Consider the following 121,896-nt stretch of genomic DNA (forward strand, 5'->3'; position numbering starts at 1 on the left):
GCTAAGAATCAGGGAAAACAAGGTCAGTTTGCAACAGGTATGATATCCTACGCGGGCGAACCTCTTGTTCAGGCCCTTTAGGGACTGCCTTTTAACTGCAAAACTACCCGGAAATTATATATATAATGCATAAAATAAAAACAATCCACTAGAGAGTTAGAGAGAACAAGAGAGGAGCAAAAGAGCAAGAGAACAAATGGTAGTAGAAGAAAAGCCTGCTTATTCCCTTCCTTCTTCATGCTTTTATAGAGTTCTTGTCCCGGGATGAATAGTTTTTTTTTTGTTCAGTGATTTGTCTGTGGTAATAATATTGCTAGTGATCTTCATATTAGAATCTTCAAAAGTGATGTCTTCATATAACTTCATCTTCGTCTTCATCATCATCCGCGAAGTCAATTCCATAGCAGCCGTCTTCATTGGTGTTTTCACTGTGATATGATTTGCTAGATGAATCACGTAACTTGATTTCGGACATAATTTTTTATAATGCAACAACATGTTCGAATGATTAGATTGATGCTAATTAAGCTTGAGCAAATGATTTTTGTTTTAGAAATTCTACAAATTTTTTTTATCAATTGGTGATTTATGATTGTGTAATTTGTGATGTTTTTGTAAACTGATTGTTCAAGCAATTGATCAGTGAATTTAAAATTATCCCACCATTTAGTTTTGTATCTGCGAACCAAATAGGGGACTTGCGATGGGGTCTTTGGGTGATTGAAATCGAATTCCTAGGCCGTAACCCAGGAAACTTTGAAGTTGATGAAAAAATGCATGAGATTTGAAAATTTCGATTCATGTGGTGTAGGTTGAAAATGGGTATGGAAATTTTTTAGACTCTTTTTTAATTGTTCTGATAATATTTCAATGACTGGGCCAAAGTGATCCCACCAATGTCGAAACCAAGTAATTGAGTTATGGGAAAATTGCTCCTGAAGTAGAAAAGCTAGGTGTAGCGATCCCCTTCATTTTGGCCGAAAAAGGCATTCCACCAAGCTTGTTAGTAATCTCAGTAAGTGTAAGTTGGAAGATATGGTAATTTTTGGGTTAAGCGAACTTCAAATCTGAGAGGAGTATGGGAGTTTGGTTTCCACATATCACGAGATATGACTTGGAGGAGTGTTGTAGTGGAATGGGTGATATTGTTAGGATTTTCAGGTGCAATAAAGTGTTTATAAGTGACTAATTCGGTTTCGGCTAAAATTAGTAAGCTTGAGGTTTTAACAAATCATGAGGTTTGTAATATCAATTTTCAGGAAAAATGTTTTGGCAAAAAATTAGGGATTTTTGGGATTGAATCGTTTTTGGTGTTGGCTTTCTGTAATAAACTGAGATCGAGTAGAAAATTGTGATCCTTGATTGATGGTAATCGGCGGTGTCGATCAGGGTTTAATTACCACCTCACTGGCAATTCTTTTTAATATGGGTAATTGGTTTGGGTTTTGAGAAGCTAATGGTGATGGGTTCAGTGATATGTCAATTTGTGTGGATGGCAGATCTTGAGTTATTTCTGCCCAAGTCTTGACCGGGGGAGAGAGTGATAGGATTTTTTTGGGTTTGTGATCTTGTCTGAGGTTTTTGTGGTTGTGATTGTGATGGGGATTCCTGTTTGGTGTTTTGAGTAGATTTGGTCTTTTTGGAAAGAAATTGGGCTATTTGTGATAGTAATGGGGACTAACTGTCGTGATTTTGTGATTCGGGTTTCATGATGTTTAACCACGCTTGGAGCTGGTCCATTGTTGATGGTTGGCTTTGTCACGCCCTGGCTCAAAATTGTGACCCACAGGGGTTATTTTCATGACGTCCCAAGCGCGTTGCCGTTTCGTTCATTTTTATCTTTCGTTACGTTCACACGGAAGCATATTCCATCCCTGTACAACCAAAACAACTTTGGGATTAGGAAAAGTATCACACTTAGATTTTACATGATAGCTTTATTTGTAAGACCTTCTTTTCTATGGGCCATTATCCGCATGCACATCCGCTATTACATATTTTGATCGCACGGCCGGAGCACACCTAACTCCGCTACAGTGGACATCCACAAAATGCTCCCAAAAAGTGTCGCTCCTCTCACATTAGGCCGGCCGCCTAGGCACCATCCGCGGCTTCCCCGGGCACGGGACCAACGGTTCCTTTGAACGGTCCGTTGAAACCACGAAGGAGGCCGAACAAGCCATCATCGGTCCACATGTACCACGACACATAAGTACGAGGAACGGGGTTGTCTAGGCCCTCGTCCACCATAACGTGGGTGGTGACCCTATGAAAGGCTCGGCCCTCGCCCGCGTCGATGACATCGGTCACCTCAACTTCCAACTCGACCGGGGTGCCGAAACGAACTGGTGAAAACGCCATCCTACAAATTTGGAAAAACAACGGGGGATGAGTCATAGACTCAATAAGTAAACTTGTTAATTTCAAGTTAAGAGGAAACAGTCGCCGTCGAACACGTGTTCAACCTTTATCGCTCCAGGTGTCGATAGCACATCAATAGGAAAGTCGTGCCTTACCTCGACTATGCACAATACATGGTTTACATCCGCTGCAATCATGTTCAACACACGTTTCAAATATGGTGCATGTGTGAACAAGCATCAACACTTGGTATCTCGATTATGTGAGAACAAGCACACGGGATCTCATTTATTCTTAACCAAAATCCATCGGTTCTTCCCAAATCCATTGGGCATCCGGAATTCACCAAGCATCCAAAATCTATCAGGCAACGTCCCGAAATCTATCGATGACGGCTTTAGTCTCTCGTGTGTACATGCATCAAAATCACACCGTCCGATTCTTATCTTCTCTTTATTAGCCCATGCAAACAAAAGGGCTCGAAGGCGTGCGTGCTAGTGTAACTCATGGACAAGAATCTATAATCCTCTAGTATGTCGGACACGGTCCAGGGCTCGTGGTTTGATCTGACGCGCCAAACATCGAACTAGAACCCAACTTGGCTTAAATTCGATATGCCTCAATATCGAACCTTTACCGAGTAAGGTCTGGTCCGTAACGCCATAGCGTGTATACAAGACCATACGTTCCGTTTTTCGCGGCCGAGTCGTACTTTGGCTCACAATTATGTTATACAAATGACAAAACAATTAAACAAATATCAAGCAAGTCCCAATCACAGATAAGGTAAAACACAAGTCAACAATGTATCTCAACATCCTATCTCGAAATTAGGAAATCTACTTACAACTAGAGACCAAAGGAGGTGGTCCTAGTGTTTTCGGTGAAGACAAAAAGGGCAAGATGAGTGGGGCCAAATGAGAGAGAAGGTGGGCATTAGAAGGGTGGTGACTGAGGGAGGGGTAGGCGTGACAAAGTGGCGGTGGTGGCGTGAGAAAAAGGGCGGCAAGGTTAGGACACACCTATTTAAATGCCAAGACTTATTGGTGGCCTTTCCTAACGCTAATGATGAGATGTTGCATAAAGTTCTATCTGATAATTATGGTTGCTTAAAAGTTTTTGTAATGATTAAGCTTGTCTTACAAGCCTTTTATTTGGGCCAAGTATCTCTAAACCTGGTTCCCAAGTCTCTAAATACGGTCGTGATGCCCTATTAGTTCATTTATGGTTAAGCTTTCAAGACAAGTTTCAATAATTGCTTCCAAGACAAACTCCAATAATTGCCTCCAATTCACTTGACTCACTTTGGCTTCTTGTTTCCCACATTTTGGGTGTGAAAGGCCTCTTGGGCATGTGAGGCTTCTTGCCTCTTCAAGACACTCCAATTATTGCTAAGGTGAGTCACCCTTTCTATTATTGCTCATGAGACACCTAAGCTTGCACTCAATTATTGCTATTTTGCAAGATAAGGCCTTAATAAAGTAAGTTGACTTGATTTGACTAGGTCGAGTGTCTTCTTGCTCACCAAGTTTTGGGCGTGTGGTGTTGTTTCTTACCTTCAAGAACACTAAATTATTGGCACAAAACACCTAATCCAATGGCTTATCCTATTCTTAAACACTAGACTCAAAAATCATTATTGTCCAATTTAAGAGACGAACCAAGACAAACGAGAATTTTATGTGTCCATTTACGATCAACCATCCCGTTCAGATCAAGGTTCGGGGGTTGGAGTATGACCGAGCATGGCCGGGCGTAGCCGAGCCAATGATTGGGCTGTACGGCACAAAGTTGGATCAACCAGGCTGACCAAGTGCAGGGCTTATTTGGCCGAGCCTGACCAGGTACAAGTCGAGCACATGGCCGAGTTGCATGGGTGCAGGGCCCGGTCCATGGCCGAGTCTGACCAGGCATTGGACCTGGCACTGGTCGAGACTAACGGGCACTGGAATTGGCACAAGTATTAGGCGCAGTGGCTGGCACATGGCTGGACTGATCGGCACAAGACTAGTCCATGATTGGGCACAGGGCCTGGCTCATACGGCTGACACAAGGCTTGGACCGTGTCCAAGCAACAGGGCTCCTGGCCTAGGCCATGGCCCCGCCATGGCCTACCCCGATTCACCACAACGATCCATGGCTGATTCGCGACCAGTCCATGTTCGTGCATCAACAATTCATGGTCAACCTTCGGTTGTCATGTAGTTGCGTGAAATCGATCCATGATCAATGCACGGCCGCACGAAATCGATCCATGGTCGCCCACGGCCGGTGTGTGGCCGAGCGAAATCACCCGCGACCGGCGTATGCCCGCGCGGCATTGATCCATGACTGCCCGTCGATCGACTCGGTGCGTGATCGTTCCACGACTAACCCTTATGGTCAAGCAATCGATCCATAGTTGAATCACTCTAATCGATTTGTGTGATTGGGGAGTCATTTCATTGCCGATCCCTTGGTCGATCCTCGATCGGACCATGATCGATCCCTTAGTTGCTCGTCCCAACCAAACCAATTGGTCTATGGCCGTCCCTCGTATCGGTCCGCATATCGATTCCCTAGTCATTTCCCTTGATCGATTCGGGGTTCGAACCGTAAATGTCACAGGCTTTGTGATTATGAGGTTTCGGCAACAACTTTGCCTTTTTCTTTTCTGGATAATTTTGGGGGCATGATTGTTTTCCTTGCAAAAATTCTCTTGTGAGAAAATCAGGTAAAGAATTGGACGATCCATTTATAAATTCAATTCCAAAATCAAACATAGATAAGATAGCTTGCCATCTAGCAAAGATCTATTTCGAAGCAATATTTAGTACATCTTTTTGTAAGACTTCTTTTGTGAATTTGCAATCTATTCTCAAAAGGAATTTTTGATCTAATAAATCTCCTTGAAATTTAGATATTGAGAGAACAATGGCTAGTATTTCTTTTTTGATGGTAGAGTAATTTTGTTTTGTTAGGCTCTAGTGTTTAGAAACAAATTGGATGATTTGTTCCTTGTTATTTTTAATTTGTTTGAGTATTTCGCAATATCCAATTTCTAAGGCATCTGTTTCTACAATTTTGGAAGCGGATGGATCAGTTTGATGAAGACAAGGTATTTCTTTAACATGGGTTTTAATTTGCTTGACAATATCAATATAAATTGTGGTCCAAGGTGGAGGATTTTTTTGTAATATTTGGTGAAATGGTTTACAAAGTATATTAATAGTGGGGAAGAAATCTAAAATGTAATTTAGACTTCCTAAGAATCTTTGTAATTGGGTTTTGTCTTTGATTTCATCCGGGAATTTTTCTGCAAATAAGATTGATCTCTCAATGGGAATAATGGTTCCTTGCGAAATGTAATGTCCAAGAATTCTGATTTTTGTTTGGAAAAGTGATATTTTAGTAGGAGAGACTACTAAGCCATTTTTCTTAATGACACTTATGAAGACAGATATATGTTTGAAATGTTGATCAATATTGGAGGAAAATATTAAGACATCATCTATATATACTAAAATGTATTCAGAGTAAGGATTGAAAATATCATTCATGATGCGTTGGAATTCTGACGGAGCATTTTTTAGACCAAACTTCATTACATTCCATTCATATTGTTCAAATGGTACTGTGAACGCCGTTTTATATTTATCTGTTTCACTAATTTGTATTTGCCAGAAATTATCAAATCTTGAAAATATTTTTGAATTGTGAAGCCGGTTTAGTAAATCTTTTTTGTTAGGTATTGGATACCTTATCCATTTTAATGCTTTATTTAAAAGGCTTATAATTGATTACTAACCTTGATACTCCTCTTTCTAATTCGGCATTTTTATTGATATAGAAAGTAGAGCAGCTCCATGGTGATTGGCTTTTTCTAATAAGTTTTTTATCTAACAAATCTTGTATTTCTTTTTGGCAAAATTTTGAGACTTCTTGATTCATTTGGGTAGGTCTAGCTTTTGTAGCGATTTGTTTTTCGGAAACATCATGTTCATAAGGTGAGCTAACAATATGTCTCTTTCTTTCCCAAAACGCATTGGGTAAGGTAGAACATATATTTTGTTCTATATGTTTTTGGAGGGATGCAATTTTATCTCTTATTTTTTGTTCAAGTAAATTTTGTTCTATTCTTTTAAATTCTAAATTTTCTTTTAACTATTGAAGTTGGTCCTCTTTATTTTTAATGAGACAATTAATTTCTGCAATTGAATTTTGTTGTAATATGTTTAAATTTCTTGTTTGGGGTAGTGATTTTCTTATTTAATGCTTAGGTTTCTATGCCTTCATTTGTGACAGTAAAAGGTTGTATTAATTGGATAAATGGGTTCCCTAAAATTACTTGTTGTCTCGTATCTTTAACTAAAAGAAAATAAGTTTTATAAGACATTTGATCTTTAACAACTGATGTTTCTGGTAATTTGTACTTAATTTGAAGTTTGTCTCGTGAAGCTGATTTTAGTGATTCTGTTGTTTTTTCAAAGTATTTTGTTGGTACAAGACCTTCTTTGATACAATTTAAATCAGAACCAATATCAAAAAGGGCGGTGGTACTAATGGCAACTTCATTATTAATTTTATTGTTATTTCTATTATCCATTTCCTTGAGGTTATTTGTGAGAAGATCATTAAAAAAATTTGGATCTGGAGTAACTAGTTCATTTTCTTCTGTTCCCTTTTCTTTTCCTTTTTCTATCTTGGTTTTAATCAATAAGATTTCCTTTTCAATCTGGCTTTGTGCTTCTTTAAGAGTCTTTATTTCTAGCTTTTATAGATTAATTTCATTGCTGAGGTCATTTATACTAATGGGTCTTGATTGGATTTTCTTATTTCTGTTAAGAATATCTTTAAGGTTATAAGTAGTATTGACTTTAGGAGTGATATTCATGGAAGATTGTAATCTATCTAAATATTCTTTTTTAGCTTGAGGATCAGTAATTTTTTCTGCAGTTTCTAGTAAAAATTCTTCTTCTTTGGTTAATACATTTATTTTTGGAGTTTCTTCATTAGAGGGAGAATTTTCGATTTCTAATTCAAAAGAGGTTTCAATTTCATTAATTTGTAAGCCTTTTTCATCAAGAAAATCTTCAGGCGAAATTTCATCATCAGTTGCAGCCATTATGTCATTTAATTAGTAAAGGGTTTCTTCATCTATTGCCAATTCATATAATCTTTTGTTAACCTACAATATTTAGAAATGTGACATCTTTTTCCACACGTGTAATATTTAATATCTTTATTAATTTTCCTTTTAGTTTTGCTTAGCCTTTCTGATTGTGCCTTAGTCTTAGGATATTTATTAAATTTTCTTTTTTGTGTTTGTGGAGGGCATTTTCCTTTGCATTTAGATTTTGAGGGTTCAATGTATGAAGGGTCATATTGTGAGCAGAAATCACCTAAGTCTTTATTAGTAAGTGATTGTTCTTTTTTAAGTTGTCTTTGTAATTTATTTGAATTACACATTTGTGTTCCTTGTTTATATACGTATGAAACTAATTCTCCATAGGATAATAGGTGGTAAGGAATTTGGCCATCATATTCTTCTCTAATTTTATCATGGACTCAATCTCCTACTAGTCTAGGTAATCCGGCTAAAAAATTTTCTTTCCAAAAAGGTTGGCTACAGTCTAACCTAACAAAGACTCTTTGCAAGAAAAGATCTTTATATTTCCTCAACCTTCCTAAGGATTTGCATTTCATATTTGACAAAGATCTTGATTCCTATCTCTTACATGTGAAGGGTCTCCTATAAAATGTTGGGAGATGGAAAATATAAGCGTATTAATAGCATCTTGAATAGTTTCCCCATTTTCATCTTGAATACATTGTCCATATTCATATATTCAATATCCATTTAATATTTGAGTTTTTTGTTCATCTGTTAAGTAATTATCCCACAATCTTTTTAACTACCCTGTAAATCCAGCAACTAAGGGCACATTTGGTAACGTTTCTGTTTCTGGGAACAATTTCTTTTCAGAAATAGTTTTTTTAATTTCTATTTCCTGAATGAGTTTTTGAGCAAAAGAATGCGTTTGGTAACTGCACAAAATTTCTATTCCTGGAATAGAAAAAGAACATAAATGCTTTTGGTACAACCAAAAAAAATTTTATTCCCAATTTTTTGCATTCAAATCTATATCTTTTATTTAACTATAAGTACAAGTTATAAGTGAAAAAAATCAATAAGCATGGTTTATTGGTTTGTCTAATCCTTTTTAGGGGTTTAAAACCCCTTTTAATCTCTAAACTAAGGAATCTTCAAAAATACCACTTGGACACCTAAAAAAATTTAAATTTCACTCAAAGTGGGTGGCCACAGGTATTCTAAGTCATTTTGTGGATTTTTTTTTATTTTTTTGTGGTAAAATTTATTAAAATTTTTTACTTTCCCTAAATCTGTTTCTTTTTATTTTCCAGAAAATTTTTTATGAAATTTTTTTAAATTTTTTAAATTTCGGAATTTTGCAAATTTTTATGGGTTTTCTGATTTTTATGGATTTTTTGAGAATTTTTCTGATTTTTATGAATTTTTGGAATTTTTTAATTTTCTAATTTTTTATAGAGATTTTTCTGAAATTTTTCTAATTTTTATGAATTTTCAGAATTTTTTAATTTATTCTAAGCCATTTTGTGAATTTTTTATTTTTGATTTTTTTTGGGAAAAAGTTTATTAAAATTTTTTACTTTCCCAAAATTTATCTCTTTTTATTTTTCAGAAACTTTTTTATGAATTTTTTTAAATTTTTCAATTTCAGAATTTTGCAAATTTTTATGGGTTTTCTGAGTTTTCCTGATTTTTATGGATTTTCTGAGAATTTTTCTGATTTTTATGAATTTGTGGAATTTTTGGAATTTTTGGAATTTTTTAAATTTTTTATGAATTTTTTTTTATTATTCCCGCCGGGAATGGGCCGGACCGGTGCTTTGAGACGGTCTACAGATGACGGAGGATGGAGGAGGAGCTGAGGCCGTGGCTTGAAGATCGGACCTTTCTATTTCTTTTTTTGTTTCTGGGAATAAAGAAGTAGAAAAAATCTACTTCTTATTTCTGTTCCAAATCTATTTCTTAGCCATTTTTCTATTCCAGAAAATAGAAAAATAAAATACGTTACCAAACAGATTTCTGTTCTATTTTTGTTCTAGGGAACAGAAGAATAGAAAAATAGAGAAGAAGAAACGTTACCAAACGCGCCCTAAAAGATTTTTTTTTTTTTCGATAAGGCAGCAACTAAAAGATTTTTTTTTTTTTTTGGTAAAGGTGAGAATATGTATTACTTTTCAAAACACCATATACAATATAACGCCAAAGCCAACCCTTGACCCGATTAGGACACAGAAATGTCCGAACAGGGTCCACGTTGGTTCAGCAAGAACTATACAACAAGCCAAAGAGAGACCAACTAAATACAAGGCGACTTAATACACCGAATTAGGAGGCCATCTGGTTCGGTTCGAAGATTGAAGGTGGAAGACCCCACTTCCTTTGTAATTGCCGGTTCCTAGGAGTATCCTCAACTCCCCCAATGGATATGGCTTTATCCTTCACGACTTTGACTAGGTGCAAGCACATACCCGGGATATATACACTCTTGTTTCTGAAGATGGCGTTGTTCCTTTCAGTCCAAATGACATGACATAGTGCACCAAAGGAAAATCTAGAGAGGCGGTGAGCAAAGGAAGATCCACCGCAAACTTTCATTGCCCACCTAATATGCTCTTGCCAAGGACGGTTGCGCCATGGAAGGTTGCATTTAGTTGCCCAGAAAGAAGCCAGCCTAGAAGTAGAAGTGCACTCAAAGAAGAGGTGGTTGATCGAATCTGGTCTATCACCACAGAAAGCGCACAAGGCGGTGTCAATCCTGCGGATTTGTAGGAGGAGTACCTGGGTAGGCAGCCGGTTGAGAGAGATAAGCCACAAGAGAAAGGCATGTCGGGGGGCAATATGATGATCCCAAATGAATGAGTGCCATGGGGCTGGATGCCCTTTCCTTCTGATATGATTCCAAGCTAGCGCTACCGAGAAAGAGTCAGAAGGATGTGGAGACCATATCAGTTTGTCCGGAGTATTCTCCACAAAAATTGGTGGTGAATCCGTCCAGCTCAGGATAGTGTCAAGTGTATATGAAGGTTGCCATAAACAATCATAGAATTTCCGAACCGAAGTATCCCGGGGGATCCGCGATTGGTATATGTCCACATTGCTGAATATGAGGTAGAGTGGGCCTTTGTTATGCCACCAATCAAACCAAAAGGACACCGAGCGTCCATTACCAATCTTCCACCGAAATAGTGCTTGGGCGGAAGCTCGCAAATCCAGAATTTTCTTCCATGTCCAAGAGCAAAATGTAGGTTTGGATACAATCCAAAAGATTAGCGACTGCATAATCCAAAACTTCTTGTTGTGTTTTATAAGCATTGGCTACCATAACCATTTGGTTTAGTGTGTTGATGATATTATTTTCTACAACGCTATCTGTGTTCCATTCATATATAGCATCAGGAGAATATTTATTTTGGATTTTTTTGTGATGATTCTTCTATTTCATAAGTAGTAGCTCTAGAGTACTAAAGTTTTTGGGGATTTTTCCATGTGATTCTTTTTATTTCGGGAGTAGAATCATTGTCAGAATCTTCACTGAGTTTTTCAAGGACATTTATTTGGTCTGGAGTATCCTCGGCTATCAATCCTCTAGATTTTGAGGTTTCTTCTATGTGCAATCCTTTTATATTGGGAGTGTCTAGAAGAGGTAATTTTCCTAAGGACTTTCTTTTATTTTCAAGAGCCTTGGCAAATTCTGGGTTGTGAGATTTTGGAAATTCAAAGGTTTTAAAAATTGGAGATTTAGAGATCTCTATTTTTTTGGTGTTTGGGAAGTATAAGATTGGATAGTTGATTCTATTCTATTTAACTGATTACAAATTGTGACAAATTTACCCTCCATTAGTTTCCGTTAAATTATACTGTTAAATTGCTGAATTGGATTTCACGTGACAGTTGACGGGTTGATTGGGTTTGAGGTTTTACCCTAAATTTATCACAAGTGTACCAGTATATAATTTTTCGTGGTATTAATACAATTTAACGAAAACTAACAGATGGTAAATTTATCACAAATATACCAGTTTGAGATTTTTGGTGGTCAAAAAATTAGTTTGGGATATACTTATCACAGGTATACCAATTTAGGGATTTTGGTGGTCAAAAAATTAGTTTTGGATAAATTTATCACAAGTATACTAGTTTGGGGGTTTTTTATGATATTAACCCTTCATATTATTTGTAAGTATACAATATATCATTTTAACCATAAGAATCACAACAAAATTCATAGATTACTTTGATTGCATTTTAGATATTAACGTAACTGAACTTTTCCATACTTATTTTAATAATCACAAGCGTAAGCATCCATACTTATATATATATATATATATATATATATATATACGCGCATAGCCCGACAACTTCCCCAATCGGACGCAGAAACACAGAATTCAAGCCCTGACTTTGACAATTGCTCCGATTAGACGAATAATAGGTTCGAACACTTACCCTGCGTTGCAAAACGGAGTTCAATCGGCTTTGGATTGTGTGCACGCCAAAAAATTTTCCCTTTTTCTTCTTTTCTCTCCCATTTCCTGCTCATGGACTCTCTCTCTCTCTCTCTCTCTCTCTCTCTCTCTCTCTCTCTCTCTCTCTCTCTCTCTCTCTCTCTCTCTCTGTTTCTTTCTTGTTTACTCTGCTGGACTCTCTTCACGTGCTGATGATAACAAGAGATGGTGCGCTGGGCTTAGGCTTTGCTTAAAGAGAAATGGGTTGGGCTGATATATTACCAAATTCGTCCAAGAACTCCCGCCATCTGGCATGCTTAGGAGTGATTTTGGGTTGTATCAAGATATGGATGATGGCACGAGGAAAGGATCTTCTATAACGACGCACTTCAGCTCCTTAAATGCACCATTGCACCCCTCATTCCAAGTCCACAACTGATCTTTCTTTAGCAACTTAATCAACGGCGTCGCTCGCGCAGCTCACTCCCGTTCTTCAGCTCCTTGATGACCTTTGTTAGTAATTTAACCAAATTCACGAATATCCTACACGCATTCATCATGGCTGTCCATGTTTCCATGTCTAGTTCAATGTTTTGTAAAATTCAAGCAATCCATCTGCTTGAAATGCTAAATACATTTATGAGTTATTTAAGAGTAAGAGTTATGTAACAAGTCTATATAAAGGCAAGTCTTGTAATCAATTTATAAGGAGAAATAAAAATAAAAATAAAACTATTTGTCTCATTCTCATCTTGATTAGAGTCGAGTTGAGTAAATTGTGAGTGTTTCCACTTTCAAATCATTCTATCAAATTGGCATCAAAGCCTACGGTTTGTGGTCGTGGCCACAATAAATAATCAGCTTCCTCTTTAATACCCTCGTCTTACCAAAGAAACTTATGATAATTGGATTGTTAGAATGAAAGCCCCACTTGGTGCCTATGGTGGATGGGAACTTGTCAACATAGGCTATGATGAACCAGAGGACGAAGCCATCTTGAGTCAAAATTAGAAGACTGCCTTGAAAAGGTTTAATCAATGTGCCCCGTAATCATTTATCAAGCTTTAGATGATTCTACGTTCGAGAAGATTTCAAACACTACTACTTCTAAAGAAGTATGGGAGATCCTTTACAGCACACGGTAAAGAGTACAAAAAGTTACAAAGATTCGTCTTTAAACTTGAAGAGACAAATTCGAGGCAATCCATATGAGAGAATTTGAATTGTTGATTATTTTACTAGAGTTTTGGCGATTGTCAACCAGATGAAAAAAAATGGTGAAGATGTTTTAGATGTTCGAGTTATTGAGAAGATTCTTTAGTCCTTAGACAAGAAGCACGATCACATTGGCATTGCAAAGAAGAGTCCAAAGATCCGGACGTCATGATGATCATGACTTCTAGGTTCATTGCAACCCAATGAAGAAAGATTCAGAAGAAACAAGCATAAGTCAGTAGAGGAAGTACTCCAAACTAGTTTGACCATCCAAGATGAGAAGGACCAAAGTATAGATTGTGACATCCCCGATTTTGGGCTTGGGAAGCCGCAGGTAAGTGGTAATGGATTGGGCGAGTCATACGACCTGAGGGTTGGTAATGGGATGGACGGTATGGTCGGAATGTGTGTACTGAGGGTTGGTCATGGATCAATCGAAAGATTGTTTATGATTTGGCCTAGGGATCGACAGTGGAATGATTCCCCGATCGCGTAAGTTGATTAGAGTGATATGGCTATGGATTGACTTTTCGACCACAAGGGCCGTTAGTGGTACGGTCCGGGATCACTGTGGATCAGTATCCTGTCGGTATGTGTCGGTCGCGAGTGATACCGTACGCCATGCATCGTTCACGGATGACCACGAGTTAATTCTGGGGTACTGATTTCCATGAGGCTACATGACAACCGAGGGTCGACCATGAGTCATTGATACTCGAACATGGCTCGGTCACGAATCGGCCACGGATCATTGCGTTGAGTTGGGTAGGCTATGGACGAGACATGTGCCAAGTCATGTGCCTAGTGGCTTGGTCGCAGCCCGGGCAAAATTGCCAGTCGCGCCGGCCAAGGCCATGTGCTCGGTCATGACCGGCCATTGTGCCAGTCAGCCAGGCCACGGATCGGCTATGTGCCTGGCCGTGTGCAGGCCATTGTGCCTGACCCACGTGCCAAGCGTTGTGCCCGTTGGATCTGACTCCGACCTAGTCCCGTGCCCAAGAAACTCGGCCATGAACTGTGCGTTGTGCTACTCATGAGCCGATGTCCATGCTAGTCGAGAACCGACCCTTCGCTCGTGTGGCACGATGTGATGCTCGGCACGTCGCCCATGCGACCGGTATGGTGCTCGGCACCTTGCTCGTGCAACCGGCATAGTGCTTGGCACGTCGCCCGTGCAACCCGGCGCAGCGCCCGTGCGGGCCCAGCCATGTGCCCGTGTGGTCCAGTTGCGTGCCCGTGTGGCCCGGTAGTGCGCTAGGCCACGCGCACAGTCAAACCCGGCCATGCGCCCAGCAACCCGATTTGCTTGGGCTTATTCCATTTTGCTTGGGCCTTGGTTTGGTTGTGTTAGATGGTTTTTGAGGATATTCTCGCACCGAACCTCGGGTTGAACGAGATTATTAGACGCGTTTTGTCGCGGAAAACCCTAGGAAAATCTTGTGAACTAAGCATGATGCGGGTTGTGATTTTAGTGCCAATGAGTCTATTTATTGTGACCCGATTGGCCACGCAAGAAACCGGCAAATCCAGAAGGCTCTAGGGAGTCCACGGTCTGGAAAAGTTTAGAAGAGGCTAAAAGATAAGGCTTTGACATGGTCAAAGCTTCTCCTTCAAGCTTCCATTATTAAGGTTCATCATGACTCATTAAATGGCCCTTGACTTAGAAGCCCCTTCATGATGACAAGCTTTAAATGAAGTTGGACTTTGAAGACCCCTTCATCATGGCTTTTGTCCGTTCTTTATTAAATTCTTGAGTGATGACCAAGGAAAGACTTCTATAAATAGGGAGAAAGAGAGAGAAAGAAAGCGCCTCACGTGAAGCCCTCCTCTCTCACGCCATTTCCTCTTCATCCTCACGCCATCACTACTCGCTTCTTGCTTCCTTGCTTCTTGTTCACGCCAAATAGAGAGAGGGGGAGAGGAAGAACCGCACCGACCCGCCATACCTCTCTAGTGTTCAGCCACATAAAGTCCACGTTCAAGGGCCGTGTGATAGTGTTCAAGCCACACACCAAGAACCGCCCGAGACTCACCGAGGCCCTCGTGTCCGTCACACTCCTTTCATTTTCTAGTTCTTGTTTTATACCGTTGTGTGAGTAAACTTCCTAATATTGAGAAAGGAAGTTGTGATGCATTGTGACACAATTTGCTTGGATCGTTTCTCAGTCGTTTGGTTGGTCGTAGTTGGTTCAATCCCTTGATTTGACTATGTTTCATGTTTGATGTTTGTCTTGAGCTAGAACCGAGATTTGGCTGGTAAAGTGCACACATTATAGCCATGCGTGGTGTTCTCTTGTATGAACTTTGCTATTGATCTGCCATTGATGCGGGTGCGGTAAGAGCCGACTTATGTTAACAGCGATCCCCTCGTCCTCACTTGATATTGTAGGTTTACTTGCTCAGTCTCCCCGACTCATCCCTCGTTGTTTCCTTTTCAAGTCCAAAGAATGGCATCTCCCCCGACCCAGTTCGGCAACCCCGTGGAAATGAGAGCCAAAGTACTCACCGTGATAGATGCCCGAGAAGGCCGAGCCTACTGCCGGATCACGACGTATGTGATGGTCGATGACGGCCTAACGGACTTGGTGCCTCACTCGTGCGTAGCATGGCATGGCTACACTGACGGAGAATGGGTTGGACCCCTACGTAGGTTCAATGGACCTTTTGGCGGTGTAGGCGGGCCGGATCCGTGGCATGCCACGGGTGGGGTGTAGATTGGCCATGCGGACGGAAAGCGGGGAGGAGATGTGGATGGAGTTAGAAGCGAGAAGATGAAGTAGAAGGGATAAGATCACCCAAGCCGAGTTTTGCTATTCATAGTCGGCTAAGAACGGATGAGCATCTAGAATATGCGTGTGAAATATATGTTGTTTGCCATGGCCCGAAGGGCTTGTTAAAATATATTTGCATGCACTGTAAACATAAGGTTTGCTCATGATGCTGCTTGTCTAAATTTCGCTGTTGTTCTGAATGTGATTATCCCGAAATTAGGCTTCCGCTTGTGTGTAAAGAAAGATAACAATGAATGAGACGTCACGTTAGTGACCTCGAGGTGGGGGCGTCACATAGATTCTGTTCAAATTCGAGGGACTAATTAAGATCGTGGTCGAGGTCAAGGCTAAGGTCATTTTCAAGGTACATGTCGGGGACGAAGCAGAGGAGATATTGCTCGAAATGACAATAGAAACCAGAACAAAAAAGGTGTTCGTGGAAGAAGAAAGAAATTGAGATGCCAATAGTATAATAAATCTAAAATTCGATGTTATCATAGCAATAAACTTAGCCATTATGCTTTTGAGTGTTGGTATAAAGAAAGTAGCAAAGCAAACGAAAATGAAAATTTTGTAAATGATGCAGAGCAAGTTTTTTTATTGGCATTCAAAGAAGATAAAGGTGGATAACATGATACTTCGTACTTGGACAATGGTGCAAGCAACCACATGTGCGGGCTTAAGGATATGTTTACCGAGTGAGATGAGACAATCAAGGGGAAAGTTTTGTTTGGTAATAATTCCAAAATTCTTGTTGGTGGCAAATGTTCGATTCTAATTTGTTTGAAGAATGGTGCACCTCAATTTATTACGAATGTTTATTATGTACCAAAAATGTTAAACACTCTTTGAGTTTGGGATAACTATTGAAGAAAGGTTACATTGTCTACATGAAAGATCTTGGGAAAAGTACCAAAAAAGTATCAAACCTATTGCATTGGTACAATTTAGTCCTACACATTTCAATCGAACCAATTTAGTTTTAAACCTTTTCACATTTGTACCAATTTAGTTCATCCGGTCAATTTGAGCAGAAAATCGCTAACGTGGACGCTAACATGGACAAAATTTATAATTTTTGAAGATTTTTTTCAAGTTTTTAATAATTTTTTTCTTTTTTCACTTTTCTTTTCTTTCTTTTTTCTTTTTATATACACTATTGGCCGACAAGGTCGCTAGCCATAAGCTAGTCTGGGCGAGGGTCTCCGCGCCCTCGCCCAGATCCAGACGAGGGTCGACCGACGAGGTCGCCGGCCAATAGTGTATAGAAAAAGAAAAAAGAAGGAAAAGACAAGAGAAAAAGAGAAAAAAAAATAATATTCTGAAAAAATATAAAAAAAATTATAAAATTTATCCACATCAGCGCCGCCCATGCCACGTAGGACCGCCAGCATTTACGTCAGCAATTTCCGGCATAAATTAGTTGGATGAACTGAATTGGTACCAATGCGAAAAAGTTTAAGACTATATTGGTCCAATTGATAAGTTTATGATTGAATTGTTATCAATGCAACATTTTTAGGACTTTTTTTGTACTAATTTCAAAAGATCTTAGCCTTGTGCTAAGATACCAAAATAATAAACTAATTGCAAATGTCAAGATGTCGAAGAAAAAGATGTTTGCTCTCAATAAAAAATGAAAGAACTCAATGCTTAAAAGGCATGTGTGAATAATTCTTCATGGTTATGGCATTCGAGGTTCAGCATCTTAATTTTGGTGAACTCAATTTACTTTCCCTCAAGAAGATGCTTTATGGCTTAGCATCTTGAGGCCAGAATAAGCCTTTGCAACTATCACCTTTATGCAACTCATCTCAAAGTTGGCTGCATTACCTGCTGCGCTAGCGAGCACAACTTGCGTGGTCAAGTTGCGCTATCTGCTCACGCAATACACGCATAGTCTCTCGAACATTGTCGTTGAGGATACCAATTCGGCTGGTCACAACATGATACTTTATAAGAGTCCACATCATCATTTTCAAGGATGATAGATGCGCAATCTTAAGAGACTTGGAGAATGAAAGGAATATCCTAATTATTTCTAATATAGGGAAATATCTTAATTATATTTAACATCCTGTCAAACTCAAGGTGACTTAAAAGAAATCAACTAGGGTTTCTTTGGAGAAAAGATCCGAAAAAAATTCCTAAGTGGAACGCCAAAGCAGTTCGATGTACTAAAAAAGGAACCAACTGATGTTGACGTAGCTGCTTACTTGTCTATTGTGTGCTGTCGTGGTTGCTATGCAGGCTATGAGACAAGAGGTTGTTGTCACAACGAGAGGTTGTCATGATGTAGGAGACTGTCGTCATGCAAGAGGATGTCGTCGCGGCAGCTATGCAGGCTACACAACAATAGAACAAGCTAATGTGGCTATCGAACGAGACGAACAATGTTGAGGTATGTTAAGAGAGGAACATTAATAGTTATTGAAAAAAAAAACTACACATAATTGAACAAACTAATGTGGCTATCAAATGAGACGAACAATATTGAGGATACGTTGAGAGAGAGAGAGAGAAAGAGAGAGAGGAATATTAGTAGTTATTGAAAAAGAAAATTACACGTGATAAGAGGTGTGCTCCGAGTGTGATGTGCACCTAAGAATAATGCGGAAAAGAAAAATTAGAAAAATGCAAAATTTCGCTATATTTTTGTGTTATAATGGAGAGCATATTAGCCTATTTATAGCCTTAATTAGATGGTTGTCCGAGGTAACAAGATAATCATGATTTAAATTACAGTCAATTAGGAATATTCACAATCAAGGGAGATATATGGACAATTGAGTGATTTAATAAAGGGAAATATCTTCATATGTATAGAAATATCCTAATTATCTCTAATAATTACTCAATAAAAATAAGTTATATATTGTTTTCAAATGATAACAAAAATAATTGTATGCAACGATCACCTTCATAAGTAAGAGAGTACCGGGCAGCAAATCTCAACTACAACGGCTAAAACGTTAACATAGACTAATAGCATCAACTTACGGAGATTTTCAAGATCTCATGTGGTCATGCCGAGAAGTTGTCGGCAGATGTAAACCTAGAATCATGTTGATAGATCTATTTGTTATGGTAGAAATAAAGAGGTGAATCATACTAAAAAGATAATCAAAATTTTGATTTATAAACAATCAATGAGAAACTTTCTGATTATCTTCCCTAATGTATATGCTTTTATAATTGGATCTTTGAATTTGTGATGTGCAATCAAATTTTCTTTTATTTTCCATCATTTTCCAGTGCTATGTCTTGCCGTCACCGACAACTATAATGCCCGCGGAAATGATGATGTGGACTCATTAAGATGGAAAACCTATAGACTCGGATTTGGGAAAATACTACCAAAAACCCCAAACTATGCCACTTGTGACAAATTTACCTTGAAATTTTTTTGCGACACAAAAAACCCCAAACTATGCCACTTGTGATACATTTACCCCACAATACTTTTCTCAAGGGCATTTTCATCTTTTTCCTTTTTCTATTTTTTTTCCTTTTTTTTTTCTTTCTTCTCTCTTCCCTCCGCCAGCCATGGCGGAGGGAAGCTGGCGAGGGCAGCCCTCGCCGGCGTTGGGTTTGGGCGAGGGCGACCCTTGCCGGCTTCCCTCCGCCATGGCCGGCGGAGGGAAAAGAGAATAAAGGAAAAAAAAAGGAAAAAAAATAGAAAAAGGAAAAAGACGAAAATGCCCTTGGACAAAAGTATTGTGGGGTAAATGTATCACAAGTGGCATAGTTTGGGATTTTTGGTGTCACAAAAAAAAATTCAAAGTAAATTTATCACAAATAATATAATTCGAGATTTTTGGTAGTGTTTTCCCGTCGAATTTTGGTGGGGAGCCTTTATGATCATCTAAACTTGAAGGGAAAAAACCACCAAAAACCCCAAACTTTGCCATCTATGACACATTTACCCCGAACTTTTTTTTGTGACACCAAAAACCCCGAACTTTACTTTTTGTGACACATTTACCCCAATGTACTTAGTCCATGGGCATTTTCGTCTTTTCTGCTTTTTCTTTTTTTTTTCTTTTTTTTTTTCCTTTCCGGCGAGGGGGGGCCTCGCCGGCGTCGGGCGAGGGCTACCCTCGCCGGATCCGGCGAGGGGCCTCGCCGGCGCCGAGCGAGGCGGCCCTCGCCGGGTTGCGGGCGCTCGCCGCTCGGGCGAGGTCGACCCTCGCCCGCCTCCCGGGCGAGCGAGGGCGGCCTCGCTCGCCATCGCTCACTCGAGCGAGGCGACCTCGCCGCTCGGCGGGTTCGCCTCGGGCGAGGGGCGGCCCTCGCCAGGCTCGGGGAGGTCGACCCTCGCCGCGAGGACTCAGCGAGGGTCGAGGCCTCGCCGACGCCGCCGCCGCCGGGCGGGCGCCTCGTCGACGCCGCTCGCCGAGATCGGGCGAGGGCCGCCCTCGCTCGCTGACGCCGGCGAGGGCCCCCTCACGGAAAGGAAAAAAAAAAAAAAAAAAGAAAAAGCAAAAAGACGAAAATGCCCATGGACTAAATACATTGGGGTAAATGTGTCACAAAAAGCAAAGTTCGGGGTTTTTGGTGTCACAAAAAAAAATTCTGGGTAAATGTGTCACAGATGGCAAAGTTTGGGGTTTTTGGTGATTTTTTCCCAAACTTGAATGACGTGGACAATTGCCCTGCGCAACTGGCAACAGCAACAATCAAGCTGACGTGGATAATTCTCCTCCACGTCAGCTTTCCCACTAATTTAGGCCAAAAATAATTTAGTAATATTTTTATTTTGTTTCGAGGAAAATGAATAATTTAAAAAATATTTCCCTAAAAAATCGCTTGTATTGCTTGCATAAATGAACGAACAAAAAATATTTTCGTCATTTACGAAAATATCGAGACATAAATTATTATCGGTAATAAAACAATTTTCATTGACTTGTCATTTCAAGCTATAGAAGAAATTAATTTTATAAAATTATTTTTTAAATTATTTATTTTTCGCTGAGCAAACGGAGCCTAAATGCAAAAGTTGAGTGAAATGTATATTGCCATGGGCAACATTGGGGGTTGGTAATGCCATATCATCCGTATTATCCGCAGAAAAAATACTTTCTCGTTGTCTCGAGTCCACTATAGTTGGTCCTGCTCTGTCATTGATCATGTGGGCAAAGACCGCAGTAGACTCGGTCAAGGCGAATCCTTATTTAGGCAAGAATGTCCCAATACCATACAAAAATTAGGTGATTCTGCTAGTTTATTCTTGTTTTGAGGCTGTTTGGTTTAGCTTTAATTTAATGAAAGTAAGGGATAATTATACAAATAATTCATGAATTTTGACTCAATGTATAATGTAGTTCACGAACTTTTATTTTGTTCAATGCGGTCCCTAGATTTTAGCCAAATATGTAATGTCGTCCCTCAACTTTTAATTTGTTCGATGTAGTCTCCAGACTTTTGGTTCATGTTCAAGTTAGTCCCTAGACTATATGAAAATGTCCAATGTCATTCTTACATAAATTCAAGTTCATGGATAATATTTAATATTTTTGTATAGTGCAGGAACTATATTGAACATGCATCAAAAGTTCATGGGTCACAATTAATAAATTGAAAATTCAAGGATGACATTGCACGTTGGGCTAAAGTTTAAGGACCACGTTATACATTTGGTCAAAATTTAGAGACAATTTGTGTCATTTTTCCTTAAAGTAATTATGTTTTTTAGGGTGACTCCAAATATTATTAGGATAGTGGGTTGGGTACACTTTTGAGGTGTTACTGAATGTGAACTCTTGTCAAATGCACGGTAGATCATTATAAGTATGTTTATACAATCAAGTTATCTACCTTTACTCGACCTATACAATTGGGTCACGTAACCTACTATGAGCCACCTACTACTATGAGCGACTCCGTCAATTTTATTGACGAGGCAAAAGCGATGTGGCAAAAATCACCCCAGGATGTCGATGTGGCATGCTAATATTTGGCACGTAATAGAAACATATGAGAGAGAATCGAGAGAGGAATTGTCTCCATCCTTTCTTGGTCACCGAGTATATTCTCAATTACCACGAGGATATTTTTTGGGGGCTTTACGAGAAAAGGGCCCAAAGGCAATGTCTAACGGTTCTAATAGCTATGTCTATCCAAGGAATAATACTATAAATAGTCCTTGAACTTTAATCTAATGTGTACTATCGTCCCTCAACTTTTAATTTATGTAATGTAATCCTTGAACTTTGACCCAATATGCAATATCATCCATACAGTTGTAATTTGTTTAATATAATCCCTAAACTATTGATAAATGTTCAATGTAGTCCTAAGCTATATGAAAATATATAAAAAATTTTACGGACCACATTGAACATATAGCATTACTTCGAGGACAACAATGAACAAAATAAAAGTTCAAGGACGACATTGCACATTATACCAAAGTTCAGGGACCACATTGAACAAATTAAAAGTTTAAGGATGACATTTCACATTAAACTAAAGGTCATCACCATTTGTGTCATTTTCCCTTTGTCAAAAAAAAAAAGCGAATGTGTAGCATCCGTGGAGGGATATTCATGAATGAGTAGCTTGTCCCCTTGCAGTCTATCTTACTTCGCTAACATATTAGCACAATGGTTGGCCTCTCTATAGATATGCTCCATAGTATATACAAGGGAATCAAGTTTTCATTCAAGCACTTGTCAGACATAAGCATGTCCAATAAATTTTGGCATCAAGTTCCACTAAGATTGGTCCTGAACAGGATCTAAAAAGACTCAAGAAGAGATAGGAGAAGGAACTCCCGAGTATTATGGATAAATCTCCCTGTAAGCTCTCTTTGTATTCCAGTCCTCTCCCTGAAAGAAAAACAGTACTGGAGAGAGATAGGGGGTGTGTAGGTAAACCGGTCATTAAACAAGGCGTTGTAGCCTAGATAGGTAGCAACACCCGGTCTTGGTGAGACAAACCTTACCAGACACCAAGGATCCACGATTGCCCGTGGTAGGGTAAGGTTTAGCAAATGACACCGATTTTTTAGCAAGAAGGAGCCGATGCAAGGCCCAAAAGCTCAGTCATTAGCGTATTAGTAAACCCCAAAAGAACAAGACAAGACCCAGAATCCAATTGCCATTGTGTCCGGTAGCATTACACCCACCTCCAGGCTTCGACTATGCCCAAATTTAGCCACGGGACCAGGGAGGGCCAAGCCAGGGCTTAGGGATGGCAATTTTACTGCCCCGCTATATACACACGCCGTCTTGCCTCAAATGGGGTGAATAAAACCCGCAACCGATAGGTTTTTGTGAGGGGACAGGGCGGATCTTCCTCTCCACGTAAGGCGGGGTGGATGTGGACATGGTTGGTCCTGATTCATGAACCTGCCTTGCCTCTAAAATAGCAATGATATTGAGCATTGCACAAAACCCAGAATCCAATTCGCCTTTTGTAGCATACCACCACCACCTCCAATTACGACCCGATTTACCCACAATCAAGTCGTTGGGGTTCAATTTCGTCGCCGCCATGACTAGTAAGTATTAGCTCCGCTTATATTTCTAATATGCATTGCATCAAATTGATGAATGACATAACAAGCTTTTCATAATACGAAAATATTTAAGGAAGGAGAGTGTGCGGTGCTCAGGACACAGAACCCTAGATATTGTTAGAGCCATGGTTCAAGGATCCATTTTGCTACAATCCACTATAAAACGTCACGTACCGATTAACAATTTACATGATTTATTAGCAAATGGGACTTTGATAATCTAGCTTTAAATTTATGGCGATGCGTATTCAGAAAAGAAATGAACTTTATTTATGATGATATTCGATTAGGGGTTGTCCATTGCTCCAGTGTCACTGCCTCTTAGTTTTCCTGGCTACGAGGGCAATCTTATCGAGGAAAAAGTTGACCTCGCATCTCGGCTCACGAGACACCGCGCGGGCTTATCCTCGAGCCTACGAGTTCCGGGCACCACAAAAATTGTCCAAAAATAATCAATAAGAGGTTAAGCTAATCAAAGTAAAAATTAAAAAAAAAAGTCAAATGAAAAAAAAAAAGAGAAAGGAAAGAAAATAGGAGGTAATTGTGTTCACCAACCCTTTGAAGGGAAAAGAGTGGACCACCACTTCACCAGCACCCACCTATAATCAAGCAAAATCCCCCAACCCTTTTTAAGCCCCACCCCCCACACATCCTCCACCACCCACCGTCTTCCTCCATTTTCCTCCTCCTCCTCCTCTCTCGCTTCTTTCTCTCTCAAGCGGTTGTTGTTGTTGTTGTTGGGATGGATCCGGTGACCGTGTGGGGCAACACGCCGCTGCATGCGGTGGATCCGGAGATCCACGACCTGATCGAGAAGGAGAAGCGGCGGCAGTGCCGGGGGATCGAGCTGATCGCCTCCGAGAACTTCACCTCCTTCGCCGTCATCGAGGCCCTCGGCTCCGCCCTCACCAACAAGTACTCCGAGGGCATGCCGGGCAACCGCTACTACGGCGGCAACGAGTACATCGACCAGATCGAGAACCTCTGCCGCTCCCGCGCCCTCCAGGCCTACCGCCTCGACCCCACCCGCTGGGGCGTCAACGTCCAGCCCTACTCCGGCTCCCCCGCCAACTTCGCCGCCTACACCGCCGTCCTCCAGCCCCACGACCGCATCATGGGCCTCGACCTCCCCTCCGGCGGCCACCTCACCCACGGCTACTACACCTCCGGCGGCAAGAAGATCTCCGCCACCTCCATCTACTTCGAGAGCCTCCCCTACAAGGTCAACTCCGCCACCGGCTACATCGACTACGACAAGCTCGAGGAGAAGGCCCTCGACTTCCGCCCCCGCCTCATCATCTGCGGCGGCAGCGCCTACCCCCGCGACTGGGACTACGCCCGCTTCCGCTCCGTCGCCGACAAGTGCGGCGCCCTCCTCCTCTGCGACATGGCCCACATCAGCGGCCTCGTTGCCGCTCAGGTATATATACATATATATACACATGCCCCCTCCCTCCGTTTCGTCGGTTTTGCAATTGGATCTGCGCGCGCGGATGGTGTTTGATGTTTTGTCGCTTGCAGTTCTGTTGTCGGTGTTGGATCTGCATTTTCGTTTATGCAGTGTGAATGTGTACGAGGCCGGATCTGGGATCTCTGTGAGTTGATTGTGTCCTCCTTAACTTGTTGGACCTCGCTTGGGCTTTCATTTATATGAATTAAGTATGGGTTGACTGCATTCCATTTTCGTCCTTCTCACGTATTCATGCAAGCTTCGCCAATCCTTGTTAAATTTTTGACCATTTGTATCGTGCTCGAGTTTGCATTGATCCCTTATGCTTGATCTACCTGTGGAATTGTGATTTAATGTTCAATCTTAGGTAGATCTCTGGGAATTTTATTCTATGCCTTTCGAAATACTTGTGATCTCTGCATTGTAGAACCTGATTCGTGTCTTGTTTTATATGAATGTGACAACCCATCTCTGGATGTTGCAATAGCAGTTGAATGAAATGAAATGTGTTCTTTTGTCCTGCTCATGATTCTGTTTCTTCTTGGATTAAACGATTTCTATCTGGTCATTCTTCTTTGCATTTGCAGTACATTTCCTTTGATGATGTCAATATGTCGTGAGGTTCCCAATGTTCTTATTGTCGTTGCAACTTTGTTTCTGGCTGTAGGAAGCTGCGAACCCATTTGAGTACTGCGACATCGTCACAACCACAACCCACAAGAGCTTGAGGGGTCCGAGAGCCGGGATGATCTTCTACAGGAAGGGCCCTAAGCCTGCCAAGAAGGGCCAGCCCGAGGATGCGGTTTATGACTTTGAGGACAAGATCAACTTTGCGGTTTTCCCGTCTCTTCAGGGAGGCCCGCACAACCACCAGATCGGCGCCCTGGCTGTTGCCCTGAAGCAGGCAATGTCTCCTGGGTTCAAGGCCTATGCTAAGCAAGTCAAGGCCAATGCTGTTGCTCTTGGGAACTACCTCATGAGCAAGAATTACAAGCTTGTGACTGGTGGAACTGAGAACCACCTTGTTCTTTGGGACCTTCGTCCTCTTGGATTGACCGGTAAGATTGCATCTGTTTGGTTGAGCGAGTTGATGATGCTGACAACAACGGTATACATAGATTCTAATCACTTCAAATACCGCCCTTGCAGGCAATAAGGTCGAGAAACTTTGCGATCTCTGCAATATTACCGTGAACAAGAATGCTGTTTTTGGTGACAGCAGTGCCTTGGCACCTGGAGGAGTACGAATTGGTAATGAAAACCTCTGCATGACTTCATTTTATTTCCCCTTTTTGTCCGACGCACTTTGGGCAAGATCTTCCGAGCACATTTAGGCCAATTGGTGGCCGAATTGATGATTATCGCAATGTTTGATTTAACGGGCTTGTCATGTCTCAGGTACTCCTGCCATGACTTCTAGGGGCTTGGTCGAGAAGGACTTCGAGCAAATCGGGGAGTTCCTCCACCGGGCCGTGACCATCACCCTGAACATCCAAAAGCAGCATGGCAAGCTACTGAAGGACTTCAACAAGGGTCTGGTGAACAACAAGGACATCGAGGCCCTCAAGGTCGATGTCGAGAAGTTCTCCGGCTCCTTCGACATGCCCGGTTTCCTCATGTCCGATATGAAGTACAAGGACTAGATCCCAAGAGAATCATCCAACATCCTTAGTTTTACTAGTATCATCATCATTTTTATCTTCATTTTTTCCTTCCTGAATTGTAAAATTTTCTTTTCATAAAAGCCCCTCCCCCTACCTACATGTCCCTCTGTGGACAATGAGAGATGTTACAAGCTCTGGGTTTCGTTATCGCGGTGGTTTGGTAAATTTTCTGATAAATTCAATGGTCCTGTTGTTTTCTCTGGTCAACCACGAGATTTCACCTTTTGATTTTCGCAAGTTTAGTTGGTGTTAGTATTTTTTTACTTCTTGCTGATCTACGCCACAGAACGTCATGGGCAATGTCTTAGATTCTTAAGTCAAGCATACGGCATGTTGTGGACTCATTTTATTGGGATAATTAAGGAATAATCACATCGCAAGAACTTGAATTGTTACCCATTGTGGGTTAATTTCACAAAAAATCTCGAATTGATAAATCAAATTAATTTTCGTGTCACAAAATATCTCAAATTAGTATACTCGAGTTAAAAAAAAATCAAATCTTTATACTAGTGACAAATCTACCCATTCTTTTTCTCTTCTCTTTGCTTGCTAAAACCTCTTAAAACTTCGCATCGTCCCTTCACTATTGCTTTCTCAATTGCACAAATCTTCTTGATCACAAGCAGCTCTTGAGCCTTTTCTCTTTCCGCTACTTCGTTGATGGAGACCAGGTTCAAGTTCGGGAGCTTGGCAAACTTCGATTCGATCAACATCGAAGATGACCGACCTTCTATTTCAGTTGATGATATCAAATTTGGGATTCGTTGTATGAAGAACCTAAATATTTCCTCCAATTCCAATCTTCTCATCTACGGCGCGATCACCAGCGAAGGTATGAGCATTTATGTCGGTCTGTTTTCGTAGAATCGTAGCTTAGCATAAGCGCTTTGAATGGAACCATATCCTAAGATGAAATGAGAATTGATGTTAACACTACTTGGATGTGTGGGAGAAATTATGTACGAGTGGAAAGAGAATGACAAATTTGGAGTAAATGTGGAACGGGCGTACCTATTTAGGATTCTTTGTGATATGAAAATTAGTTTGAGATAAATATTATACAGGTGTAACGGTTTTAGATTTTTTGTGATACGAAAATTAGTTTAAGGTAAATTTAGCATAAGTGTACTGATCAATCCTTTTAGAATTGAGTATCTAAACTTGCTAAAAAAAACGTCTGTGGTGGTTGAAGAGCTTACGAGGGGCTATGGGGTGAGTGGCCAGGCAAATTATTATTATAGAGATTCGTTGCTAAGTGGTGCTTTGTAGCGGTTATAACTTGACTACATGCATTAACTCAGTAATAGCGGGGCTTGGCTTGGATTTTTGGTAGTGGTTACCGATGGTACCTTATCAAAGCAAAGGAAGCGTAAGCTTTCGATTGGGGCCGCTCCGCCTATTCAAGTGTATACACCTGACGAGGGGCTATGGGGTGAGTGGCCAGGCAAATTATCCTTATAGAGATTCATTGCTAAGTGGTGCTTTGTAGCGGTTGTAACTTGACTACATGCATTAACTCGGTAATGGGAGCCTGGCTTGGATTCTTGATGGTGGTTACCGAGGATACCTCATCAAAGCAAAGGAAGCGTAAGCTTTCGACTGGGCCCGCCCCGCCTATTCAAGTATACCTAACGAGCTAACATAATTGTGTTCCTTATTTAAATGTGCTGGTGCCCGCATGCCCAAATCTCCCAATTGGGGGAAAGTTTTTTTTCCTTCACCCAAGGGAATAGCCTGAGTTTAACGTCCCAAAGTTCAAACGAAATGATTTAAGGACATACTCAGGTCCAAACTACATGCATTAACCGAAGGCGGAGAAGTGTAGAAATTGTGTTAAAGAGTCCAACTTGGCCTAGGAAATTAGTGCATTGAGGGTTTTCTTAGTGTCTTGTTTAGGTGCAACCGTTTTAGGTCACTTAATTATGAGAGAATTCACTGGAAAGCTAGAGGGAAAGTTACTTAAAAACTTGTGTAAATAATAATCTATAAGATTATTGGGTATAATGTAAGTTTGAAAAACATCGACAATATCTCAGTAAATCGCTCAATTATATAGTTAATTTTTTATTGCTATCCTCATGGATGTAAATACGTCGCTCAAACCCCATAACCCGTTTCCGTGATTTATTTCCAATTATCTATTTTTAATTGAGTTCGATCGACTTGGTTTCACAACAAATTTTGGTTTAGATTATATAGTGTCTCGAGTAGAAAATTAAATACACTTTTTCATAGCAAGTTTGTGTACAAGGAGGTAGAATTTACTATATAGAGGGCACAGTGTGATTTTTTCTATATTTTAAGAAGTTAGCCCATATTCTTTGTTAGTTGAGCCCATGAGGTGATCTCTTGTAGACCCCAATCTTTTAGGCCCTTGTGTGCCGTACAGTCTCCAAAGAAAAATATCTCACCCAAGTTGTATCTTTCTTTATTACTAGCAAAAGATGTGCCCATGTACAGAAAATTTCTAAAAAATAAACTTTTCAATTATTACAAGGCTCTTCCTTGAATTCTTGATGTTTGGTTACAGGATAACCTCAACAAAGAAGAGGAGCCAAAACTCTGATAGGGGCCTCTACGATCTGTCCGTTTAACATGCAGTGACGACAGACTTCATAGATGCGTTTCTTATTTTAATGTGTCAGTGTCTGCATGCCTTTCCCTAATTCAACCCAAAATTTTGTCTTTCCTGAAAGGAGAGAATACTTTTTAGATGCTTTACATCCTGGAGATCTCGAGATCAAAACGAGACCCCAAGATGAAGCCTTTTAAGGTCTTGCTTAGGACCGACAGAAAGTCTACATGTCTTTATAAGAAATTCCTATTAAGTAGTTTATCACATTAATTATTAGATAGAAAGCATTCATTTATTTTAAGAACTAGTGTAAGAATTAACTTTTGACGCCTCAATAAGTCTCAACCATTTATTTATGCAAATAAGGTTGTCCACAATTTGTAATTTGTCGATGCACTAATTGGAGCACTGTGCAGAGCAGAGAATTTTCATCCATCTCGTGCATCGACGGAGGATGCTTGCCTCGCGCGACCCTAGATTTGTGATTGCGCGAGTCGAATGAGCTCCACGACTGCGAGATTGTGAGCCCCATTGCCACTGGTCACAGCCTCTGCGTAGAGATAGAGGGCGGCGTGGCTAATGACGTAGGCTAGCGAAGTGGGCGGCATTGTCGGCGGATGGAGGTGTGATGACAAGGGCACTGGCAGTGACGATCGGTGGACGGAGGTGGCGATCGGCAGGCTTTGGTTGCGAGGTCGGGTGGGGAAGAAAGATGGAGAAGGAGAAAAAGAAATAAAGAAAAATTAGACAACGCATTTTAGTCGTTAAGCATTTAATCGTTGAGGTGTGTTTTCATTTGAAAGTACAAAATTTTTAATCATTCAAACAAACTATTGAAAAGAAATACAATTCTAAGGGAATGCAATCCGTTATTGAATTCTCGTGAATGGAATAAAACCGGGTCCATAGACATTCCTAATTCCGTGAAAGAAGAGGAGCAGCCAATATGCCGCCTGCTCTGTCCGTATAGGGAAGAGTCATGGAGTTGGTGAAGACCTGCATTATGAGCGATTTTGGTAGCTTTCTGCGGCTGCAAATTCTATTTTCCACTGAACTCTTTCGAGACTTGAGAAGCGCCACCAGCCATGAGAAACATCTATTTCGCCACGTTAAAATGAGTTAAGTCCAACAACACACTATGATAGATTTGTAAGGTTTTATGGGACTACTGTCGGCTATTCTAAACTCTTTCGAGACTCTCCTTAAATGCGCACCTTTTGGCACTTTATCCTCGGGGCTACAGTCCCTTAGTGGTGGCCCGAGGCTGCGTCCTTGAGGCCAATCTACGACGTCATAGAATCCTAAAGAGTGGGAGGATGATATGGGCAAAAGCCGAGAAAAGTAACAAAAAAATCTTAAACTTGTATTGGTGCCGATTTAGTTTTTAGACTTTTTAATTAGACCAATTGAGTCTTAAACCTTTTCACACATAGATATCAATTTAGGTCGGAAATCAATGATGTAGACCCCGGGCATCTTATGACCGGCGCTAATCTGGATATTTTTAATAATTTTTTTAAAATATCCCTTTTTTTTCTTTTTTTCCTTTCGTTTTTTTTTTTCCGCCTCATTCCTTTGGCCTATGGCTAGTACCCGACCATGGCCAGCAACTGCCCAGCGGCTAGGGTCACACTCTCCAGATCTAGCGAGGGCTCGATCCTCGCGGCCTTGGCAAGCTAGTTTTTCGGGATGAATTCTTCCATCTTTTGTAACACATCAGCTGCTAAATGAACGTGTGAATTAATGTTCAAATATTCTAATAAACTTACAAACCCTACCAACCCCGATCGAGGAGATGCGAAATCAATCGGTGACGATGTCGAAAGCATGTCGCCATTTTGGTTGGTGGTGGAGACATAAAAAGTCGGGTAAACGGAATAAAAGAGAGTTCAGCGGGGGTTGGTAATCCGAAGGTGGAAATCAGTGCAATCATGTCCTGAACACCAACTCCTCCGATGTCGACACCTCCATCCTCACGTTTCGCAGCCAAAAAGGCACTCGAAGGATGTCCGTAAAACGCTTGAAGAATCATGTATTATTATAGAGCGTCAATCATTGCCAAAAAAAAGAAAGAAAGAAAAAAAATAATAATAAGAACGCAATAGGGAAAAAATACAAGAAACATAAGAAAATATAAGCACTCGTGCTTCGAGACTTGTTGAATGGGACGATAGTCCACGGTTGGTGGATTCTCAATAGCATTTTCGCCGGAGGTCTTCGGACCGATTGAAATTCGTGGCACATGGCATCAAACTAATGTCGCAAGCAACAAAATTCAATGGTTCCTCTCTAAGGTTTCAATGTTGATGTTGATGTGACGTGCGCGGGGGGCGACATTTCGTCTCCCTAAATTAAAAAAAGTTCAAATCCTTAAATGTCCATCGATCCACCAACTAAGGCACCAAACTCGACATGCGAGAGAGTGGGATCATGTTGTCGAGGCCGAGACTACTCCTCTATTGGCCAGAAGAGATGGCGGGGGTTGGTAATGAATCTCGTCCTCACCTATTTTCGAGAATTTTTATTCATTTCTCTCTTGCTTGACTTGGTCAAATTGATGTGGGCTCCTGTATCTTCCCTGATTTTGGTCTGTAATGTTTTTATTAGAGTCCCAACAGCTCACCAACCTTCATCCCACTTTTAAAGGGAAGAAGTCAAACGAGCTCGGTTACTTTTGCTATTGTACTTCTCTGCGCATATACGCTTCCATAAAGGTGTGATTTTTCAGACTGCATCTTACCTACCTTCGTATGAGTTAAGAAATCGACAATAATAGAGGGCAAGGGCAAGGGCTGCTTCTCCTTCGTAAGGGCTCTGGATCCATGGAATGCAATGCGTGCTTAGGACTCGAACTTGTCGGTGTATGAGAAGTCGTGCACCCCACCCACATGTACGGCGCAACCCCCTTTTTCTTTTTGGTTGGTAAGTCTCGGACGGGGGCTTGGGCATGTGGATCCAAACGCATCTTGACCATTGATCGTGTGGGATTCGCGCGAAGATCTCGTGTGTTCGACGGCGGTGATGCAGATCTAGGGCAAGTATATGCCCCCCCGTTGGACCACACAATAGCATTTGCGTCTGTGCCGCTGGTTAATGCTTTAAATCCCACCATCCAAGACATGCTCTGCCAAGGGGATATGTGGGTTTTTGTGTACCAAAACCAAGATGTCCCACCTAGCCACATATTTTTCGTTTTTATAATGTTTTCGCCTTGTAGCACCGACGGATCTTTACAATTCCAAATCCCTAACTCCAATTTCCTTGTTTTATTTATTACAATGTTAGCCAAAAATGGAAGCCCATTTTAATTCGTCCGCAAGCCCTCCAAGGAAAACACAATGACATTGAAAATTAAGCACCCAAAATTCCATCAATATTATGTAGACGTGTTAAAATACATCATAAACTCATTTCGTAACTCATATTCGAGGGGTTAAGTTGTTATATGAGTTAGTTACATTTAGTAAATGAGTCATGAATAAGTTCAAACATGATATGAGAGTTAAATGGGTTATAAAAGCATTTACAACTTATTATGACCCAACCCATCTCCATAATACTCTTTTTGGTCTCTCTAGCCCTTACTCAATTTTGCGCTCGCTCAATAACCTAAATTTGGGTATAAATTTTCCTAAATTGAGATAAACACAAAAGTATTTTAGCAATGTGGGTTCGGCCGGGTATAAGTTGGGTCGGGTTTGGGTCACTATATTTGTATTGTATTGAAATAGGTCAAAACGGGTTAAATGGATCAATTTAGATCGGATCATTTTTTACCATACCTACATGTTTGATAGGTATAGCGTTATACATCAAAGAAGAAAATTAAGTACAACACATCTCCAACGGGCAAAAACGTATGAGATATCCACTATGATATTATATAGAGTTGACTAAATTAATTCGGATGCAATGTTAAAAGTGTATGCTACGAACGAGGCATCCTAGTATCTTAATGACTCACGTGAATTGATGAACATTAAAGTGAATCGGGCATCAAAACGGTGCACAAAATCAGAATTTGATCTGATTTAGTTATTCATGTCAACATGTGACATTGCGGACTAAGATCGAGGTAAGATATGCCCGAGGTGTGTGATCACGCACACGAGGCACATGATGCATTCAGTAGGTAAGCGTGACTTGCGCTTAGGCAGAGCCCATTGTTGTTGTTTTTCCCTACTAGCATTGCTTAGACAAGCAATTGTGTGTGTGGAATTTCGAACGCAATTCGATAAGGTAAACCGATATGGACATGGAGAAATAAAATTGACACAATCGTGTTATGGTGGAGCTGTAGATCGCGGAGGCTACTAACTATAAGGGATAATGACAAAAATAGTCCCTAAACTTTGGCTCAATGTGCAATGTTGCCCTTGAACTTTTAATTTGTTCAATGTAGTATTTGAACTTTAGCCTGATATTCAATGTAGCCCCTGAAGTTTAATTTGTTCAATATGGTCCCCGGACTTTTAGTACATGTTCATTGTAATCTCTAGACTATATAGAAATATTCAATGTAGTCCTTGAATTTGAATTAATCGAAGGATTACATTGAATATTTTTATATGATTCATGAACTAAATTGAACATGTACCAAAAGTTCAAGAACAAATTAAAAATTTAAGGATCACATTGCACATTGGATTAAAGTTTAGGGAACACATTGAATAAATTAAAAGTTTATGGACTATATTACATATTGGGCCAAAGTTCAAAAACTGATTATATCATTCTAACTATAAAGGTCGAACATATAAGCCATTGTAACTGTTGTGGAACCACAAGTTGTAGAAGTAACTACCAATGTTGGAGGAGTAATGGCTGTCAAAGTGATTGGTTTGTTTAGTAATTACATGTATATACACGTTGCTGAATTTGAGAAGTTACGCGTAGGATATGCTTGCTTTCTTTTGTAACCATTGTTAATCGTCAATAGTAGCTAAAAGTATTAGGATTGTACTACAAGTAAAGGTGTGTCAATCAATCAATAAACACTAGTTATTTGAATTATTTTCCAGTTATCTTTACATTCGAATACCCTATTACATGGCTATTTGCGATTACTTACGGTCTTCATACTTTTAATTTTCTCACCAATTTGTGTTTCTTGTCCAAAATCAACAAAGAACCATTCACATCATTTGCCGATTTCCATATAGATTTACACTTTGAAAGGTTTTTTGTCAGTAACTTTTCAGCGAACATCTTTTTGGTATGTTTGGTGGGACTTGTTTATTGATCTTGCAATGCATGCTCCTTGTGAAAGCAGATGCAGGTTAGAAGTTCGTTTAAATCCATAAATATTGTTACCACTAATATATATTTATAAGTATTGTACATGGATAAATTTGGATCAACAAGAACCATGAGTCTCGAAGGAAAGAGATACTGTATGGTTATTATTGATAATTACTCAAGATTTACATGGGTAATGTTTTTAGCCCACAAGCACAACGCATTTCAATCTTTCGTAAAGTTTGCATGAAGAGTTCAAAATGAAAAGGGATCCATCACATCAATCCAAACTGATCATGAGGGGAGTTTGAGAAATAAAACTTCTCAAAATATTGTGATGAAAATGGCCTAGAACACAATTCCTCTATTGCCTACACTCCTCAACAAAATGATGTGGTAAAAGAAAAAATCTCTCTCCAAGAGATGGATAATGATGGAAAGCAATGTTCCTACTTACTTCTAGGTAGAAGTTGTCGCCACATCCTGTTATATTATGAATAGAGTATTATTGAGACGATTGTCGTAGAAGACACCCTATGAAATCTTCAAAGGTAGAAAGCCAACTATTTCATACTTTCATGTATTTGGATACAAATGCTACATTCTCAATAATGCCTATAACAATGTTGGGAAATTTGATACTCGAGCGAGTAAAGGTATCTTTCTTGGCTACTTAACTTCTTGTAGAGCATATTGTGTGTTTAACAAAGTATTTTCAAAAGTGGAATAATCCATAAATGTCAAGTTTAAGGATAACGTGGAAGGTGTGCGAGCTGATGTTAATGAAGAATCCATGATGATGTATACACCAGCAAATGATTTCCTTCAACAACGACAACCGGAAGCACCATTCTCAAATCCTATACCATTACGAAAGGATTGGAAGTATCATCCTAAGGAACAGGTCCTTGGAAAAGTTGATGAAGGAATCAAGACTAGGTTTTCATTTAAAGATTTGATGAATTCCTTGGCACTGATTTCTAAGATCGAACCGAATAAATTGATGAAACCATTACTGACAAAAGCTGGATTGAAGCTATGCAAGAAGAGCTACATCAATTCAAAGTCAACAAAGTATGGGAATTTGTATCCTGACCTCAAGATCATCTTGTCATCAATACGAAGTGGTTATACAAGTACAAACTTGATGACAAAGGTAATGTGGTATGTAACAATGATAGGCTAGTTGATAAGACAAATGTTCTTGTTGCCAGATTAGAAGTAATAAGATTGTTATTAGCTTATGCTTATTTTCATGATTTTAAGATATATCAAATGGATGTCAAAAGTGTATTTTTAAATGGTTACATCAAAGAACAAGTGTTTGTAGAATAGCCTTCAGGTTTTGAAGACCCAACCAAGATCAACAATGCGCTCTACATACTCAAATAAGTATCAAGAGCTTGGTACGAGAGATTGAGCACATTTTTTTGTCAAACATGATTTGGAAAAAGGTACGGTGGATACGACACTCTTTATCAAAAGAAAAAGTAATGACACGCTGCTTATTCAAATTTACGTTGATGATATTATCTTTGGATCTACTAATAAGAAATTATGCAAGGAATTTGGTGATATCACGAAAAGTGAGTTTGAAATAAGTATGATAGGAGAGCTCAACTTCTTTCTTGGATTGCAAATCAAACAAACAAAAGCTGACACTTTTATAATTCAAGAGAAATACATCAGAGAATTGGTGAAGAAATTCAAACTAGAGAGTTGCAAGAAAGTTGATACGCCAGTGTCTCCAATCATCAAGCTTGATAAGTCCATTGATTCTAAAATATATAGAAGTATGATCGGATCGCTATTATACTCGAGAGCATAAAGACCAGATATTTTGTTTAGCATGTGTCTATATGCACAATTTCAGTCTAATCCAAAGATCTTACACTTGACAACTATGAAGCGGATTATTAGATATATTGGATCATTTCCAAAGTTGGGTCTATGGTATCCCAAAAATTTGGACTTCTTATTATTGGGGTATTCAAACATTGACTTCGCAGGGTACAAGATCGATAGGAAGTGCACATTTGGCAATTGTTAATTAATGGGTTGTATGCTAATTTCATGGTTTTAAAGAAGAAAAATTCAGTTGCTCTTTCAACCGATGAATTTGAGTACATAGCACTAAGAAGCTAATGTGCTCAACTCATGTTGATGAAACGACAATTTTGTGACTTTGGAGAACACATCTCAAGCATTCCCATTATGTGCTACAATATAAGTGCGATCAATTTGACGAAAAACCCAATTCTACGTTCTTGAGCTAAGCATATTGAGATTCGACATCATTTTGTTAGAGATCATGTTAATATTGGTGATATCTGCATCTACTTTGTTGATTCTAAACATTAATTGGTTGATATCTTCACTAAGGTGCTCGATAAGAGCACCTTCGAGTTCATGAAAAGTGAACTTGGAATTTGTGATCCTTTTGAGTAGTTGTCTCTTTTTCATATCACTAGTGGGTATCTTTCCTCATCTGCATGAGATTCAGCAAAATTTACGTACACCAAGTACTTACTATTTTGAAAAAGTTACTGTTACAGTACTATTTCTCTCTTCCTGTCCCGACTGTTTTGACATTGATTGATAGTATTTATTGTTGTATTGAATTTTGTTACCGTTCTATGGTGATTATGTCTCTTTAATTCAATTTAATTCCTTGAAAATTCTAGATCCAAATGAGAAGTAACTGAGACTATTTCTGATTGTAGCTACTACTCCTATTCATATGAAGATAGCGCACTTGCTTATTTTTTTTTTTGGCTAGAAATTAAACTTTATATTGCAAACAAAGAGATTACAAAAAAGAAGCATTACCTACATTAGAGCGTTTTATATTTCGCTCTAAAGCGCACTTGCTTATTACTCGTGTATAACCACGACCTCTCTCTCTCTCTCTCTCTCTCTCTCTCTCTCTCTCTCTCTCTCTCTCTCTCTCTCGTACCCATTCTCATTCCCATCCTCAAATCGAAATGGCTCCCAAATCTCGCACCTCTCACAAATCATCCGGAACTCGAAAATTCTCTACTGCTATTGTTCTCTCTAGAGCCCTAAAAGGATCATTTGAAATCGACTTAACCTAGCAGCCTAAGGAAACGACTGAGGAAACACGAAGTTTGAGTGCTCCCGCAACTCAAGTCATTGCAGAACATAGAGAATCTGCACGGCCAATATAGCTCAATCAACTTTAATAGCAACTCCTACCACAAAGAACCCTGAATCTCGATTTCAATTAGGAAAGGAAATCATCCCAGCACCAACCATTCCTCCTCTGGCATTAGGCAAAGCTACTTAGACTGACACATTGCCCTCGTAGCAAATGGCAATTCTTCAGCACCTGCTTGAAGAATTCCTTAAGGCAAAAAATTTCCCTCCCCCTTCAGCTCCTGAAAGTGCCACTACTGAAATTCAAGCACCTACCCCTACTTCTATGGAAATGGGTGAATCATCTCATCTTACGCAAGAAAATGAGAAAAATTGTGAGGATTCCCCAACTAACAGCTAGGAGGAAACAGCCGAAGATATTGAGCAACAAGTGCTCATCGAGAAACTTCATGAGGATCTACCTCAACCAGTGATGCCATCCACCCAGGATACACCAACTACGGACCAGTCCGAAGCAACAACCGAGCATAGCGACCCTTGAATTGAGACTAAGGAAGCCCTAGGTCATTGAGATGATAGCATTAAGACGGGGAGCAACGGCTACTTCTGCGTGTCGTAATAAGTTTATACTATCTGACAATATGTTGTCTCTCAAAACTTTGTTTCTTGTTGATTATTTCTAATCTAGAAGTTTACCGATCTTCACTCATATCTCTCAAGATCTTCTAGTTACTATCTCCTTATTCCCTGAAAATCATATGGAGATTCTAATATTTGCCTATAGTACACTTCACTGAAATCAACACTTGTGGAGATCTTTACTTTACTAGAAAAATTTTTATATCTTTACTATCACATCTGCTATATAGTTTTGTCATCATAAAAAAAAAAAAAAGAGATTGTTGGAGAAACACCCTTAGGAATTGTGATGATTCCAAAACTATTCTTGATATAATATCTACTTTGTAAGTGTAGATGTTCGTGATGATTTCCTATGCAGTGATATCAATGATGTGACTTCATTGCAAAAGAGATCGCAAGATTGTCATTGTACAACCTGACTGTAAACAACACCAATTAACTGTGATAATTGGCTCATGACGATTTTTATATCAAATACGAAAATATCAAGTCATTGATGATGCTATGATAATGTTCATCTGAGGATGTTCATTGGAGACTTAAATATAATTTTTGGCACCTAGAATACTGGAATAGCACAGTAGGAGAACAGAAAACTGTCAAAGAAATGGAAACAGCTTTTGTCAGAATTGTCAAAAGCAATCAACGCTGTAACAGCAGTGGCAAAACATATTTTAGGAAAGATTGTTACTGTTCACAGAAAAAATGACTGTATGGGCAGTCTAGCTTCAGAAAATTGGCTCGTAGATAATCCTAACGGCTACTTGCTTCTCAGGACTATCTTCAATGGGAACATTAAAATCTTTATATAAGAGAAGATAGTTTAAGCCAAAAAAGGTTGGGCAAAAATATATAGAACAAGTCAAAAGCGTTCAATATTGCATTATGAGCAAATAGTATTTCATTCTATTGAGATCTCCATTATAGTGTTCTTGCTACATTGAAATCATAAGAAGATTAAGTTTACAAGTATGATAATAGCATTTGAGGCTTGATAGTGTGATATATCATCCGATAGGATCAATGGATACTACTTGTAACTTATCTTGGTGATTACTAGTGCAGTCTATCCCAGGTTGTGAATATTAGTCTGGAAAGTGAATATAGGCTTACTGATAAAACTAAACCAATATAAATTGATGTGTGCTTTGTTTGAATCATTATTACTTATTGCACATTAGCTTCTATAGATGTCATTATGATCAACTTCTCCTGATTTCAACATATTGGTTGGTAATTTCCGTGTAAACTTCAAACTTCTTAAAAATAACATATTCACCCCCCTTTAGGTTGCTTAACTAGCCTTAACATAATTTGCTCGGGTAAACTGATATGGCCATTAAGAAGTAAGACCAACACGATTGTGTTCCAGTGGAGCCATAGATCACGAAGACCATTAACGATGAAGGTTGAAAACATGGGCATTGTAGTCATCAAGAAGTGGAACCACAAGTTGCGGAAGTAACTATCAATGTTGGAGTAATGACTTTTGAAGTGATGTGTTTGTTTAGTAATTGCTTGTGCATACATGTTACTAAATATAGGAATCACATAGAATGTGTTTGCTTTCTTTTGTAGCCGTTTATTGTCGATAGTATATGTAAGTATTAAGATTGTAATTCAAGCAAATGACCGTCAATCAATCAATAAATACTAGTTGTTCGATTTTATTTTCCTTTTATCTTTACATCCCAGTACCCTTTTACATGGCTGGCCGCGATTGTACTCGGTCTTCGTAATTTTAATTTTCTCGTCAATTCATGTTTCTTGTCCAAAATCAACAAAGGACCCTTCACATCCCTTGTCAATTTCTATATTGATCCACATTTTGAAAGGTTTTCGTTGATAACTTTTCGGCGAAACTCCTCGATAATTTTTCACTTAAAAAGGGCTATCACGACTTATAGGATTAGTTAACAACATTTTATATCCACATCCTGGTCAATGGTATCCTAGCGATTTGGTAAAGTGAAATAAATTTTATCATAATTTCAACGCAAATAATCATGTTACTTTCTCATGATATGTATTTGTTTCGCCGGAATTGGATCGACAATAAAATATCTTTCACCGAAATTCATTCTTCGATTTTATAAGAGGAAACGGGTTGTGTGGCGATTCCGGATAGGAGTTATACTAATGGAGCACAAGGAAACTAATAGATATGCTTCAACGAAATTTAATCAATGTCAAAGTATATAACACTTTTCGAGAATTTAATCGACGACAAAGTTCGATGACATAAAGATTCAATGCTAGAATTTAATCGACAACAAAGGTCACAAAGCTACAACTAAGATACACATTGAAATTGAATCAATAACAAGATATCTAGAAACTACAGTTAAGGTACAGGAAATGAAAGATAATTGAAACATAATAGGTTTTGTTTGTTTGTCCGGGGATAGTTTACAAAAAGTACATATGACTATTTAAAGCCTATATTCGACCGTTACAAATAGAGTTATAAACGGTTACTAAAGAAGAAATAACTTATTAGTGGTTACGAGAATTTACATTACCCACAAGAAGTTACTTCGTGGTCTCCTATTATCGAGGAACACTTACCTATAAGAAGTTACAACAATCCTAAAATAACAGCAAAATAATAACCCAACGGTTATCCTCGTGTCGATAGCTCACCGTTAATCAATGACTTCATCGATCAATTTCAAGGTTCTCATCGATAGCTTCACGTTTTGTGCCACTGATGACTTCACTAGCGAGTTATCGTTTGTTTTTAAGTTACCGATAATTCTGGTCATAAATGACCAACTTTTGAGTGTAAACAATATTTATGCTAACATTTTGTGTCGAGAGTCATATTTGACAATGATAATATTCTATTTTGACGTGCAACACATTTCCTAAACATATTGCACGATCTATCGTTTGAAAAGAGACCTATTTTTTTTGCATTTTTGACATGCGATGTTCGGAAATTCTCATTTTTGTCCCATGTACTTGAGTGATCCACGCTCCATATAACCTAGATTTGATCCCAACTAAGTTTATCTCGACCTCAACCAACATAAGTCTGTAAAGATCATCACGATATGATTCGGTTGCTCACTTGCGAACTGGTTGTGCCATCTCTATAGTTTGTTTCATTGCTAATCTTAGTTCCTTGGCTTTACATGTAGAATTCAATGATTCGCGGTGATGCCTAATTTTCAGAACTCATTGCTTTAAAATTCCCTCTCTAGCAAAATAGAAAGGCAAATTAGAATCTTGGTCTCCACCCCCAATCGAGATCCATCTCATGGAGGGCAAGGCTTCTCATTCATATGGGCTGGATCCTTCCAACGCATGCTTAGAACCAGAACAAGTGGGTGTGGTTCTTGCAGGGCTCGGGTCCATGGATCCAATCGTGACCGTTCATCATGTGTAATCCCACAAGCAAATTTCACATATTCAACGGCAGAGATGCAGATCTAGACAACTATTTGGCTCGTTAGGACCACACAAGATTTGCCCTGTGTTGGGAGTATGATTATTTTTATGCACAAAAACCAAGATGTTCCCACCACCCCTCAGATATTTTTCGTTTTTATAATGTTTTCGTCTTGAAGCACCGACGGATCTTTACAAATCCGAGTCCCAACTCCAATTCCATGTTTTATTTATTTGTTGCAACGTTAGCCAAAAATAGAAGCGCATTCAATGTATCCACAATCCCTCCAAGGAAGACACAGTGCCATTGAATGCCTGCCGGTCCCAACTCTCTACTAAACACCCAGCACAAAATGCTTCCAAAGTCGAAGATGTGATTCAAAGTCACTCCCCACATGTCGTCGGCGTTATATATCAAAATAGAACATGAAGTGCCACACACCTCCTATGGGGGAAAAAGTACAATATATCCTCTATGATAGAATATAGAGTTGACTAAATTAATACGAATGAAATGTTAAAAATACATGCTATGTGCGAGCTATGCTAGCTACATATGAAGGGAAAAAACAGAGGGTATGATACTGGAAAATGGAGATAACGTGTCGTGGAAGCAAACCTGGCCGAAGCAAATCCATCGCTAGCGACGATCGAATAGACGAAGAGGTTAGGCAAGGTGATGTCGAGGTCACGCGATCTCGGGCGGCCCAAGCGAGGCGACATCAAGGGTTGTGCGACCTCGACATCCTAGACCCGTGCGAACCCAAACCCTTGACGACCCAGACTCGCCCATCGTCAACCTAGACTTGTGGACCGAGGCCCTCGGCCACCGTCGGCGATCGTTGGCACGCCAAGCACGACCTCAGTGTGGCGTCAGATTGGTGACCAAATCTGGACTTGGAGCTCGCATCTGGAACCTTCCGTTCAGCAAGGGAGAAGATGAACAATGGTTCGAAGGGCAAAACCAAAATATGAAAATATTAGTGATGACAAAATTGTAAGAAAAAAAATTCATTAACCCTGAAGGCAGCAACATTCTGAAAATACTAAAGGCCAATGCTTGGTGGGACTTACATTGACTTAAGGGTATATGGAAATACTAGTTTTGCCTCAAAGGCCACTACAATTTGGTCACTTAACATCTCAACATTTTACCAAAGGCTTTTGTGGGTTCAAATTCCCTCCATAAAAGCTGTGCCAAACGCACCTTAAAGCGAATAGAGCGTCATAACAATAAAGGCACATGAAATCAGAAGCTGTGGGATCACTGACTGGAGGCACATGATGCACTCAGTAGGGAGAGTGCGACCTGTGCCAGACGGAGTCCCATTGATGTCGCTTTCCCTACTAGCATATGCTTGGACAAGCAATGTGTGTTGGAATTTTATTACATTTCAAGATTTGATTTCTTTGTGATGTAATCAATTTATTCAAGATAAATGTAGATATGTCTGTTTGGTTTTCCTTTTTATTAGTTTCTATTTAATATGAGAAAATGAAAAGAAAAATTGAAATGATAAAATCAATGGTACTTATGTAGATATAATATCTACTTGTTTTCTCTATCAAGAGTCCTAAAATTTTTACATCTTCGTCCATGAATTATATGTATATAAAATGTAATATTAAGGATATTTAAGAAAGAAAAGTGAGCATCGGTTACCTAAATAGTATGACCCCTCTTCCCTTTAGATGGTGGTATAGATTTGTGGGTTACGTATTGGCCTTCCAAGCCACAAGAATCTCATTCTCTCCATTTAATCTCTCTAATGTGCTGGATCTCTCCTTTTTGAATAATATATAATGATCTCGGGGGTGTCAACTCTCCTTTTTGAATAATATATAATGATCTCAGGGGTGTCAACTCGTTTTGAGTAATTCCTTCCGTTATCGATCTCATACTCTCGTTAAAAAAATGGTCGATCAAGTTTAGTGAGGCTTGACTTTGGAGCAATCACATGAGGAAAGGCATTACCATGCCTTAGAGGATCTCTAGAGACAAATGGAGCGAATCCTAAACCTCTCGAAGAATTTGCCAAGACAAGAGCAGTGAGAGAGACTTCTCGTTAATCAATTACGTTGTAATGATCCAAATTCTCATCAAAACTTTGACAATGAATCCAACGACATTGAAGGAGACTCTTGTGATTCAAAGTACCGATTTAGGTGGAGAAGAGAAGGTGCGAAGAGAATGACCGTGAAGTCAAAATGAAGAAACAAGAATTTGAGGGGAACCACAACCCAGACAACTTTGTCGACTATCTACATGATATTGAACGAGTATTTCACTTACATTCCTACTCGAACGAAAAGCGATGCAAAGTTGTTCTCAAGTTAAAGTAATATGCTTCGCGTCGGTGAAACACTTGAAGAATTGGAGAGTTCGAAAAGTAAAGAGTCGCATTAAATCATGGGAAAAACAAAAAAAAACTTATGAATAAAAGGTTCTTGCCCGACAAATACAAGCAAGCCTATTCCTTAAGATGAATCCCTCTAACAAGATGGAATGAGCGCTGTAGAATATATTAAAGAGTTTGAGCTACGCCTTATGAGGAGCGATGTTCCAAAAATGCCAAAGCATATCATTGCTCGTTTTCTTGGTGGTTTGAATAGGGAGATTACCAATTTGGTTGAACCACGACCATATTGGTCTGTCGAAGATGTTTACAAACTGACCATGAAGGTGGAGAAACAACCAAAGTGTGACAAGAGTTTGTCAACAAAATCTTCGATAAATGGGGTATCCTTTTTCAAGGGTGTTTCTTCTAGCAAGGTCAAGAATGTGTCAACAAAAGACAAAAGTGTTGAGGCTAACAATGCAATCGAAAGGCGGGGGTGAATAGGTTGTTTAATGATTATGACAATCTTTTTGGCGAAATTTACAACCAATACTTGAGATTCAGCTGAGACAGATAATGTCAAGTGTACGTCTAGCAAAAAAAAAAGTTGTAGATGATAATGAACAAGTAAAGATAACACACAACAAATTATAGTAGTTCGACTTTATCTCCAAGTGTACGTCTACTCTCCAAGCTAACGGCTGCAATGCGGGCTGGAATCCATTAGTAATCTCCTAGACAAGTAATAATCATCAAGTACTAATCCGACCAATGATGGATCACACTATCAGAACTTAAGTACTGCTATTACTCTTGTACACTTGATCTTATCATGATTACAAAGCAGCAAGAACACTACATTGGAAATTTCAAATGAATCAATCGTTCTTTTATCAAAAGAGAGAATAACAATGAACAGTAATAGCTTTCTCTATTTTTCGTCTAGCCCGATACAAGATACTCCATGATTGCTATTTTGAATTCCATGGTCCTTGGCTTCAATTGGATGAAAGAACTCTATGCTGAAGATCTAGAGTTCTTGCCCATCATTGACAGATGCAAACATGGAGTTTATGGTGCATATTCGATCCGTGATGGATTTCTCTTTAAGGGAAACAAGCTCTGTGTGCCAAAGAGTTCCTTTAGAGAACTATCAATTCAAGAAGAGCATATTAGAGGATTGGCAGGCCACTTCAGAATCAACAAAACTCTTGAGATACTTCAAGAACATTTATATTGGCCGGAGATGAATGGAGATGTACATGCAATCATTTCCAAATGCTCGACACGCCAAAGGTCGAAGAGTCATTTCCATTAAGGGCTTTATACTTTGCTATCAGTTCCAACACAACTGTGGGAGGATATAAATATGGATTTTATTGTGGCACTCCAAAGAACTTAGAAGAAGAAAGATGCCACCGTCTTGGTAGTGGTTGATCAATTTTTGAAAATGGCACATTTCATTCCATATCATAAGACGACGATGCTTCTCACGGGGCCGAGCTGTTTTTCAAGGAGATTATTCGCCTACATGGGTTTCCTAAGACCATGTGTTAGATTGAGATTGCAAGTTCCTAAGTTACCTTTGGAAGACCTAATGGAGAATGCTCGGCACTAAACTTCTATTCAGCACCACTTGTCATCCACAACCAAATGGTCAAACTGAGTTAACCAATCGCCCCATCACCACTCTCCGTCGAGGTTTGGTTAGTAAGGCTTCAAAGGATTGGGATTTAAAGATTACACTTGCCGAATTTGCTTATAATCGATCACCAAATTACACTCATTTGGCATGTCTTGAGTTGATTCCCATTCCATCCAACTTACAATCAACTATAGCCAAAATGATAAAGAAGCTTTATGGGCAGATTCGATCCGAGATTGAAAAGGCAAACAAGTCTTATAAAAAGAAAGCAAACAAGCATAGGAAGAAGGCTCGATTTCAACCGAGTGATCTTGTATGGATACACTTGAGAAAGGAGCGGTTTCCATCTTGTCGGAAGAAGAAGCTCATGTCTAGGGTTGACAATCCATTTAAAGTACTCAAAAGAATCGGTGATATCCTAGGAGAATATGGCATCTTGGCAACTTTTGATGTGAGAGACCTTTTTCCTTATGTCAATGATGAAGGCCTATCGGATTTGAGGTCAAATCTTAACCAACTTGGGGAGGTTAAAGCGGGAGCATCAAGCTCTATCAAACAAGTCTTAAACTCAAGTTCGATCTCATCAATTGATTCGGACTAATCCTTACTCTTACAAGCAAAGGCCGATTTCGGCTACAATTTGGCTCGATGGGTTTGAGGTTGAAGATGTCGATTCTATAGAAAAGTTGTCAAATCAATGAACTAATTGTGGATTTTATGGTTGTTAATCGACTTTCTTAGACGAGGGCCGCCAGAGGTTGCACGACCTTAGGCAATAGTTACACGATCCCAAGTGATGGTTGCCGGCATCACGTGACCCTAGGCCACGTCGCTCGAGGTCGCGCAACCTCAGGCCGCAATGGTAGTGGCGCCAGATCTGGCCTCGCCAACAACATTGTGCAAGGTGAGAAAATTTTTGAAATTACGAAAGTTTAGCGATGGCAAAGTAAAGAAGAAGTCAAATCAGAGACTGCAAGTCACGCTCCAATTGTCTCCTCTGGTTACTGTGAGATCATGGCCATTGATCTTACATGGATTCATCGATTCCAACGTTGTAGATGGAGCCAGTCATATGCATCTGATCCCCCGCCCACGACATATATTATTGGAAAGAGCCTCGTGTAAGCGAATGGACCGACCAAATACGATCACAGTATATGTTTTTTTTTTTCTTCTGTCTTTTGGCTAATAAGGAGGCAGATTGATTTGGATACGGCACTCCTCCTTTGGTGTCAGCAAATGGATACGAGCGGTGAAATAGGTGGATGAGGGCAAATGTATATAAAGTGGATATAACCCTATAGTCAAACGATATGGCACGGTAACCAAATCTTACATGAATTTTATGATTAAACGATGAATTATATTTGTTGTTGGTGTTATCCAAACGAAACTAAGAGCTCTGTCTTCCGATTCATTTTCTATAGAACCAATCGAATTTTAGCAAACCTAATGCTGCATATCATCGAGCAACAAAGAGACAAGACTTTCTTTCTGAGCGAGTGCCCGGTGGTCGGCGCTGGTTTGCGGCCCTCGCTCCCAGCGGGGACAATTTTCATCATTCCAACCACTCCGGCGGCCCGAGCTCGCCGGAATCAACCCGACTTCTGTTGCCGGGAACAATTTTCTGGGTTAACCCGAGAAGAGATTTGATGGGGCCCCGCACCGTCCTTACTAGAGGTGTGCAAAGGAATCGGAAACCGCCCGGATCGCTCGGAACCGGACCAGACCGGCCCGGAACTGGCGGTTCCCATGAGGACCGGTCCGGTTCCCGGTTCTAATTTACTAGAACCGGTGAGTAACGGTCCGGTTCCCGGTTCTAGGCATGGAACCGCCCACCCGCCCACCCGGACCGGACCGGTAATATATATATATACATATATATAATTTTTTAGAAAAATTTTGACCGACAAAAAAAAAGAAAACATGTTTAGAAAAATGAAAACCATAAAATCCATAATCTAAAGCTTGACTCTCAATTCCCATCAACTCACGGCCGCGCCTTTAGCCGTTCATTGCCTCCCTCTCTCACTCTCGGTCACCTCTGTTTGCGTGAAACTTAATGGGACCGGTTCTATAGACCCACTCGGAAATTGGACCGGACCGGCGGTCCGGTTCCCGGGTGGATCCATGAAACTAACGGGCGATTTTCAATTTCAATTTCTCAGAATTGGTCCTTAGTGGGCGGTTTCCGGTTCCATGTCGGGAACCATCCGCCCGGACCACGCTCGCCCTTAATCCTCACCCGGTGTTCCGAGCCACCGATCGTCCACCATTTTTACCAGATCCACCAACTCCCAACTCCAAATCCTGACCGTCCATCCCTCCCTTCAAAACTATTTATAAACCCTCGCCCTCATCTTCTTCCTTCGCTCGCTCTCGCCATTTCCTCTTCTCTTCTCTTCCCCTGTATCTCTTTCTCTCTCTCTCTCGTCGGCCGGCGGCGCGCGTTTCAGATCTCCCGGAGCAGAGGAGGGGAAATGGCGTTGTCAGTGGAGAAGACCACCGGCGGCCGGGAGTACAAGGTCAAGGACATGTCGCAGGCCGACTTCGGCCGCCTCGAGATCGAGCTGGCGGAGGTCGAGATGCCGGGCCTCATGGCCTGCCGCGCCGAGTTCGGCCCCTCCCAGCCCTTCAAGGGCGCCCGCATCACCGGCTCCCTCCACATGACCATCCAGACCGCCGTCCTCATCGAGACCCTCGCCGCCCTCGGCGCCGAGGTCCGCTGGTGCTCCTGCAACATCTTCTCCACCCAGGACCACGCCGCCGCCGCCATCGCCCGCGACTCCGCCGCCGTGTTCGCCTGGAAGGGCGAGACCCTCCAGGAGTACTGGTGGTGCACCGAGCGGGCCCTCGACTGGGGACCCGGCGGCGGCCCGGACCTCATCGTCGACGACGGGGGCGACGCCACCCTGCTCATCCACGAGGGCGTCAAGGCCGAGGAGGTCTACGAGAAGACCGGGAAGCTCCCCGACCCGGCGTCCACCGACAACGCCGAGTTCCAGATCGTGCTCACCATAATCAGGGACGGGCTGAAGACCGATCCGAAGAGGTATCACAAGATGAAGCAAAGGCTTGTGGGCGTGTCGGAGGAGACCACCACCGGTGTCAAGAGGTTGTACCAGATGCAGGCCAATGGGACTCTGCTATTCCCTGCCATCAATGTCAATGACTCTGTCACCAAGAGCAAGGTGCGGTTCCTTTGTTCTGCCATTTCTGTGTAGTTTTTGGTTATGTGGGTTCAGATCTAGCAGATCTATACTCTTCTGTGTACTACTTCGTGAGATTGATTCGTTCGAGTTCTTGAAATTTTAGGTTTTGCATTGGATCTGTGCATTTCGCTTAACAAAATGTAACGTAGGACCTGTTTGATAAAATGGCCGAGTGATAAAAAAGGAAGCGTATTCAATCTATTGGTAGATACATGCAAAGTTACAATATTTAATGTTTAGTTATCACTGCATTAGAAGTTGTACATCATAATTAGAGACCCACGATCTTCTTTCTTGTCCTGTGTGCTGCTGAATAAGATCTGAGACTTATTTTGTGATCACAGTTTGTTGGTATGACTGCCTCTTTAGTGATGCTTGTAACCTGTTCTGAGTAAATTAGCAAGCTTGTAGAAGGATGGGTCCATCTTTAATTATTCACTTCGGCAATATGTAAACTGTGTTGTGCTTACTATAAAGAAACTAATCATTCCAGTGATGTCTGAATAGAGTGATCAGTAGCTAGCTCTATTTTAGTTACTTCTTGTTTGTCAAAAACTAATTATTGAGCTAATGTTCTTACTTGAAACAGTTTGATAACTTGTATGGCTGCCGCCACTCTCTCCCTGATGGTCTGATGAGGGCCACCGACGTTATGATCGCTGGAAAAACGGCTGTGGTCTGTGGATATGGAGACGTGGGCAAGGGTTGCGCTGCTGCCCTCAAGCAGGCTGGTGCTCGCGTCATAGTGACTGAGATCGATCCCATCTGTGCTCTCCAAGCTCTCATGGAAGGCCTCCAGGTCCTAACCCTCGAGGATGTTGTCTCGAAGGCTGACATCTTTGTCACCACCACCGGCAACAAGGACATCATCATGGTCGACCACATGAAGAAGATGAAGAACAATGCCATCGTCTGCAACATCGGTCACTTTGATAACGAGATTGACATGCTTGGCCTGGAGAACTACCCTGGTGTGAAGCGCATCACCATCAAGCCCCAAACGGACAGGTGGGTCTTCCCCGACACCAAGTCGGGCATCATTGTCTTGGCGGAGGGACGCCTCATGAACTTGGGTTGTGCCACCGGCCACCCTAGCTTCGTGATGTCCTGCTCCTTCACGAACCAGGTGATTGCCCAGCTCGAGCTGTGGAAGGAGAAGGCCTCTGGCAAGTATAAGAAGGAGGTCTATGTCTTGCCCAAGCACCTGGATGAGAAGGTGGCTGCTCTTCACCTCGGCAAGCTCGGTGCTAAGCTCACCAAGCTTTCCAAGGACCAAGCTGACTACATCAGCGTCCCTGTCGAGGGTCCCTACAAGCCTGCTCGCTACAGGTATTAAGCAGGTTCACTGGAAGATTTTACGGATGGCTTCACCATTTCTTTCTCAATTTGATTTCTCGGTAGAATGGTTGGATTTTTGTTATTTGGAAAGGTATGGTTGGATGTTTTACGGGAGGAGGAAGGTGAGCTGATAAATCGATGAGACTATGAGAGTGTCTGAGGTGGCCATGAATAAAGTTTGGCAGGCCTGTAGAATATATGTTGTGAGTGCTGCAATTTATTTTTGCCGCACATGTTTTACCATTCATCCCGAAGCTGAAAGGCTGACTTCTTTTTCTTTCCTGAGGCGTCTGTGGACAAGATGAAAGAATTATATGGTCCAATCTAATCAATCCTGCTTTGTTTCCATGCATTTCTACATTCAAGTTTCTTCTCCATTCACAAGCAGCAAACCTTGCATCTTCTTTTCTTTGTTTTTGGTTTCTTCTGGCAATCAAAAGGGTGTGAGTGAGTAGAGCCAAGACAGTAAATTGGCTTGACATTGATTTGATTTTGAGCTCGACTCACAAAGGTATTCAAAACACTATAGTTTTTACTCGGCTGGTTAGATTTCGTTGAATCGTGAAGGCTCGAGTTTCCAATCTCTCCTTCTGGTATAGTTGCAGATTTCATTCATGAAAAATAGAACATGAAACAACGGAGCTGCTTGTTCATTGTGGGTGTGCCCTGCAATAGATTAAGATGTAGAGGAAATGAAAGTTGAACAAGAGCTAAGCGAATCATCAAAATAGAATTCTGAACTCAGTTTTTCTCAAATCCATCATATATTTCGCAAATGAACGCCTCTTTGACGAATGATAAGGCATGCGACAGAACAGCAAGGAAGAATTATGCTGTTTCTCTTGCATATATTGTTCTCGGTGCCAGAAAGGGAGAAACGCCTCCGCTTGAGTACTGAGGATGACATAAGAGGTAAAGGTTTCCCACGAGGTACACAGGGAAAGACTGGAAGTACCGACAAGAGTCTCCATTGGATCCACTCCTTATTTTGTTCTATGATCGAGAGCCGAAAGGTAATAAAGAGAAATGAATTCTTCATGGCATGTATCATGTGTTCTGGTACTATTCTCCACTTCGTTTTCCCAATCAATTATAATAGACTAGGAAAAAAAAATTTGTAATAGACTAGGGGTCAGGCCATAGCTTTCACGGGACACGATGCTCTTACAATCTTTCACCGTTGGACCAAAATGTTACATATGTCAACCTAAATGATGTGAAGATACGGTGCTCGGGAGGAACCAATAGACTCATCCATCAAGAAAGGGTCAGGCTATAATCCCTACCGAACACAATGTCCTTACAATCTTTCATTGTCGGATTAAAATGCAACATATCTCACCCGTTCAACATATCTCAATTTGGACAATCACGATGTTATGCTTTTTTATCCAACTCTGAAAATCTTCTGAATATTGCGAATTTATTTGACCACTACCCTCATATTCACCAAACAGGGCTTTTAGCTGAAGAGTATGTTAGGTTGCAACTTAATTGGTTGGGAGGAAACCAGAGTAAGACTAATCAGAATGAGAGGGAACTGATCGCTAACTGTTCTTTTTTTTTTACTTTTATCACGTCCACTACCATTAAGGATAATATCAATTGAAATGTCATGCCCAAAAATCAATTTTGACAACGTCGCATAAAGTGTATACCTATCTTCACGTTGTTATTCTTATTTACTTCTAACTTCGCAAAGTCCAAAATATATGCGTAATTGTTATTGCTAGACAATAATGTTTCACCTAAATCAGCATAATTTAGCAATTTAGGTGCGACTAGAAGTGATCGGTTTCAAGGTGTGTCGGTTTCCACCGTGGAACTTAGAACCGGACCGGACGGGATCGATTCCCAGTTTGTGGAACCGAAAACCGGTCTAGCTAGTTTTGGAACCAGATTTACTAGTCCGGGCCGGTTCCATAGGGAACCAACCCTACCCAGTCCATTTCCCGATTCCAGGGTCAGTCCTAAAACTTGTGATTCCTTTTTCTTTTTCTTTTTTTTTGATAAGTGGGGGTTCCCAACATTAAAGAAAAATAAGAACATTATTTTCACTTTATTCTTTAAATGAATATTTACATGATCGGGAGTGCGGCGCTAATTAATGATCGGCTAGTCCTCCACTGAATTTTGTAGTCCTTACTTTATTACATGGCATCGTATCAATATGTGTTAAGTAATAAAAGAATGTATGTACATGGACAGACAAAGTTATGGAGGAATGCATAGGGTTTGCTTCTATATATATGGAAGTCATTACTCTATTTTAGCGAAGGTTGAAACATAATTTACTAATTTAGGGATTGCTTCATAATAAAAAGAAAATATGGGTTGGTCCAGTCCGGCCGATCCAAATCCTTATGTAGAAATTGGGAACCGAATCAATTATGGAACTGGAAACCAAACTAGTACCCTTAAGAACCACTCATAACCGGCTAGTTTTGTTGAGGTTGATGTCTTGTATTCTGTTATCCAAGAGATTATGAGGCGGTTTCGAAAGGCCCCCTGACGACTGGACAGCACGGGAGTCCTGCTCCTCGGTGAGCGGGCAGGGGTCCGGGGGGGGAGCCGCCCCGGCAGGGGTTGCGGGGGCAGCGCCCCTGGGTCGCCAGAGGCGTTTTATGTTTAGTCATAGAAGGATTTATATGGGAAAATTAAAAATTTTAGGCTATGTTGGCAACTTTGTAATTTGTGCCATGTAGGATTTCACTATATATATTTAGGACGAAACATGTCTCTAAATATAGAGAGCAGGGTGTGAGAAAGAGTGGTTGTACACTTTTCTACGTTATTAGTGAAACGGATCTCATCTCCCCGTGGACGTAGGTAGGCGGAACATCTCCCCTGCTGAACCATGTAAATTCTTGTATTGTGCGAATTTTCATTACTTTCTTGCATCGTTGATATGATCGAATTTAGATATTCGACAAGTTTGGTTCAATCCGATTCGGGAATCAAATCAGACCGGACTGATGCACACCCCTAGGTGTGACCATAAGACAATGATCAACAAATCACGGCATTACTTCCCCTTCGATTGATTACTCCGATGGCAATTTTTTTTTGTTTTTTGTCATACAAGATCTGAATTTGAATAACGACTCTTGTGCTTTCGCTTGCTGCTACTCTTCGGCGCACGTACCCGTGGGCTTTAGTAATTATTAGGCCCGCACTGGCATTGTGAATCTCAACACGCCCCAATGGGGCCGACAATCAATTGCCAATGGCGTTTTCATAGCTTAGTTGATAATGGGTCGAATACACAATTGAACGCAATGTGTTGTCTCGAAACTATGCATTGTATGTACATTGATAGTACGGGTATGTTTGTTTCAAGAAAAACTCCATGACAAAGGAAAATGCTTTCCGAGAAATTATTTAGAAAAATGTACTTCCCTTTTTAGGTTAGAGAATTCATTTTCTTAAGTTTAACTATGCACATTTTCTTTAACTGTATATGTTTTTTCGTTGACTAATAATTTTCTGCAAACCAAACACTTGAAAGTCCAGAAAACTAATTCATGGAAATTTTTTTCACTCAAATAAGCACACCCTACGTATCAGAGTGCAATCTATTCATATTCCATGGGTAGCTAGCTGCCTTGAGATTCTTCCTATTAATGTGAAATAATCCCAATCCAATCTAATAGAGCGAATTCAAAGGCAACTTTAAAGCTCAAACTGTTATCCAAAAAATTTCACAAGACACTCCTGCCCGATATAAGAAGAATAATGACATATATTATAGACTATATGGACAAAATAGAAACATCAAATGCTATCATGTTATCCCAGTCTTTTGTTCAATCCTGTATTTAGATTAAATCTTGGTCACTTAACAAAAAAATAATTTTACATTCTAAAATAATTCAAAATCACGCTATTCTTTTCTTATTGCTGTACATTTTTTTTGTATGCACATTCCGTTCTTTTTATTTTTCGATCCCTTAAAATGGTGTCTAATGTTAGCAAAATATAAGTCACTTGTAGGAGAATGTTCAATTTAAGGCTGTAGATTAAGCCGTGCACCACCGTCCACTCACCCTTGGCGCAACACAATGTGAGTGAAAAGCTCAAAACCGACGATACACCCGAGCTAAAGCCCATCCTTCACGAGTGACCAAGATCTTTTGAAATCGATGATAGACTCGGGAAGCAAACCTATATTACTTTCGTCATGAAAGACAAGTCTTAAACAACTCAGGCCAACCATACGGTGGTTGTGTGAGCCTTTTCATGAGAAAAAGAAAGGAAGATAACGAGAAAATCAGATCCTCCAGGATCCGGAGCTCAAAAGGTGTTTTGGGTTTTGGCAAGTGAGGACTTAGGATTAGGAAGCCTAGGGTGTGAAGCCGCCAAATCTTTGCTATCTCCAGTTTAGCTGCTTGTTGAAGCTGTCTATGGCTCTACCCAATTCCTCCTCCTTATCACAATACTCATTCAGGATTCGATCAAAAAACAACAAGGCGGTGCCAATTCTAGGACAATATGGGGTTGTTGTCAAAGCCTAGGAAATGGACCTGAGACTAGTAGATTCTGTGTGAATCTTCCAGCTATGAATATGTGAGATTGTTTGTCCCTCTAGGATGACTCTTTATAGGTTGACTTCAATGTTTAATTGGGATTTTGAGGCCGCATATCATAGGTGCCTCTTTCAAGTTACTTTGCCTCCCTCTACTTGAGGGGCTACCAAAAACCTAATTCATTTGAGGTTACAATTTGAATGAACATTAATCGAGTAAATCGGCAGTCCTGAAGAAGACTTTCATGTTCTCCTGTTTGGTTAGCGGCACATGTACGATTTAGTGGAGGCACCAATGGAGTGAGACCTCTAGATGTGGCCTCAGGATGGACTCCTACTTGTTCAGGATGGGTGCTTTTGTAGTCCGGCTGTGTTTGGTTGGACTTTGTAAGTAGGTTTTTAGGCTATGAAGTTCTTGGACATATGCAAGTGGTGTTTGATCATTTTTTTCGGAGAGCTTTGGGATTATGTCACTGCATTTTCAAAATCCTCCAAAGATCGTTAGCCCAATGCAGCTCCTAGTCAACATTGGGCATTGAGCATTTCTAGAATGCTAATTCATTTTTTTTCTTTCCAACTTTGCCATTGCTAAACTTTTGAAATTCCATGTTTACCCTCACCATTTTTACCTCACACGACATCGTTGGCAAGCCCAAATCTGATCATTGGTGAGCTAGATCTGTTGCATAGATCTAGCGCCAACGAGCCTCGCTTGAGGCTGCGTGACCCCAAGCAATCCTCGTTGAAGTCATGCGAGGCGGCCCTTGCCAAGGTCACACAACCACAGCTTTGGGGTTGTTGGGGCGAGTGCCACCAGTGCCAGATCTAGCTCAATGGTGGCATGAGCTGTCGGCTTGAGCCCTTCGTTGACATTTGGCAAACTTATGAGTGTCTCAAAGCTAAAGAATGATAGCGCAAGTTGGCTCAAAACAAACTCTCAAGAGCAAGAGTTTGGCCAAATTATTTGGCCACATCGGATAATTGGTGCAGTTAATATATCCTAATTAACCCATAACTCATTAGCTTAAGTTTTTGAGTAAATGTAGATCCAACTAGATATGTTGATGGATTCGGACTTGGGCTTTCTCTTGGCAATTTTCCAAGACCTAGGTATTGAGCTTCTACTGTGCTTACCCAACAAATGGTATCATAGTCTATTATCAGTATGGCGTGTGTGCGTTCACATATTAATTTGACATTGATTCCACTGCCGGTATATTAGATTTGCTTTTGTATTCGGGTCAGCAATAACTTGTGTCACAATTTGTAACTCACAATGCGACAATAACTGCAACATTCTTCTTAAACACCAGCTACACCATATCACCCTCTGCCTTTCTTCTATTTATCAACTTCCAAGCCATGATACCACTAGCAAATTGCTATGTCTAAGCTTCCCAAGCTTCCCAAGAGATAACTGCCCCGTCTCATCAGTATGGATACAAAATTTAGTCACCAAGGTTCATCATAACTTCTGTTCCAAGAAACAAAAAGGATTCATCATCTTGGAGTTCATTCTGTAAGATACCACAGTGCCAGGGGACCAATGAGATGTCCCCCTGAAGCCCCAACAGAAAATAAGGAAAATGAAACCAAAACAAGCATGCCGACGGAGGCCAAAGGAAGTCACTAATTATATGGCCTTTGAAGCCAAATAAGAAATTATCTGTAAAACTATGCTTTCACATGGAGACACACTCATGTTTGTTGCCAGAAATTCAAATATGAAGAAAGTAAAAGAAAAGAAGGAAAAGAATAAAAGAAAATGTTCGACATGATTAGAACCAAGTTCTTCCAGAGTGAGTGCACCATGAAGTAGTTCGACTGGCCAGTACACAGTGAAGGACCGGTTTGTTAATTTTTCTGAGGAAACTGAATTTGGATCAATCATCCTGTCATAACCAAGTGGCTTCCTCCACTCGGTAATGCAAGCTTAGTTCGTCATTTCACTTGGACAAAAGTATATCATCTAACAGCGATACTTGACTGACATGCTAATGGGGTACCAAAGAACTAATCAAGTGTTCTCATTTCCAGACATTCATCCTATGTCCATAATACAACAACACTAAATATGCTTGTAATATAATTGCTACATAACATAGTTCCTGTAATACAGGTAGGCAAACAACTTGACCCTGACCCTATACAATGTGACAACCCAAGAATGCATCATCTTCGAGGCCAATTTCAGTGATCTGGCTCACAAAGCATTAGAACTAGGCAATGGGGAAACAGAGAAGATGCCCAGAAAACTCAAAATGGCACACAGTAAATTATACCAATAGCAAGGTTTTCCTTGACTAGTGAAAAGAAAAAGGGTTTTCCTCATCTCCAAAAGGTACGAGTTAACAGAAAGCTTATTTGCAGTACTATTGGAAAACAAGTTCAAATGGGACATCTTCTAACGTTCTCATAGATTTTCAAATACTAGCTCGATAAATCAGCAGATCAACGTTTTCCAGGCAATAATTAGAAGTTGTTTGTCTTGAGTTGACATTTAAGGACACATGAAACAACCAAAATATTTGGTAGAGATACTAAAGAAGATTGACCCAGAAGTATTGGCTGTGTCAATGGCTATATCGTTCTACAACTACATGTCTACCTAAGGCAAATCGACAATTTCATGGGTACGCTTTCAAGGTCACAAGTAATGGACACTGAAGCTTCTTCTACCACAATATTATAGCAACTTAAGCTTGTTCAAGAAGACAATACAGTTAGGCAGCCCACATGTAGAAACAAGGACCTAAAGTTGCACCATGATCAGAAACCTGACCCGATATTTCCACTTGAGTTCCACCCTCTCAAGTCATCGAGCTTCAGGACTGATCAAAAGTTTGCATGAACTCTGAAATTAGCAGGAATTCCGTACATTGATTGCTTTTATTTCTCCATTCATTTGTGTGATTTCCTGAATACATGTCCTGGGTTCATGAAAATGCCTTCCAAACACATAAATAGTTCTCTCGAGTTGTGAACTCCACAAATATGACATTGGTCCTTTCTCAAATTTAGCTAATGCTGATTTCCAAAGATCACTGGTTCTCTCATGTCTTCCGAGATTTTTCTAAGCTTCTTGCTTGATCTGCATATTGGCTGCCACAATGTATCTAATTGCTAAGACAGACTGAATCATTGTCTCTTGCTTGTTTGGAAGTCCTCAAGTACTTCCATGTATCATATACTGTACCTGTATCCTTCTTTCAACTCGACTAGTCCCCACAGACATATGCAAACCACCACATCCACATGCATCGGAAAAAAAGATGCATTGGGCACTGAAAACTCACTAATCCACATCCAAACCTGCTGGAGGCAGCCGTGGAAAGATACTAGCCATTTTAACATCACTAGACTCATGTACCTCCTCCTAGGCAAAAAGGCTGCTCCTCTTTGCCATGGCACAAACAACACCGGACTCAATAGCCTTTTCTTGAGCAACAGGGAGCTCAAAGTGCTCTCTCTCTCTCTCTCTCTCTCTCTCTCTCTCTCTCTCTCTCTCTCTCTCTCTCTCGCTACTTAAGGAATCTCATCTTATTATCTTTCCTCCAGCTGATTACACAATGAGATCCTCTTCTATGTCCCCATTTCTCTCTCTCTCTCTCTCTCTCTCTCTCTCTCTCTCGCTACTTAAGGAATCTCATCTTATTATCTTTCCTCCAGCTGAGATCCTCTTCTATGTCCCCATTTCTCTCTCCATTTTTTGGTGTCCAGTACCCTAATGGGATCTAGTAGGCTATTCCAGCAGCAAGAACAGCAGTTGCAGCAATTACTGAATGCTGATAGGAGGAGCTTCTATTCCCACCACTACAAAGCCTAGTTTCATGGCTTTCTGGCGCTAGATCAATGAATTCGCATGTATGTTTGACTTGGAGCATTTAAACTTTTTTTCTTAAAGAAGACTTGATGAATTGGATCTCCATGGGAAAGATATCCACAAAATGAGCATCTAGATATTGACAAAAGACTCCTCAATACTACTTCGGTCTTCCCTAGCACCAGCTTCAGAATCAATGATATAAGAAACCATTAGAATACATGTGGCCATGCACCTAGTGTGTAGGGGAATCAAGGAAATTTGTGATAGATAAGGTCATACTATATCAAGGCGACATAAAAATTTGTCAATTGTCAAGCTAACGAACATCGAAATATTGTAAACACCTGGCAGTAAAAGCTGAATCTCCTATAGATTTGATTTATGTACAATGCGATCACTAAGCCATGCAAATGCTTGGTTGTCGCCAATTTTATGAACTCTGTTACTTCAGGTTTTAATCATTTAGAGATGCTGTATACTTTGATAGCATGTTCTTGACTCTCTAGTAACAACTTGTAGACCCTTCATCACCCAATTTGTAAGAGGATAAGGATGTCAGCCGTCAAAATGACAAATTTGAACTCCATACATGATATGTTTTGGGATAAATAGTATAACTTAGCATTCTTATGGAGGATGACATTGGTGGTTCTGACTCCGAAGGCACAGAGAAGTTTAGCATCGAGCCTCCAACAACTCAAATCCCACTGTGGCTTGATTTTTATTGCAAGCAAGTTAATAACCACAACAAGAAGCACTTTAAGATGCACGCATATTTTGACATTGAAACTGAAAAAGGCACACGTTACAGTGGCAAAACTCCTACAACTATTCCTACAAGAACTCAAATAAAAAAAACCCATTCCATCATTCACCAAATCTCAATGTCGAAAGCTCTTAAAAGGGGAGACTGCATCTCATTATCTCCAGCAAAGAATCAGCATCATTGATACTAGTAATGTACATGATAAACAGGATCATGTTAACAAGTGCTTAAGGAACCTTTATCAAGCATCATATTTGATAAAGAAGGGTTCGATTTCCGAAGCACCCCTTCTTCTTCGTATCACGGGTCGAGTCACTATTGGGATCACATATACACATTAACAGCACCACATTGCAGCCACACGATAAGCACGCCAAAAGGCAATAACAGTTACACAGAAACGGAGTAAAAATTTAATTACCACCACCATCCCACCGAGATCAGACCCACCATGCAGCCAGTCGAGCCCTTCAAGTTTTGATGTCCCTAATGTTTCTCGCGCACCAGGTTATGACCTCGCAGCCTCTGTTGTAGTGGTTCGCCGTCCCGGAGTGGCAGTTGTAGTACGACGCCCCGGCCGTCGTGCAGGGGACCATGTCCCGCCTCAGCGTCGCGTAGCTGATGTACTTCCTCTGCTGCATCAGCAACACCCTCCGGCTGGTCTCCGACTCCATCTCCATCGCCTCCGCCTCCGACAAGCAGTCCCCGATGCTCCGCGAGCACGCCCGCGACGGCGCCGCGTCGATCTCGCCGCCGCTCCTCGGGGCGCGACCGCGCAGGACCGGGGCGGCATTGCAAATGGCGAGGTGGGTGTGGAGGAAGCAGGAGAGGAGGAGGGCCAGGGACAAGGCGGGGGTCCTCGGGCAGTGGTTGAGGTTGATCCGAAGCATCCTGGGTATGGTCTTTTTTTCTCTTTGCAGGTTTTCTTGGGTTTCTTGTCTTGAGGTTTTGTGCGGTGTTCCTGTGAAGGGGCAGAGAGAGACAGACAGGGCGAGACAGAGACAGGTGCTTCCTTTTGCCAAATCGGTAGTTGGGAAGGATCATCAATGCAAAGTTGCGAGACAGTGCGATCTCCACTTTTTGGCTTACGGATAATTTTTGGCGCTACTGTTTACCGGCCAACAGCTTGAAGAGCGAAGATCTTTATAATATAAAGGGATATATACACTAGAAGTCCTAAAACTTATCACAAAAGTGTAATTGGGTCCTAAAATTTTCAAAAAGTACAAACAAGTCCTAAAACTTGTCACGAAAATGCACTTGAATCCTAAAACTTTCAAAAAGTGCAAATAAGTCCTAAAACTTGTCACGAAAGTACAAACAAGTCCTAAAACTTGTCATAAAAGTGCAAACAAGTCCTAAAATTTTCAAAAAGTACAATCAATGAAATGACTTGATTGAACCAATTTGATAAGTTTTAGGACTTGTTTGCACTTTTGTGACAAGTTTTAGGACTTGTTTGCACTTTTTTAAAGTTTTAGGACTCAAGTGCACTTTCGTAACAAGTTTTAGGACTTGTTTACACTTTTTGAAAGTTTTAGGACTCAATTGCACTTTTGTAACAAGTTTTAGGATTTTGAATGCACTTATCCCTGATATAAAGAAGCTGAAAAACAAAAGAAACAAGAACTCCCCACTTTTTATGTGGTCCCCAACCTATATCATGGATAAGCGTGGTGCGCAATCATTATTTGAATTCGAATGTTATTTTAAAATGCCCTGAATAGATCGGATCTTCAATGTTCTTGATGCACTCACGTGACTCTTTTTAATTTTCTCGTGAGAATAAAATAGGGCTGGAACGAAAAATGAAATAGTTGTTCCGTGGTTTGTTTTCGCAAAAATGGAATGGTTATTCCGAGACTATAAGTCTTTGTTTTGGCTTGCCGAAATTATCAAATGTGACCTTTCGTGAGATATGATCAAAGCATAATTACTTTCATTATCGAATTGGCTCGCCCTTTTTCAATCCCATTTTTTTTATTACATATACCCCTACCATCTTGAGTTGATTATACTATTCCTTACAAGTCCCATTTTAGCATGCTTTTGGAACTTTTGAAACTTAGAACCTATTCATTGGAGCGGGTTTTTCATTTTTTGAACCTTGGAACTCACTTTGCACACCTTGAAACTTAGAACCTACCATGTCACATGTTACAAGGTTGGTTTCAAGGTCTACTCAGGTTCTACCTGTACTGTTAATTGAATAATTACAGTTAATCATCATCTTTAATAACCATCATTTGTTACTACAATTCACTGATCACAACTTATATTTAGATATACAAAGAATATGAAATATTAACAAAATAAAAGTTCCGTTATAAAATAAAGATCTTTATAATATAAAGAAGCTGAAAAACAAAAGAAACAAGAACTCCCCACTTTTTATATGGTCCCCAACCTATCATGGATAAGCATGGTGCGCAATCATTATTTGAATTCAAATCTTATTTTAAAATGCCCTAAATAGATCAGATTTTCAATATTCTTGATGCACTCACGTGACTTTTTTAATTTCTCGTGAGAATAAAATAGAGCTGGAATAAAAATGAAATAGTTGCTCCGTGATTTTTTTTCACAAAAATGGAATAGTTATTCCGAGACTAAGGGCGCATTTGGCAAGTTGCTAAATAGTAACTTTTTCTGTTCTTTTGTTTCCAGAATCAGTTTTGGAACATAAATCCATTTGGTAAATTTTTTGTTCCTGGGCACAAATTTATAAGAAATTTGTTCCCAGAATCAGTTTTGGAAAATCAATAAGCAAAAAAAAGTAGCTTCTTGATTCTAGAACAAAAATCAGAAATGGAAAAGAAATTTTTTTGTTTCTTCTTCTTCTTGGTTTTCTTCTTTCTTCTTGGTTTCTTCTTCTTCTTCATTCTGGCCTGCCAGGACGTGTGCCATAGGCCGGGCTAGCGGCGACGGCGTGACCCTCGCCACCTAGGTGGTGGGGCTAGCCCTCGTCGCTGCCTAATCCGAGGTGGCTCGCGGCCAAGGCACGCCCTCCATCCAGAGGCAAGGTCGCCGTCGGCGAGGCAATCCGGCTTCACCAGTAGCAAGGGCCGCGACGCCGCTCGGCCTTGGCTCGTGGCCAATCGCCGATCACCGCTGCGGATCGGCCATGGCCAAGAAAGGGGAAGGGGAGAAAAAAAAAAAAAAAAAAAAAAAAGGAAAGAAATATTAAAAAAAATTAAAATATTATTAATAAAAAGAAAATTTGTGCAGTTACCAAATGCATTTCTGTTCTTTTTCTATTCCAAGAATAGAAATTTTGGACAGTTATCAAACGCCTTCAAATGCTTAGAAATTGTTCCCGAGCACGAAATAAAAAAGAATCATTTTTTAGCAGAATCAGCTTTCGGGAATAGAATGGTTGCCAAACGCACCCTAAGTCTTTGTTTTGGCTTGCCGAAATGATCAAATATGACCTTTCGTGATATATGATTAAAGCATAATTATTTTCATTATCAAATTGGCTCGCCCATTTTCAATCCCATTTTTGTCATGGCATACACCCTCACCATCTTGAGTTGGCTATATTATTTTTTACAAGTCCCATTTTAGCATGCTTTTGGAACTTCTGAAACCTAGAACCTCCTTGTTGGAGCAGATTTTTCATATTTTGAAACTTGGAACCCATCCCGCACACCTTGAAACCTAAAACCTACCATGTCATAGGTTACAGGGTCGGTTTCAGGGTCTACCCAGATTCTACTTGTATTATTAATTTAACAATTGTAGTGAATCATCATTTTTAATGACCATCGCTTGCTGTTACAATTCACTGACCACAACTTATATTTAAACACGTGATGAATATGAAACATTAACAAAATAAAAGTTCCGTCATAAAATGAAAGTTCAGACTAGTGGTTCCATTTATACACTCATCATCGGACGCCATAAGATACTGCATGATCGCGCAAAAATATACACTAAGAAAAACACAGAAACTTGTTTTAAGTTCCAGGTTCCAAGTTACCTACTCGTCGAAATAGGTTTATCAATTTTTGGAACCTAAAACCTATCATGCATATCCTTGAACCTGGAACCGATAGGTTTTCACCAATTCAATTATCAGGTTCCAAGTTTTACCCTATAACCATGCTCACCCCTAATTTTACCCATAAAACGAAGACCATGGTCAAGTATGGGTCCCACTCCTGATATGAGCTTACTTTTTACCTTTTTTTTGTTTAATTTCTCTTTTTTTTCCTTTTCCCATTTGGAAGGAAACTAGTGTAAATTTAATTGGCATGTAGCCAATTAGTTATTGTGTTGATGAGTTGCCTATTTCTTACCTTTTATTTCGCCGTAGGAAATCATTATTCTAAAAATAACCTAAGCACGAGTGAGGGTGAAAAGAATCATCTACTAATTTTAATGAATGCTTTTGGTTTAACTATCAATATGCGTCATTTAATCCGTATATTTTAAGTGCTCATCTTTTATTTAAATTTCGAATTTTAATTTATGAGAAGTTTTAGTTGTCAAAAGTATTGTAAAGCCTTTAAAATGAACTATAACCGTAAACTTGTGCTCTAGACTTTCTAAAGTGCTAATAAACTCAAAATGGACACAAATATAAGTAAATTAGATTATTTGGAAAGTCTAAAAACCACAACATCAAACATTTGACTAATAGGAGCCGAACTTTCCAAAATGGGAAGTTCTTCCCTCTTGAATGAGCTATAGCTCTCAACTTGTGCTCTTAGCTTTCCGAAGTACTGATAAAATCAAATAAACACAATTATAAGTAAAGTAGATAATTTAGAAACTCCAACAACCATAAGATCAAGCATTTGACTTAAAAGGAGCCAAACTTTTTTAGAAGGGAAAAAGCCACCAAAAACCCCAAATTTTACCATTTGTGACACATTTACCCTGAACTTTTTTTTGTGACACCAAAAACCCCAAACTATGCTATTTGTGACACATTTACCCCAATGTACTTTAGTCCATGGGCATTTTCGTCTTTTTTGCTTTTTCTTTTTTTTTTTTTCCTTTTCGGCGAGGGCCGCCCTTGCCGGCGTCGAGCGAGGGTGGCCATCGCCGGCGTCGGGCGAGGGTCGCCTCGCCTGGGCGAGGGTCGCCTCGCCTGGGCGAGCGAGGGCGGCCCTCGCCCTACTCAGCGAGGGCGACCCTCGTCGGCGTCGGGCGAGGGTCACCCTCGCCGGAGTCGGGCGAGGGCCGCCTCGCTCGCCTGTGCGAGGCGACCTCGACGCCGCGAGGGTCGCCGCTCGGGTGAGCGAGGGTGGCCCTCGCGGATTTGGCGAGGGCGGCCCTCGCCCGACGCCGGCGAGGGTGGCCCTCGCCCTCGCCCGACGCCGGCAAGGGCCCCCTCGTCGGAAAGGAAAAAAATGGGAAAAAAAAAGAAAAAGCAAAAAAGACGAAAATGCCCATAGACTAAAGTACATTAAAAAAAAAGTTCTTCTTTATTTAAATTTAGAATTTTAATTTGTGAGAAGTTTTAGTTGTAAAAAGTATTGTAAAGAAATTTAAGTAGTTAAAAATACTCGAATTATAACGTAATGACACGTACTAAAGTTATAGCTAAACCAAAAACATTTATCTAGTGCTTAGAGTAGTTTTAGAATAATGGTTTCCTAATACAATATAAAAGATAAGAAGTACACAACTCATCAACACAATAAATGGTTGGCTATCTGCCAAAGAAACTATCTTGTTTTTTTTTTTTTTTTGGAAAAGATGAACACCATTTTTGTCCCAAATAGAGAAAAGACGAAAAGACAAAAGAAGAAGAAAAACCAAACAAAAAGAAGGAAAAAAAGAGTAATTAAATCAAGAATGGGTCCCATATTTGATCTTAGTATTTGCGTGGAAACATAGTCAATTCAAGGTGGTCGGGCGTGTACATAGTCAAAAATGGGGTGGAAAATGCCGGAGCTTTTATTAATAGTATTCGTATTTATTTTTTTAGTGTAGAATCATTATTCTATTAGAATTGAATATGATTATTTTTTAACTATATTGTGTAAACTAGCAAGCTAAAAAACATAATACTTGTTATTGTATTATTAATTTTCATCATGTTGAGCATATAAAACGAAAATAACTTTGAATTATTGTTTTCACCTTTAACAAAAGCATTTTCGAGACAGTTTCCGTTTTCACAGAAATGAAAGCATAAATTTTGAAAAACTTTTAGCAACCAAATAAGACCTCCGCTTTTGAGGACGACTTGTTTTTGTTGATGAAACTTAGTTAAGTGCAAATGAGAAATCTAATGATTCGCTAATTTATCTTTATTAATAATACATAAATCGAAATAACACTATGCAGATACAACCATTACATTGCACTATTTTTTAAAGTACGGTGAAAAAGCACCGTAATTGTGATGAAATATGATTTTCTGTTTTGTCTTTCGAGCCCTATATGTCATTATCCACCGGTATAAACAAGAATTCTGTTAACAAATGTCTTAGGGTACTTGTTATCAAGCAATTATGGAAGGTTTACACGTTTTGTTAAACATTTCTTATCGTATTATATGTAATCATTATCTCGAAAATTGAATGTGCTTCGCTAGTGACTTGGGGCACCGGTTAATAAGATACTAAATAACTTCTTGTTAGTTTTGGGAGCATATTGGATTTCAAAAGTAGTGCTAACGGAGATGGGGGATCGAAACTCAGCCAAAAAAACACACGTGTTTGCCTTCGGTGGCCACCGACTGCACAAACATTGCAATGTCTTCTACCATTTGCTAAAAGCAGTACAAGAAAATGCTTTGAAAGACTTCCTTTTTTAGTCCACTTCAATGCTGAATTTGTCCCAAATCCAAAGTCACTTTCTTGCCCAGTTCTTTTCCTCCCTAGACTGACTAGTGACTCCAACCACCTGTCAATAGCAACTACCTGTTCCTTCATAATATTTTATCCAAGGCACACAAAACTAGGCCATTCTACACCATCCAGAAGCAGGAGACGGTCCAAGTATTCTCTTCCACAAGTACGTTGTGATTGAGTATATCATGACATGAAATCAACATAAGTTCGCAAAATACATAGGACATCGAACACTTAGCCAGAATTAACAGTAAAATATCTAATATGCTAGGCGCCTCGTTAGCCCATGGAGTCCTGTCGAAAAAATACTCCCAGAAGCACCTCATGATCGCAATAAAATGTGTAACTTCATATATAGAACTATACGCCCCTAAATGAACCAGTGTATGTAACTTCATTTTCTATGGCCTTATTGTTGCATCAAATGAGCGATTTGTCAAAATCCAGAGATACAATCATATTATGAGCATGTTGTACAATGCACAAAGATGATCAATAAGAAACCCAAAGAAAGCTTATCATTGATCTTCAGCTCCGGCTTTACTCTCACAGTGTGAGACGCTCCATGCTTTTAGAATCTCTGGACATTCCAGGGCCTGGTTTTCGATCATCATGCACATCGTACGAGTTTTCCCTGTAACTAGAATTAGCGTCCTCATTCTCCGAAGATCCGGGTCTTTCTGTCAAAAACTGTTCCCAAAACACATCGTTCACTCTACCCGAAGCAGGAGCTGTAGTTTGTTTGTTGTTTTGAGCCTCAGGCAATGAGGAGGAATTTGTACGCTCTTCGTCCGAATTCCTATTCTTCTGGAGAACCCCAAAACCAGATTCTGTGATACTGGCATTTGATCTCACATCTGGAGACTTGCTACTTTCTGGACCTAACACATTCAGACGATTAAATTGTTGAGTTTGGTCAACTTGCGACAGAGAAGATGCAAGAGTTAGATTTAGTTGGCATGAAACATTGTTGTCTCCCTCTTCAGGAGCTAGATTCACAGGCAATGAATGCATCCTTGGGCTTTCATCTACTGGTGGTTTCCTTTGCATAGATGAATCCATCTTGAACGTGAAGGAAGTCCCCGTATCTGAAAGCTCTAATACTTCAGGTGCACATAAAAGGCTCTCCGTTCTCATTGGAGCATCTTTCGGGTCACTTTCTGATGTAATTCTCCGTGGGCTTCCCCCATCTTCGTTTGAACTCTGTGTGCTATTGGAAACCAAATTAATATCCGAAACTGCAGGTGACAGCTCGAGCCTAAGCTTATTTGAGAAATCTTGCTGGAAAATATTTCCAAGCTCCGGTCTTGAGCTACTATGAGTATCCACACTGTTCTCCGCCACTGGCCTTCCATGATCAGTTTGGGGAAGCCTTCTCTTTTTATTATATGCTGATAGATCCAGAGACTCAATTTTCCGAGTCAGATGTTCGACAAAATTAGGATTATGGAGAGCTTTTTCCAGGAATGCAAGCAAATCCTCCTGCCTCTGTTCCATTCCTCCCACTCGCCGGATAAGTTCCTCCATATGATGGTTCCCAATAGACTGCTGCTGCTTGAGCCTCAAAATTTTTACTTCAAGGGCACTTTTATCATGGTTAAGCTTCTCTAGTTCTTCTTCATATGCTGCTCTTTCAGGGTCCACCATCGAACCTTGAGGTTGACTATGGCTATGGATGGGCTTTCTGCGGTGGATGCTTTTGAGAAGATGCTTTTTGTCCTTCACAAAATCTTCATTAGCAAACTCCCATCGCTCAGGATCAATTTTTCGGAATCCCTGAATATGGTTTTCAGTACGAGGCAGGCATATTAGAAACCTGATTTTCCAGCAACTGATGACCCAACCACAATAAGAGCACACCCAAATTGTGATGTGATTGTGCTAGCAAGACCGTGTAAATGATGGCCAGTTAAAAACTGTATTTGAATAAGAAGCTTCTCTGTCTATTTAATTCCTCTATTTGAGAAAGGCGCCATTGAAGGGCATTAATTTATGTACCCAGAGCTGAACTCAAAGTACAAACACACTAAAGTTGAAGAAGTCCAGAAAACACCACACCAAAAGAAAGAAAATAACAAGTACCAGCTGAATCAGTGAAGGACACTGTGATCATGCAGTGAGTTTAAATTAAGAGATCAAATCCTCTAAAGCTCAATGAATATCCAGTATCTGTACCAGATTCAACACGAAGCGCATTATTAGTTCCAAATCCAAAAGGTAAGTTGGCACCTGATTTTCTTAAGAATTTGATTATAGCACTGTAGCAGCCTCCATCTAGAGCTGGCCTGACTGTCAGAAACTAATTTGCCAAGTGAAAGAACTAACCCTAAAGGAGGTCCAGCGGAGGAAGTATATAAAAACTTTGAAGTTATTTCATGAGGCAAGGGCAGTTCACGATTGTTGGAGTCTATATCAAACAAAAAGTGTTGCCAATTTGCCATTAGAAGCACTTCAACCTTGCAAGTTCTCTTCCATTATGCCATCAACTCATCTACGAAAAATGTAAATTGATTTAACATGAAGATTCCTCTGGCTGCAATTTCCTATCAATTCATCTTCACCCTCACAGAAAGCCTAAGATAACTGCTGCAATATTAAAACCACAGAACCCTAACATGGGCTCTAGACAAGACGATCAACCACATTTAGAACACTGAACTACTCTCCACACTGCTCCGTAAAATGAATGAAGCTCGCCTCTTTCTAGCCATACAGGAGATTGAGGCAGGAAAAACCCCCACTCTTAATCTCATTTCATGTGATCGGAACGTATAAAATTCTCATCTCCACTACGACATTGAATTACTTAAAATCAAATTCCAACATATTATAATGTCGCTCTCCCTTCTTCAGAAGTAATTTAATTCAGAGAGCATACCTACTATTTAGAGAACTTCCCCCGTTTAACAAACTTTTGCAGAACATTGACATGAGTATCACCTCAGAGCACCTCATCATAAGATATAACCTGGAAAACTCAGTTTTTTCTCTGGGGGCATAGAACACAGAGTGAACAAAGACTGAGTGGGTATCTGCCAAAAAATTTCTGACGGCCCCCTCACCCCCCCTCCCCCAATCCCCAACCCCTCTGAGTCTGATCACCGAAGAGAGCATATGATTGGCCTTTGGTGCTTTTATAGCAGTGGATGACTCAAGCAACTGATGACAGCAGAGAGAGAGAGAGAGAGAGAGAGAGAGAGAGAGAGAGAGAGAACCATAAAAAATGCTAGCAAAAACACAAATCCACTACACTCTTCCGTTGCCTTTCATCTTTCCTCTTTAGTATTTTTTTCTTTCTATAAATCGTTTATTTTTCCTCTTACCCTTTCTGACCGGTGGACTGACAAAATTTCAATGTCTTTTTGTACATTATAATGCACTTTTCTAGCAAAATTGATGATAAATATTTCTGTTTTGTGTTCCACATACTATGATTTTTTTTCCCTGTCCTGGATGTTCTTTAAGCATCTTACCATTAATTTTGTAAGCATTAAAACCCACTTAATGAGTACTTTTACCATTGATAGACTCTATCATTAAACAACCCCCACACACCCCAAAAGGACTAAAAAACCCTGCGCCAAAAAAGAATCAAATCCTGCATCCTTCACAACTCGAAACCAACCTATTCACTTCTAGAATTACAGTGGAAGCTGGCATGTCCACTACATAGATTCTAGGAACCCTATACTTTTCTGTGGTCAATTTTTCCAGTAATAACTAGCTAGTGGTTGCCAACATAGTTGATATAAAAATAAAAGCAATTCATATAATATAGTCCCTGTTATCTGTCTAAGAAAGTTTTTTTTTTGGTCTAAAAAAGTCAAAAACATAAAACATAAAGCTTAATTGTATCATTAAATACGAAGATGAAAGACAGATAAAAGTACAATAAAGATAATGCTTTGATCCCGAATTACCAAGCTTATAGCAATGCCTATCCTCCAAACCCAACCTTTCTGGCTTCATAACGCCCAAGAAAGATGCTCATATGTATTTTGAAGAAAGATGACCATTTGATATCATAGATAATCTGAAATCATATTTCGGTAGAGAAGACCCCCTAGCCTAGAACCTACTTTTTATTTCCAATTTCTCGACTTTTGTATCTAGAAATACCCAATCCAATTCCTACCGAACCATTCCGGCTTAGTAGGTCACCTTGCACATCTCCAGTTTTCCTATGTCCTCCCAAAATATTCTCCCTTCCACCTCGGAGGTTTAACTGAATGAAATTGGCCAAGAGAAGTGAGTCTTAAGCATTTCTTGTAGACCTAACAAGCCTCCATCAACATGTTCCAAGCAGAGAGAAGAACACTGCCTCCAGGATATCAACATCATTTTAATCTCACTCACACGTGCAACCACACAGAGAGATGAAGTGAACCTTCACGATAGGGCAAACACAAAGGGTCTCAAAAAAGCTAGCCTAATGGCTAGGGCTCAACAGACATATACCCCAATCCTAGAAAGCTCTAGCTCCAAGAATGAAATGATGCAAGAAAGAATGCTCCAACACCAGGTTGATGTAGGAATTCTTGGTCTTAATACCATACTGACCGCTGAATTCCAGATACCTAGCTTTGGCATCGTACCCATATAGATGTAAAACATCATGCAAGATAGTAGTTCTTAAATTAGGGAAACGCATAAGGATCAGAAGAAAAGAAGGCAACAACAGAAATAAATAAACATTAAGAAAGGGAGACACCAGGATTTAGCAAGTTGCTTCCAACTTCATTTTCTAGCTAAGTCGTCCAAACCAACCATGCACGTGGTCAATAGCTATTATGAGGAAAGTCTTGATCTCTTTGATATAGAAAATCCGTTATGATACATAGGTCTACTTATAACATTAGACAGAGAAAATCATTCCCTGCAATCAAGAAATATATCGAAATTTATCAAAGTGATGTCTTTCTATCATGTTTCCGAGACCCAAACCAAACCTCACAAAAATCCATCAAACGATAATTCCTTCTTGGAGTTGCCTTTCCTATTTGCCTCAACCATTTTGAGTATGGCAACACTAGGGAGCGAGGTAACATTGGCAGTAACGAAAGGCTCGGCTCGAGAGACACTATTATTAATACATAAACAAAGTGATCATCAGTGGAACAGTGGCGACATATGCTCCCACAAAGCCCCGAATCAATGTAAAACAAAAGGAATTGCAAAGGAATGGGAAATCGGTCCACCAATTACATTTGGTTATCATTATAAAATAGTTGAGAAATGACTTCAAGAGACGTAAAACACTGACATTCGCGCAGACTTTCAGACATTATCCAGATTAATCAGAAGAAAGCTTAACCAAAAGTAGGCATAATGCACTCGTGTACCAAAGGATTAGTTATTACAGACCCCTGATAGCGGCATATAAGCTTAAGATGCGGAATTCACATTTCTTTTCTATCACAATGCAAGAAGAACCACTGATCAGAAAAAGCAGAACCCATGAAAGAAAGACGCGAAAGCAAAGAAACGGATAGAAGAGGCGAACTGCGGAAACTTCTTGCTCATATAAAACACCAACTCTTCAATCCGACAAGAGATTCGATGCCCCCAATATCATCCACAGGAAAGCAAAGCACCACAACACAAACCCAAAAAGACGACAGCAATCATCACGCCAGCAATCAGAACGAGAATTTTCACGATCAATCGCGACATAGCGGCCAACGCACGCATCAATCCGCGCGAAACGAGACCCGCGATAACCCAAAACAAAACACGAGGATTCCGTCTGACTCACGTAGGTGTTGAGCTGCCTGATGAAGCTGGAGAAGTTGTTGTGCTTGAAATAGGTGGGGAGCAGGAGGCGAGCGAACTCCGGGGGGTTCCACACGACGAAGCTCGCCTTGCCGGGGCTCCACGCCACGATCTCGTCCGTCGCCGCGTCGTCCACCATCTCGTACGTCTTCAGCAGGAACGGCGCCGGGCCCCCGCCGCCGGCGGCCGGCGGCGCTGCGTCCATCGCGGGGAGGGAGAGAACGAGAGGCAGAGAGAGAGAGAGAGAGAGAGAGAATCCACCAATTTTGGGAAGGAGAGAGAGAGAGTCAGGTTTGACCAGGTCAGGGTTTTGGGTAGCCACCCCGTGTTGACTTTTCGGACCAAGCTTTGGACCGTAAAACAACAATGGCGGGTCGAACCGGGAGGGCCGAAGGTTCGGTCGGCCGACGTGTCATTATTTGGGTAACAAATAACCGTTTGCAATAATCCTTATTTTCAATGTATTATATTATTTAATTGGCCAACAAAAAATATATTATATTGCTTTTCATTATAGATTAGGCAATAAATAATGTAACATGTCTTGTCAGATTTTCCCCTGCTTTGGAGGGTGAGAATATATTCTACATTCCAGAGGGGTTTACAATGAAAAATACGATTATTTTTTTTTATTTAGAGATTCTTATAAAAACTAAAGAATAAGTTTTTTAACAAGCATGTTAGATATATAATAACATAAACATTATTTGGCTACGGTCGGGGATGGTGAGTATGGTTATTTGGAGTCATGACCTCATGTTTTTTTTTTTGAGTGCTTAAGAGCAAACCTCGCCAAAAAAAATATTCCTAAAAGTGGTGGGGTTTGAAGAATTTTAGAATGCTTGATAGTTTATCATATTGAGCTAATTTTACGTCGTTTTTAAATTTTAAAAAATCACTTTGCCTTACTTTACACTCTTGCCATCTCAACGCTTATTTTAGGAAAATTTATGGTCAGGGAGTTATCACCTCCGCTGTCCAATTTAGGCCGTGTTTATTTTAAGGAAATACCCTAAAAACGGGACGCGTGATGATTAGGTGAGAATGCGGCACGGTGTTTGCTAAAGTCTTTGATGTATTTGGAGAAAATTATTTTGAGATAGAAGAGTTCACTGTCAAAGAATAACAGAGTACTCCACTAGCCAATGGTGACAGAAAAAGAAGCTTTGACATGCACCACCGACAAAATTAAAGAATACCCTAAAAATGGGACTCGTGATTCGGCTCGGTTCCCAAGCTGAAACCGGACCGGTGCTCACCCCTGTCGTTTGTTTAAGATTGCATAAAACTATTCCCGTCAAAATTTATAAATACCACTTCAATTCGAAAAGAAATTACAAAAAAAAAATTACATATAAATTTATGTTTCAATATATTAAGATATTACAAGTCGGAAAAATGAAATAAAAGTTAAGTAGCTTCATCAATTGAAAGTTCTTTCCCTCTTTTACCCTTCCCGCTGGCTCCCTCCGTTCCCCAAAGTCTCGCAACCTCACTTCCTCCGTAGTAAATATGGCGCTCTTTCAAAGCATCTGCACGCCGCAACGTCTCCCTGCGTCGCTCCCTTCCGCGCTCCGGCCATGCCTCGGCCTGCGCTCCACCTCTTCATCTTCCCTCCGCCCCGATCGCGGCCGCGGCCGCCGGCGCGGTCCGGGACCCCTCCCCCGCGCGGCCGCCTCCTCCCGGGGACCGTCCGGTCCGGAGCCCGAGCCTCGCCGCGGCCCCGGCGGCGACGGGGCCGGAGGGGCGGCGCCCCTCCCGACGACGAAGCCGCGGAGGCCCAGGAGGAGGGGCCGCCGGAGCGAGGCCGAGGCGGTGGAGGACTTCATCAGGGGTTCGCTCGACCGGGCGTTCGCGTCCATCAGGGAGCAGGATCCGGAGGCGTTTGAAGGAGTCGCGGAGGGCGTGATGATGAAGGAGAAGATTGAGGATGAGGATGAGGACGATGAGGAGGAGGAGGAGGAGGCTGCGGAGGTGGGGAAGGAGTTTGTGGTTGAGGAGGAGAGCTCGAGCTGGCCGTTGGATGCGGACGTGGGTTGGGGGATTAGGGCGTCGCAGTATTTCGAGCAGCACCCCATCAAGAACGTGGTTGGAGAAGATGGTTCCGAGATTGACTGGGAAGGGGAGGTGGAGGACAGTTGGGTCAAGGAGATCAATTGTTTGGAGTGGGAGAGCTTCGCTTTCCATCCGAGCCCGATGGTTGTTCTCGTTTTCGAAAGATACAACAGGTTCGATCATCGAAGTCCCCCTCATCTGGACAAGTTGCCGGTCTCCAGTGGCATTAGTATGAGTAGGTTATGATGTTGTATGTAGGAAAATAATACGACAGTATGTTGATAACAAAATCTGGAGACAGCAAACAGCTTTCGAGCAATCCAAAGAAACAAGAAATAGATAATGTAAGATCATGAATTGAGAGTTATATAGTCTTTGGATAGACTGGGGTGGCTGATTATTGAAATACTACAAGAGTTTGGATTTGCATAGCCCACTTTATGATTATTGTGTGGGATTATTGCCACATTCTGTCAAGATGAGAGTTCTGATTCACTTGTTAATGTGATTATTTCTTAGCTGTGGTATCTATACCTTGGGCTACCTGTTCTCGGCTGTAGTCCCTGATCTGGTCTGCATTTTCGCTTACCGTAGAATGTCTTCTTCATACATGTATTGTCTTTGAGTTTGAGCTGTTGAGAAAATTGAGTGCTGTTTTTCTTTTGTTTTTGGTCTTGCAATTAATCAAGAAAGAAATCGTAATCTGTGAATGCTACATCCTATTGCAGGGCATCTGATAACTGGAAGGTTTTGAAAGAGTTAGAAAATGCTATCAAAGTTTACTGGGGGACGAAAGACCGATTACCACCTCGAGTATGCCATAGTCAAACTTCTTTACTTTAATGGTTGCATTTTCTTCGGTCTTGGGGCATTGCTGCTTCTTGAGTTTTAAACCTTTTGTCCTCAGCCCTTTTTACCCTGAAACTTTATTTTTAATATCTTGGAGCAGATCATTACCGATAATCCAGTATAGATGTTGGTGAAGCATGGTGTTTCTTCCCTCTCTGATTGTCATTGTTGTCATTGTAGGCTGTTAAAGTAGATATGAACATCGAAAGAGATTTGGCATATGCTCTTAAAGTAAAAGAGAGCCCGCAAATACTATTTTTACGTGGAAACAGGATTTTGTACAGGGAGAAAGGTAAGATCTAAAACCTTATCTTTATTCATGAGGATGAAAGTTCCTAGTTGCTTTCGATAATCATATCATGATTAGGTTCTTGACATATAATCCTTTGCCTTGTCCATACAGAGTTTCGAACAGCTGATGAATTGGTTCAAATGATTGCACATTTCTACTATAATGCAAAGAAACCTTCATGGGTTGATGGTGCAGCCCTGAATTTACCTTATTAAGTGCAAGTCAGGATCTGGCATTTGTCTTTGGGTACAGGTAGCTGCTTTTGATCCAACTATAAAGAGTATAGTTGCATGCGTCCTTTAAATGGTTAACCATTGACAATGCCTCTACTTGATCAGTCAGTATTCCTCTTGATATGATGAAGAGCGTGTACTAATCAAGACATGGTACATGTCATGCAGATAAGAAAGGAACACACCTTAATGTTACAGACAAAGCGTTAATTATGTGGGCTTTCTTCTTTCTGAGGATCTGACTAGCACTTGTTCAGATATGAATAGAAAATACAAGGGCAATCAGACTATGGAAGGTGACTGGCTTCCTCTTATCCAATGCTCGCTTGCCTCCGTCATGCACTTGTTGATCACATTTAGAAAGGCTTAGCAGGATCTGTATATCGTCCCCTAGAAGTTAGAAAATTGGATGGTTGGTTGCCATCCTTCTGGACCAAAATAAGAAAGAACTGAAACAATCCAACTCACTCAAACAATCTTTGACATGTTGCAACAAGCCACTTGGTGGCCCTCGTCGGCCACAGCGAGGGCCCCTCGAGCACTCGCCTAGTGCCGGCGACCCTTGCCAGCCCTCAACACCCCCCCCCCCCCCTCCAATTTTGTCACAATTTTGCTATTTTTGATCCAATTAAGCCAAATTAAAATTTTCCTAATTGAATTGGGTTTGAAAGCGATTGGATTTAACCCGGGTCAAATCCTAGATCGAAAAAGAGGATCGGTTTGGACCGATCCGTCCAGTTACCGGTTCTACCCTGGATCCATTTGGAACCTTTAAGGGTTGTTGATTGGTCATTCAATCAGCATGGAGTCAATCAGCATGTAGAGCCAACGGCTAAGTAAACAGTTAATATCAGGACTATTGGCAAGATATTTGGTTTTTGCGACTCTATTTGATTTTCTCCTATGTTTATGATTCTTTATATGAAGTTTATGCACCTTGAGAAATTGTTGCAATAGTATCAGGTCTTGTTTGGATATGAATTATCCTTACTGACTTTTGAAGCAGGCAAAGTGGTAGGAGATTAAGAAGTTTATTGAGATAACCATGGCTGCATGAAAATTTCTTCTCTAAAGACATGGGAGAAGAAGGAAGATATCAAATTCAATAAGGAACTCTTTTTTTACTCCCCACTCAATATAAAAGAAGTTGCTTGGTTTCCTTACCAAAAAAAAAAAAAAAAGAAGTTGCTTGGTGTGAGTAACTCGAATCAGCCATATTAGAATAATAAATTAGACTTGTTTCTGGGCACGGTTATGTTTTTTAATAGGGATTTGGCAAGAGGAAAAGCAGATTCTTACCAAAATGTTGCATTTGCAGATGGATGACTGCAAAATATGCTGGAAGCAATTTACCAGACAAGCCACAAATGCATTGATACAGGGAAGCCCAAGTCAGTGGGGAACCATCTTCACATAGGAAGGAAGGAGCTGGCAAGTACCCGTTATCCATCACCTGGAATTACTGAGATTCAAAATGGTTGCTTGGCTCGGATTACAACAGGACTTGCTTCTGTGTGGGATAGTGCAGTCTTTTACTGGTGTTCTGGAAGAATTCTCTGAAATGCTTTAGACTGCAGACTAATTTCCTAGTACAAGTTAATATAAGTTTTTTGGTGGTTCTTGAGAACTTTGTCTCAGTTTTTGAAGTAAATTGCTCTTGCATAACTTTTCTGCAGTTTGTGATGGCTTGTTTTTGCAGAAGAATTATGTTCTAAAATTTTTTCAAAGATCATACTGAGGAAATAGCTCAGCCACATTCGCTTTTCTAAGCTGTGAAACATTCGCTTTTGTCTGGGAGCATAGACTTTAAGTGGATTGAACTAGTAGAGGGAAAACTAGAAGAGAAAATCAGATTCCTCTGATTGTTTGGAAGACGATGAAAGAGGAGGTTTTGAATTAAAGCTGAAAAACTTTCCGGGCAGCCCACTTAAACTAATCGTCCCAATATTGGAAAGAAAGCAAACTGTTTTGCTAATTGAAGAACAAAAATTACCTAAACTTTGTCTTTCTAATATTTCCCTAAATTTTGGTCCTATGTCATGTACGCACCTCCATCCTAAAGGAACATGTTCGCACCTCTGTAATGTCTCCTAGCAAAATTGATTATTTATCATACAACACCTTTATTTTAGGATCTCCATTTACCTACTCCCTGTATACCATAATGTTAACATTAGAAAGGCCTACATTTTTCTTTGCCAATGAAGTACTGAGAGTTTAAGATAGGAATTGCAAGTATAAGTGTATAACTATCGTCTTTCCTTTCATTTCCCTCTCCTTTATTTATCATTCTCCCGAACAACAAAAAGAAAGTAACTCTCTCTCTCTCTCTCTCTCTCTCTCTCTCTCTCTCTCTCCATTTTCGTTCTTTTCATTTCCCTCACCTACTGAAATTTCTTCCAAACACTACCTTTTGTTGAAAAAGATTGAAGATGAGGTAACGACGAACATGATTTCAGATATGATCTCAATCATATCACGTGATGATTTTGGATGGGGACCCTTTCTCATTTTTTATGTTGAAGTTCATCAAGTGGCCTTTTGATTTGAGCTCTTTGTTCTCAGTTTTAGGCCACTATTATCCATCTAAAAGCAATATTGCTCTTGGATTCAGACCACAGTTGATTCAGATCATCAAATCGCATTTTTGATTGCGAATTTTTCCTTCATGATTCCATTTATGTTCTTTTTTTCAGTTTCTCTCTTCTTTTCATTTAGAATGCTTTGAAATTCCTGTTAAGTTAGTTTAGGCATACACTCTTCATGGTTCAATCGGAAGTTATGAGTAGCTAAGCTTTGATTCTGCGCCAGTGGAAACTATTATATTGCTGTATAGTGTAGGGATCCTCAAGACACTGTAAACTTTTGCTGATCCTTTTGCTCGTCAAAATAAGGCTGCAAGATTTTTTTGTTCTAGTGTGAAGCTATCAATTGGGATCAGACGATCATTGAACTCGATGGCTATCACTCACCGGCCTCCGCTTGTGCTTGCCCTTTTGACTGTTTTGTGCAGCCCTTTGATACTAAATGGTGAAAGAACATTAATCTTTATTGAACATTTCTAATTTCTGCCAAAAACACGAGATGAAGAGGACCCGAAACAGAATGTAAATTTTCTCGACTTCGACATTGTATGGGGACAAGAAATCACGAGGAAGATCACATACTACAAACTTTTACTAATGAAAGAATTTAAATAAGGGGTCATAAAACAGATCGACTTCTCTTCATATAGTGTGCATATGGATCGTCTCTGATTGAGACTGGCCTAGTTCGCTTTCAATTTTCGTGTCGGAAGTACTGTGTTCATCTTTCTATCGTCTTTGATCATGACCGGTCGGTTGATGAACGATACTGGTGAGGAAACATGGTTCTACTTTGACTCTCAAATTGGAGTTCTGTTCCTTTCATTTACAACCTGTTTATTGGGGGAGAATTTTGAAGCGCATCAACTGAAGAAATCACTTTGTTTGGTCTTTCATGTCTTCCAGTCACCTTATCTGAGGATTTATGATCACAGTGTACCACATGACATCTCGCACAAGTAAAATTGTTGAGATGCACTGTTTGCATGTGCACCTCCGCGCCTCTCAGGCTAATATACGTCCTTAAATATGACCATTCATAGATCCGTCCAACATTGGATTCGCCGATGATCAAAGAATTTTGGTGCACTAAGTGTACACGCATGAACATCTCATGCACAAAGCTATAGATGAAATTAGGAACTTGAAATTCATTAGGATACTTGCAAGCTCAACTACATGACTGACTCCAAATGGTGCTTATTAGATTTTTGTCCATTTATTCCTCAAATAAGAGATAGTTAAAAGGCACCGGAGATACTTTACATCACATCTTAACCATGGGACACTAGTCCACAACAACTGCCAAGCGGTGGCGAACTAGCATCAGCCGTGGTGGTGGCCGCCTCCGGGACCATGGCCGCCAGGGCCATGTCCGCCAGGGCCATGCCCACCTGGTCCGCCGTGGCCGTGATCTCCTCCTGGCTTTCCGCCATGGCCTCCTCCATGGTCATGTCCGTGCCCGCCACCCGGACCACCAGGGCCTCCACCAGGACCACCGTGGCCTCCACCAGGACCACCACCCGGGCCTCCGTGGCCTCCACCCGGGCCTCCATGGCCTCCACCAGGGCCGTGACCGCCGTGGCCGCCGCCATGGTCATGTCCCTGTCCGCCCCCTGGACCTCCGTGGCCTCCGCCATGACCACCACCCGGGCCTCCATGGCCTCCGCCAGGGCCATGTCCACCTCCACCGCCAGGGCCGTGCCCGCCGCCGCCGTGATGGCCGTGATCAGACATTTTGGTTACTCTCTTTATCTCAAGGATATCCAGTCCTCCAAGGGAATGTTAGCTGAGAATGTGTGGTGGTCGAAGGCGGGAGATGTAGGGTTTTTATATAGGAAATGAAAGTGAGGGAGAGATATCCGACTGGTGTGACCAAAGGAGTCATGTGGAGGAAGAACGGTAGGTTTGGAGTGTACTGCCACGCGGCGAATGATTGGTGTCCCTTTTATCTAAAGATGAAAGTTCATGTTCCCCGCATTTCTGGCTTTATCCATCATCAAATCCGATTCAGCCATGTTTTGTTTTCTTGGTACTTGCGAAACTGGCAATTATTCCACGGACTTAAGGCTCTCCTTGTTCGAAAACTATTTATAAGAAATTATTTTCTGACTTTTCAACGTTTAGATAATGAAAAGCTTATTAATTTGTGAAAAATATTTTTCATGGGCTAAAAATAAATTTAGATTTGAGAAAAATGACTTCCTCTTCCTGACAAGAAAAAATTACTTTTCCTAAATCATCAAATAAATAAAAATTAACTATTTTTCGTTGAAAATAATTATCATATAAAGTATTTTCTTTTATCATGAAATTTTCAGTTCAATAAACTTACCCTAGTTGTTCAGTTCTCGTGTATATTATGCACCGTAAGATCTCAATACATGCCTAAATCTAGTCCTCGAAAAAACTTGTTCCTAATCTCCTCAAAAAAAAAAACCGTAACACGCAAACGCCCTCTCCTCATACCCCCGCAACAGCCCCTGCCAGCTGCCACGCCACCCTCCGCCATCGTACCCTAAGTCATCGCCGCTCCAGGCTAAGCCGTGCCGCATCGTCTAGGCCGAGCTACCCAAGCCATCGTGTCAGCCCCCTCCCTCTCTATGCTCATGCTCCGGCAGTCGAGTCTTGCCAACTCCTCCATGGCCGGGAGACTTTCCTCGACGACGTCGTTGTTGCGAGGCTCGGCCAATCAAATTGCTTTTAGAGGACAAATAAATCAGTTCAATTTGTTTTCCTTTTTTTCACTATTTCGATAATGTCAGACCATCTTTTCAAAAAGGATGGAGGCAAAATCGACTTTTCAAAAGGATAGAGACACGTTTAAGATCATAGTTGATTTGTGGGGAAAACATGTGGATGTGATCGCTTGAGGAAATTGAAGTTCATTTAACACGTCGCTTGTTGAAGTCCTTGCCGACAGACAGAGAAGGGTTCGTTGCTTCATAAATTTTTCCTGTATACTTGATCCAATTATTGAGGATCAGGAGTAGCACCTGGCACATACCATTCTTCTTCCTTTATCCAATATCTGTTTTCTATTTTTTTTTTATTTTATTTTGAGAAAATGCTACTCATCAAATATTGAGACTGTTCAAATGAAGAAGAAGAGAGGAGTGAGCCAGGCTTTTCATTGAAATGAGCTAAATGAATTGTAAATTTGTTCAGACTATACCCATTTAATATCCATATATTTCAGCCTCCTTGTTTTTAAAACCCATTATTACTGGTCCACAAAAATGAAAGTGACCCACTTAAATGTACATTGATTTGTAAATGGGTTTTGAACCCATTTTGAGAGGTGTATAATACACCTCACTAACAAAACTAAAACAAGTCACGACTACAAAATGTACAGCAACGTAAGGGCTGACGGATGAATTGCCTACCTTGTGATTGGATCATATATCCCCTGTCAGCCCTTTATGATTTGCTATACTCTGAAACTTTAAATTTATCTTCACTAAACTCTTTAAAATAAATGATACCAATATCTTTCTGACAAAAAAAAATTGTACAGCAACGCAGACTTCCCTGTCAGGCAACAGAAGTGGAAAGTACCTGGTAATATGAAAATAAACAGAGACAATGTGAATTTAAATATGCAAACCAAAGGCAAACCTTGCCAATAATCAGCTTCTCAATTCTGATTACAGATTAAGAAGTTCACAAAAGAATGATCTCAAAAGATCTATGCTTGATTTGGGACACTTCATAGCGTGCATGTCTGACGAGCAGCGGAGTCCAACATGGAGACATCTTCAGTGTACACCTTGCAACATATAAAGCTGATGCAGATGGCGGAGAAGGCTTACACTCTAAAGCCTTTGTATTCACCAAGCAAAGCTCGACAACATAAGATGGTTATTGAATAAACACAACATAAGTGTTCGAGCTGGCAGGAGTGACCAAGGCAATGAGAAGCATTCATGAGCTACTACTGCATACCTTTTGATCTGAATGAGCAGCTTTGAGAAACCTTCGCACAAGGGGTAAGCAAATTCAGATGAATTTTTCAGCTGCTTTAAGATTGATTTTTCCTGAAAAATATAACAAAAAGAAGCCATTACATGTTAACAGAGGCGATATTTTCCTGAACAATAGGCTTAGCGAATATGCAAAATGTTATGTAGGTCTAACTTTTGCTCTCCCTTCCCTCCCATTATTTTACTAGATGGTTGAAGTTTAAGAGGCCAAAAGCAATTATGACTTACGAGAAGAGGCCTTCTGTTTTCCTAATAAGTGCAAAGCAAAGTACATGTTTTCCAAGGAGAAGAGAATGGAAGCAGGTCTTTATGGCTCGGCCATGGTGATTGAACTCAATTCCTTAATTGAAGCAAAACTGTGGCTCAAAAGGAAGAAGAAAACAGTAAGTGGATTGCCAAGATAGAAGAGAGGCTACAGTTAATGCAGGACTCTGTAACCCAGGTGATTGAAGATTTCTCTCCCTTTGCCAAGCTGAGTTGTTCTGACAGAGTTCAATGTCCCCGAATTCATCGAGTATGAAGGTATTGGGGATCTGAGGATTCATTTGAAATACTATGTGTGCTGAAGATGTCACGGTACGTCGAAGACAAGTCCCTCATGATTCAAACATTCCACGAAAGCTTAACTGGACCTCAGCTCAAAGTACTGGCAAAATCTTCATTTTCAACTCTACCTGGAGTTACCACAGGAACTGCTCATTGAAATTTGGTGATCACTTCTGAAAGTAGTCACTCAGTAGGCCAAGATGCACTTTTTGATCCAGTCAATCACAAAGAAAGAGAAGCAAAGGCTGATACTTTCGGTGGCAGGGTAATGCAAATTGATGGCACATCAGTCATATATAGAGCATACGACAGGCTTTTGGGTATGTCATGCTCGTTATATTGTCTTTAAGTTTTCCATGAAGTGTTTTAGGTGGTCACCTGCTGAACCCCTCTACTTCTGATTTTGTTCTGAGGCTGACCTTTTTTTTGGTCGAATGTTCTGAGGCTGACTACATAGCAAATTTTGGTACTTCTCCTTGTATCCCAAATTTCTAATAAAAAACAGCATTGAAAATAGAATTTTTTTTATACTGCAGAAGAATTGCATCAACTGAACAAAGATTTAATAGCACCTTGACCAAAACCTTTGTTTACTATGGGATGGACGTAAGGAAAGTTAAAAGGGGAATTGCAGTTCTGAAACTAGATTTTGGTACATAGCATGGACGAATTTTCTCAGCTAAGTGAATATTGAAATAATAACTTCACCATGCCTTTATTTCCCCTTGTGATAATTTAGAGTTCTATTGCTACTCCTGCTACAGGCTAAAGCATTTCAACAAATGGATCAATCAAATTTTATCCCCCAGATACTACAACTCACTTCTTCCCATTCAGTAACAACCTGAGGTGTAAGGTTAACATCAAGATCAACTGCCTTATGAATGTAATCTGCAACCATAGGTATTATCATTGTCCCAAACAACAGCTAAAAATTACCTTTCTTCTCTCTCTCTCTCTCTCTCTCTCTCTCTCTCTCTCTCTCTCTCTCCATTTCATTCTTTTCATTTGCCTCACCTCCTGAATATCTTCCAAACACTTCCTTTTGTTGAAAAAGATTGAAGAGGAGGTAATGACGAACATGATTTTGGATATGATATCAATCAATTTAACATAATGATTTTGTACTTGCCCCCCTTTCTCATTGTTGATGTTGGAGTTCATCAAGTAGCCAATTGATGTTGCGTCCTTGTTCTCAGTTTGAGGGCCACTATTATCCTCTAAAAGCAATATTTCTCTAGGATTCTCACCCCAGTCGATTCAGATTATCAAATCTCATTTTTTATGCCAAATTTTCCCTTGGTGATCTTATTTATGTTCATCTTTGCTTCAGTTTCACTTTTTAATTTTGGGAAAGCTTTGAAATCCCTTCTAAGTTAGTTTATGCATACACTGAACCAGAACTTATGAATAGATAAACTGTAATTTCTGCACCAGATTGGAGAAGCCGTGATCTTGCTATATAGTAAAGAAATCCTCAAGACACCTAAACTTTTGCTGATCCTTTTGCAACATATGACCCCACCCTTTGACCATTTTGTACAGCCCTTTGATGCTAAATGGTAATTTTATTAATCCTTATTGAACATTTCTAATTTCTGCCAAAACATTAGATGAAGAGAACTCAAAACAGAACGTAAATTCTGTCGACTTCGACATCGTGTGGAGGCAAGAAACCACGAAGAAGATCGCAGACTATAAACTTCACTAATGGAAGGAGTTGGATGAGGGGCATAGAAGAAACTTCTCTTCATATAATGTGCTTGGATGGTGTCCAATTGAGACTAGCCTAGTTTGCTTTCGTTTTCTTGTTGATGATCAGAAGTAATGGGAAGCGTTGTGTTCATGTTTATATCATCTCTCGTCGTGACTGGTCTGTTGATGAACGATGCTTGTGAAGAAACATGCTTCTACTTTGAATCTTACATTGGAATTATGTTTCTTTCATTTGTAAACTGTTCATTAACCCAAGTCTTTCCGTCCAACACGTGATTCGCCGGCGATCCAAGAATTATGGTGCACCAAGTGTACACGCATGAACATCTCACGCACAAAGCTATAGATGAAATTAGGAACTTGAAATTCATTAGGATACTTGCAAGCTCAACTACAGGACTGACTCCACATGGTGCTTATTAGATTTTTGTCCATTTTTCCCTCAAATAAAAGATAGTTAAAAGGCACCGGAGATACTTTACATCACATCTCAACCATGGAACGCTAGTCCACAACAACCGCCAAGCGGTGGCGAGCTAGCATCCGCCGTGGTGGTGGCCACCTCCAGGACCATGGCCGCCGGGGCCATGTCCGCCAGGGCCATGCCCGCCGGGGCCGTGGTCTCCTCCAGGCTTGCCGCCGTGGCCTCCACCATGGTCATGTCCGGGTCCTCCGCCCGGACCACCATGGCCTCCGCCCGGACCACCGGGGCCTCCGCCAGGTCCACCGTGGCCTCCGCCAGGTCCACCGTGGCCTCCACCAGGGCCGCCACCACCCGGGCCTCCATGGCCTCCACCCGGGCCTCCACCAGGACCGTGCCCACCGCCGCCGTGATGGCCGTGATCAGCCATTTCGGTGACTCACTTTCTCTCTCTCAAGCTTGATCTCCAAAGGCGTGTTAGCTGAGATTGTGTGGTGATTGAAGATTGGGAGCTAAGCTATGGGGGTTTATATAGGAAATGAGTGACAGGGGGTGACAAATATCAGACTGGTGGTGGTGACCAAAGGGAGAGTCACGTGGAGGAAGACCAGTGGCTTAAAAATGTAGTGCCCACGCGGCGACTGATTGGTGTCCTTCATGTTCCCCGCATTTTAGGCTCTATCCATTATCGCATCGCATCGCATCCGCGTCGGACATTTTTTGTTTTCTTGTTGCCTGTGAAACTGGCAATTATACCCCGCCGAAGATACAATAAATGAGAGAGGAAGAAGACGTGCTCAGCCAATGTCAAGGTTCTGTTCCAATCTTCATTAGCTTTTGCACCTTGTTTTTCTATCAAAGTCTTTCAATTCGGTTTGTGTTTTTAATGGTTAAGTGTTCAGGTTACGTGTATATTCTGTGGCAAAGCATCGCGATACTTGTCTAACTATAGTCCTCGAAAAAACCCGTCCTAGATCCCCCACCGAAAAAACCGTAACACCCAATCCTCCTCGCTCTCCTCATACCTCCCCCCGCCTTCGTACCTAAGTCGCCGCCACCCCAGACCAAGCCATGCTGCGTCGTCTAGGCCGAGCTACCCAAGCCATCATGTCGGTCCCCTCCCCCTCTATGTTCATGCTCCGGCGATCGAGTCTCGACGGGCTCCTCCATTGCCTTGAGACTACTAGACTCGACGACGACGTTGTTGTTGTTGCGAGGCTCGGCCAATCAAATTGCTTTTGGAGGACAAATAATTCAATTTTTTTTCCTTTTTTTTGCTATTTGGATTGTGTCAGATCAACTTGTCAAAAGGACAGAGACAATCGACTATTCATAAGGATAAAGACACGTTTAAGATCATCGTTGATTTGTGGGGAAAACATGTGGATGCGGTTGCTCGAGGAAATTTAAGTTCATTTGATACATCACTTATTGAATTCCTTGCCGACAGATGGAGAAGGGTACGTTGCTTCATAAATTTTTCGTGTATACTTGGTCCAATTATTGAGGATCAGGACCAGCACCTCATACATACCATTCTTTTTCCTTTATCCCCTCACTGTTTTTGTGTTTGTGAAAATGCTCTTCATTTAGGAAATTATCAGCATGAGCCTGTTCAAATTGTTTTTCAGATGATTGGAATTGGAATCTTAAAACTGGTATAAGGATCCAATGGCTCAAATGACTAAAAATGACTAAAAATGGACATTGAGGTCTAAAATATAAGGAAAAAAGGAAAACATGGAGGAAGTTCCAAAAGGATCATGAAAGTTCAAGAAAATGGAGATTAAGTTTCGATAGTTGAGAGTGTCCCTAGATGGTACATGTTAAGAAAACCTTCAACCTATATATTAATCTTTACCGCTTAGCATCTACTTTTCATTTTCACTTGGATAAGAAAGTACAAAATTCGTCCTAAAATTGCCATCGAGGATTAGCTCGAAGATCCTATCCCTTATAAAATGAAGTAGATCATATCTCTTATAAAATAAAATACATCAACCCAAATTGAATATGAGCAATAGTACATAGGGACCATTTTGTGTAGCCTTCCCTCAATTTTTTGTTTTTTATTTCATGTCGGAGCCAATGTTCACATTCAGTGCTCAAATTGGTATTTTCCGTCAACTTTTTATACGAAATATAAAATTCGTCACGAAATCAATAGTGATTAAAATATTACTTTAGAGTCCAAAATCATCACAAATTAAAGTGCAAGGACCAAATTTGGATGGTGGCAAACAATAACACGTCGACGATTTTTACAATTTCTTCGCATTTCATTCATCTTTTCCGCTTTCCAATCGCTCTCCATTTTTCATCCTCCACTTTAATAATGCGCACCTTTTCTTTCAGCTTTTCTATTTTAGCCTTAAATTATTCGTGCCAACATCTATTTTTGAGTCTTTTATTCATCTAAATTTTAAAGGTCAAAAACGTGATTGATTTGTGACTCTGCCGACAGGCGCCAGTCCCCATCACTAGTCTTGATATTGCAAAATAAGATAATGTTTTGTAATTCGGCGTTTTCTAAGCCACATAAATTATTGTTTTTTGTTTTTCTTATAAAGAACACATAAATATCTCAGTACTCGGTGGATGAAGAGGGAGGGAAGATGGAAGAAGAGAGAGAATTGCAGCAAATTTACTCATGAATTTCTGTTGATTTGGGAATAGGGAGAACTTTTATCTTATTATGGTGTCCTAATTTATCTCAAATTATTGACTATTTAAAGTGTATTAAGCATACGCAACATCAGAGAGGCACGTGTCAAGAATCTACGCACAAATTAAGACATATAAACGATCCACGGTTCGTCAATTTGGCCTGCGATCTTAACCCTGACCCTGAACAGTTTATAAGTGATAAGCGAGATTTAAACAGATGGCCTCAAACTTTTGAAGTGGAATTTCTTTTGTCAAGTCTCCGGGGGATAATTATAAAAAAAAAAAGTTATCAATTTATTGTACAACAGCTAATTTAGTCATTAACTTATTAATTTAGATAATTTAACCCTGAACTTTTTCACGATTTACCAACATAGTTCTTTCAAAATCACTTACGTGGACGTCGGCCGTTCTACGTGGCACGACTGATGCTGGCGTAGAAGATTTTACAATTTTTTTAAAAAAAAATTTCCTTCCTTTTTCTTCCTTTCCTTTTCTTTCCTTATTCATTTTTGGGAAAAAGTCATAAAAAGCTCTAAACTATGCTCACTTTAACATATTTACCATAAAATTTCTTTTGTGACACAATAAATCTCAAACTTATATTTGTGTGACACATTTACCCTAATTATGTACCCGTGTGACACATTTACCTCATATTTATACTCGTGTGACATATTTACTCTAAATTTATATCCGTATGACACATTTATCTTAAATTTGTATACGTGTGATACATTTACCTTATATAACTACATGGACAACGGAAGGTAAACTTAGCTGACGTGGTGCTCACGTGGATTGTTAATTCATTGTATGCTTTTATTTTCTTGTTTTCTTTTTTTAACTTCCTCCTTTGTTTTCTCCCTGGGTTTGGCGAGGATGAGGACGGTGGCTATGGGCCTATGGCAACTGTAAGAACGGTGGTAGTGGTGAAGACGACGGAGGAAGGAAAAAATAAAAAATGAAAAAAAAAATATTAACAAAGGATAAATGTGTAGCGTGGGTCTAAGTTTGGGATTTTTTGTATCATAAAAGATAAGTTTGGGCTGAATATGTCACGTAAATACAAGTTTTGGATTTTTTATGTCACAAATAAAAGTTTGGGGTAAATATGCCACAGGGTAAATATGTCACGTGGGTACAGTTTTAAGATTTTTGATATCACAAAAAAAAGTTTGGGGTAAAACGTGTTACACTAGACATAATTTGAGATTTTTCGTGACTTTTACTATTCCTTTTTCTCTCTCTTATTTCCCTTTATCGGTTGCTAGGGTCTCGACGATGCTTGGCCACGGGCGAGGGTTGCCCTTGCATACCGCAGCCCCTACCAAAGGCCGACATCTAGCGAAGGCTACCTTGCCAGATCTGGCGAGGGCGACCCTCACCCGTGGTAGATGACCTTTGCCAGCCATCGCCAAGGCTTGGTGATCGATAGAGGGAATTAGGGGAAAAAATAGTAAATAAAAAATTTAAGAAAATTTTTAAAAAAATTTCAAAAATCATTCGTGTTAGCACTAGCCGTGCCCGTGCCACGTAAGATGGTTTGTACTGACTAGACTGCTATGTTAACGATTTCCAGCCAAAATTGACTGGAAGGACTACATTGGCATATCATCAAAAGATTGAACATTAAATTAATCAAATTGAAAAATTTAGAATTGAATCGGTAGTCATTTAATAGATTTGGGATTTTTTGGACAATTTTCTGTTTCCAGCTATACCGAAAATTGTTCACTAATCTCTTTTCGTGGGTATGTTGTCGGGAGCTAATTGGACTTTAACATGCACCTATCTAATGAACTCTTTCTATAAAATTTTGTGGTGGCTTCATGATCATCTCTCACGTATCGAGACGCACTTGGCCTTGCGCACAAATTAAATTTAGGGCAAAATAAGGAATCTCTGCCAAAAAGAGCATATTCTTTATTCCTTACAGAAAGCAATGCCCATACTTTAATACTAGCTAGTACCATGTACGAAAGAGCCGACAGCATTCCAAAAACAAAGACAAAATTTCAGTCTTATAGTACTCTTGTAAGATGTGATTTCAAACTGTAAGATGCAATCCGACGTTCGAACGATTGGAGGATCCTATGCCAAGTTGTGTAAAATTTGACTTCTTGTTACCAAGACTTTTGGAAAGAAATTTGCAAGGAAATCAAAAGGGATTGCCATCGTAACGAACCAAACCACGCTAAGTACAAAGAACAACATAAAGGGGCTGCCCGCCACCCTATGGGGCAGTTCCCTTACACGACGCGAACGGACGGGTGACGTATCCACAGGAGATCGATCCAATCAAAGTAACTCCTCATGTAATGTAGAAAGGATTTCAGAGAGCTTCGTAGTGCTTCTCATGTCTTTGAAAGACTTAGAGTTAGAGCTTGCTAATGTATCTTCTGGGCCTTACTCCATATGAAGCTCGTCTTCCATTCTTATTAGGCTTCTAAATGGGCCAACCTCATTCCAATTAAGAATTTTGTACATGTCTCATTCTACAACAGCCTTGCATTTGGGCTTTAGATGTACCCGGGCCTATTAAGAATCTTTGTCTTGCCAACCCCTCGATGAACGTCGGATAAAAAAAGAGAGTGAATCTGGTCCGCTAATTGTAAAACCTTTAGGTTGCGTTTGGTCCTTTAGATCTCTAGCCAGGATATGACTGGATATGATAGGATTTGAATTCAAGGGATTTGTTATCTCCTATCTACTATTTGGTGATTCGTGGAAACAAAATCGGATATTTTCACATCTTATCATGTCTATTATTTGCTATGAACATCATATCAATGTAAATGAACTTAAATTGCACAAACGGAGATGATAAAAACCTCTCACGACACTCATACCTTCTTCATTTTTATTTGCTTATTTTTTATTATTTTCCATCTCTTTTTCCATTATTATTTTTATTTGTTTTCCCCCCCTCCATCATTCTCTAATAAAATTTTATTAAATGGTAAACTATACTAATATACCTAAAATATGTAATAAATATAAATACATTAGTATTGATTTATATATATGAAATTTATATCACAAGATATAAAGAAATTTTGAATATATAAATAAAAATAAGAATAAATAAAAACGAAATTATTGTTTTTTTTTTTGGTAAGGTAAGAGATATATTGACTTTTCAACACGCAAATTACAAGTGGAGTAGCCGTACACAAAAACCTCGAACCCGAGGCAACACAAAAGTGTCACGACGGGTGCAAAGGTGTAACGACTAAACAAGGCATAAATACACCAAGCGCGAAGCACTAATTACACCAAAACAATGCCAAATAAGATTAGGAACCTATAAGGCTAACGCCATTAGAGTTACTTGGAAAATAGAGGCCGAATACCCCATTTGACTTGAAGTCTTCACATTACGCAGGTGTGTCAACGACAAGGTTGAAGGGAAACACCACATCTCTTATAGTCTTGGCCAGATGGGCACGCATAGCAGGCAAGTAGGGGTTGCGATCCCTAAAAAGGATATTGTTACGTTCAGTCCAAATGCAATGGCACATCGCTCCAAAGGAGGCAAGAGCAATACGTTGATGGAAGGTCTGTCCACCAATGACTCGGGTAGCCCATCTTACAATATTCATCCACAAGCCGCAGTCAAAGATAAATTACAATTACCCGCCCAAGATCGAGCGAGAGAGCCGTGAAAGCACACCCAAAGAATAGGTGGTCGATTGAGTCGGGCCTTGTACGACAAAGGCACATGAGCCTTCAAGCAATTCTATGATAAGACAGCATCATCACCTGAGTTGGGAGTCTGTTGAGGCAAGAAAGCCATAGCAAGAAGCTGTGTCTCGGAGCAATACCATTGTCCCAAACAAACGAGCTCCAAGGAACATTGAGCCCTTTATACCGTAAAAGGTCCCATGCCGAAGAGAAAGAGAAAAAACTGGAGGGGTGGCCTTGCCACGATAGCCGATCCCTTCGATCCGAGGCCATAACAGGCCAGCTTCCCGACCAGGAGTTGAATGTTTGTGTTACAAAGGACACTTGCCAGGTGGATGAATTAAAATCTCGCACCGTCGCTTGTCTGGGGATACCCGAAGAGTATATGTCCTTGTCTGTAAAGAAATAGCAGAGGGGGCCTCTAGGATGCCAGTAGTCATACCAAAAGGGAGTGGAAGCGCCATTCCCAACTTGCCATTTGAATTGAAGATGGAATGCCGAACGTAATCCGAGGATCTTTTCAGGTCCATGAACAGAAAGTTGGACTGGGAGCAACCCAGAAACGAAATTATTGGTATTTTTTGTTATTTTGAATTTTTTATATTAAAAGTAAAATATTATTTATATTCAAATATTATTTTGATTTTATTAATTTAACAAGTTTGTTATTCGAGAAAATCAACTTTTATGTTATGGATATTAGAAATCTTATCCACCTTTATCCCACCTCCCCATGGGATAATTTTATCCGGGTTATATCCCTCCTATATCTGACTTTATCTTATTTTGGGCAGACACCAAACATGGAATATGATACAATTTATCCTAACATGAATTTTATCTTAACTACCGAACATAACCTTAAGTTTTTGAATATCACGGCATTTTGTATCGAAATTACAAAAAACTGTAAGTCATTGCAAGTCTCCTGACATGTACTTGTAACTTCACTAATCACGAAACAATTATTGTATGGGACATGGGGCGCAAACAATAGTAGACCATCGCTGTTCTACCTAGCTACAAAAGCCATGAATAATCGAGGGCCAAGCCTAGTCTCCCAACCAGTTGGCTACTTTCCTAAAGTCTCTGCGCATTTCTCAGCATTAGAGATAGACACTGTATGTAGTTTTTGTTCTTTATCAACATGAACAAGGGGAGAATCTGCGTCCTCCTCCTTTTTCAGCCTGTTGTGCCGGATGACAATTGCCATGGGAGTAGGATTCCAAATGAACATATGAACATGGGGATCGAAATCGCCTCGCCAACCGGGCAGCGGCACCTTTATCGTGAGGCATGGCATCTAGTTGTCAAAGAGATTGTGAAATCGATGTGCTAATTTTTTGTTTATAAGAGATCGTGAAATTGTATACACATGAACATGTCATGTCCACTTACATCGGGATAAGGCTCCACCTTCAAGTTGATAGACATTACTCCAAGTTACAATAGTTGAGAGATGTTGTGACTCAAATATGGGATCCGCCACTTTCAAATGAAACACTCAATGGCTTGTCAATTGAGAATTCGATGAGATAGGGTTTTCGGTGAACCACGTAATTATCTGCTTTCGAAATAGATCTAATCATGGGCCGGTAGCCCGCGATTCGGTCAGTGACAGGTTGGCTCAGTCCGAAAGTTGTATACATAAAAAGTTTTTCTTAACGACAGGTTATAGAATGACATTACTAAATCACATAAGAGATTGGATTGCAACACTAGAAGTAACCAATCATAGGATGAATGCAAATTGCAGAACCCCATGGAAAACTGAAGAACAATGGAGCAATTGACTGAAAATACAATTCCTACCCTAAAACTGTCAGGACTTTTTGAGTGCAAGCATAGAAGAAGCCTAGGACTATTATCACGAGAGTGTCGGCAGAGCTGTACTGTCGAAAGCAAGCTATACAAGGCCTCGGTTTGCGAACCCTCCCGCTCAACGGTGGGCTACGATTTTTGGACCCACGCTATAAATCGATGTTCGTTACGTAAGAGACAGCTTTTGTGGATACCGTGGCGTGATTTCTGCAATGTCTTGGGATCAAGACATGGAAACTGTGCAGAAAGATGGACTAAAGGTAAAAAGCTTAGATAGGACCCCTTTAAGCTTCTCGTCTTTTGAGAAATGATCATTCCAACGAGGGAAGAAAAAACCCTTAATTTTAGTCGGTACGAGCACCATCAAACGCTCTAAATTACCTTCGTTGTGACATCAATACCTCAAAATGCAGGACCCAAAATATCATCCGACTCGTTTCTTGCCCAGGACAGCCATTATAAATCTCACGTGGCGGCTACGACAGGCAGATAGAGATGACGTGAATTTGAAAAATTCCACCAGAAACTCTTCACTTTATTCGGCGTGGCATCGATACTGCTAACTTTTTTTTTTCGTGCTTCCAATACCCACAAATTTGTAACAGTGATCCAAAAATTACACCCAAACTTGATCCGGAAAATTTAACCTTTGCACAAATGTGATTCAATGGCCGGTCGTGATCTAACTGTGGGGGATTTTACGTTTGTAGAAACTCGTCTCTCACGGACATAACGTGAAACCCGGGTACACAGGACCAGAAATGTCGGGTCAACAGTTACCAGAGTTAGGACTTGAACTGTCGTTTTGAAATTGTTTAAACATTTTTTTTATGTGACTGCTGAATAGAACTGCATGTATTCCTCAATATATGCCTTGGATGAGAGTCTTTGGTGGAATTTCCTACACTACTTAGCAGATTAATGTAACTCTATCTGGGGTGCTTCTATGATCCCGTTTGCCAAAACAAAACAAAAAAAATTGGACTTGCCCTAAATCTCTTAAATTTATCATAATTTACCAACAACTGTGTCATAAGGTTGATTGCAACTTATAAATAGTAATTTTACTTTATGAGTCATAACTTATTTCTAGTTGTCGTAAATTGTTTGCACTTGTAATAGTAATTATATTTATGTATGGTAACTTATTTATGGAAACACTTAGTAATTAACCAATAGCATAGTATAATACTTTTTTTTGGTCGAATAAAAATTGTATTCATTACTCAAAAAGATACATGAGAAGTACATAAACTTTCGTGGCAAAAAAAATCGAAACAAAACAAAACAAAACCCAAAATACTACAAAACAAAGTCAAATCTAGAAAACAAGGAGGATTAATTGAACACCGGCAAGGTTAAGCACACGGTCGTTCCATACGTATAGATCTATGAAGCAAAATAATCAGAGACCGATCACCATATCTCATATCATCGTTAGTGTGGACACACGCCAGAAATTCCTTTTCCAACAACTACGGCGTTACAACTTGGTTGGTGGTGCGCGGTTAGATCGGGCTTCCTCTACATCATACAAAGACAATCAAAACAAGTTGAATAAACACATATTTAACTTTTGGAAGAACAAATCTTTATAGTTCAGCGAGACGCCGAAATTTCTGCAATCACCATTGAAACTGGAGGTAGATGACCTGTCGCATCCCCAAAACATTATTAAACTCTCATATCTAAATTGAGAGATAATAGCTCATAGATCTAGAATTAGATTAGGAAAATTCAAAGTCTCAAATCTAGAATTAGACTAGGAGAAAAGAGTTTCTAGATCTCTATCGGGAGAAAAGAAAAAAAAAGAAAAGAACAACAAAACTCAAACAAAATCAACAAGAGAGGGAGGGAAGGGTGAAATTAGCTCAAACCGTCCCCCATAGTTGAAAGTTGAAGAAGAGAGAGAGAGAGAGAGAGAGAGAGAGAGAGAGAGAGAGAGAGAGAGAGAGAGAGAGAGAGTTTTTGGCTGCTACATAGTAAAATATTCAAATTGTCCTAATTGATGGTAGTTGTGCTTAGTAGCCTCATTGTAGTTTTTCTGTAAGTCCTTGTAAACGACGATTAATCATTCTTTACATATAGTTCTCAACTTTAAAGTCAAGTAAGGTCGTTTGTAATTTTCATGAAATTCGTAACCGCACCGAAATTTATTGTAAATCTTTTTCTTTATATTCTTAGTACCATACCTTTAATCCACGATCCTAATATTCCTTCACAATTTGTAAATTCAAAAGTCATCATATCAGTGAGTAATTATCTTTATATGTCGTAATTTTTCTTAATCAATTATAACATTTTTAATTGGTATTTTCCTTTAATTATTTATAAGTTATTATCTTTTCAAAAGTAATTGAGGGTTGAATTTTTTTTCTTTTTAATCCAATAATCCATCCTATTTAATTGGGATTGGTCATCTAAATTGTTGTAGTACATGAGCATTCCTTTGATAACTTCATGTGGCTCCATTTTGAATGTCTCAAAAATCACCAAGCAAAATGTTCCTCTTCATTTCTCTCACTCCATTAGTTCCTTCAAATGTGACTTGGAGTTGATTCCAAATTTTTATAACAGTCACACAAGAAAAAATACTCATAAATCTCATATAAGAAATGCACAATGTACGAAGTAGATAGCTTTAAGTGACAAATGCAAGTCTTCTCTAGATATCGTCACGAGCAACAACAGGTGGAGCTGGTGATTGTTCTTCTCTAGCTGCTTGAACATGAGGTCTTGTTGATATTTAAGTTGCTAGTCCATGTTCGGTCATATCAACCATTTGCTTATTTATCACAACCATTGCTTTTGTTGCACCTTTCATTCTATTTGAAGATGTACTGATTATCGCAGATGACTGAATTGACGAGCTAAAATTATGGTTGTCCTTCCTCTCTCTTGTAGTAAGTTCTTGTGGGGATGAGAAACAAACAAGATGGACTTAAAACTCCGAAATTAAACAATTTAATTCGTTCAGAAGAATCCACGTAAGCAACATTACTAGAAAGTAAGATTACTCCTTTGGACTGGAATAATCTTCTGTCCGAAGAACCTAATTAAAGTAATCACAAAAAACTTTCAAAGCCAAGAAGGAGAGTTCGTAAAATTTTGAAAGTATTAACGATCCTTTAGTAAAATACAAATCTGGAAGACTTTGATTCAAAATAAAGAAATCCTTAAAAGCAACGAAGTAATTCAAAAAATCTTAAGTTTAAAGAATGGATCATCAACAAACAGAAATTTGTAAAAATCGCCTCTTGTAAAGTTAGCCAAAACAAGATTCTTGTACTCTGAAGTATAACACTCCAAATAATAAGCAACGAGACTCTAATATCAATTACCTAAAGAGGAGGTAAATATGTTGCATGAGAACTATGAAAACCCTTTAAGGAATATAACAATTAAAACTTCAAACATCGGTAGAAACAAATCGTAGAAATCAGGTGGTCATGCTGCGCTTACACGTCTTCCACCTTTCTGACGTCGATAGCTACTCCCGTGCCAATAATCTGTTGCTCCTATATTGATCGTACTGATCTTTCTTCTGGTGGTGAGTAATGCAAGAAGATAGGACAAAAATATGATGTAAATAAAACGTGGTGACGTGGCATAGATTTGTAAGGCAACGTGACAAAATGATGGTGTAAGCATGCACTATGATGTCCACATACAACCCAAACTCAATGTTTTGGAAGTTGTGAGAAGTCGGTTTCTCAAATGAGTCCATTTTACGTGTTTGAGTCGACAGTCATGGTCCTTGGCCATCTGGTTGCATCCCCGCGAGGATGCACTACAGCTTTAGAACACGACCCCTTTAGTATAATGACCTAGAACAATATCCGGAGAAACATGTATAAAAAGCAAGAAATACACTCCAGATAGTTATGACAACTTAAGCACGATATAATCTATTTAACGGAAATTCAACATTACAATGACCTAGAAACTATGCATTTTTTTATTTCCCAGTTCGACATTTTGATGGCTACGCATGGGAAATCCAAACCTTTGGTATTTTTTAGTAAACTAATTAATACATGCACAATTTATCATGTAAAATTTGCGAACATAATCGTTTGTTCAAAGTCATCCATTATAAATCTTCAAGTAGAAAACATATAGAATAGCCAACTATAAGATTCAAAAAGTATAAGATCAACCATCCTAAAATAATCTGACAACGATAAAACGAGAAACAAAGCTTGAATTGGTGGCTGTTGCCGAGAATGTCATATTATAAGTTATAATTTATAACTGATTTTACTTTAGGGTACATAAAATTATATAAATGACATTAAGCTTTTTATTAAAGTAAGAGAAATTCGATAAACGAGTCATCGAGTTTAGATTTCAAGTTTACCCATCAAATGAATCTCGAAGCCGTCCAAAACTCTTGTAAAGTTAGAATTATTATAGATAAGGAAAATGACACAAACAGTTTCTGAATTTTGACTCAATGTGTAATTTGATCCTTGAACTTTTAATTTGTTCAATGTAGTCTCTAAACTTTAACCCAATATTCAATGTAGTCCCTGAACTTTTAGTACATGTTCAATATAGTCCATGAACTTTATAAAAATGTTCAATGAGTCCTTCCATTAATTCAAGTTCAGGGGCTATATTATATATTTTCATAGAGTTCATGGGCTAAATTAAACATGTACCAAAAGTTCAGGGACCACATTGAACAAATTAAAAGTTCAGGGACTAAATTGTACATTGAGCCAAAATTCAGGAACTGTTTGTGTCATTATCCCTTATAGATATGTACTCAATAACCTAAGAACTAAAAGGGGGCCATTCTGATAAGGGCCAAGCTTTTCAATCCATTTTTGGCTAAAACACTTCTTAATACAGTAATATGACTATATTGCTCTTTGTGGGTCATACTTTTTAGCATTCCTTGGCCACCATTATGAGGAAGTGTTCCTTTTTTTAATTGATTTTTTATTTCTTTTCTTGTGGATCCCACATTCCAATATCCTTAATCTTTTTCCTTCTCTCCGTTCTCTCAAGAGGCAAAGAAATGGAGAATCATAAAGGTTATATCCTTATGTTCGCATATCCTAGTGAGGGCCACAACAACTCACCACCGCGACGTCGACGAAGCCCTCTGTCTCTGCAGCTACCAATCCGACTCGCTCAACCTCATCAGTGTAATTCACGTTCTTTGTGACGCGAAATGGTTTGAGGAGGCCGATCATCGGTTCGTCTCCTTCATTTCGTCTATTTATGTCATCCCGGACGAACATGATAATTGCTAGATTGCTCGATTTTTGCAGCCAACATGGCATGTTGTGGGTCATTAGGTGTTTGGCTGATATCAAGCCCGGGTACTTGTGTTCCTTGACTAATTTTAACCACTTGATAGATCAATGGTGCCATATTTCAAGACTAGGTTATGGGCATAGGATATTTTTGGATATGAGGAGCAGGGGCATCGCTTGAGTTGCGTTTTTTACACTACTTTGATCAATAGGTAATGTAAGGTAGGCGAGGTGACTGCTTGATGAAATGGTAGAAGACAGTATAAGGCTTAATTCTTTGAAATATAGCACATTGATCGGTGGATTTTTTTGACAACTAGACAGGGAGAAGGTGAGGAAATTGATCTTTAGGCTCTAGGAGGTAATGAAATGCCAAGAGGACTTGCTTGTGAGGAACGCTGCTTTTGTGAATCTCATTTATTCTTTGTGCAGAGAAGGGTTTTTTGATGAAGTGTTTCAGATTGTGAAGAATATGCCTCAAGACTGCCGCCCTCAGCATCCCCATCACCCTTCCTAGCTCCTCCTCCTCATTGGCTCAAATGGCTCCACCTCGCTAGGCTCATCAAATGTAGACTCAACAACATTGTCATGCCTCGCCAGTATATGCCACTCTTGGCGAATACGATCCCCTTGTTGCCATAAGACATGTGGCGCAGAGCCTTCATTCAGGCGGCTCAAGAAGGTGCTATCGTGGGTCCTGAGAACGAGCTCAGCCTCCTCCTAGAGAAAAAGAAATTGAAAATTAATAAAAAAAAAAGTGGCACGACCATTAATAATGGAACACTTTCTTAGAACATTAGCATAAGAGGGATGCTAAAAAGTGGGACCTACAAATGGCAATATAGCCATTACTGTGTTGAAGAGTGTTTTAGCCAATGGATAATGACAAAAATGATCTTTGAACTTTGGCACAATGTGCAATGTGGTTCATGAATTTTTAATTGTTTAATATGGACCCTAAACTATAACCTAATGTGTAATATGATCCCTGAACTTTTAATTTGTTCAATGTGGTCCATGAATTTTTTTATACATGTTCAACTTAGTCCCTAAAATTTTTGGTACATGTTCAACTTAGTTCCTGAACTGCTGCATTTTCATATAGTTTTAGGGACTAAATTGAACATGTACAAAAAATCCAAGAACCACGTTAAACAAATTAAAAGTTTAAGGATCACATTACACATTGGGCTATAGTTTATGGATCACATTAAACAATTAAAAATTCAGGGACCAAATTGCACATTTGACCAAATTTTTGTGTCATTTTCCTTTTAGCCAAAAAGTTTGAAACCCCATCTTGCTATCCAAAATCTAATTACATATCGTTGTAATATAAAATTTGTTAGTTTCGTGGAAAATGAATACTTTATAAAAAATTTTCGTAAAAATGATTTCTTATATCACTTACAAAAATAAAATGAAAAAAAAATATTTTAGTCGTCAATGAAAATATTTATACATAAATTGTTGTGGATAATGAAAATATTTTTTATTAATTAATTATTTTAAGCAATATACGTAATTATTTTTAGAGAAAATATTTTCTAAATTATTCATTTTTCTTAAGATAAATAAACCTACGACTCTATGGACAATAAAATGTTTGGCTTCCAATTATAACAAGCTCTCTTGGGCTAATCGCGCCCCCAGTAGAGTTAAGTAATAAATTAGGCTCTACCTTTCTTTTCCAATTTTACCCGGCCAGTCAAGCTACGACTAAGACTGAGCCTTTACTCAAAAAGCCGTTACTCATGCCGCCATCAATGCAATCTGGGACTTCTGCTCAGACGACCAGACTCTCCTTTCTCCTCCTCCTCATCCGTCACACTACATTTCCCAACCCCTCCATCTCTCCCTCTCCCTCTCGATTCATCCCACGTTTTGCCTTCTTCCGGTAGAACCCTCCTTGCATCCATCCATGGAAACCACTCACTGTTGAAGCTGTCAATGTCTTGGAACACTCTCTGGCTGGCTCCGAGCGAAACCGAGCAGAGATGCTGGAGGTGAAGGGTCACTACGGTCACCAAGTCTGGTTCGTCGTCCTCATTTCTTCTCTACTGTGTTTCCTTGTGCTGTTTTCCTTTCATCATTCCTTCTTGGGCGGCGGCGGCGGCGGCGATGGGGCCGCTTTCTTCGTCGACAATTATGAGAATTCCATCAGCACCCGCAACCCCGAACCGCTTCCTTTCGCTGAGAGTCCCAACAAGACCGTCGATACAGCCCCCACTGACAAAGGGTCGCTCCTAAAAGCAAACGGTACAGCAAGAAATCATGAGGTCCCGAATGTTGGTCTTAGTCCACTAGGCGTCATCGTGGGGGACAAATCTGATGATGGTTCGGTTTCGCCCACTGACCAGAGCAGTGAGCATCAAAGTCTCGACATGGGTTTCGAGTCTTTTGACAGAGATTCATGCTCTGGTAGATTCATTTACATTCATGATCTTCCCAGCAGGTTCAATGATGACCTGCTTCGGAAGTGCGAGTCGCTGACTAGAGGGACGGATGTGAATATGTGTCCGTACATGGAGAACCTGGGCATGGGTCCGGCTGTGGCCGATTCCCGCGGGGTACTGTTGAACAATAGCTGGTTCAGGACGAACCAGTTCCTGCTGGAGGTTATTTTCCATAACAAGATGAAGCAGTATGAGTGCCTGACTAATGATTCATCGCTCGCTTCGGCGATCTATGTGCCGTATTATGCTGGGCTGGACATTAGCCAGTACCTCTGGAGTTCCAACATATCCGTGAGGGACGCCACGGCCTTCGATCTCGTCGGGTGGTTGTCCGGGAGACCGGAATGGAGGCGGCTGTCGGGTCGAGACCATTTCCTCGTGGCGGGTAGGATAGCGTGGGATTTCAGGAGACAGTTTGATGATCCGTCCTATTGGGGAAGTAAACTGATGTTCTTGCCACAATCTCAGAACATGACGATGTTGTCCGTGGAGTCTAGTGTTTGGAACAACGACTTCGCAATCCCGTACCCGACTTATTTCCATCCTTCGAAGGGCGCTGAAGTTGCGCAATGGCAAGATAGAATGAGAAAGCAGGAGAGAAAGTACCTGTTTGCTTTCGCAGGTGCTCCGCGACCTGAACTTGAGTTCACTATCCGGGGAGAGATCATTAACCAGTGTCTCGCGTCAAATGGTAAATGCAAGTTGCTTAACTGCAGTTCCAGCACAAATAATTGCGATGACCCCGTTAATGTGATGAAGGTGTTTCGAAGCTCGGTTTTCTGTTTACAACCGCGGGGAGACTCTTATACTAGGCGGTCGACATTTGACTCGATTTTGGCCGGGTGCATTCCTGTGTTTTTCCATTCTGGCACAGCTTACGTGCAATATGTATGGCATTTACCAAGAGATCATACTAAATATTCTGTGTTTATCCCATTGGATGAGGGGAAGAAGGTTAGCATTGAACCGGTACTCCAAAGCATTCCGGAGAGTGAAGTGTTGGCCATGAGAGAGGAGGTTATACAGCTGATTCCGAGGATTGTTTATGTAGATCCCAGGTCTAAAGAACACAACTTCAATGATGCATTCGATATAGCCATTAAGGGAGTTTTAGAGAGGATAGGAAAGGTAAGGAAAGCGATAGCGAGCGGGGGCGATCCCAGCATTGGTTTTGCTGAACAAAACCATAAAAAATTCGACTTCCCCAGGTCCGAGCCAGAAAAACAGGAAAGAAGGCGCCAAGTGAGGGAAATCCTATATGCAGCCGGAAGCAGAATTGGTCGATTTTTATAGGCCTTTCTCTCAAACTGCCTTTGAGGACTTGTGTTGCTGATCCTGTAAGTACGTCGATAATAAGTGTAGCTCTGCATTTGCCAAAAAGAGGGTATACAATACTTAGATCTTACATATGCGAACCACATAATTCAACAAGAGCAGATCCATTTTGAAGACGTACATTGCAAGTTGGCTCCTTTTCATTTTTATACTTTATCATTCTACTAAAATTATTATCGAACATTTTGATTAAGAGGCAAGACCTCAATACCTTTCCATGCGATCTTAGTAGAACAAATTGATCCAGTCTTTTTGCCAAAATCGAAATGAGATATCTTCATAGGTTTGGACCTATTAGATGAACTCAATCCTTGTCTTACAAATTTCATATGTTTTTCATTCCATTAGCAAAAAATTGCAGGTTCTTCCTCACAGTTTCTTTCATCTGATAGAATCAATCTTTTGTTTTCGTTTGCTTTTTGGACGAGTGATATTCCATTTGGATAGAAGAACAACCAAGAGAACTAATCCCGCTACGAGCTCTCAGATATGACGAATTTCAATCCTTGATTTCCACAGCTATTCCATCTATTTGCACTCGTAATTCTACAATACAAGTAGTTAGGACATAGCGGTCTAAGCTTTACCTCAAACACTATGCTGCTTCTACTATCATTCACGTCAGACTGTAGGCAACGATTCATGTATTGAGGTCCACCAATTATGAAAGCATCAAAGCATCCTAAGCAAGCTCTAGTACTGGACATTGCAGAGATTTTTCCCTTCGCATTTGACATAGCCCAAGAGGACTTCGATTTCAGTCAGAAGAAGAAATTTGCATCCTTCTGCGCGGCTCTCGAAACAGGGCAGGAGAAGAGAAGAATGATTTCGCCGTTCTGAAGCTAAAATCACAAATAAACAAAGTGGTTACACAGTGGGAGATCCATCTACTCGTGCGAGTCCGACTAAGTCATCGGTCCCGCAAAGATAGATTCACGAAAGAGCATTTCTGAAAGCTTGGACAAGAGATCATAGTAAATTTGTCTCTCTGAGCGTTGCAACTCATCTCCCGCAAGAGCCTTTTTAGCAGACACTCAGCAGTCAATATTATTTCTTGGAGAATTGTAGCCATGGCTCTTTTACCTTACCAATTTAAATATATTCTTCACAGTTTTCCTTAATCTCGTCATCACTGACCTTCTCTATCTTATCCCATTATCTTAGCTCTCCTACTCGCTAATAAAAACCCAGAATCCTTAAGCTGCCTGGTCAAGCCATGAATCAGAAAGATGGGTATCTTAAGGTCCTCACCAGATAAAGAGAACAAACTAAAAAATCCAGCAATTCACACTTAAGACCCAAATTGAAATACCGCTAATTACAGGTTCAATGCTTTTTGGTCAATGAGTTACAGCCAAACCGAACCAGCTCCAGGAAACAAAAGGACCACAATTTGGATATTCTTAGGTCGTCACCAGATCAATGAGTTAGCAGATAGTTTCTTCGAGCAAACACCAAGAACCATCCTCAGAATTAGATTCAAGTATCTGAGTCAGGATGTCAATCTCTCCAACGATATCCACAATTTGGGTTGCAGCAGACGAAGAACAGCGTCATACCTTCCTCCCCTCTAGCAGTGGCCTGAATAATGACAAAGATGAGATCATTAGCAAATACAGCCACAGAGACATGCATAAGCCATGACTACAGTACCCATCGGAAGGACCTAATAAAGAAAAAATCCTGAGTCCCCAACCCTCATACAAAAGCAATCACATCTCAATTTTCAAACATGAAAAGTGGACTAAAATGCGGAGATGATTGCCATTAAACTTCGTAGAGCTGCTTTCTGGGAAATAATTTTTGCATTGGCAACCCTCTTTTGGTGCCTCCTCGTGAATATATCAAAATCAGAAGTAAGCCTTTATTATTTGCATATCAAATAACAGATCCTGTTTTTCTGCTGTCAGGGATCACTCTTTTGTTCCTTATAGAGTGAAGGGCAGTTATCACTCCTAGTAGATTGTGATTTAGTCGATTACCGACTCAAAACATGTTTTTAAACTAAAAGAAGTCATATATCACAAAGCAACTATTCCTTGGATATGCACAGTAAGAAGGCACTTTTTCTGCAGTTAATCCATTTGATGTATGACTCATTCATCCACAAAATACATGAGACAGATTGATGCACGCATTGCCAAGTCAGGTTACTTGGTTTTTTTTAAAGAAACTGTAATTTAGAAAACCACATGAAGTTATCTATACATATATCTAAATAAAAATTATGCCGCTGGGTCAAATAGGATTTCATTCAAGGGACGTCGATAAATTAAGGAGAGAAATGACATCCAATATGCCATTGTTTCACTAAGTATCCAAAAGACAGATAGGCCACATCTTACAACTACTACAATTCCTTTCTTGTCAAGATCCATAATCAAAAGAAGCCACTATCTAGATCAGAGACTATACGATCAGTTTGCAGAGTCCAAGATTCAAGATATAAACCCTCAACCCTAAACCATAAACCCTAGACGCTAAATCAGTAGAATTTTATTTTAAAGTGCAGGATAAGCAATTCACCTGGAAGAAGACCGCTTCTCCATGGTTGCATTGAGCACAACGTACAGATTTTGTACGAGGTAAAGTTGGATCTGCTGCTACATCCTGCAACACTTGAGTGCGCTCCCCGACAGAGTGATGTATCTCATTTCTGTAGACACAGTAGTTATCGGCAACTTCCTGAATGGATGTTACAGACCTTATGAGACAAATAGAGAAGAACTACTTGATAACGGAGACCCAGTATATGAAATTCAATGAAATGACCTCTGATTTTTTGTTCTAAAAACTAGCAGTACCAATGTCATATATTCCTGCATGACCAATCTTTACAGATGGGAAAGCATCAGCTCCTTTAGCCATATTCCCATTAGAAACTATGCTCAGACAACCCCAAAAGGAAAAAAGCAATAACAATAACAACAAATAATGTTTATTTCACGAAAAGTTAGGGAACCTCTGACAACATCTGAAGTCTTATACACAAAGCCCAAATGGATGAGTGAGACATTACAATGAAAGAGGAACATCCACATTATTGGACCTTATAGTCAAAAGAGTAGCATATACTTTGACTAATAAAATGCATTAAGATTCATTTATCGGCATATATATGAACACAAGCTTTTGAGAGTCACGAAATGTGTATCCACTATCATTGGCAGCAATTCCCAGTACCAGCAAATCTATCATTCCCCCACCGTAACAGCGGCATAGTCTATTTGGACCAGAAAATGTGGAGGAAACGAATGACAAGGTTATATAGGTCAGATACAAATTATACTGAAACATTGTAAAATTTGAGACTTGGAGGCAGCACAGTTTCCCCCCTTTTCTCCAAGAACTAGTTAAGAAACCATAAGAAGACAACAGAAGTACCAACATGTTTAGCATACTAAACAAAAGTCAAATTTACATGACAAACTTAACTGAAACAACTCAACCTTGAGGCTATTATTGACCTCCTTGGGTCCATTACATGATTTAATTACTGTAGCTGTCACAACAAGCAAACTGCATATTTAGTCAACCCTAATTCATGCAGCCTCTTTAAACAGCCGTGTATGTCAGTGTATGGTACAATCATAGAGCAAATACAACATCTATATCCCAGCTTCAACTTTCGTCGGCCTGAGAGCATGCATGCATCTATACTTTCTTATTAATTTAATTTACTAAGATGACTGTAGTCAAAGAGTAATTACTGACAGAGATCAGAGGATACTAGGAATGGGAAGGGAGGAGACTCAAATTGGCGGTAAGTGATCGTCTTATACATATGTGTAGCAGAGAAGACCTCAGGCATCCAACAATTAATCGAAGGTCTTGCTCTTGCAATTGCTTTCTTATGCAATTGCATGATTACAGATTTGAACTGTACCAAACCAATAATATGGCAAAATTACTGATTAAGTTTGTTTGGTTCGAGTTTGAGTCAACAATTTTCAAACCAAAGTTACAAAATCAATAACTTTGGTTCGGATAAGTACGCCGAAGCAACCTCAACCTCTCCTCCTATACGTCTTGCTCTTAAGTGCCAATCTCCAAAGATTCAGCAGGAAAAGCAAGAAAAGGATTCTTGCGACTGAAAACAGGCAAGCAAACAAACAAACATCACCTATTCAAGCTTTAGAAAGGAAGCAGTCCTGTTCCCATAAACAATGAATTTCTGCTCGATGTTCGCCGGCAAAGTTTACATTTTCACATGTTCTACTGTGAATAAAGAGCCAAGAAAATACATGGCTACCTTGCAGTTCGAGCTCGAGTCCCTAAAGGGCTTGAAATAGTTGTTCGCTACCAGCATACAGGCATTTGCATCTAGTGGCAAATAATTAGTTACAGTTCCCATCATACTAGCAAAACCCATTAATGAAATGTTTTTTGTGCCTTGAAAAACAATCCAAGATTGAACCTTCAAACTAGCAATGCATAACATACTTCCAATTCGAAAAGCAAAAGAATGCAGCTAGCTCCAAGAACACTAAAATTCTCACGCCAATAAAAAAACCCAGCAAATTATACTCCCCCCATCATCATATCAGTCATACCCAAAATCGAATATAAGAAGAAAATGCTCGTCGACTATGAAGAAGGCCAAGAGAAACCCTAACACACAGCCGCATTCGAGGGGGGGGAGAAAGGGCGCTCGACCTGGTGCTCACAGTTGCGGCAAGCGAAGAGGAGGATCTTCTGCTCTCGATCCTCCTTGGGGTACAGTATGTTGTTGCTGCGACGAAAGAAAGAAGAACATCCAATCACGCTCATGCAACAACGCAAGGAGAAAACGCGAGAAGAGGGATCGCGGAAGAAACAAACGGACTGACCACTCGCAGCAGAATTTCATAGCACTCATCCTTGCCGAACGGATTAGGGCGCAGGGCCGATCGGCTACGAGCCTTGGCTTCGACGGGCGACGATGGTGCTTCGACGGCGGTATACGCGAGCGGATTGGCGCTCTGCGTTGGAGAAGAAGCTATCGAGGAGGAAGACGCTCGAGAGCTGCAGAAATTTGCGAAGGACCGGCGGACTGGAGAGAGCGCGAAGAAATTGAGGGGAGGGGAAAACACGCGAGGGTTTTAGAACTGTGGTATGGTAAGTGCGTTAAAACTTAAAAGTGACCAAAAGCACTGCTTAAAAAATTGATGCAAACGGTCTCTAAACTTTAGTCTAATAAATAATGCGATTTCTAAATTTTTAATTTATTCAATATGATTTCTAAACTTTGGCTCAAATGGGTAATATGATCCCTGAATTTTTAATTTGTTTAATGTGGTCCCTGAACTTTTGGTACACGTTCAAACTAGTCCTTGAATTATATGAAATTTGGGCCGAAGTTCAGGAACCACATTGAACAAAGTGAAAATTCAGGGATGACATTGCTCATTAGGCCAGAGTTTAGGGATCATTTATGTCATTATCCCTGCTTAATAGTAATTAGTTAAAAGAAAAGAAAAGTAAGTGCCCGAAAGTCTTAAAATTTATCGTGGAAATAGAATTGAATTCTAAGATTTTCAAAATGTGTAATTAAGTCCTAAAATTTATCAAATTAGTGTATTCAAGTGCCTCCCTTGATTTCGCCCAATTTAGTTAACATAAAATGCTGACGTAATTTTTCTTTTATCACTTTTTAATATATGTGGTGCACACCAAGCGCCGCATTAAAAAAATTAATAATTTAAAATAAAAATTGAAAAGAGGATAAATATTATAAAGAAAAAAAAGAGGATAAAAGAAAAAAAAAGGGTAAGAATTAAAAAAAATAAAAAAGCTGAAAATTGGGGAATGGGACTTAATTTAGTTGAGGAAAATCAATAATGATGGTAACCCAACCTATATGATTGACAATCTCATGAATTAGATTCATGTGGATAATAACAAGTCACTTGTTGATATAGTGATGCACTATTAAAAATTGTTGTCCCTCCTAAGGACAGTCTTTGCATTGTCTTTCACAACACTTATTATTGTCAAAATCACTTATTGCATGACCATTCGCCTTCTCAATTTCGGAAATTTTTTCCTGGATATCTAAAATTATATGACTTTCAACTCATTTGGTTTCAAGTACTAATTCTTTTCATTTGGGCAGATGATTACATACTAATTGGCAAAGATGAATACTATGGTACTTAAGATTGTCTACTAGATTGATTGATTAAATGTTATACATATTTAGTTATTATTTTGATTTTATTAACTTAAAAAGTTTGTTATTCGAGAAATATAGATAATGTTATACATATTTAGTTATTATTTTGATTTTATTAACTTAAAAAGTTTGTTATTCGAGAAATATAGATTTTATACCATAGGCATAAGAAATCCTATCCACTTTTAGTCCATCCCTAAATAGGATATTTTTATCCAGATTATATTTCTCTTATATCCAATCTTATCCTGTTAGACAGAAACCAAATACAAGATATAATAAATTATCATATCTTGACTTTTATTCTGTCTACCAAATATGGCTTAAGTGTATTACAAGAATGGAATTGTTGATCTCAAGTGTACATCTCCAAGACTGAGCATTCTTGCCTATATATTGGCTCTTTTCCACCGACCTTGTAGAAGAAATCTTCTCCAAGTAGTTCCACGTGGCTCTTCTTCTATTACTAACTCTAAATACTTCCTAAGTGATTTTTAGCCACTCATCATACCTACTACATGGAAGAGACACTACTAGATGCTTGTGAGATATTCTATAAAATGGATTAACAAATCAACACTCCTCCTTGATCCATTTTTGCGATTCTCCATCGCATCTCAAACTTCGCTTGTTGCAGTGCTTTCTTTATTACTCCTCACTGACTACTCTCTCTTTGTGCAGACCTTGTGAGGATACAGAGTAGCTTTCATCGGCTTCCTTATTTTCTTTCTCCTTTAACCGCAAGTACTCCTTCTTGGCTTCACCGGCTTCCGGTGCTAATTGCTATATAGCATGATAAGAAACTGACTTAACACTATCTTCTTTAACTTCTGTTGCCCCTATGGCTGCGACTTTCCACCATGAAGCTCGGATTTCAGCAAAGCCTCTTTTTCTTTGTCTCAGTCTCCATACTCATGTGGTTAAACCTCTCATTCGTGATCTTCATTTCGTGCTTCCGTTGATTTAATTCCATCTGCAACAATTTGATGCCAGCAGCTTGGTCCTTCTTCTCATTGGGCTTCTTCCTTGAACTTTTCCGTGGATCCTTGCACCTCAGGAAGTAAGGTGGAGATGGTCTCTTTTCCTTAGGGAAACCTATCCTTTTCTCTTTTAGGTGTTCCTCTTCTCTCCCCGTATGACCTATTGGCGACGAGGTGGGCTTGAATTCCATAAACTTTTGCATTTTCTTGAACTCACTCTGGAACTTGTCGAGCTGTCTTTCTTTTGCCTTGACCTCCTTGTCCTTCTGCCTCAGCATTTGGTCCCTCTTTTTCAACCTCTCTTTCGGCTTCAGCTTCGCAACTTAGCTTCTTCATCATCTCTTGCATCACTTATAGTTCCTTCTCACAATTGTTTGTTGGCGTCATTGCTTGCTTCTTCGAGTTCTCCCTAGATTTGTTCTTCTTTGGGGGCATGACAAGGGGTGTCGAATCATCTGACTCAATTATATAAGTTGTTGCGATCTTTTCTTGTTCCTCTATTACTGCAGACGCTTGAAATCTCATTCTTCTTCACTTTTAGTCTTCTTTTTTAAGGAAGTTACGATATTTCCTTCTTGCTTGAGCCAACCGACTCAAGCAAAGTGACATACCTTGCTGCAGATGTAGCACCGTCTGCTATGCCTTATATTGCTCTCATCTTCATTGTCATCCTCATCACAATCTCAGTGAGCTCCCCCTAGCTGAGTGCTCCTCTCTTCTGGTCGCTTCTGCTAGTCTCTATGACCTCTCCTCTGTTTCCCATCTCCAATGCTAGCCCCATTTCTCCTATGACTCTCGAACGCTCATTTATTACTGAAGAAGGCACTTTCATCATCCTATACTGAAACCTTAAACTTCTGTCTGTCTAAAACCTCTTGATCGACCAAAATATTTTCCAGCTAGGTTAGAGTTGGATTATTAGCCCATCCACCGATGGCCGTAACAACACCATCATACTTCGATCGTAACTCATAAATGATAATTCTTCTCATCTTAATGTCACAGATGGCAAACTGAGAATCTAATTTTGAAATTTCTTCACAGAAGAGTTTAACTTTGGAGAAATATTGACTCATCATCATATCCTGTTGCGAGATCAACAATAGCTAGTTCTTTAGCAGTTGTAACTTGGCATCGTTCGTCTTCACAAACAGCGTTGCCAATGCGTCCAATGTCTCCTTTGGGGTTTTTGCGCTCTTAATATGCTATAGCAATTCATCTTTTACTGTATTGGTAAGAAACTAGAGAGCCTTACCCGTTTTGATGTTCCATTTTCTTAACTCATCCTTGTCCGTGGGTGGTGTGGTGTTGCTGCCGCCAACGATTTCCTACAATTGAACCAATGGGCTATAGTGTATGCACATACTCCAACTATTGTAATTAAAGTTGTTGAGCTTCTCGACACCGCTTGCTAAACTTGAGATATCTACCATCTTGACCTGGTTATAATGCCCAACCCTATACCAATTAAGCTCGGTCCAAGACCAACTAATCATAGTCCCTGACTATGTACTGACAGAATTCCGGCGTATTCCCATTCCTGACTGCCTGCTCACGCACAGTGGTCCCTGACCACACTCCTGATATCTGGGTCATGGTCCTTGATTGCCTTGCTCTAATACCACTTGTTGGATTGTGGAAGTGTGATGTTCTAGTGTGTATGAGTGTGTGGGACAAGACTTTGGCAAGGGATCAAGCGTAGGAGCAACAGAGGCAAGGAAGGGAAATTGTATTTAATAGTTCAAGTGTATTACAAGAATGGGATTGTTGGTCTCAAGTGTACATCTCCAGACTGTGCACTCTTCTCGGCTCTTACATAGCGGTAGTAGTCTTTTCCAAGTGGTTCAACGTGGACTCTTCTTTTATTACAAACTCTTAACTACTTCCTGAGTATTTTTAGCCACTCATCATACCTACTGCATGCAAGAGATACTACTAGATTTTTGTGGTATATTCTAGAAAATGGATAAATCAACAGGAGATGTCAGTGTGTTAGATGAGTTTTGTATCTGGGGTGTGAATTTCTTTGAAGTACATACGTATTTTGGTCCAATGGGATAAAATGTTACAGGATTCCAATGAGACGGTGGGGTCAACGGCCCAAATTTCAAACGCCGACATTGGAAGACCTTTTCACACGCTCTTTCATGAGTTAAGCTATTGAGCACCAGCCTGAATGATGTGGAAACATGTGAATTCCGTGGGACTGAAAATGTCGTCGTTGGTATCCTTGGGGAACAAGTCCAGCCGTGCAAATTGTATCAATGAAGGTCGCTAACTCTGCTTCGGGACCGAATGAAGACGCCGACACGGTTTAAACTGCGTTGCCTTGTTGTGCACATTTATTGTGGAGGAGAAGAAGTTAGCTAAGGGCATGTGAAAATGAGAATTATGCTCACCAATTCGTAGTCAAATTTTCCATCTTCGGAATGCATTCGCTACTACCAGAAGGAAAGCACGCGTCGCTGCCGACTGATTGCCAAACTTTATCGTCTGTTGACTGCTATGAGCGTTTTAGCTAATACTTTATCTCTGAATCTTGTTCCTTTTTCTTATCAGACTGATCAAATCGGTGCATTTGCGCAAGGTTTCATAGTGATTAGTATCTGGGCTTAATCCGTAAATTCTTACGAAATTGAATAAAGCTAAATTAGTGGAGGATGTTTGATTATCTTGATCCCTTATTTTGATTGCCCGTAGTTACTTTGAACGAGAAAGAAAGCATATGCCATTGTCGGTAATGAGGGTGCTGTTAAAAGCCCTTAAACTCTCAATTGTGCTCTCGATGAGCTCGGTAAATCTGGTTCGAAACCTTCATATCTTCTGCATACAACAAACGGAAATCATCTGTCTGATCCGATATCTTTCATCACACTAGATTAAGTGTACCATAGTAAGATATTGATACACACAGTACAAAGTAAACTTCCATTAACCTCCACGACACTTCAACCGGCTGAATCTGACCATCCAACCAAAATTACCCAAGAAGGTAGAACTGGTTACTGGTAGGAACCAAAAAGACGAAATCCCCAAGACATATTGTTGCTGACGCCGTGTCGTCGTTGTCCAAGCTCCAACTCCAAGTGTCCACTCTAGTCTGCAGTCAGAGCGAGAGTACCGAGTTGCTCGGTTATCGGAGTCCGCGTCGCAGCTGTAACTTCCTGCTCCTCTTCCTGTTCCTGTTCCTGTTCCGGTTGCCCCGTACAGTGATGTCGCCTTCCGCACCGGCCATGCGCATGGCGCCTACCTTTGTGCACGTGACCGTGACCATGGCAATGACCATGATGACCATGTTTGTAAAGTCCATGCCCATGGACTAAAAGACCCCTCATATGATGCCCGTGTCCATGTACATGTCCATGGCCGTGACCCAAATGGGCTAAAAGACCCATCAGATGATGCCCATGTCCATGACCATGACCCCCATGTCCAACAACACCCCTCAGATGATGCCCATGTCCACGAAACCCATGCCCTCCGAGACCATGCCCAAAGAGAAGTCCTCCTACGTGGGGACCATGCCCGCCATGAAGCCCATGTCCGCCCCCGTTACCCATCCCATGACGAAGATGTGGACCATGATGATGCCTTCCCTCGTGAGCCATTCTCATCTTCATCCTCTGTTTAGTATAACCCCCGACACTGCTGTTCCAGTCTCGACAGAGAAATAGTTGTCTGGATGATGAGAGACGATGGCAAGAGAGGCCCTTATTTATAGGGGTTCATCAGGCGGTGGTTCGAGTATAGCACTCTATAGATTTTGGCCATCTTTTCACACGTAATCCGTGTGAACGCTTGATGAAAACAAGGAACGATGGAAAAAGTCGTCAAGCGTTTGTCTTGGGGAGCAAGTTCACGCCCGAATGAATTAATGGAGGTCGGTGGCTCCGCGTTGGGATGTGGGAACAGAGATGAGGGATGTCGACACGTTCTGATTTGCGGCTCCACGTTTTGGGCTTGGTGGGCACGTTAGATGAGCAGATACTTTTGCTCCTTTGGGCCACAAAATGAAAAACCGATTGAATTGGAGACCTTGTGAATCTGATTTCTTTTCGTGCTTATTTTATTGACCATATGTTTGATTTTATTAGGTGTATTCTTCAATGCAGTTAAAATAATTATCAACTGGTTAGAACTTAGAGCTACAAAGCCTTATATACTTCCCCGAAAATAATAACAATAATAATAAAGCAATACATTTGTTTCTTGAAAACATTTTAAATGGAAACTACACAAAGCTAATCATCTTACCGATTTACTAGCTAAGTATTGCCGATTAATCATGTGGTCGATTCTTTGAATGTGTTATTATTGCTTGCATGAGAAATAAAAGGATGTAAGGATGTCATTTTGTGATCATTGAAAAGGCAAGGTAATTGGATATCAATTCTTGAAATGAAAGTTGATTTCATTGTTGATGCAAGGGTGATATGAATGTCATCAAGTGCATGGTTGTTATGAGATTAAATATGGAAAGTATTATAAAAAGTAAGATCCGTCGCTCGCATATTAGTGGCGACAATGCTCTGAAGTTGGGATGCGTGTTTCGGGATGTCTAGGAGTGGAGATGCTCTGGGAGCCGAGATAAAATGAAATGCCAATAACGAATATGATGTTTGTGCATGTGGTTATATTCACACATGTCTATTAACGAACTAAGTAGTGGTAATCACGCATCACAATATATTATGCCATATGCTTGTATTTAAGTGAAGGAACTTATGCAATGTTGTTAATGGTTTCCATTAACATATCACGATATGTAGATAGGACATTTGTTCATGCATTTGTCATACATGGTTATTTTGTATTACTGAACTCACGTTATTGTTGGTACTAAGTTGAGTGGTAAGATGATCTTCTACCTTAAACTTAGAGATTTCATTTACTGGATTTTGGCTCACTAGATCATACTCCACTGCCAATAACGAATATGATGTTTGTGCATGTGCGTATATTCACACATGTCTATTAACGAACTAAGTAGTGGTAATCACGCATCACAATATATTATGCCATATGCTTGTATTTAAGTGAAGGAACTTATGCAATGTTGTTAATGGTTTCCATTAACATATCACGATATGTAGATAGGACATTTGTTCATGCATTTGTCATACATGGTTATTTTGTATTACTGAACTCACGTTGTTGTTGGTACTAAGTTGAGTGGTAAGATGATCTTCTACCTTAAACTTAGAGATTTCATTTACTGGATTTTGGCTCACTAGATCATACTCCACTGCTGCGGTTTGAAATTCCTATGTGTTTTAAGTGTGAAATACCCGAATCGGCGGTAGTATACACTAAGTGTAGTTCCATTGTATAGGTCGACAGGAGAGTTTGTTGGACCTTTAAGAGGGTTCGATGGTCTCTTTGAACATGTCGACAAAGGAGACGAGATGATGTCGGAGGCCATCAACCGTTGAGTTGGATGGCGGTTTGGTTAATGTATAAGCTCACTTTTGGGTTAGTATGGGTGTAGAGATGCTAGTTGACCTGACCCTTCCCAGCACTACGTATTTTATTGTGTTTTGCTTAATGTTGTATAAAGATGATAACTAGTAGTATTAATATAAAGAAGCGTATGTATATTAATTAAACTCGTGCGATTTTTTTGTATGAGATGTGAAAATTTTGTTGTACTTCCGCATGCTAATAATGATGGAGGATATAATTAGAAAGAAAACATGTCGTGCATGATGGTATGAGGCATCACCATTCGTGGATGGTTTGTAGCCTTCCACCAACTCGAGCTTAGAAGATGGGATGTCCAAAGTATCTCGAAGGCACTCATTGTAGCCGAATTCACCAAACCCAAATCTTCCAAGTCCAAAGGAATGGGTGGAGAATGAATTGCCACCACGACAAAGACGATGTAGGTGAAGTTACCTGTGGTCGAAAAGATCGACAGGAAAAAATATGGGGAGAAGGTCCTTCCAAACTACCCGAATTGAAAGGTGGAACTGACCCTACGGTGACTCTCACAAGAAAGGGGAGAAGAAGCCACCACCATCCCCATGTTTCATTTACGATGGTCCCCATTGGACCTGAGATTGCCCCAAGAGGGGCAAGCTCACGGCATTACTCGACATAGAAGAGGAAGAACCCAAGCAAGAGAAGAGGGAAGTGCGACTCGGAACCGTAAAGTTTCTCAACTCCGTGAAGACTCAAGCACTACCCAAGAAGCCTCCGAAGACAAGTTTGCCATTTGTGGAAGTCACGGTTAGAAACACAAAACTCTATGCCTTGGTGGACACGGGTGCGTTAAACATGTTTTTGTCAAGCAAAGCAGTAAAGAGTTTGGGACTTCGAGTGGAACTAACGGAACATCGGTTCAAGGCGGTCAACTCAGATGATGTACCGGCCATTGGCATTTCTCGGAATGTGGAACTACACATCGATGATTGGAAAGGAAAATTCCCTATCGAGGTAAATCCGCTTGATGAATATGATCTTATATTGGATTTGGAAGCCTTTGATAATGCGAATACCAACATTGACATGAGTACCAAGTCAATTATTATCACCGAGCCCAAACGCCCATTGGTGGTACCGATGATCTTTGGGTTGACAGAGACCAAGAGCATCTCCACGATCCAACTTGTGGATGAAAGACTGAGAGTTGAGGAATTCGTTGCTAAGTTGAGAGCGCCGAGGGCGTCGCTCAATTGGGTTGAGAGAATGTCATGGTCCTGAGATTTTCAAGACTCGATATATTGAGAAATGATCCTACGGAACGGAATAAGTCTTGAACTAGTTCTTGAAATTGTATATTTGTATTTAAGATATTTAATGAGGTAGATGGTAGTCTTATAATAGGGTAGACGGTAATAAATAGGGTAAAAAGTAGTTGAGAAGAGTAGATCTCCACATGTATAAATATGAGTGCTCTTCTACTCATTGGTAACGTCCAACACTTAAGCAATAGAAATATATTCTCTCACATAGCTTCTTTCTCTAAACTCTTTCTCTTTCTACAATTCGGGTAAGTTAGTGAGCGATCAATATATCCTTGGGAAAAAAAGGCTTAGCTTAGGCGAACCAACAAACCAAAAGAAACCTAAGTTGCAACATGATTCCTGATCTCAAGGATCGGCCCATGACACTAGCCTCTTCGTTGGTGAGTCTGCGCCTAGTTTGGTTTGGTAGAAGGACTATTTGATCTGATCTACTTCATCAGTCATAAACATTTGATCTGATCAACTTCGTAAGCCATAAATAGCGTACTACCGCATTCTCTGCCTTTATATATGATTGAGACATCCTCCAAACCTGCAATTTGTTGGGCCAGGCCTTCTTTTCCATGAAGAACCCACAAGTGAATGATGAACTTTGCCAGTGATCAGGAGAGGATAGATTGGTTCAGCCAAACTTTATTCTGATTACTATGAACTTTTTAGCTGAATTTCATCTGTGAATCTTGTTCCTTTTTCTAATCAAACTGATCAAGTTGGTATACTTGCGCTAGATTCTACAGCAATTAGTTTCTGAGCTTAAGCCGTGAATTCTAACAAAATAAAAATAAAAAGGCTTAATTAGTGGAAGATGTTTTATTTTCTCTATCGCCAATATGGATTGTCGCAGTTACTTGAATGAGAAAGCATATGCCATCGCCGGCGATGGGTGCTGTTAAAGCCCTTATCTCTTAATTGGATATGGTCAATTTGTCAATGCATTCCAATGTTGCTCTCGATGAGTACAGTAATATATCATTTCTGGTTCAAAATCTTCAGAAACATATGGAATAAGCTAATCCGATGCCTCAATCGACCGATATCATCACACTAATTTGTAGTGTACCATTGCATAATATTGGTACACAAAGTCGAACAGTACAAAGAGATTTCCATTAACCTCGACAACACTTCAACTGCCGAATCTGATCATCCAGCGAAATCACCCAAAAAGATAAAAAACTGGTACTGGTTACTGGTAGAAACCAAAACACGAAATCCCCAGGACATGTTATTGCTGACGCGGCGTCGTTAGTGTCCGAGCCCCAATTCCAAGCGTCCTCTCTAGTCGGCAGTCAGAGCGAAAGTAACGAGTTGCTCTGTTATCGGGTCGGCGTGGCAGCCGCGACTTCCTGTTCCTGTTCCGGTTTCCCCGTACAGGTATGACGCCTCTCACTCCGGCCATGCGCATGGCGCCTCCCTTTGTGAACATGACCGTGACCATGGCGATGACCGTGATGACCATGTTTGAATAGTCCATGCCCATGGACTAAAAGACCCCTCAGATGATGCCCATGACTCCCATGTCCTAAAACACCCCTTAGATGAAGCCCATGTCCTCCGAGACATGCCCAAAGGTAAGTCCTACGTGGGGACAATGCCCGCGATGATGCCCATGTCCGCCTCCGTTACCCATCCCATGATGAAGATGTGGAACAAGATGATGCCTTCCCTCGTGAGCCATTCTCATCTTCATCCTCTGTTTAGTATATCCCCCTTCTCTGTTTCAGTCTCGATACAGGAATAGCCGTCTGGATGATGAGAGATGAGGGCAAGAGAGACCCTTATTTATAGGGGGTTAAAGAGGCGGTGGTTCGACTGTAGCACTCTATCGACTTTGGCCATCTTTCCACACGTCTCTTAGCTACTAAGTATTCAAGCAATCCGTGTGAACGCTTTATGAAAACATGGAACGATGGAAAAAGTCGTCATGTGTTTGTCTTGGGGAGCAAGTTCACGTCTGAATGAATTAATGGAGGTCGGTGCCTTTGCGTTGGGATGTGCGAACAGAGGTGGGGATATAGACACGTTCTGATTTGAGGCTGGGTTTCGGGCTTGGCGTCCATGTTAGATGAGCAGATACATCAATTAAATGAAAAGGCAGTGATCCGTCGTCATTCAAGGAACAAGGAAGAAAATCCGATATATCAATTAAAATCACATGTTGATTGATAACTTTCGCAATATAATGACCTTTTCATTTATTATTTCTTGTTGTTATATTATTTCCTTATGAAGAGTAACATTTGTAATATCTTTATATAATAAAAATCATCTTAACAATTATACGCTGAGATCAATAATCATATATATTTGTTCTTTTATGGTATCGTAGCAGATATTTGAAAGAAATCGATATTTAACCATGGCTTCCACCAATCTTAAGTATCCATACCCCTCGTGTGTCATTGAAACTGACACAAACAAACTATTTTTGTTGGAAAGCCCATTTGCTTGCACTAATTGAAAGTCAAGATCTGGTAAGATTTATTGATGGTGAGTACCAGATGTCAAGTCCAACGATAGTCACCTCATTTGATTCCGGAAAAGAAGCTAGAGTCTCAGAGGAAGTGACAAATCCATAGTTTTTATAGTGGAGAAGATCATATCGCCTCATATAGGGATGGATCATTTGGCTCAGTTCTTGCTCATGGAGTAGACTCAAAGACATCTGGTGAGGTATGGTTAACTTTACCAAGGTATATGAGGAACGTGAAATTTCAATTTTTCTACAAATCCAAAAACGTCATATAGATAATTTTTCATCTCTTCACGAGTATCTTGGTTCATTTCAAAAATATTTTAATGAGTTATCAGCTATCAAGATGTCTTCTTGAGGACAAAAAGAAAGGTCTGGTTTTGAATGGCCTTAGGTATCAATATGATTCTTTCACAACATCCATGTTGAAGCCTCCAGCACCGATATTCTCTGACCTCATTTCGCAACTGGAAACCTTTGAGAGTCGGCTCACAAATAAAAGTTCGCATGTAGTTCAATACAGGACGGCTCTCTTTGGTCAAAGAAGTAATTTTAAACGCAAGAAGGGAAAATAATTCCAACATTCCAACAACAATTATTTTTCTTCGCATTGAAGAGGGTTTTCTCACAATGGTCCAAGAATGAAAAATTCTCGGGCTGATTTTATGCATTCGTAGGGTCACAAACCACTATTCAATTAAAGCAAGAACAAGAAGCTTGTGAAAGGAACAGACAAAGTTGTTTCCTATCAAATATGTAACAAGTAGGAACATATTATTTTAGAATGCTTTAAATGGTTTAATCAATCTTTCCTCCCATCAGATGTGCCAAAGGCATTTGCTGCACTTAGTGTTGGAGATAGTTGGAATTCAGAATGGTTCACTACTACTGGAGCTTCAAATCACATGGCCGGAGATGAAGGTAACTGTTTCAACTTACAACCATATACGATTGAATGCAAGGACATGTATTGATAGGTGATCCACGGAGGTATGGCCACACGAGCAAAGGCATCTAACTGAAACTTGGATGAGCTTTGACACAGGATCAACTCACTTTTCCTTGCTCATTGGCCTTATTTTTTTTCCTTGACCGCCCACAACCCTCTATTTTTCTTTGTTCTAAGCATATAGTTAGTCATAGCTCTATATGGCCTCATAAGAAGAATACTTTCACACGAGCTGCTTTAAACAACTAGCCTTCGACAAACGGCCTTCATATGGCTTTGTGCTTCCATTCCTAGTGGTGCAATAATTTATCACGTCGTAGTGAAATCAGTTTGTAAATGCTCTGTAGTTCTCCACTTCTTGAAATGGTTCTGAAGATCTAATTAGAGGAAATAACCAAAGAAAGTTCGACTTCAGGTGGCTGAGATTCCCACAAATCACTTATTCAAAGGACCGGATTGGAAACGATAATGAGTTCTCCACTTTCAAATTGTATGAGCTAGTTCAATCGATTTCAATCCTTAGAGGAAAAATGACATAAACGGTCTCTGAACTTTAGCCCAACGTGCAATGTCATCCCTGAACTTTTAATTTGTTCAATATGGTCCTTGAACTTTAGTCCAATGTGCAATGTTGTCCTTAAACTTTTAATTTGTTTAATGTGGTTCCCAAACTTTTGGTACATGTTCAATCTAATCCCTACACATACGAAAACGTTCAATATTGTCCTTGAACTTGAATTGATGAAATGACTACATTGAATATTTTCATATAGTCTAAGGACTAAATTGAGCATAATATTTAGGACCACATTGAACAAATTAAAACTTGAGGGACCATATTGCAAATTGGACTAAAGTTTAGGGACCACATTAAATAAATTAAAAGTTCAGGGAAGACATTGCACGTTAAACTAAAGTTCAGGGACCATTTGTATAATTATTTCATCCTTAGAAAAGTAAAGCCTACGCATTGTGATGAGGAGTCATGTTAACAAAAAGTAGCCTAGAATAAGTTCATCCAAGAAAGGATGAGAGACCTTGCCTGATAGTACGGTATATTTATACACAAATCTTACAATCCTATGAAATACATTTAGTAGTACACTACGATATGTTCTAGTCATTCGTGCTCCAAACGAAATTCTTTTGGTTTTCATAAAAAGATGTGATTATCTTTAAGTTCTTATTATAGGAGGAAAACATGGCCCCAATCCTCTTCTGATTGAAATTGTCATTAGTTTTTTAATAATCAAAATTAGCTTAATTAAATCAATTATAATGTCATGGTGTTGTTATGGAAAAAATTTATAAGTATAAATTTCTTCCTCAAGTGTTATCAAGAAACAAATGCGTTGCTTTTCTTTGGGGGAGGTTGATAGTTGTTTTAACTGCATTGAAGTGTATGCCTAATAAAATCAAACATGTAGTTTAATAAAATAAGGACAAAAAGGAACCAGATTCACAGAGCAAGTCTCCAATTCAATCGTTTTCTTTCTGTGGCTCAAAGCAGAAACATTATCTTCTCATCCTACGTGCGCACCAAGCCAGAAGCGTGGAGCCGCGCATCAGAACGCGTCGACATCCACAACTCCGTTCAATGTCCCAAAGGGAGGGCCACCGACCTCCATTAATTCATTCACGCATGAACTTGCTCCCCAAGGCAACACTCGACGACATTTGCCGTCGTTCGTTGCTTGACAAAGTTTTCATAAGCGTTCACACGGATTGCTTGATACTTAATGGCTAAGAGGCGTGTGAAAAGATGGCCAAATTTGATAAGAGTGCTACCGTTGAACCACCGTCTCATGAACCCCCTATAAATAGGGGGCCTCTCTTCCTCTAATCATCATCCAGACAGCTGCTCCTGTGTCAAGACTGAAACAGAGTCGGGGGATATACTAAACAGAGGATGAAGATGAGAATGGCTGCTCACGAGGGAAGGCATCATCATGGTCCACGTCCTCATCATGGGATGGGTAACGGAGGTGGACATGGGCACCATGGCGGGCATGGTCCCCATGTAGGAGGGCTTATCTTTGGGCATGGTCTCAGAGGACATGGGGCTCATGGTCATGGACATGGACGTGGGCATCACCTGAGGGGTCTGTTAGGAGATGGGCATGGTCTCATAGGACATGGGGGTCATGGTCATGGACATGCGCATCAAGTGAGGGGTCGTTTAGGCCATGGGCACGGACTTTTCAAAGATGGTCATCATGGTCATCGCCATGGTCACGGCCACGGTGACAAAGGGAGGCGCCATGCGCATGGCCGGTGGGGGAGGCGTCATCACTATATGGGGCAACCGGAACAAGAACAGGAACAGGAACAGGAAGAGGTGGCTGCGATGCCCACTTCGATTACTGAGCAGCTCGGTACTCTCGCTCCCACAGCCGACTAGAGAGGACGCTTGGAGCTGGGGCTTGGACGATAAGGACGCCGTGTCAGCAATAATGTGTCTTGGGGATTTCGCGCTTTGGTTCCTCCCAGTAACCATTGCCGGTTTTATCATTTAGGGTGTAATTTCGTTGGATGATCAGATTCAGCGGTCGAAGTGTTGTGGAGGTTAATGGAAGTTTCTTTTTACTGTTTGTGTACCAACATGATACCACGGTACACTAAATATTACGTGATGATATCGGTCATCTGAGGTGCGGAACAGATGATTCGATATGTTTTATGCAGAAGATTTGAAGGTTCTGAATTAGAAATGATATGGTCTGAGCTCATCGAGATCACCATTGGCATGCATTCATGAACAAATTGACAAGATCGAATTTAGAGATCAAGGGCTCTAAGAGCACCCGTGGCCGACAATTGCATACGCTTCCAATCTTTGTCCTTCAAGTAACTCCGGCTATCCAAATTGGCAATCCAGAAATAAAAAATCTTCCACTTTTAAGCTTTTCTGGATTTTATAAGAATTTAAGGTTTAAGCCCAGAAAC

General features: G+C 40.2%; 11 protein-coding genes and 1 long non-coding RNA gene across 14 annotated transcripts; 6 read left to right on the plus strand and 6 right to left on the minus strand.

Annotated features, from left to right (window-relative positions):
• The first annotated feature begins 24,088 nt into the window (after nucleotides 1-24,088).
• LOC115686293 (serine hydroxymethyltransferase 4) lies at nucleotides 24,089-26,733 on the plus strand. Its single transcript, XM_030611526.2, has 4 exons — nucleotides 24,089-24,832; nucleotides 25,530-25,920; nucleotides 26,012-26,113; nucleotides 26,261-26,733. The coding sequence occupies exons 1-4, from the start codon at nucleotides 24,155-24,157 to the stop codon at nucleotides 26,503-26,505; spliced, it is 1,416 nt and encodes a 471-aa protein (XP_030467386.2). The 5' UTR covers nucleotides 24,089-24,154; the 3' UTR covers nucleotides 26,506-26,733.
• Nucleotides 26,734-47,833: 21,100 nt separating this feature from the next.
• Nucleotides 47,834-50,380, plus strand: LOC115686271 (adenosylhomocysteinase). The gene is made up of 2 exons (XM_030611495.2): nucleotides 47,834-48,669; nucleotides 49,280-50,380. The coding sequence occupies exons 1-2, from the start codon at nucleotides 47,959-47,961 to the stop codon at nucleotides 50,024-50,026; spliced, it is 1,458 nt and encodes a 485-aa protein (XP_030467355.1). The 5' UTR covers nucleotides 47,834-47,958; the 3' UTR covers nucleotides 50,027-50,380.
• Nucleotides 50,381-59,299: 8,919 nt separating this feature from the next.
• On the minus strand, nucleotides 59,300-60,160 carry LOC115686318 (protein RALF-like 24). The gene has a single exon (XM_030611573.2). It carries the CDS (start codon nucleotides 60,033-60,035, stop codon nucleotides 59,616-59,618), a length of 420 nt encoding a protein of 139 aa, XP_030467433.2. The 5' UTR covers nucleotides 60,036-60,160; the 3' UTR covers nucleotides 59,300-59,615.
• A 6,171-nt stretch (nucleotides 60,161-66,331) lies between these two features.
• Nucleotides 66,332-72,027, minus strand: LOC115686313 (heat stress transcription factor A-5). The gene is made up of 2 exons (XM_030611547.2): nucleotides 71,716-72,027; nucleotides 66,332-67,736 (listed from the first exon to the last, which is right to left on the minus strand). The coding sequence occupies exons 1-2, from the start codon at nucleotides 71,935-71,937 to the stop codon at nucleotides 66,507-66,509; spliced, it is 1,452 nt and encodes a 483-aa protein (XP_030467407.2). The 5' UTR covers nucleotides 71,938-72,027; the 3' UTR covers nucleotides 66,332-66,506.
• Nucleotides 72,028-73,229: 1,202 nt separating this feature from the next.
• On the plus strand, nucleotides 73,230-76,882 carry LOC115686309 (thioredoxin-like fold domain-containing protein MRL7 homolog, chloroplastic). Of its 2 annotated transcripts, none has more exons than XM_056309871.1 (5): nucleotides 73,230-73,960; nucleotides 74,516-74,600; nucleotides 74,817-74,928; nucleotides 75,040-75,180; nucleotides 76,480-76,882. In XM_056309871.1, exons 1-4 carry the CDS (start codon nucleotides 73,245-73,247, stop codon nucleotides 75,141-75,143), a joined length of 1,017 nt encoding a protein of 338 aa, XP_056165846.1. In that variant the 5' UTR covers nucleotides 73,230-73,244; the 3' UTR covers nucleotides 75,144-75,180; nucleotides 76,480-76,882. The 2 variants fall into 2 exon arrangements, with proteins under 2 accessions (XP_056165846.1, XP_056165849.1); XM_056309874.1 differs by lacking the exon at nucleotides 76,480-76,882 and adding an exon at nucleotides 75,330-75,451.
• A 1,997-nt stretch (nucleotides 76,883-78,879) lies between these two features.
• Nucleotides 78,880-79,586, minus strand: LOC115686314 (uncharacterized). Of its 2 annotated transcripts, XM_056309648.1 has the most exons (2): nucleotides 79,432-79,559; nucleotides 78,880-79,401 (listed from the first exon to the last, which is right to left on the minus strand). In XM_056309648.1, the coding sequence occupies exon 2, from the start codon at nucleotides 79,384-79,386 to the stop codon at nucleotides 79,021-79,023; it is 366 nt and encodes a 121-aa protein (XP_056165623.1). In that variant the 5' UTR covers nucleotides 79,387-79,401; nucleotides 79,432-79,559; the 3' UTR covers nucleotides 78,880-79,020. The 2 variants fall into 2 exon arrangements, with proteins under 2 accessions (XP_056165623.1, XP_030467411.2); XM_030611551.2 differs by having other exon boundaries at nucleotides 78,880-79,586.
• Nucleotides 79,587-81,774: 2,188 nt separating this feature from the next.
• Nucleotides 81,775-83,205, plus strand: LOC115686320 (uncharacterized). The gene is made up of 2 exons (XR_004006333.2): nucleotides 81,775-82,598; nucleotides 83,043-83,205. It is a non-coding gene; the product is annotated as an uncharacterized LOC115686320 (long non-coding RNA).
• A 1,141-nt stretch (nucleotides 83,206-84,346) lies between these two features.
• Nucleotides 84,347-84,784, minus strand: LOC130140802 (uncharacterized). Its single transcript, XM_056321249.1, has one exon. The coding sequence runs from the start codon at nucleotides 84,779-84,781 to the stop codon at nucleotides 84,485-84,487; it is 297 nt and encodes a 98-aa protein (XP_056177224.1). The 5' UTR covers nucleotides 84,782-84,784; the 3' UTR covers nucleotides 84,347-84,484.
• Nucleotides 84,785-99,535: 14,751 nt separating this feature from the next.
• Nucleotides 99,536-101,797, plus strand: LOC115686333 (probable xyloglucan galactosyltransferase GT14). The gene has a single exon (XM_030611588.2). It carries the CDS (start codon nucleotides 99,855-99,857, stop codon nucleotides 101,604-101,606), a length of 1,752 nt encoding a protein of 583 aa, XP_030467448.2. The 5' UTR covers nucleotides 99,536-99,854; the 3' UTR covers nucleotides 101,607-101,797.
• Nucleotides 101,798-102,865: 1,068 nt separating this feature from the next.
• Nucleotides 102,866-106,760, minus strand: LOC115686338 (DNA-directed RNA polymerases II, IV and V subunit 9A). Its single transcript, XM_030611595.2, has 4 exons — nucleotides 106,478-106,760; nucleotides 106,305-106,380; nucleotides 104,175-104,333; nucleotides 102,866-103,229 (listed from the first exon to the last, which is right to left on the minus strand). Exons 1-4 carry the CDS (start codon nucleotides 106,504-106,506, stop codon nucleotides 103,149-103,151), a joined length of 345 nt encoding a protein of 114 aa, XP_030467455.1. The 5' UTR covers nucleotides 106,507-106,760; the 3' UTR covers nucleotides 102,866-103,148.
• A 4,823-nt stretch (nucleotides 106,761-111,583) lies between these two features.
• Nucleotides 111,584-112,479, minus strand: LOC130137977 (uncharacterized). Its single transcript, XM_056310742.1, has one exon. The coding sequence runs from the start codon at nucleotides 112,400-112,402 to the stop codon at nucleotides 111,878-111,880; it is 525 nt and encodes a 174-aa protein (XP_056166717.1). The 5' UTR covers nucleotides 112,403-112,479; the 3' UTR covers nucleotides 111,584-111,877.
• Nucleotides 112,480-120,742: 8,263 nt separating this feature from the next.
• Nucleotides 120,743-121,677, plus strand: LOC115686337 (uncharacterized). Its single transcript, XM_030611594.2, has one exon. The coding sequence runs from the start codon at nucleotides 120,860-120,862 to the stop codon at nucleotides 121,349-121,351; it is 492 nt and encodes a 163-aa protein (XP_030467454.1). The 5' UTR covers nucleotides 120,743-120,859; the 3' UTR covers nucleotides 121,352-121,677.
• The last annotated feature ends 219 nt before the right edge of the window (nucleotides 121,678-121,896 follow it).

Source organism: Syzygium oleosum, unplaced genomic scaffold (genome assembly GCF_021117445.2).
Source record: "Syzygium oleosum isolate NSW1041296 unplaced genomic scaffold, Sole_v2.1 Sole_v2.01, whole genome shotgun sequence".
In the NCBI taxonomy this organism is placed as follows: domain Eukaryota; kingdom Viridiplantae; phylum Streptophyta; class Magnoliopsida; order Myrtales; family Myrtaceae; genus Syzygium; species Syzygium oleosum.

Bases quoted from the DNA above. Each gene is read 5' to 3' on its own strand.
- LOC115686313 (XM_030611547.2), bottom strand. From the start codon at position 71,937: ATGGACGCAGCGCCGCCGGCCGCCGGCGGCGGGGGCCCGGCGCCGTTC. The intron at 67,737-71,715 runs GTGAGTCAGACG...AACCATATTCAG, and splicing joins TCAGGCAGCTCAACACCTAC to GGATTCCGAAAAATTGATCC.
- LOC115686293 (XM_030611526.2), top strand. From the start codon at position 24,155: ATGGATCCGGTGACCGTGTGGGGCAACACGCCGCTGCATGCGGTGGAT. The intron at 24,833-25,529 runs GTATATATACAT...TTCTGGCTGTAG, and splicing joins GCGGCCTCGTTGCCGCTCAG to GAAGCTGCGAACCCATTTGA. The intron at 25,921-26,011 runs GTAAGATTGCAT...CCGCCCTTGCAG, and splicing joins TCGTCCTCTTGGATTGACCG to GCAATAAGGTCGAGAAACTT.
- LOC115686309 (XM_056309871.1), top strand. From the start codon at position 73,245: ATGGCGCTCTTTCAAAGCATCTGCACGCCGCAACGTCTCCCTGCGTCG. The intron at 73,961-74,515 runs GTTCGATCATCG...ATCCTATTGCAG, and splicing joins GTTTTCGAAAGATACAACAG to GGCATCTGATAACTGGAAGG. The intron at 74,601-74,816 runs GTATGCCATAGT...TTGTCATTGTAG, and splicing joins AAGACCGATTACCACCTCGA to GCTGTTAAAGTAGATATGAA.
- LOC115686338 (XM_030611595.2), bottom strand. From the start codon at position 106,506: ATGAGTGCTATGAAATTCTGCTGCGAGTG. The intron at 106,381-106,477 runs GTCAGTCCGTTT...CTTTCGTCGCAG, and splicing joins ATGAAATTCTGCTGCGAGTG to CAACAACATACTGTACCCCA. The intron at 104,334-106,304 runs GTCGAGCGCCCT...ACATCCATTCAG, and splicing joins GCCGCAACTGTGAGCACCAG to GAAGTTGCCGATAACTACTG.
- LOC115686337 (XM_030611594.2), top strand. From the start codon at position 120,860: ATGAAGATGAGAATGGCTGCTCACGAGGGAAGGCATCATCATGGTCCA.
- LOC115686318 (XM_030611573.2), bottom strand. From the start codon at position 60,035: ATGCTTCGGATCAACCTCAACCACTGCCCGAGGACCCCCGCCTTGTCC.
- LOC115686333 (XM_030611588.2), top strand. From the start codon at position 99,855: ATGCTGGAGGTGAAGGGTCACTACGGTCACCAAGTCTGGTTCGTCGTC.
- LOC115686271 (XM_030611495.2), top strand. From the start codon at position 47,959: ATGGCGTTGTCAGTGGAGAAGACCACCGGCGGCCGGGAGTACAAGGTC. The intron at 48,670-49,279 runs GTGCGGTTCCTT...TACTTGAAACAG, and splicing joins ACTCTGTCACCAAGAGCAAG to TTTGATAACTTGTATGGCTG.
- LOC130140802 (XM_056321249.1), bottom strand. From the start codon at position 84,781: ATGGAGGCCCGGGTGGTGGCGGCCCTGGTGGAGGCCACGGTGGACCTG.
- LOC115686314 (XM_030611551.2), bottom strand. From the start codon at position 79,425: ATGGCCCTGGCGGAGGCCATGGAGGCCCGGGTGGTGGTCATGGCGGAG.
- LOC130137977 (XM_056310742.1), bottom strand. From the start codon at position 112,402: ATGAAGATGAGAATGGCTCACGAGGGAAGGCATCATCATGGTCCACAT.